Raw genomic sequence first — 144179 nt, 5'->3', positions numbered from 1 at the left:
CTGAACAAATTAGTCAGTTCATCATTTTTTACCCCAACAATAGTTCGTAGATGAGAAATATCTCCAAATAATCTTTTAAAGTCATTAAGAGTCTGTAGTCTATCTCTCCTAATTTGTACTTTTTGGGGTCTAATTTTTTGTAGCTCTATGTTATATCCTAAATAATTAATAGAATCTCCTCTTTGTATTTTTTCAGGAGCAATTTGTAATCCCCAGCAAGGCAAAATTTTCTTTACTTCTTCAAACATTCTAAAGTATCTGCATTTGAGTCAGCTAGTACAATATCATCCATATACTGATAAATTATAGATATAGGAAATTTTTTACTTATCACTTCCAATGGCTGTTGTACAAAGTATTGGCACAGAGTTGGGCTATTCAACATTCCCTGTGGGAGGACCCTCCATTGAAATCTTTTAACCAGTTGAGAATTATTATAAGTAGGCACTGTAAAAGCAAATCTTTCTGTCTTTTTCTTGTAAGGGTATTGAAAAGAAACAGTATTTTAAATCAATAACTATGAGAGGCCATCCTTTTGGTAATAGAGTAGGCAAAGGCATCCCAGATTGTAGAGAGCCCATTGGCTGAATTACTTTGTTAATTGTTCTAAGGTCTGTTAGCTTTCTCCTTTTACCAGATTTCTTTTTAATAACAAATACAGGAGAATTCCAAGGGCTGGTTGATTCTTCAATATGCTGAGCATTTAACTGTTCTTCTACCAGCTCTTCTAAAGCCTGGAGTTTCTCTGTTGTTAGAGGCCATTGCTAAACCCATACAGGCTTGTCTGTTAACCATTTTAAAGGTAGAGCTGTTGATCAAGAGTTTAACATTTGCTTTACATATGGGGAATGCATGCCATAAGATACTATTGCCTCCTTAAACCTTTTTAAATCCAACATTTCAATTGGAGCCCAAATATTTTGTGTAGCCATTTGATCAGGCATCTGTTGTAGGGTTACAGGATAAATTAAGGGTGACTGTGTGGAAACAGCCTTTCTTTCTATAACCTTATGATCCAAACTTGAAACAACTTCGTTGTTAATTTCTTCTGTCTGAATTTTTACAGGTTTGACAAGGTTTTCTAAAGCTGTTATCCTGGCACTTAAATTGACTATCTTTTTAAATATTAAAATGAGTATTAGCATAGTGATAAACTGCATAATTCCACCAATACTAATCTTCTCATATAGTTGTTCCATTGTCAGACTGCCTAAAATTTCGAACAAAACCCAATTTTCTTCCAATGTACACATAAAACCCATTTTTTTTAATGTGGAAAAAAATTCTCTTTTAAATAGTTTCCTTTAAAATATCTGATATGTTGTGACTTACCAAATCTGCGTAGAACAGTAGAAATCCGAGGGGATTTTCAAAACAGCCACCTAGTGTCCCAGGTGTAAATCCAAGAGAGAGAGAGAGAGAGAGAGAGAGAGAGAGAGAGAGAGAGAGAGAGAGAGAGAACGCACAAGAAAGCATAGCCAGCTAAAGCTTAAATCCAGCCACGTGTTCCCTCTTGTGCCAAGTCAAGGCTTGGGTCTGGCTGCCTTAACCTCCGACCACGTGCGTTGGCTTTACAGGCAGGGCCCTGTTCGGCAGGGCAGGTCTGAGTTGTTTGTAGCACCGGCTTTAAGCAAGCAGCTCACAGATAGTCCGGCTACGAAGCCACCGCTTGGACTAAGAAGCCGGCCGCTCGGCCTGCCGCCCTTGCGGGAAAGCGGACCTGCCGCCAAGCCAAGTGGTTTTTAATGGATTCTCCCCATGTTGGGCACCAGATGTAGATGTATCCAACAGTCTTATTAAATAAGAAACACAGAAACAATGTAAAAGAGAAAGCCGAGAGGTCAGAGCTCAGAGCTAAAATCTCACCCTTCCTCCTGCGCGGTGTCCCAGCTTCCTGAAAGAGAACTATATCCTGTCTGTTCATCTATTTATAGTATTTTGTTCTGCCTTCTCATTGGTTGTAAACCCAAACATGTGACTGCCTCGTCACTGTCTGAATTTACACCCCCCTAGGTCTTAAAGGCATATGTCTCCAATGCTGGCTGTATCCCTGAACACACAGAGATCTATGGGATTAAAGGCGTGTGCCACCACCGCCATTCTCTTGCTATGGCTCTAATAGCTCTGACCCCCAGGCAACTTTATTTATTAACATACAATCAAAATCACATTTCAGTACAATTAGAATACCACCACAATAAACAAATGCAACACATTATAAAATAATATTCTACAGTAGAAAATCACCCACCCCACTTCTCAGGAATGTGGTGTCATGTTCTTAAAATTACTTCCTGTTGTCTGGCAGTCATGACACCTTTAGAAGACTCTGAGGAAATTGGGATAATGGTCAATTTCTGGGAGACCTAGCTGTATAATTTGTTGTCCAGTATCTGTATAAGGAGAAAGTGCAGCACTTATCTGAAGTCCTAGATGAAGTAGTCTGTGAGGCTGGACAATCTCAGTTAGCAGCTTCAAAATTGTTCTGGATATAGATATTTGAAGAAACTGCAACAGAGGGATTCTGGGAGGCTGGATCACCTGGGCTAGTTTTCTTCTTTATAGTATGATCCACTTTTCTGAAAACACACAAATATTTAGAGGTTTTATACATATCTGCATTAACAGAAATATAGAATTATGGTATGTACATTTCAGCTAAAGATGATTCTCTGTTCTATGTTTGAGCAAGTAAAAGACAACTGTCAACTTTATGAGTCCATTTGGACTACATAACCAAACAGTAATAAAAATCTCCATCAATGCCAAATGAAAAAATGACATGTAGGACTCTGTAGCCAACAAGATTTATAATGTCTCATCTAGTCTCAGAGCTGTTCTCATGTAGCAAGATCAGCCAATTCACTACCTGTCTTGTAGTTTTTCCTAGTTTCTTCCTTCATATTTGTAGCCAAGATTTTCAGTGGTCTCCCCTGATCAAATATTATCTTTATTAATTTTGAAGGAATTCATAGCTTATGTTTCCTGTGGAAACATAGCCATAATTGCTCCCCCAATGCAACACATTTTCTGACTTCCATTCTAAACTTGAGACATCCTTAAAGTACATAGGCTTATCTTAGTTGGGTGTTGTATTGCAATGAAAAGACACTCTGACCATAGCAACTCTTACAAAGAAAACATTTAATTGGTGTGGCTCACTTACAGTTTCAGAGGTTCAGTCCATTATCATGATGGGGAGCATGGTGGTGTACATGCAGATATGGTGCTGGGGTTGAGAATGATACATCTTGCAGGCAACAGGAAGTCAACTGACAGTCATACTGAGAGAAACTTGTGTAAGGATTATGCCCTTAATTATGTCACCAGCTTGCAATGGCATCCCAGCTAAAAAGGGTCGTGTCCTCCCTGTGCCCTCTCTTTCCATATCACCTCTCTTTCTCTCTCTCTCTCTCTCTCTCTCTCTCTCTCTCTCTCTCTCTCTCTCTCTCTCTCTCGTGCTCTCCCAATAAAGTAAGGTAACCATGGCTCATGATTCTTCCACCACTGTAACATCCAGTAGTTGGCATGGCTGCTGTGGGTGACAGCCAGCCACAAGGGCTGCCACTTAATCAACAGCTGGTGCTGTGACTCAGATAGACCACCAAGGACCTGCTGTGACTGCTGCTGCTTGCCGCCTCCTCCCCCATGCAGTGAGACAACAAGACCATGAGCGCATGCGTCCCTCACCTCTGCTGGACCCCCACACAGCTACCACTACTGCTACTGCCATGATTCTTCACCACAGTGAGTGAGTCTGCCATTCTTGTGGCTGTAGTCTGAGCTTTATTCTTTGCAACAGACAACCCAGGGGTTGTCCTCGGACTGTGCTGGCAATGGCATGCACATTTTTGCTCCTGACAAGGGGGTAAATGCTATCTTGGGTCCACCATGGACCAACTGCAGCACAGCTGCAGCCCTTACCATCCCTTGATGAAGAGGCTGGCTAACTTGAGCTGATTCATAGATCTCTCTTCACTCCTCAGGGATGCCTGAGATTGGAGTCTGATTCTGGTTTGTTATTTTAATTTTTTATATTTCTCTCAGCTACAGCCATAGGACAAAGCGGCAGCTACATTTACCACTTACATTGGCAGATACTGATAAATCTGGCCACATAACAGCTTTGCAGGAACTTCTGCCAGCAAATGGACAAAAGCCATGGGACAAAGGGGCAAGTGCCAAAAAATCTGGCCACATAACAGCTTTGCAAAAACTTCTGCAAGCGAACAGGCAAATAAAAGAGTTACTTTATCCCCAAGCTTTCTGCTAAAGCTCTGAACTCTTCTCCCTCCCCATTTCTGCCTCTGCCATGTGCAACCTTTTCTGTCTGACTTCCACGAGCAGTAGGCAGGCTCAAATAGGCAGGCTTGGGAAGCTTCTATGACTCTCACCCTAACTCACCTGAACTCCACCCACTCACTCTCAAACTGCCTTGAGAGACAGGTCTAGTAGACACTATGATCCATACAAATAAGTTTACAGGATGGCTCTTAAGCCAAAAATCAGCTTATAGCCCCAGACAAGTCTTCCAAAGGATTGGTTTATAGTCTGCCTCCTGGCAGATCTTCCAAAAGTTGTCCTTAAGCCAACAATCATCAGGAAAAAAATTCAGGACACAGAATAAAATCCATCTCTTGTTCCCCAGACCTCCCTGACTAAAACTTAAGCATCTGGAGAGCAAGGCCCCTGACCCCACAGGCAAAAGAGTCATCTGTGGCATTTAAGGTGTGTCAGGGAAGAGACAAAAGCACAGAAACAAAATTGCCAAGTGCTGGCACTCGCTGACTCCCAAAAGCTGTTGGATCCATGTTTTAAGTGAGGAAAAAGACCACAGGCTAGCAAGGGCCCTGCCCGGCCATCAACAGCCTTGTTAAAAGTGCTAATTATAAAGACAACCAGTCAGCTGACTGCCCCAAGGTGCCAAGATGCATGGGTACATCAAGCTAAGACCTCCAGCAGACCTAGGCTTGGCTACCGACATGATAGGGAACCCAGAACACAGCAGGGAAGCAATCTGCTTCTTTTCTTCTAGACACCAGAGCCATTGACTCAGTCCTGCGAGTTTTGGGATGTCACCTCTTCTTTATTGTTGGGTACAAAGGACAGCCTTACATGCCTCACCAGATTTAATTGGACTTTCAGAGTTACTTAATAAAAAAATTTTCAGCGAATATAAGAGCTCATTGTCTCACTCCAGATCTACTATCTGTGTTTACCACATGCACACAGACAGGGCCCTGATCTTTGTCTTGTTCCTAATTCAAAAGAGTAAGTTCTTATGTACCACAAGATTTTCTCTTCCCAGTTCCCTGTTCTAACTTACTATTCAGCTAATGGTATAGGAGCACCACAAAACCAGAGTCCAGAGATCAAGTAAGAAACTGTAACAGCTAAAAGGTATTCACACCCCCACATCCAAAAGTGTCTGGGTGCTACAAAAAGACTTTAATGTAAACATCTATTACTATGAGATGCTTTTAACATTGATCACCTGTCTCCTGGATGCCAAACTAGTAAAGGAAACAGATGCTTTAGAATCTACCTCAGATAAATATCAACACAAAATAATAATGATTCTTTTCTCTCTAAGTTTTTTTCTATGTCACCAGCATCTTGTCAGACAAAAGGTTCCCAGCCACAGCCAGGAGGGATACATGTCTCCAGAACTAATGGATGACAGACAGTATCACACGCCTGTCTGCCTCAGAAGACTCCCCTTCCCTGTTCCTCCAAGAGTCAACTGACATCCAATAGTCTGCTGGAAGCAGCTTTTGAGAGAAATGAAGCCCCTATTCCCATCTACCTGCTTTTTTTTATAATAAGTGAAAGTCTGGAATATAATGATTATGTCCTTAATTATGTCACCAGCCTGCGACGGCACCCCAGCCTAAAAAGTGGCTGTGCCCTCTCTGTGCCCTCTCTTTCCATATCACCTCTCTCTCCTCTCTCTCTCTCTCTCTCTCTCTCTCCTCTCTCTCTCTCTCTCTCTCTCTCTCTCTCTCTCTCTCTCTCTCTCTCTCTCTCTCTCCCAATAAAGCTCTAGAAAGGTAACCATGGCTCGTGATTCTTCTGCCACCACAGCATCCAGTAGTCAGCATGGCCACCGCAGGCAGCAGCCAGCCATGAGCACCGTCACTTATCCAACAGCTTGAGCAAAAGAGACCACAAATCCTGCCCCAATAGTGACACACTTCCTCCAATAAGGTCATATCTCTTAATAGTACCACTCCCTTTAGGGTCCATTTTCTTTCAAATTACCACATTCCACTCCCTGGCTCACAAAGACTGATAGCCATATCATAATGGAAAAATGCATTCAGTCCAACTTCAAAAGACCCCATAACCTATAACAGTCTCAAAGTCATTTCAAAGTCAGAGTCTCTTCTGAGATGCATGGCGATCTCTTAACTGTAATCACTTATAAAAATCAAATCAAAATCAGATCACATACTTCCAACATATAATGGCACAGGAAATACATTACCATCTCAAAATGTAAGGAAAGAAATATAGTGAGGAAATACTAGATCAAAGTAAGATTAAAATCAGCTCAGCAAACTACAAACTCTGCAACTCCATGTCTGATATCAAAACACTCTTCAGCTTTCCAACTCCAGTCATTTCCTGTTGACTGCAACATACTTCTTTCTCTTGGGTTTTTTTCACTCCCTATTAGCAGCTTTCATCAGCAGGTATCCCAATACTCTGGTATCTTTAACATCTTGGGGTCTCCAAGGAAATCCAGGCTTCAGCTTCATAGCTTCACACAATGGACTCTCTAGGCCTCCATTCAGGGACACCCCTCATCCATGCCTGGGGCTGCAAGCCACAAGAATATATTATAGAGATTCAGCAGTATATAATAAAGCTATACCTACAAAGGTCAAGGAATCTTTCTAGAGGAAAACCATATATCAGGGAATATTTGGTGTTATTCAGTTTTTAACATATCAGCTGTGAATTTCTTGTGTGCTAATATACTACCAGACCTTAACAACAAACAGTATAAGCCTCTCAGACCTACTACTGTTCTGAACTAGGTAAGACCCATACAGAAACTAGGAGACAGCCTGACTGTAGATGCATAGCTTTGTTTCTTGTGCAAATGACAGTCAAACCATCCTTTTCCTTCAGGTCTACTGGCATGCCAGAGCTATTGACTCAAGAAAAAAAGAATTTTTTGCATACCCAGATGCAGTAAAGACTGGAGCAGAATTCCTTTTTGCTCAAGCTTCCCACAGTCTGTCAGTTGACTTCCTGTTGCCTGCAAGATATAGCACTCGCAGCTCCAGTACCATATCTTCCTGTACACTGTCATGCTCCATGTCATGATGATAATGGGCTGAACTTCTGAAACTGTAAGCAAGCCACCCCAATTAAATATTTTCATTATAAGAGTTGCCATGGTCATGGTGTCTCTTCATAGTAATAGAAACCCTAACTAAGACAGAAGTTGGTACCAGGAACTGGGGTATTGCTGTGATAGGCCTGACCATGTGTTTGTTGACTGAGCAGAGTTGCATGGCCATGGAAATAGAGGACAAGGCAGAGCTTTTGTAGAGCGTAATGATTGGGTTGGGTCAGGAGAGTAGGAAGAGAAGAAATGAGCATGGATGGGGAAGCTGAAGACAAAGATGAGATTGAAAAAGTAAGAGCTTAGTTAAGTCTATGAGAGTACAGAAAAAGAAGGAACAGAGAGGAACTGAGTGTCAGAATGGAACTGAAGCTGTGTAGATAGAAGTTTGTCTTAGAGAAATAAAGTAAACAGATGAAAAAACTTGGTGTGCTTAGACTCTATTCCCTCAGATTACCCCATCTCCAGCCATAGCATCTTCCCCAGGATTCTGGGAAGAATCTTCTTGGGGCAGGCCCCTGGGAAAATTCTTTCATGGCCTCAGCAGCTTTATTACTCCTTTCTTCTATTCTTAACTCCTAATCCAGAGCCATGTGAGCAAAGCTGCAAAGTTCTGCTGCTTGCTGTGGCTGGAATGCAGCCCCCTTGTCTAATTACATCTTGACTAGCTCTCTGTTTTCCTTCACTGCCCAAGCTTGACTGTCCTTGAACTTTCTCTGTAGACCACACTGGCCTCAAACTCAGAGATCCACCAGCTTCTGACTTCCCAGTGCTGGAATTAAAGGTGTACCCCACCACACACACCTCTAACTTTTTCTGTAGTTTCTTTTCACTAGTTGGAAAGTTAGATGGGTAGGATCCTGCCCTGAGTTCACTACTCCCTTTATTCCATTTCTTAATCCACTTATCTCCTTGAATGCAGAATTTATCTCTAATCTACTTTCTGCTGCTCTTTTTCCTCTTCAAAATTTACTTTTCATAATTTACCCTGCTCCGCTTCATTATAAATCTTTATTAGAGTTCCCACTAATATCCACCCAATAGAGTCTACACTAGGCTATTTTGATATTTCTTCTACAAATAGAATTAATCCAAAGTTCTTCACTTTAGCCTCAGGCAGGACAAGGGCAAAAGGTAGCCACTTTCTTCACCAAAATAACACAAGAATGATCTCTAAGAAACATACTAAAATTTTCTCCTCTGAAACATCTTTAGTGAGCCCCCAACAATTCAAATAACTCTTAGTAACCCTGTATTCAATGCTCCTACTAGTATGGGTTATTAAGCAGTGCTTAATGCATTCCAATGTTTTTTTACAACCCAAAGTACCAAAGTCAAATTCCTCCAAACACATGGTCAGGCCTATCACAGCAATACTCCAGTTTCTGGTACCAACTTCTGTCTTAGTTAGGGTTTCTATTACTATGAAGAGACACCATGACCATGGCAACTCTTATAAAGAAAATATTTAATTGGGGTGGCTTACTTACAGTTTCAGAAGTTCAGCCCATTATCATCATGACATGGAGCATGACAGTGTACAGGAAGATATGGTACTGGAGCTGCGAGTGCTATAACTTGCAGGCAACAGGAAGTCAACTGACAGACTGTGGGAAGCTTGAGCAAAATAGACCTCACAGTGACACACTTCTTCCCACAGGGCCACACCTCCTGTTAGTGCCAGTCCATTTGGGGGCCATTTTCTTTTAAAGCACTACAAGGCTGCTTTAATTTAGCAGTTTTTCTACAATCCAATGTCTCTCACCAGCCACCATTTTTGTTCATTAGCATGTATGATCCAGACTCCCGTTGTTGTAATACTTCCCATCTTTACCTAGCTTAAACTGTTTTTTCCATGACTATCTTTACTCATATTCTCTTCTTTCTTCAGTATTTAAGCACATTTTCAGCATACTATACGTGTTTAGAGGTTTTCTTGGTCTACACCTGGCTTTACTAAGTGCCTGCAACTTTCGCTGACCATGTGAACCAAACCTTAAACAGTCAGGCTACCTTCAACACAGTTCTGCTTAGCACATGGTGCTGGCAGCTGGCTGTACCCACTTTGGGTCTACAAGCTGCAGTAGCCATGCATAATCCTCCCAAGCATACCTAACTGCTCCAGGTCTTGGAAGATATTGTGTCTGCACTGCAACAGACATTTGTATCTAGTCTCCTGCCAGGTAGCATGCCAGCTGCTCTATGCTTGAATATGCATGCCAAAAGTTGGATGCCAAATGTAGCAGACTTGTTTTTCCTGTTGAACTTTGTTTGGACCACCAGCCTTCAAATAATGACATAGACACTTCTTATTAATTATAAAAGCTTGACTTTAGTTTAGGTTTGTTCCTGACTAGATCTTAAGGCTTAATTAACCCATTTATATTAAGCTATATTCTGCCTTATGGTTTATAACTTCTCCTCCATACTGTATGTCTGACTTCTTCAGTGTCATGAAGGCATCTCCCACATGCCTAGATTTATCTCCTGAGTTCTTCTATCTGCTCAGAAGTCCCACATAACTTCTCTTGCCTAGCATTTTATTAAACCAATCACAGTGGTACACAAATATCCCTCAACAGAATCTATTGTGTATGATTTTTCAAAATGTTGTTTACATTTTGCCCAACAGTAGTAAGATATGCCTTTAATTCTAAAACACAGAAGGCAGAGTAGGCACATCTATGAGTTTGAAGCAGGCCTGGTATACAGAGCAAGTTCTAGGAGAGGTAGGGCTACACAGTTGCAGGGAGCTGGGACAATCGCCATTATAAGATGGTGCTGACTTCCTTGCATTCTGAAGATTTATTACTTCTAAGACAATGCTTTCGACAAAATACGCGCCTCAGCTTTGCACAAGTGCAGGCTATATATTGGTCTCTAACCAATCCTGTGGTGCCTGGTGATGGCAAGCTAATTTCAGCCAGTGATCCACGCCTCTTTTCCCTATATAAAGCAGCTGCTTTTAGTGCTCCCCCCTCGCTTCCAGCTCTCCCTTAACCAAAGGCTCTCCAATAAAGTGTGATCTGAGAAGAATCCTTGAGTGGTGGTTGTTCTTTCTCGCTGGTCAAGAGGAGACCGCCGCAACTGGTGCCGAAACCCGGGACAATTCGGACACCGAGCGAGGGGCTGAAGAGGATTCAGAACTCAACACACGGAGAGGAGAGGTCGGTAAGTATCAGCTGGTATCTCCAGGAATGCTGACTACTGGGGTGGAATTCTGGGTGATCGCTTTTGTCTTTCCCTTTATGGTACTTCTAATTCTTGCCTGTTGCCTTTGCTTACATTGTGACGAACCCGGAAGGGAGTGTCGGTGCTTTCTTGAAAAGTAGCGCGGGAGGTTTTGCTTAAAACCGAAAGTAAGTCCGCGGTAGATAATGCAGCTTTTCAAGAGAGAAGTCTGCCTTTGTGCTGCCTTCTCTACCCATGGATAAACTCGCTCGCAGATAAGAGTGTGCCATGGGCAACATGCAGGGGGCTGGCGCAGATGCTGCCAATTTTCATGAACCCTTACAGGCATTACTCCATCAACGCGACTTAAAGATCTCCGCAGGTACTATAAAAAAGATCATTAAAGACATCGATAAGATTGCACCATGGTTCGTGGTGTCAGGAGACCTTAATTTGGCTTCCTGGAATAAGCTTGGAAAGGATCTAGAGAGAGCGAAACAGGAAGACAGGATAGGGAAGGGCACCCTGCCTCCCTGGCGGCTTGTGCGCTCCTGTCTCAGGGACGATCGTCATCATGACATCATTAGGGCAGGAAGACGAGTACTGATGCAACACCAAGATAGCCTTTCAGAGTCAGAAACAAGAAAGGAGGATATAGTTAGGCCTAAAAAGAAAAAAGATAAAATTAAAGAAAAACCTCAGAGCTCTAAAAAAGGTACCGAAGAGGACAGGTTTGAGTCCTTTAAAGAAATAGCACAGGAGAAAGAGGAGAGAGCCAGGGCGGCAAGACAGCTTTTATCCGACCCTGGACGAATTTATAAGCTTAAAAATAACAGATGAGGAGTCCAGTGATAGGGAACCTCACAGAGAGTCAGAGGGGGAATCAGACTCGGAATCAGACTTGGAGTTAGAAGAAGAATTAGATCCTAAAGACAAAGTTTTGGAGGAAACGACCGCGAGGTATGAGGAAAAAAAATATGGGCGGCAGAGACCTCTTGTGGCTGAAGGTAGAAAGGAGACTACACCTTTGGCACCCCCGCCATATTCTCCGGCGGCTGGGAAATGTCACTTTATAAAAAGAAAAACCTGGTCCCGCTTGGCGGCTGCGTTCCCAGTTTTTGAAAACGCTGTTACATTTGAGAGATATTTCAAGCCCATCTCCTACAAACAGATAAAGGACTTGGCAGAGGCAGTACGCACTTATGGAGTAGCCGCCCGCTTTACAACAGCTTTGCTACGCAGGCTCACAGTTAATGCGATGACGCCTAACGATTGGCTGGAACTCGCCCGCATGTGTCTCAACCATGGGCAGTTTCTTGATTTTAGATCCATAATTATGGACAAAGCTCAGGCCCAATACAAGAGAAACGTGCAGGAGGGACAGCCTGATTGGACCGTGGATATGCTTCTTGGCCAAGGGCAATGGGCCATTGATCAAACAAATTATCCCTGGGAAGTATACAGGCAAATAAATGAAATTTATTATAAAGCCTGGCGGGCAATTCCCAATAAGGGCGAGATGGCCGGTAGCCTCACTAAGATTATCCAAGCCACGGCCGAGTCATTCTCTGATTTTGTCACTCGCATGATCAAGATGGCAGAGCGTGTTTTTGGGGATCTTGATGCCTCCATGCCGTTAGTGCAACAGCTTATCTTTGAACAAAGCACAAACGAATGTCAGAGAACAATAACACCGGTCAAGGACAAAGACTTGGAAGTCTGGGTAAAAGCTTGCAGAGAGGTGGGCGGTCCCTTGACCAATGCAGGCCTGGCTGCAGCTGTCCTGTCGGCCACTGGGGCAGCTAAGGACGGAAACGGAAAGGGCTGCTTCAGATGCGGTCAGCAAGGACACTTCAAGCGATAGTGCCCTCAGGCTGCCCCGCAAGGCCTTCCAGGGAGTCAGAGAGTTCCAGGAACCTGTCCTAGATGTAAAAAGGGAAAGCATTGGGCTAATGAATGCAGGTCAGTAAAAGACATTAATGGACACCCCATTCCCCCTGCCAGTACAAACCCGGAGCCAAAAAACGGGGGGAGGGCCCTCGACCCCAGGGCCCGCAAATCTATGGGGCACCCCAAACTCCGGCCCCCATTCCCAGCCTACAACAGTCATTCAGGCCAGAAGGGCAACCTCAGACTCCGCAGGGTTGGACCTCTGTGCCTCCTCCGGATTGGTCTTAACACAGGCCATGGGAGTACAGATATTGGATACTGATGTGACAGGGCCTTTAGATAAAGATACTGTAGGAATGGTTTTGGGGCGCTCCTCTTCTACTATGAGAGGTTTGATAGTCTTTCCTGGGGTCATAGACTCCGATTATACTGGAGTGATAAAGGTCCTTTGTCATGCACCTTATGATGTAGTTTCCATAGCCCCAGGAGACAGGATTGCTCAGCTCTTGATTTTGCCCTCAAAACACGGAAATTTCCCCTCACTACAAAAGGAAAGAGGAGATGCAGGCTTAGGCTCTACAGGAGTCAACCTTGCATGCTTATCCATGGAATTAGACCAGAGGCCCATGCTGTTCTTAAAAATTGAAGGAAAACATTTTCCTGGTCTGGTGGATACGGGGGCAGATCGGAGCATTATTCAGATAAAAGCATGGCCAAAACAGTGGCCGCTATAAAAATCTTCCCAAACTCTACAAAGTCTTGGCTATGCTAACACCCCATGTGTGAGTGCAAAAGAATTGATTTGGAGAACGGAGGAAGGCCAAAAGGGAACTGTACAACCATTTGTGCTTGATGTCCCCATCAATCTATGGGGGCGAGATGTACAACAACAATTAAGACTTAGATTAACTAATGATTTCTCAGAGGCCAGTCAGAATATGATGAAACGACAAGGGTATGTCCCGTCTCAGATGCCTCCAGAGGCGTCAGGAACCAGTTGAGCCAGTTCCTAAGTCAGATCGAAAGGGACTGGGTTTTTCCTAGGGGCTGCTGAAAAAGGAGCTTCCAGTGAAGGTACGGTGCCCATACCCTGGCTAACTCAAAAGGCGGTGTGGGTACCTCAGTGGCCCCTTTCACAAGAAAAGTTGGAAGCTGCCAGAGAACTAATTAAGGAACAGTTACAATTGGGCCATATTGAGCCCTCTGTGTCTCCCTGGAATACACCTATTTTTGTCATCAGAAAGGCCTCGGGCAAATGGAGGCTATTACATGATTTAAGGGCAGTCAATGCCCAGATGAAAGTTATGGGGGCTGTCCAGAGGGGACTTCCGCTGCTTTCTGCGCTGCCTCGCGACTGGCCTGTCCTGACTCTAGATATCAAGGATTGTTTTTTTCTCTATCCTTCTTTGCACTGAGGATAGAGAGTGGTTTGCTTTTACTTTGCCATCTGTTAATCATGAGCAACCAGATGCCCATTACCAATGGAGAGCCCTCCCACAGGGCATGGCCAATAGCCCAACTATATGTCAGCTGTTTGTGGATTCGGCCCTGGTGCCTGTTAGACAAAAGTTTCCTTTAGTCCAGATCGTCCATTACATGGATGACATTTTGTTAACTGCTTCTTCGCAGGAGGTGCTCCATAAAGCTGTCCAGGAGGTTACCTCTGCTCTTATTAAATGGGGACTTACCATTGCCCCTGATAAGGTTCAACAATCCCAAGTAATAAAATTTTGGGGGGCCATTATCTCTCCCTCTGTTATTAGGCCACAAAAGATCTCTATCTGGACGGCTCAGTTAAAAACACTCAATGATTTTCAATAGTTGATGGGCGATATCAATTGGATCAGGGGGTATTTAAATGTTCCCCAGTCAGAGTTGTTGCCCTTATTTTCCATTCTAGAAGGCAATCCTGATGTTACATCTCCTTGGGTGTTGACACCGCTGGCCCTAAAATCCCTAGAAAAGGTCGAGGAAGCAATGACCAGAACTCAGTTAAATCGTTATGATCTGACCATGCCAATTTTATTATGTATTTTGAAAACAAAAAATTATCCTACAGGGGTCCTATGGCAGGATGGCCCCCTGTGGTGGCTTCATGGTAATTCTGTTGGGGCTAGAACTATTCAATATTTTCCCGAGCTTGTTGCAAATCAGGCGCTATGGGGTTTAAAATGTTGCTTGATGCATTTTGCGAGGATTCCAGAAAAATTGATCATTCCTTATACCAAGGATCAAGTAGAGACCTTGGCTGCCACTGTGGATGCATGGGCAATCCTGATGTGCACGTTCCCTAACCTCATTGATAATCATTATCCTAAACATCCCTTGCTTGCAATTGTAGAAAAGGATTTGGTTTATTTTCCTGTTGTTACTTTAAAAGAGCCTTTGGCAAACGCCTTGACAATTTACACTGATGGCTCCAAAACAGGCCAGGGTGCCTTTGTGGTTCAAGGCCAGGAACCAGTGATTTTGACTTTCCGACCAGATGTTCCACAGGTTACAGAATGCCTGACAGTCTTGGAAGTGTTTAAGAGATTTGATGAACCCTTTAATTTGTTTTCTGACTCACAGTATGTAGTAAATGCAGTTGCCTCTCTTGAAGTTGCAGCCTCTGTCAAGAGTACGAGTGCTGTTTCTAATATTTTATTACAAATTCAAGACCTTATTTTAAAAAGAAGATATCCCTTTTATGTTGGTCATTTTTAGTCTCACACTTTGCTACCAGGCCCTATGTCTGAAGCTAATGCTTTGGCAGGCCGGGCAACTCGAGCTCTGGCTCTGGTTGTAACAGATTCTATTGAATTGGCAAGAGATTTTCATAGGTTGTATCATGTGCCTGCCAATACTCTTAGAAAGAAGTTTGATATCTCTAGAAAAACAGCTAGGGAAATTGTAAAGGCCTGTCAGTCCTGTGTAACCTTTCTTCACCCCCATCATGTGGGCGTAAACCCCAGGGGACTAAGACCCAATGCATTCTGGCAAATGGATGTAACACATCTGACAGAATTTGGAAAGCTAAAGTATTTACATGTATCAGTGGACACCTTCTCTGATGTGATTCATGCCACGCCCCTGGCAGGAGAAAGGGTTTTGCATGTGAAAATACACTGCCTGGAGGCCTGGGCAGCCTGGGGGAAAACCCTGAGGCTAAAAACAGATAATGGACCAGCATATACATCTCACGGCTTCCGTGCCTTTTGCGCCCAGATGCAGGTAGCCCACACCACGGGGCTGCCGTATAACCCACAAGGTCAGGGCATTGTGGAAAGGGCCAATAAAAGCCTAAAAGAAATGCTTCAAAAACAAAAGGGGGAATAGCTGAGACAGCGTCCCCCAGGGAAAGACTTTCCCTTGCACTCTTTATTCTTAATTTTTTAATTTTGAATGATGCTGATGAGTCAGCTGCAGATCGACATGTGTCAGAGAAAGCTACAAAAACAAAGGACACAGTTATGTGGAAAGATGTCATTGATAACAAATGGTACGGACTGGATCCGGTTGTGAAGAGATCCAGGGGAGTTGTCTGTGTTTTTCCACAGAATCAAGAAACACCGCATTGGGTTCCAACCCGTCTGACAAGAATCATCAAAGATGTTCCCATGGCCGAATCCGAGTCGCTGGAAGATGAGTCTGTTGCTGCTCCTGATGATATGGGCCCAGGGGAAAGCAGAGGAGAGATGGGGGATCCTGTCCGTGTTCCCAAGACCGATGCCAGTCCATCATGATGCTAAATTGTTTCCTAGGTTGTTTAGTAGCAATAGGAGCATGGGTGCAGCCTTTTTGCCTTTGGATTCTGAGATTGCCCCCCTGGAGGAGAATAGATCATTTTTCTTGGAAGGGACTCTTTGTTTTCAGCTAGTCGATAATATTTCTGTAACCACCCCCTGCATTCCTATTTATAACCAAACTGCAGGATGGTTTGATTTACCTGAAGATTCGCCCGGGCCCTGCTACGAGGTTGGTGGCCAGCCACAGGAGAAGAAGGTTTACCCCCTAGACAACCAAAATGGGCCCATTATTGTTGGGGCATGAATTGGGGGGAAATATGGCCCTGGACTGGGTGCCAGTCTCATACAGTCAAGTGGGCAAGCAAAGGAAAATATTTTTCTTTTTCCCCTGGTATTGGTACAAAATACAATACCTCATTTGCAGGGTTTAATTTTAGTGATCAGAATCCGCTTCAAGCTTATGTTTCCAACCCATTTGATAATTGGCTCCTATGTGGGGTTAATGGCAGCTGTATGAACCTGGAGCTCCTAGCAATGTTGGGAGGAGGCATGCATGGGCTGAGCAAGTTCAGTTGGTCCGGGTCAAAGCCTTGGGGCCAATGGGGAACAAAGTCCTCTTCAAGTTCTAAAAATCCTACTGCTATCAGTAGTATTAATCCAGGTTGTTTAGTAGAAGGGGTTTCCCCCCTGTTTAATATCTCGTATAAGCCCACCCCCGTGTGTGTTTATCCCCCTTTTTTGTTTATTCTTTCCAATAACCCCTTTTCTAACTGCACTAATGATACCTGCTGGATGTCACAATGTTGGGATGCTCGGAACTTCTCCAGAGCCCTAATTGCACGGGTCCCTCGCTGGATACCAGTGCCTGTAGAGGCCCCTAGTACCATGGCATTATTTAGACCAAAAAGGGATTTTGGTATTACTGCAGCTGTCATTGTTGCTCTTTCGTTGAGTGTGGCTGCCACTACCGCTGCTGGCATAGCCATGCATATGGCTGTAACAACAGGCACTGCTCTAAATGAGCTTTCTGCTTCAGTAGCACAAGCTTTGGATAACCAGGTGTCCATGAATACTCAGCTGAAGGGTGGTTTGATGGTGGTGAATCAGCGCATTGATTTAGTCCAAGAACAGCTGGATATGCTCTGGCAATTGGCTCAGCTGGGCTGCGAATGGAGAATGCCAGCCTTGTGTATTACTAGTGTTCAATATCAGAATTTTTCTAAGGCTGCCAATTTGTCTAAAGCCTTGTCTAGTTATCTTTTAGGAAATTGGTCCGGAGAGTTTGATGAGACCCTGAAAAAGCTGAGAGTGGCAGTGGTGACCATCAATTCAACACGAGTGGACCTCAGCCTGGCCAAGGGAATGACATCCTGGATCATCTCCGCTGTTTCCCTGTTTAAGGAATGGGTGGGGGTAGGGATGTTTTTGGCGTGCTGTCTGGGAGGATGCGTGGTTTGCTTATGGTTGGTCTGTCGCTTGCAAGCCCAAACCAAAAGGGACAAGGTGATTATTTCTCAAGCATTGGCTGCATTGGAGTGTGGCTCCTCCCCTCAAATTTGGCTTTCTGCCTTAAAGAGCAATTGACCTCCTCGGCCTTTGCACCCTCAGGGACAGAATTGCCCATTGCAAGAGGTAAGGCGAGTAGAGTTGTCTTGGCCTTAGCACTGCCTTTGCACCTCTGAGGGCTTGATCTCATTGCACCGGAGAAGGAGTGTCTATCTGGCCCTAGGCCTCCCTCGATTGGTCCACACATCATGAGGTGGGGACCTGAATGGGAGCAAGTCCTCATTTTGCTCTTATATTTAAACAAAAAGGGGGAACTGCAGGGAGCCGGGACAATCGCCATTATAAGATGGCGCTGACTTCCTTGCATTCTGAAGACTTATTACTTCTAAAACAATGCTTTCAATGAAATATGCACCTCGGCTTTGCACATGCGCAGGCTATATATTGGTCTCTAACCAATCCTGTGGTGTCTGGTGATGGCAAGCTAATTTCAGCCAGTGATCCACGCCTCCTTTCCCTATATAAAGCAGCCGCTTTTAGTGCTCCCCCCTCGCTTCCAGCTCTCCCTTAACCAAAGGCTCTCCAATAAAGTGTGATCTGAGAAGAATCCTTGAGTGGTGGTTGTTCTTTCTCGCTGGTCGAGAGGAGACCGCTGCACACAGTGAAAGTCATAGCTAAAAAACAAACAAACAAAAACAAGTTTACAAGGGTCTTGTGTGGAACAAATTTTAAAGAGCTTAAACTTATATTCTCAACCATTTTTTAAATATGCAGTACAGGGGATGCAACCATTGTTCAGCATGTAAGAGCACTGGCTGCTCTACCAGAGAATCCTGGGTCTACCAGACTCTGTACTGTGGGAAAAAAACCTGTATGTACCTCTATCTCCAGGGCATTTAATGTCCTCTGAAGGTATTTGTGGATACTGCATATATGTACTGCTTTGACATGCTTGCATGCAAACATCCTAACATATAACATAAAATAGATACATTCAAACAAATACAATATATAGTATGGCAATCATTTCTTCTCCTAGGTTGGATAAGAAAGGCATTTGATCTGAGTTTTTTTCTTTTACTACTATTTTTCTAATTCTCAGCACAAATGCCAGAAGCAAAGGCTAAGTAAAAAATTGTGGGCAGAAATGCATGGTGATCTTAGGGAAAATAATAGGTGAAATGACTGGGCACAAATGCCTGGTGAGAAGGACAGCAGAAAAGGCTAGGTGAAAATGCTACCTTCAAAGTTGTGAAGGACTATGATAGTGAATAACATGTTTAATATTTAAAGACTGCTGTACTTAAAGGAATCCAAAAGAAAGTTATTTCAGCTTGTAAGAATGTAGATTATGTAATGTCCCTGTCAGTAATCTTGTGCAAAATAGATAACTCTCTGGACGAGTTGAGTTGAGCTAATCTTTTTTTTTTTTTTTTTTTTTTTTTTTGGTTTTTCAAGACAGGGTTTCTCTGTGTAGCTTTGCGCCTTTCCTGGAACTCACTATGTAGACCAGGCTGGCCTCAAACTCTCAGAGATCTGCCTGCCTCTGCCTCCCGAGTGCTGGGATTAAAGGCGTGCACCACCACCACTGCCCAGCTGAGTTGAGCTAATCATAATAAACTGCCTATTCCTGTAAATCTTACTATCTATTCTGTTCTTGCAGGACAATGAGTTCTAGGTACTAATCACATATTTTCATCTGTAAAAAGTGCTTGTTTGCTGGAGATAACCAAGGCATCTATAGAATGTCTATTGTAAAAGATAGATACGGCAGAATGTGGGATAATTCAATCCCTAAAACCTGTACCTTTGCAACTTTGTGGTTTCTGCCTTTATAAGCTGAGGAGAAATATGGAAGGAGCTGCATCTTGAGTATCCTGAATCTCAGATACAGACCTGGTGCCAGAAGTATAAACTTTCTTATTTGTGTAAAATGTATTAATTGTAAGAGTGGTGAAACTCTAAAGGAATTCAGACCCTCAATATGACAAAGTAATATGATTCATATGTATGAAACTGTCAAAACAAAACCTATTTCCCTGCATACTAAACCTAAAATGGAAAATGAGTTGGATTCAAAAAGAAAGGAAACGAATGTTAACTGAATCAAGAAAGAAGGAACAGAAGTTACAATGAATAGCATAACTTGAGTTAAAATGGAAAGTAATTAATTTTGATTGGAGACATTCCTTTCTTTCTCTGGAGCCAGAGAAGGAGAACCAGAATCAGTTTCCTAGAAATCTCATAAGCCAGAATGTGGCTCATCTACCCAAAGAGGTGGGTGTCTGTAATTTTTAAACAAAACCTGTTGACTGTGATTTTTAAGTATTTATATTCTGATGGTGGGTATACTCTTTTAACCCCTGATATCAGGAGTAAGAGCAGACAGATCTCAAATTTTGAGGCCAGCCTGGTCAATAGAGCAAGTTCAGAGCAGCCAGAGATTCACGGAGAAGGCTTGACTTGTATCACCCTCCTCTCCCCACCCCAGAAAAGAGAATGTTTACAATTGCATTCTGTTACACAAATTATAAAGAGCTGGAATGTGTTTCCACAACCACATTTTAAATATGCAGTATAGCAATGCACCAATGACTCCACTATTATCAGCAGTGACTACTCTGCAAAAGAACACTGGTTAAGTTCCCAGAGCCTACAGAGTGGATAAGAACCATCTGTAACTTCAGTTCCAGGAAATTTAATATGCTCTTTGAGCATTTATGGTCACTACAGGCATGTGCTGCATTAATGTACTTACGCTGGAAACATCATTCATATAACATAAAAAAATAAATTGCAATAAATAAAGTATACAATACAGCATTCATTTCTTCCACTGGGTTTGATAAGAACAGTATTTGACCTGAATACCTTAAATACCATTTCCTTAAATTGGACTACAAAAGCCAAGAGCAAAGGTTAGATACAAAGCCTTGGGGGGCGGTGTTCTGGATGAAATATCATATATTTTCATGAAAATCTGGTAAAAAAAATGACTGGTAATAAAGCTAAGAGAAAAATCTTAGTGACAAATGCTGGCAAAAAAAAGCCAGTTGCAAAGGCAAAAATAAAAACCTGGACAAAAAGGGAAACTGAGAGATCCTGGTGAATTCCAAGGCTTGGTGATAGCTGGCAGAAAATAATAGGTGGAAAAGATAGATAAAAAAGATGGGAGCAAAGGATAGGCAAAAAGTCCTGGCACATAGACCAGGTGGGAAATCCTGTAAATGCTAAGAGAAAAGGCTGGGTGAAACAGGCAGGGTTACACTCAGAGACCATAGTTGACCCTAGAACAGACTGTCTAGACCCAAATGCCAAAGGTAATCCCAAGACAGATTAAGTACACTCAGAGGCCATGGCGACACCCTAAGTCACTGAATACACTCTGGGGCCATGGCAGGCCCCAAGTTACATTGAGTAAACACAGAGGCAATGCCTGACCCAGTGACAGAATGATTGTTTTCAAAATACATAGCTGGCCCTGTGACTGAATGTCTACACTCAGAAGCCATGGCTGACTTTTTTGAGGAAACTCAGGATTTACCTGACCATGTGACAGGCTAACTAAACTCAGAGATCATGGATGACCCTAAGACAGACTGACTACACTCAGAGGACATGAATGATCCCAGGAAAGACTGACAAGACTTGGAGGTCATGCCTCACACTGTAACAGATTGAATATGCTTGGAGGCCATGGCTCATCTTGTCACAGACTCAGAGGCCAAGGTTGACCCTGTTAAAAATGGAAAACAATGTTATGATGGGGGGAGTTAGATCTCTGTGTGATTACACACTAGATGGTTTTAAAATGGAACAACTAAATGAGGGAAAAGTTAACTTTGATATGGTTTACATAATGTTAATTATAATCATAATTGTTTTGAAAGTTCTTGTTTTATCTCTTAAAAAATGGTTAATATAAGTGCCAAGACACAGGCCTTAGAAAAATTTTCTATTGGTAATTATGCATACCTGAGAAAAGTTTACTATTCAAAAGATATAAGACTTAGAAAAAGTTACTAGTAATAACATGCAAGCCTTACAATCTCCTTACTACTAAGGAGATTAATTCAATTTTTACCAATAAGATAAAAGCTCTAGAAATATTTACTGATGAAGAGGGCAAAAAGGTAACTGATAATATTCAAACCCCAGAAGAACATATTAAAACAGATAATAGATATATTCAGACAAAGACAGAGGAATTTAAAGGACAACCAACCTCACCATCACATATAAAATTAAAGACAAGTAGCCCAAGGCTGTCAAACAACCAACAATAATTTATCCGGTCTCCTTTCAGGAACAACAGCCAAATGACAGGCATCCCTGAGTCTATGTAAGAGCTGATTGGATTCATGTGGAATGTTAGATTTGAGGAGATTTAAGGAAATGATAGTCTCATATTGCATGTATTCACCTTTTGTGAAGCAGATGCTCAGTTCATAGTCAGCTAGCAACAGAATTGTCCCACATGACTAGAAAGACTTGGTTATAGCAGTATTGGAACATGGTTCTCAATTACCATAGAGGACCTGGTGGAAAGATGAGACAAGGACCATTGAACATCGAAGTAGGGTTAGAGGTATTGAAATCTCCCAAGACCAACTTCTTAAAGAGGGTGATTATGTAGATGTACAAAGACAATCTATATATGATGTCCATAAGCTGGGTCTATGTCATGTGCATCTTTGAATGCTTAGGATAGAACTCAAAAAGTCAGAAAGAGAACTGAGTCATTTACTAAAGATACAGGGCCCAAAAGAAACCTTCAAAATTTTTATAAATATTGGCTTCAGCTATAAATAGAATGATACCAAATTCAGAGGCTAGCGAGATAAATAAATAAATAATGATTGAATCGTGGTTTTTGAAAATGCTAATTCACAATACAAAAGGGTCATTAGGTGTGGGGTTCCCCTGACCCTACCAAAGAATTACGTCTACTGCCCACAGTAGACCTTCACTGAGGAGGAGGAGTGTACCACTGGTCTGTCCATCACCCAGCCTCCCAGTATCCGGAGACAATCAGATGCAGTGGGGAGCCATGTCAAGCAGGAACTCATTTATTAAGCATCAGTACACCCTTTATAAAGCACCAAACCACAAGCCAGCTTTCTTTCTGCCAATTACAACAAAGGTCTGCCAATCACAACAAAAGTAACATATCCTGAGACGGGCCCGGCGTTGGAGACAAGCAGACGCAGGTAGGCCTGCGGCTGTGGCCCGCGGAGGTAGACGGGCCCAGCGGCGGGAGCCGACAGGGACATTCAGTCCTGGCGGTAGCCGGCAGAGACATTCAGGCCCAGCAGCGGCCCACAGAGGTAGACAGGCCTGGCAACAGAAACAAGCAGACGCAGGTAGGCCTGCGGCGGCGGACCACGGAGGTAGACGGGCCCTGGGGCGGCAACTGACAGGGACATTCAGTCCCGGTGGCAGCCGGCAGAGACATTCAGGCCCAGTGGTGGCCCACAGAGGTAGACAGGCCCGGCGTTGGAGACAAGCAGACGCAGGTAGGCCTGCGGCGGTGGCCCGCAGAGGTAGATGGGCCCGGCGGCAGGAACCGACAGGGACATTCAGTCCCAGCGGCAGCTGGCAGAGACATTCAGGCCCAGTGGCGGCCCACAGAGGTAGACAGGCCCGGCGGCAGCAGCCGACAGGGACATTCAGACCCGGCGGCAGCCGGCAGAGACATTCAGGCCCAGCGGCGACCCACAGAGGTAGACAGGCCCGGCGTTGGAGACAAGCAGACGCAGGTAGGCCTGCGGCGGCGGTCTGCGGAGGTAGATGGGCCCAGCGGCAGCCCACAAAGGTAGACGGGCCCGGCAGGAGCACCCAGCAGTGGCGGCTGACAGGGACATACAGGCCTGGTGGCGGCCCCCAGAGGCAGGCAGACCCAGCGGCAGTTGACAGGGACATAGAGGCCCGGCAGCGGACCGCAGAGATAGACAGGCCCAGGGACGGAGACAAGCAGACGCAGCTTGGAACAGGGACGCCCCTAACCCCAACACCTGGGGAAGAAGCTATCTACGTGGATCGGAACGAGAACGAATCTGAACACTCCGTCTGAGGACAACCCAGGGCCCAGCTGCTGATCCTGTGAAACCCAACAACTTGGAGGTGTTGGTGAGACTACCCTGCTCAGCTGAAACCCATCTGGGAGAGGATTCAGATGCCTACAGTTTAAAGTCTGAAGAAACAAGATCAGCTGAGGAGTTGACAAATGAACAAAACGTGACCTGGGAACACAGAAGAAGGCGCTACCCAGCCACCAAACCAGATCACCAGAATCATAAGTATATAATTCACCAATTGAAATCAGCTGCCCCTGAAGAAATAGCCCAATAGCACCAATTTAACCAAGAACCCCTACTAAACCAAGACTAAAAATTAGAACAAGAGAGGCACTCTCAGACACAGAGTGCACTGCACTGCACAAAGGAAGAGATGAGTAGATGCCAGTGCAAAAATGCAGGCAACAACATAAAGACCTATACGGCAACATCAGAACCTAGTGACTCTACACCTGCAAGACCAAAACACACCATGACAGAAGAAACAGAAGAAATCAACCCTAAAAATGACTTTAAGAAGATGATAGAGGCCCTTAAAGAAGAAATAAAACATTCCCTCAAAGAGGAAATAAAAACTTTACTTAAAGAGGAAATGAAAAACTACCTTAAAGAGGAAATAAAAACTTTCCTTAAAGAGGAAATACAAAACTCCCTTAAAGAGGAAATAAAAAACTCCCTTAAAGAGGAAATGAAAAACTCCATTAAAGAGGAAATAAAAAACTCCCTTAAAGAAATGGAAGAAAAAATGAACAAAAAATGGGAAGAAATCAAATCAAGCCAAGAAAGAGCAATTAAACAGATGAAAGAAACATTCCAAGATCTGAAAAATGAATTTGAGACAATAAAGAAAACACATGCTGAGGGAATTCTGGAAATAGAAATACTGACTAAACAAACAGGAACTACAGAAACAAGCATAACCAACCAATTACAAGAGATGGAACAGAGAATCTCTGACACTGAAGACACGATAGAGAAAATAGATTCGTCAGTCAAAGAAAACACTAAAGACAAAAAAGTTGTAACACAAAACGTCCAGGAAATTTGGGACACCATGAAAAGACCAAACCTAAGAATAATAGGGATAGAAGAAGGAGAAGAATACCAACTCAAAGGCACAGAAAATATATTCAACAAAATCATAGAAGAAAACTTTCCTAACCTAAAGAAAGAAATACCTATGAAGATACAAGAAGCTTACAGAACACCGAATAGGCTGGATCCAAAAAAAAAGTCCCCTCGCCACATAATAATCAAAACACTAAACACACAGAACAAAGAAAAAATATTAAGAGCCACAAAGGAAAAAGACCAAGTAACATATAAAGGCAAACCCGTCAGAATAACACCAGACTACTCTATAGAGACTATGAAAGCTAGAAGATCATGGACAAACCTCATGCAGACACTAAGAGACCACGGATGCCAACCCAGACTATTATACCCAGCAAAACTCCTAATCACCATAGGCGGAGTAAACAAAATATTCCAGGATAAAACCAGATTTAATCAATACCTGTCCACAAACCCAGCCCTACAGAAAGCACTAGAAGGGAAAATTCAACCCAAAGAAGCTAAACACATCCATGAAAAATCAAGCAATAGATAATCCCACACCAACATACACCACAGAAGGACAACACAACACAACCAAAAAAAATAACAGGAATTAACAATCACTGGTCATTAATATCCATCAATATCAATGGTCTCAACTCACCTATAAAAAGACACAGGCTAACAGAATGGATAAGAAAACAGGACCCATCGATTTGCTGCATACAAGAAACACACCTTAACTCCAAAGACAGACACTACCTCCGAGTAAAGGGCTGGGAAAAGGCTTTCCAAGCAAATGGGCCTAAGAAACAAGCTGGTGTAGCTATCCTAATATCTAATAAAATAGACTTCAAACTAAAATCAATCAAAAGAGACCAGGATGGACATTACATATTCATCACGGGAAAAATCCACCAAGATGAAGTCTCGATTCTAAACATTTATGCTCCAAATACAAAAGCAACCACATTCATAAAAGAAACACTACTAAAGTTTAAAATGCACATCAAACCCCACACATTAGTAGTGGGAGATTTTAACACACCACTCTCACCAAAAGATAGATCTACCAGACTGAAACTTAACAAAGAAATAAAGGACCTAACAGATGTTATGACTCAAATGGACCTAATAGATATCTACATAATATTCCATCCTAACACAAAAGAATATACCTTCTTCTCAGCACCCCATGGAACCTACTCAAAAATTGACCACATGCTTGGACACAAAACAAATCTCAACAGATACAAAAAAATTGGAATAACCTCCTGTATCTTATCAGACCACCATGCCTTAAAGTTAGACCTCAATAACAACAAACATTATAAAAAACCCACAAACTCATGGAAACTGAATAATGCCCACCTGAAACATCAATGGGTCAAGGAAGAAATAAACACAGAAATTAAAGAGTTCCTAGAATTCAATGAAAATGAAAGTACAACATACCCAAACTTATGGGACACTATGAAAGCAGTGCTAAGAGGAAAATTCATAGCTTTAAATGCACACATAAAGAAGATGGAGCAATCCCATACCAATGAATTAAGAGCACAACTGAAAGCTCTAGAACAAAAAGAAACAAACTCACCCAGGAGAAATAGACACCAGAAAATAATTAAATTGAGGGCTGAAATGAACGAAATAGAAAACAAGAGAACAATACAAAAAATCAATGAAACAAAGAGTTGGTTCTTTGAAAAAATCAACAAGATAGACAAACCCCTAGCCAAATTAACCAAAAGGCAAAGAGAGAGCACCCAAAGTCACAAAATCAGAAATGAAAAGGGAGACATAAGAACAGACAACGAGGAAATCCAGAGAATCATCAGATCATACTTCAAAAACCTGTACTCCACAAAAATGGAAAAACAGGAAGAAATGGACAATTTTCTGGATAAATACCACATACCAAAATTAAATCAAGACCAGATAAACCATTTAAATAGACCAATAAACCCTAAAGAAATAGAAACAGTCATCAAAAGTCTCCCAACCAAAAAAAGCCCAGGACCAGATGGTTTCAGTGCAGAATTCTACCAGACTTTCAAAGAAGAACTAATACCAATCCTCTTCAAAGTGTTCCACACAATAGAAACAGAAGGAACACTACCAAACTCTTTTTATGAGGCTACAATTACCCTGATACCCAAACCACACAAAGATGCAACAAAGAAAGAGAACTACAGACCAATCTCCCTCATGATCATTGATGCAAAAATACTCAACAAAATATTGGCAAACCGAATCCAAGAATATATCAAAACAATCATCCATCACGACCAAGTAGGATTCATCCCAGGGATGCAAGGATGGTTCAACATATGAAAATCAGTCAATGTAATACACCATATAAACAAACTGAAAGAAAAAAAACCACATGATCATCTCCCTAGATGCTGAAAAAGCCTTTGACAAAATCCAACACCCCTTCATGATAAAGGTCTTAGAAAGATTAGGAATACAAGGAACATTTCTAAACATAATAAAAGCAATTTATAGCAAGCCAACAGCAAACATCAAATTAAATGGAGAGAAACTCAAAGCGATACCACTAAATTCAGGAACAAGACAAGGCTGTCCACTCTCCCCATATTTATTCAATATAGTACTAGAAGTTCTGGCTAGAGCAATAAGACAACAATAGGAGATCAAAGGGATACAAATTGGCAAGGAAGAAGTCAAACTTTCACTATTTGCAGATGATATGATAGTATACATAAGTGACCCCAAAAACTCTACCAGGGAACTCCTACAGCTGATAAACTCCTTCAGTAAAGTGGCAGGATACACGATCAACTCAAAAAAATCAGTAGCCCTCCTATACACAAATGATAAAAGGGCTGAGAAAGAAGTCAGAGAAACATCACCCTTTACAATAGCCACAAATAATATAAAATACCTTGGGATAACACTAACTAAACAAGTGAAAGACCTTTTTGATAAGAACTTTAAATCTCTAAAGAAAGAAATTGAAGAAGATATCAGAAAATGGAAGGATCTCCCATGCTCATGGATAGGTAGGATTAACATAGTAAAAATGGCAATCTTACCAAAAGCAATCTACAGATTCAATGCAATCCCCATCAAAATCCCAATACAATTCTTCACAGACTTGGAAAGAAAAATACTCAACTTTATATGGAAAAACAAAAGACCCAGGATAGCTAAAAGAATCCTATACGATAAAGCAACCCTTGGAGGCATCACCATCCCTGACCTCAAACTCTACTATAGAGCTATCGTAATAAAAACAGCTTGGTACTGGTATAAAAACCGACATACGGACCAATGGAAGCGAATTGAAGACCCTGACATTAATCCATGCACATATGAACACCTGGTTTTTGACAAAGGAGCCAAAACTATACAATGGAACAAAGAAAGTATCTTCAACAAATGGTGCTGGCATAACTGGGTGTCAATATGTAAAAGATTACAAATAGATCCATATCTGTCACCATGCACAAAACTCAAGTTCAAATGTGTTGCTGGAGAGCTTCTCTCCAGGTTCCCCAAGCCCCACAGTCCCACAATCCACTTATAAAATAATCACTCAGACGCTTATATCACTTATAAACTGTATGGCCGTGGCAGGCTTCTTGTTAACTGCTCTTTTATCTTAAATTAACCCATTTCTATAAATCTATACCTTGCCACGTGGCTGGTGGCTTACCAGCGTCTTCACATGCTGCTTGTCCTGGTGGTGGCTGCAGTGTCTCTCCTCCTTCTTCCTGTTTCCCCAATTCTCCTCTCTCTTTGTCCCGCCTATACTTCCTGCCTGGTCACTGGCCATCAGTGTTTTATTTATATAGAGCGATATCCACAGCACTTCCCCTTTTCTTTTTTTTTTAAAGGAAGGTTTTAACTTTAACATGGTAATATTACATATAATAAAACAATTATTGAGCAAGAATTACAGTTACAATATTAAAGAAGATGTCCTATCTATCTTATATTTGTGAGTTTAAAGTTTTATATCTAACTTATCTTTTATCATAACTGAGGAAATTACAACTATCTAGTCTTTAACCACATCAAAGACCTGAGAAGGAACATAATGGTACCTGAGAAATGGTAGATGGATGCAAGCAACTTTTGGGAATCTTGCAAGAGTAGACCAAGACAGCTGGCAGCCTGGACAGTCACCTAATGTTTCTCAGCATTGTTGGTGCATTTAAATTGGCTACAGGCCTAGAGTATCTGACAGACCATTTTCAGAAGCAGGATTTTTGAATGACCATCTTACCCTGTCTTGGCAGAGTACAGTGGTCGCTTTCCTTGTGTCCTGCTTGTCCAGAAAGGACAGCATTGCATTTGTACTGTCAGCCATCGAGGCAAGGGCAGTTCTTTGCCCAGTAGGCCATTTTGTGCCAAAAAGACAAACTTCCAAATGGAAATGTCTTAGAAGCCCAACATTCTCTCGGGATCAATTGGTGCAGCCAGGAGCAATTGTGTCTCACGTCAACAGAATTTTAAGTTATTTAAATGCTATATTCTCTAGGTCTATGAAGTGTTTGAAGATTACCTATCTATCAGAAATATATCTATGTATACCTAGAGGACTTAACTAACATGGCTACAAATATGATTATCATAGATGACTAATTATTAATCTATTTTTAATTATCCATTACAATTTTAAATGAGTTACATAAACATAATACCTCAAACAAGAATAGAAATATATATATATATATATATATATATATATATATATACAGTATAACAAAATTAACTCCAAGTTTGCATCAATAAACCAAAATCCATACCAATGTAAAACATTTTAAACAAGTTGTTCTTTAAAAGTAGGTTCATTAATCTACCCTTTTATCTTATCATCTCCATATCCTCCTATATATCTAATCATATCCCCTTTTTCTTTTTTAGAAAGAGATCACATTTATAATCAACCTGTTTTAAATAAAAATATTGGTTTTTCTCTGTCCCACACCAGAGGGCTCTTCTGATTTGGGACACAAGAATCTCTTAACCATTTTTTTAAAGCAATATGTCTGGGTTTAGAGGGGGAGTGAGCCAATTCCACCTTTAAAGCCAGCTTGATATATTTGGGAATTTGGGCGTAGCATCTCTTACTACTTCCTGCTGGAGGGGGGCGCTGTATCTTATGGGGACGCAAAGGAAATTTTAAGCCTATGGGGTAGTCCTTGAGGCTGTATTGTGTGAACCAGTTGCCTTGAAACTGCTCTGGATGTTGGATCATCTGGGCCATGGTGTCACCGGAGGCCTTTCAGGGGGTCTTGGCTGGTGAAACCTGATGTATCTTAATCTGGAACAAATCCACAGCCTCTGGCTTTCTGTGGAAACAAAAGCAAAACCTCTTTTCCAAAGTAACATATCCTTATATCCAAATTTTGAAGTCAAGGTACCTTTAAAATATACATTTTGGCATAACTCAACAGCTTTTGTAATCAAATGTTTTTCTTCAGTTACGAATATCAAAGAGAACATAATCCAGATTCTCTGTGTGGTAGCCATCTTTATGTGGCTTATTTTTTATATTACCTTGAGCTTATTGGTTTAAACTGCACCATTTTAAGACTGAAACGGCGGTGTGGCTGCTGGCTCCGCCAACTTTAGCTTCCCAACATGGCAGTGGTACGTTTTCCGCCAGCTCTGGGAGTCATCAAGTCTCAGAAATAGTGGGTCTAAGCATTTATCAAAGCAGCGTGTAGCCCAGAAACCTTTTTTTTTAAAATACTAGTAAAGACTAAATCTACTACACAGTGTAATGTGCCGCTGGCAGACGCCTCATTCCCGCCATACTGCCGGTCAAACGCACACTCCAGGAACCCCCCAGTGTTCAAACCCGCGTTTTGCGACATCTAGCTGCCCATATGAGACAAGAAGCAGGAACCTGGTTTTGGCTCTGTTTAGAATTGGTTATTAAATATTCTCAGGTTTAAGGTGGAAACTCGAGCCAGTGCTTGGGGAACCTGGAGAGAAGCCCTCCAGCAACACAAGTGGATCAAAGACCTAAACATAAATCCAGTTACACTAAACTTAATAGAAAAGAAAATAGGAAGCACTCTTGAACACATTGGCACCAGAGACCATTTCCTAAATAAAACACCAACAGCACAGACCCTGAGCACAACAATTAATAAATGGGACCTCTCGAAACTGAGAAGCCTTTGCAGGGCAAAAGACACGGTCATTAAGACAAAAAGACAGCCAACAGATTGGGAAAAGATCTTCACCAACCCCACATCTGACAGAGGATTGATCTCCACAATATATAAAGAACTCAAGAAACTAGACATCAAAGTACTGAACAGTCCAATTAAAAAATGGGCTAAAGAGCTAAACAGAGAATTCACAAAACAAGAACTACAAATGGCTGAAAGACATTTAAAGAAATGCTCAACATCCTTAATCATCAGAGAAATGCAAATCAAAACGACTCTGAGATACCACCTTACACCTGTTAGAATGGCTACGATCAAAAACACCAATGACAACCAATGTTGGAGAGGATGTGGAGCAAAGGGAACACTCCTCCACTGTTGGTGGGAATGTAAACTTGTACAACCACTATGGAAATCAGTATGGCGGTTTCTCAGAAAATTAGGAATGAAACTACCTCAAGACCCAGCCATCCCACTCTTGGGCATATACCCAAGGAATGCTGATTCATACCATAAAGATACATGCTCAGCTATGTTCATAGCAGCACTATTTGTAAGAGCCAGAACCTGGAAACAACCTAGATGCCCATCAACGGAAGAATGGATGAAAAAACTGTGGTACATATACACAATGGAGTACTACTCAGCAGAGAAAAACAATGAAAGCATGAAATTTGCAGGCAAATGGATGGAACTAGAAAAAATCATCCTGAGTAAGATAACCCAAACCCAGAAAGACAGTTATGGTATGTACTCACTCATAGGTGGATTCTAGATATAAAATAAAGAACAATCAGACCACAACCCATAGAACCATAGAGGCTATATATATAGCATGGAGGTCCCTAGGACGACTGTGGCATATAATAAATTTCAGTGTGGTGGTAATCTAATTGTATTGAAATATTATTCTGATTTGTACTGAAATATTAATTTGATTGTATGTTAATAAATAAAGTTGTCTGGGGGTCAGAGCTATTAGAGCCATAGCAAGAGTGTGGCGGTGGTGGCACACGCCTTTAATCCCATAGATATCTGTGTGTTCAGGGTCAGAGCTATTAGAGCCATAGCAAGAGTGTGGCGGTGGCGGCACACGCCTTTAATCCCATAAGATCTCTGTGTGTTCAGGGATACAGCCAGCATTGGAGACATATGCCTTTAAGACCTAGGGGGCTGTACATTCAGACAGTGACGAGGCAGTCATGTGTTTGGGTTTACAACCAATGAGAAGGCAGAACAACATACTTTAAAAATACGAACGGACAGGAAGTAGGTCTCTTTTCGCGAAGCTGGGACAGCAGGAGGGAGGGTGAGATTTTAGCTCTGAGCTCTGACTTCTCGGCTTTCTCTTTTACATTGTTTCTGTGTTTCTTATTTAATAAGACGGTTGGTTACATCTACATCTGGCGCCCAACGTGACAAGAATCCATTAAAAACTGCTTGGCTTGGCGGCAGGTCCGCTTTCCCGCAAGGGCGGCAGGCGGCCCGCGGCGGCAGCGGCGGCGGCGGCGGCGGCAGCGGCGGCGGCGGCGGCGGCAGCGGCGGCACACGGCGGCCGGCGGCGATCGGCTTCTTAGTCCGAGCTGCTGGCGTCCTAGTCCGGGTAGCAACTTCTAGCCCGGGCCTAGGTCTGTGAGCAGCTTGCCTAAAGCCGGTGCTACAAACAACTCAGACCTGCCCTGCCGAACAGGGCCCTGTCTGTAAAGCCAACGCACGTGGTCGGAGCTTAAGGAAGCCAGACCCAAGCCTTGACTCGGCACAAGAGGGAACACGTGGCTGCATTTAAGCTTTAGCCGGCTACGCTTTCTTGTGCGTTCTCTCTTTCCTCTCTCTCTCTCTCTCTCTCTCTGGATTTACACCTGGGACACTAGGTGGCTGCTTTGAAAATCCCCTCGGATTTCTACTGTTCTACGCAGATTTGGTAAGTCATAATATATCAGATATTTTAAAGGAAACTATCTAAAAGAGAATTTTTTTCCACATTAAAAAACAAATGGGTTTTATGTGTACATTGGAAGAAAATTGGTTTTTGTTCGAAATTTTAGGCAGTCTGGCAATGGAACAACTATATAATATTAGTATTGGTGGAATTATGCACCTCATCACTATAATAATCCACATTTTAATATTTAAAAAGATAGTCAAGTTAAGTGCCAGGATAACAGCGTTAGAAGAACTTGTTAAACCTGTAAAAATTCAGACAGAAGAAATTAACAGTGAAGTTGTTTCAAGTCGGGATCATAAGGTTGCAGAAAGAAAGCCTGTTTTCACAGAGTCACCCTTAATTTATCCTGTAACAGTACAGCAGATGCCTGATCAAATGGCTACACAAAATACTTGGGCTCCAATTGAAATGTTGGATTTAAAAAGGTTTAAGGAGGCAATAGTATCTTATGGCATGCATTCCCCATATGTAAAGCAAATGTTAAACACTTGGTCAACATATAATAGGATAGTACCACAGGACTGGCGGGACCTCGCACAAGGTGTTCTGGAACCCAGCCAGAGACTTCAATTTCTGACTTGGTTTAAGGAGGAGGCTAAAAACATAGAAAAACAATGGAGGGATAAAGGAGTACAAGTTTGCCAGGATCAGCTTATGGGCGAAGGCCAATATGCTTCAGCACAAACACAATGTTTATATGATGTCCAAACCCTAATTTTATGTCGAACGGCAGCCTTGAATGCATGGGACAAAGTTGCGGAACCAGGAAAAAAATCTGAGTCATTTACAAAGGTGAAGCAAGGCCCAAAAGAGTCTTTTACAGATTTTTTACAAAGACTGGCTTCAGCAGTAAAGAGAACGGTCTCGGATTCAGAAGCTGGTAAGGCAATAATTGAATCTTTGGCCTTTGAGAATGCGAATGCAGCATGCAAAAGAATAATCAGGCCATTAAGGGCAAGATCTGCACCTATGGAAGATTGGATTAGAGAAACAATTAATGTTGAAGCTGATGAGCATGATGATACATGGGTAGGAGAAGTAATTTCAAAAGGTTTGAGGAGTGTTAGATGTTTTGGATGTGGAAAGCAAGGACATTTGAAAAGGGACTGTAGACAGGTCATTTCCAGAAACAATGTTTCTTCAAGGAACAATGGCAACAGAATGCCCCTTCCTTCTGGAGTATGCAGAAGGTGTGGTAAGGGAAAACACTGGACCAACGAATGTAGATCAACAAAGGACAGACAGGGTAATCCTTTGCCTCAGTCTTCGGGAAACTCCCAGAGGGGCCTCAGGCAGGCCCCCAGTGCAAATCCAGTTCAAACCTTTCCGGCAGCCATAGAGGAAATGCCTGCTCTGGAGAGCGATTAAATAACCAAATGCCTATTGGAATAAATCATGCTGGTCAGAATGATGAAACAGAGAGAATAGAAAATTCAGGAGAAAACATAAAGAAAATTTTTTGGCAAACTTCTATTAATGAACAAAGACCAAAATTAACGATAAAAATAAATGGTGTTTTGTTGTCTGGTCTGGTAGACACAGGTGCGGACGTTACCATAATTGCACCAGAATTTTGGCATCCAACTTGGCCTCTTCAGGAGGTAAACGTTCAACTGTTAGGAATTGGGACATTATCTCAGGTGAAACAGAGTGCAAGATGGCTCGAATGTATAGGTCCAGAAGGACAGAGAGGAAAATTAAAACCATATGTGGCTAACATAACTATGAACCTGTGGGGTCGAGACTTGTTGCAACAATGGAATACTCAGATTAACATCCCTCCAATCTCAGAAACAAATCATAAACTAGCACATGTTACTGAGAGAAATATTAGAAGATATTGTTCTAATGAGTGGTCACCAGCCATCCATATTATACAAGAACAGGGCACAATAACTGATGATCTTCCAAAGACACCAACAGCTCTACCTTTAAAATGGTTAACAGACAAGCCTGTATGGGTCCAGCAATGGCCTTTAACAACAGAGAAACTCCAGGCTTTAGAAGAGCTGGTAGAAGAACAGTTAAATGCTCAGCATATTGAAGAATCAACCAGCCCTTGGAATTCTCCTGTATTTGTTATTAAAAAGAAATCTGGTAAATGGAGAATGGTAACAGACCTTAGGGCAATTAACAAAGTAATTCAGCCAATGGGTTCTCTACAATCTGGGATGCCTTTGCCTACTCTGTTACCAAAAGGATGGCCTCTCATAGTTATTGATTTAAAAGACTGTTTCTTTTCAATACCCTTACAAGAAAAAGACAGAGAAAGATTTGCTTTTACAGTGCCTACTTATAATAATTCTCAACCGGTTAAAAGATTTCAATGGAGGGTCCTCCCACAGGGAATGTTGAATAGCCCAACTCTGTGCCAATATTTTGTACAACAGCCATTGGAAGTGATACGTAAAAAATTTCCTAAATCTATAATTTATCATTATATGGACGATATTTTACTAGCTGACTCAAATGCAGATACTTTAGAAATAATGTTTGAAGAAGTAAAGAAAATTTTGCCTCGCTGGGGATTACAAATTGCTCCTGAAAAGATACAAAGAGGAGATTCTATTAATTATTTAGGATATAAAATAGAGCTACAAAAAATTAGACCCCAAAAGGTGCAAATTCGGAGAGATAGACTACAGACTCTTAATGACTTTCAAAGATTATTTGGAGATATTTCTCATCTACGAACTATTGTTGGGGTAAAAAATGATGAACTGACTAATTTGTTCAAAACCTTAGAAGGTGACAAGGACTTAAATAGTCCAAGAGAATTATCACCTGAAGCTGAGAAAGAATTAGCATTGGTAGAAAAGAAAGTGCATGAAGGACACGTGAATCGTATTGATCCAAAGCTGGATTGCATTTTGGTTATCTTACCTTCTAGGCGTTCTCCTACTGGAATATTAATGCAGAGGGAAGATATTATATTGGAATGGATATTTTTACCAAATAAACCAAATAAAAAATTAAAAACTTATGTGGAAAAAATCTCTGACTTGATTTACAAAGGAAAATTGAGACTTCGTCAATTAGCAGGCATAGACCCAGCAGAAATTGTCGTACCATTAACTAAGGAGGACATTGAAAAATTATGGACAGAAAGTGAACCTTGGCAAAGAGCTTGCAGTAATTTTTTGGGAGAAATTAACAGCAAATATCCCAAAAGCAATAGAATTGATCTTATAAAGAGAGCTGAATGGATCTTGCCTCGAATTGTACGGCAAAAACCCATATCTGGAGTTCGTACATTTTATACAGATGCCAACAAAGAAGGAAAGGCAGGTTACAAATCAGAAAATTTAAGTAAAGTGGTTCAAAGTCCGTATAATTCAGTTCAAAAATCAGAATTGTATGCTATTCTGTTGGTATTAATGGATTTTTCAGAACCTCTCAACATAGTAACTGACTCTCAGTATGCTGAAAGAGTGGTGTTACATATTGAGACTGCAGAATTTATCCCTGATGCTTCAGAATTAACTTCACTATTTATTCAATTACAAGATACAATCAGGAAAAGGAATCATCCTTTATATATAACTCACATTCGATCCCATACTGGTCTGCCCGGCCCTCTAGCACAAGGCAATGAAGAGATTGATAAATTATTGATAGGAAATGTGCTGGAGGCCTCAGAATTTCATAAAAAACATCACGTTAATAGTAAAGGTTTAAAAAAGGATTTTTCCATAACCTGGCAACAAGCCAAAGAAATAATAAAGAAATGTCCTACTTGTTCCTTCTACAATCAGACGCCATTACCAGCAGGATGTAACCCAAAGGGTACTCAGAGAAATGAAATCTGGCAGATGGACGTGTTTCACTTTGCAGAATTTGGAAAATTGAAATATGTACACCACACTATCGATACTTATTCAGGATTTCAATGGGCAACTGCTTTGAGTTCTGAAAAAGCTGATTCTGTAATCACTCATTTGCTAGAAGTTATGGCCATCATGGGTATACCTGCACAAATCAAAACTGACAATGCTCCATCATATGTCTCTGTTAAAATGAAACAGTTTTTTGCTTATTACAATATAAAGCATATTACAGGCATACCACATAATCCTACAGGTCAAGCAGTTATGGAAAGATCAAACAGAACTCTAAAGGATATGCTAAATAAACAGAAATGGGTAACAAAAACCCCCAGAAATAGACTGCATAATGCTCTTCTAACTTTGAATTTTCTGAATGCCAATGAGAAAGGAACAACAGCTGCAGAGAGACATTGGATAATAGAAAAAACTACAGAATTAAATCAGCCTATATACTTTAAGGATGTGCTGACCTCAGAATGGAAACCAGGGTATGTATTACATTGGGGACGTGGTTTTGCTTTTGTTTCTACAGGAGAAGATAAGCTGTGGGTACCATCAAAATTGATAAAGGTTCGATTTGAACAAGAGAGACCTCTTAATTAGAGGAGGTGATAGTTCATCAACCAGCATGAACATCCAATTTAAACTAACTTGTATCAATAAAACATGCCTTTTCATTTCATCAGATAATAACTTGCCAAAAAGGAACATCCCCAAAATTAGTCTTGGGGAAAGGTTTTTGTTTTTGTCTTTTAGGAGAATGAAGGTTAAGGAATCTGAAGAACACTGGACAAATGAGACAACTGAAGAAAAGGGACAAATCATCTATCCCAAGAACCAGAGTGAAACAGTGTATGGGTATATATTATCTAAAAAAATTTTATGTCTTCCTAAATGTTTGTTTCTGCTTTTCTCTAAAGATTTAACACTCTTGGTTTTCTAATAGTCCCAGTTCAATTAAAATTTAAAGCTGACTTTGGAGTTGGAGAATGGCTCTCTCCTTCTTTAAAATCAAGCATGTTGTTAAAAGGAAAATGCAAACTCCCTGTATCATGCCAGAATAAGAGCCATTTCTGCTATGGTACAGGACAAAAGGAAAATTAATTAAGGGACTATTCTATTACTAATCTCAACTCTTTGATTCTATTCTGATTCTTTAAACTGTTCTCAAAGTATAAATTTTATATCAAAATTTACAAGATTAATATATATATATACATTTTAAACTTTGTTAAGATATGAATGGTCACATAGAGTACTAACTAATTCTAGAAAAAAGGCTAGCTGCATATATATGTTTTTGTGTTCGAGTCTCTTATCAGTTTTCTGCAGGAAATCACGGCCTGCCCTAACATCAACTGAAGTCTCCAGAAAGAAGATGGGGCCCCACAACAACAACAATTCCACGTGGACAATAATAATATCATTAAGCTGACAAACATCATCCACAGATCAGCTTTGAACTACAAGATGCTCAGAGCAAATTTGAGATGACTAGCTGAGATGATCCAGTCTCAAAGACTACTTGAATAAGGACTTGAGATAAACCCTCAACTTTGGCATTATACACAGACTGGATAATGAAGGATATAGTTACCTCTCCTAGAATTTGACAATTAACCTAAAATTTTTCTTTCAGGATAAAGAAAACTTCGCCCATACCCAGCAGGAAGCAATTTTAAGAATACGATGCCCACATTCCCAAAGAGGTGGTGTGGGGCGGGTGGTTTTTTGGTCTTTTTAATGGGTTTTGGGTCTGGGATAATTTTCAGTATTTAGGGGGGTTGGTTACAAGTTATTGTCAAGGGTTAGGAAAAAGGTTAAGCAAAGGAGATTAGATTTAAGGTTCTTGTTTAAAAAAAAAAAAGAAAAAGAAAAAGAAAGAAAGAAAAGAAAAAGACAATTACTAGTTTTAAATACTTTACATTGGATTGAATTGTTTTATATTATATACAAATTTGAAACTGATATTGTTAGAAAATGCTATATGTATATTTCTAATTGTATTTATTCCATCCATTTAACAATGTAATGCAAATTTCTGATCCTTGAATGTTATTATTATCAACTATTAGGATATAAAGAAATGAAAGCTAGTAGTTAGACATTATCATAGAACTTGTAGTCATATTAGATATGTTTTAAAAATTGAGCAGAGATGTTTTAGACAGGTCATCTTCAAACCCTTCAGAGATCTACAGAATATGGCATTTAAAATGTTTTAATAACTTAGAAAATTTTTCTTTTTTGAGACATGTCGGCTCCTGGCAGTACCAATCTACTTTAGAGAAAATATGGGCATTGAAGAAACTGCATATGGAGTCAACTTTCATTCTGGCAAAAGTTAGCCACTGGACAACAAAGTATCCTCGAATCAACAGGACAAAATGGACAGACAGATCACGAAACAAGGGACTACTGATTCTTGCCAAAACAAGTGTGGTTATGGCTTTATCAAAAGGCATCTTCTGAGGCCAGGACAATATGGCCCCATCCCTGAAGTGGCCTTCGCATCTGGAAAAGGTACGGTGCCCTTTTCTTCGAAGGCAGCTTAACAGGCAGAGGGCCGATGGATTCTGTTGTACAATGGAACAGCAGCTGAAAGCTCATGCCTCTCAAAAGTAGACCGGCATTTAATAGAGGGATGTGGAGAAGAAGGGGATGCTGAGATGAAGCCATATATACACAGCCAAGAAGAATGGACAGCTGAATTAAAAAACTGTCAACAATTTCCAGAATTTAAAATCCTGAATCATGACAGAACACTAGTGGAATTCAGGTGTTTCTGGTACGTGGACTGCTCTCACCCAATGTGAGGTTGAACTGTTGACCTTGTGTACATCCTACTTCACAAATGAGTCTGTCAGATACACTAAGCCTATAGGCTGAAGATGATGCCCCAACACTGCGGAGAAACCTCAGGTGACTGCCCAGGCAGCTGGCTGTTTCTGTCAACTCACAAAATTTTTTTGGAAGTTGCTTGCATGCACTTCCTGTTTTTATTTTTGTTAGCTAATATTATTCCCTTCTTGGGTCTCTGAGGGAGTTGAAGATTAGTTAGTTATGGTTGAAGATTAGTTAGTTATAGTTGAAAATTAATTAGGATAGAAAGTACATTAGATACATCTTGGAATTATCAAAATAGGATAGATAATGGAATTATTTTCTCTGATTCGTCAAATACCTGTTTAGGTATTTATTACTTGTATATATTGTATATAGTTATTGTACTTTTGTATATAGTTTTTCTTTTGTTAGTCATAACCTTTTGCTTTTTTTCTTTTTATTAAAATAGAAAAGGGGAAATGTGGTGGTAATCTAATTGTATTGAAATATTATTCTGATTTGTACTGAAATATTAATTTGATTGTATGTTAATAAATAAAGTTGTCTGAGGGTCAGAGCTATTAGAGCCATAGCAAGAGTGTGGCGGTGGTGGCACACGCCTTTAATCCCATAGATATCTGTGTGTTCAGGGTCAGAGCTATTAGAGCCATAGCAAGAGTGTGGCGGTGGCGGCACACGCCTTTAATCCCATAAGATCTCTGTGTGTTCAGGGATACAGCCAGCATTGGAGACATATGCCTTTAAGACCTAGGGGGCTGTACATTCAGACAGTGACAAGGCAGTCATGTGTTTGGGTTTACAACCAATGAGAAGGCAGAACAACATACTTTAAAAATACGAACGGACAGGAAGTAGGTCTCTTTTCGCGAAGCTGGGACAGCAGGAGGGAGGGTGAGATTTTAGCTCTGAGCTCTGACTTCTCGGCTTTCTCTTTTACATTGTTTCTGTGTTTCTTATTTAATAAGACGGTTGGTTACATCTACATTTCAGTTTTACTCAATTATTGAAAAAAAATAACCAAATGAATGGAAACACATGAACTATGAACCAAAGGCTGAGGGGCCCCCAGCTGGATCAGGCCCTCTGAATAGGTGAGACAGTTGATTGGCTTGATCAGTTTGGGAGGCAACTAGGCAGTGGGACCAAGTCCTGTGCTCATTGCATGAGTTGGTTGTTTGAAACCTGGAACTTATGCAGGGACACTTGGCTCAGTCTGGGAGGAAGGGACTGGACCTCCCTGGACTGAGTCTACCAGGTTGATCGCAGTCCTCGGGGGAGGACTTGTCCTGGAAGAGGTGGGAATGGAGGGTGGGCTGGGGGTAAGGGGAGGGGGTGGGAGGGGGGAGAATAGGGGAACCCATGGCTGATATGTAGAACTGAATGGTATTGTAAAATAATACATATATATATATATGAATAAAATGAAAAAAAAGAAAAAAAAGGTCTTATTAACAAAAAAATTCAGAGCCAGATATTGGGGTGAAAGCTGAAAGATCAGAGAAGCAGAAAGAAGCCAGCCACATTCTTACAGCTAGGAAATCCTCAGGCAAAGAGAGAACTACTTCCTGTATACTCATGCCTATATACTTTTTTTGTGCTCTGCCATTTTACTTCCTCTCTCTGCCCAGCTCTATCACTTTCTGTCTGTCTGTTCAAACCTCCAGACCTCTATCCTTAACTAGTGCTGGGATTAAAGGCATGTGCCACCACCCCTGGCTCTGTTCCCAGTGTGGCCTTGAACTCAGAGATCCAGACGAATCTCTGCCTCCAGAATGCTAGGATTAAAGGCATGTGCTAACACTGCCTGACCTCTATTTTTAATATAGTGGATGGCTTTTTTCTCTGATCCCCAGATAAGCTTTATTGGGGCGCACAAATAAAATATCACCACACTTTTCGGTGATGAATTTAACTTGTTCAAGATGGCAAAGATGGCAACCAAGTAAGCTGTTTTCTGCAATGCACCTTTTTGATAAAAAGTGCTTTAAAACTGAGGTCTTGCTTTCTGGTTAAAAAACATTTTGAGTTCATCATAAAGCTCAAAAACATGTTTTAAAACTTTTCCTCTCAACAAAACTTTTCCTCTCTTCAGTATGAAATAGTAGATCTTTGTTCACCAAATATGAAGCTTCAGTGGCTGCTACATTCCATTTGTAGTACTTGCCACCAGTGTGTCAAGTCTGGCTTTCTTGATTTTTATCAGCTTTATTTCTAACATAGTTGGCATCCTTGCTAACAAAGCCCAGATTCTTGCTATTAAAATGGCATTTTAGTTTGTTCAGCTTCCTAGATTCATCTTATAGAATTTCACAACAAATAACACATCGCAGTTTTTCAATTCTTGCTGTAATGAGGTAAAACCATACTGTAAAAGTCCTCAGGACATTTTCTTTTCTTAATGTTCCTCTATACACAATCCATTATCATGGGATGGTTTTTAATGAAAACAATATATAACAATAGCTTTAATAATACAAAATATAATGCATGGCATAGTTCAGTCAATATAGTTCATGAAAGTTTCCTCTGATATACCATTCTCTGTGGGGGGTTTTTCATACCTGTTACTGTCACAAGAAGGCAATATTCACACTAACCACAGCTGGATATAACAAGACTGATCAGCATCCAAGCTAAGTTCCCAAGGTACAGATTTTTTGCAGTAGTTGATGATTTTACAGTATATGATTTTACATTTACACAGTAAATATAATTCATGAAGTATCATTTTATCCCCCAAACTTCTGATTTCAACAAAATAACAGCTCTCTATACTTGTATGACTGTTCCACGTAAGTAAATAATAAAGTCAACCCTGTCACATACACCTGTATGATGTCATCACACTGAGTACTTATATGTGAGTATATCTGCATGTGGGTGGACCCACCTGGAGACAGATAGAGGGTCCAGTTCCTAAGACCATCAGAAATATGTGGGGTCATGACCCACAGGATGAGAACTGCTGAGTTAGGTCATTCCATGGAAACAGATACCTTGAGACAGAGTGAAGATATAAGGAAATGTTTTATGATGACCTACTTGTGATGATTTGAAGCCAGTTTTTGAAATTCAAACCATTTTATTATTTCAAATTTCATTATAAAGCTGAAGCTATACATGTCAAGACAGGATGAAATCAGTAAAAATGCATAGTAGAAGAATCACATACTTGAAAAAGAATAAAACATATTTAATATATCATATATGTATCTCTGTGTATGTGTATGTGTGTGTGTTCCTGTGTGTGCAAGTACATATGTATATTCAGGAGTGTGTGTGTGTGTGTGTGTGTGTGTGTGTGTGTATGTATGTACATGTACCAGAGGATAGTCTCAGGTGTCATTGTGGTGGTAATCTAATTGTACTGAAATGTGATTTTGATTGTATGTTAATAAATAAAGTTGCCCGGGGGTCAGAGCTATTAGAGCCATAGCAAGTGTGTGGCGGTGGTGGCACACGCCTTTAATCCCATAGATCTCTGTGTGTTCAGGGATACAGCCAGCATTGGAGACATATGCCTTTAAGACCTAGGGGGCTGTACATTCAGACAGTGACGAGGGAGTCACGTGTTTGGGTTTACAACCAATGAGAAGGCAGAACAAAATACTATAAATAGATGAACAGACAGGAAATAGGTCTCCTTCAGAAAGCTGGGACACCGCAGGTGGAAGGGTGAGATTTTAGCTCTGAGCTCTGACCTCTCGGCTTTCTCTTTTACATTGTTTCTGTGTTTCTTATTTAATAAGATGGTTGGTTACATCAACATCTGGCGCCCAACGTGACAAGAATCCATTAAAAACCACTTGGCTTGGTGGCAGGTCCGCTTTCCCGCAAGGGCGGCAGGTGGCTGGTGGCGGCAGCCGGCTTCTTAGTCCGAGCAGCAGCTTCTTAGCCTGGGTCTAGGTCGGCTTGACCTCAGGCTGGACAATCGGTGAGCTAATTGCTTAAATCCTGCTTGCTTAAAGCTGGTGTTACAGGTGTTACAAACAACTCAGACCTGCCCTGCCAAACAGGGCCCTGCCTGTAAAGCCAATGCACGTGGTTGGAGCTTAAGGAAGCCAGACCCAAGCCTTGACTGGGCACAAGAGGGAAGACATGGCTGGATTTAAGCTTTAGCCGGCTACGCTTTCTTGTGCGTTCTCTTTCTCTCTCTCTCTCTCTCTTTCCTCTCTCTCTCTCTCTCTCTCTCTCTCTCTCTCTCTCTCTCTCTCTCTGGATTTACACCTGGGACACTAGGTGGCTGTTTTGAAAATCCCCTCAGATTTCTACTGTTCTATGTAGATTTGATAAGTCATAACATATCAGATATTTTAAAGGAAACTATCTAGAAGAGAATTTTTTCCACATTAAAAGAAAATGGGTTTTATGTGTACATTGGAAGAAAATTGGTTTTTGTTCGAAATTTTAGGCAGTCTGACAATGGAACAACTATATAATATTAGTATTGGTGGAATTATGCACCTTATCACTATGATAATCCACATTTTAATATTTAAAAAGATAGTCAATTTAAGTGCCAGGATAACAGCTTTAGAAGAACTTGTTAAACCTGTAATAATTCAGACAGAAGAAATTAACAGTGAAGTTGTTTCAAGTCGGGATCATAAGGTTGCAGAAAGAAAGCCTGTTTTCACACAGTCACCATTAATTTATCCTATAACCGTACAGCAGATGCCTGATCAAATGGCTACACAAAATATTTGGGCTCCAATTGAAATGTTGGATTTAAAAAGGTTTAAGGAGGCAATAGTATCTTATGGCATGCATTCCCCATATGTAAAGCAAATGTTAAACTCTTGGTCAACATATAATAGGATAGTACCACAGGACTGGCGGGACCTTGAACAAGGTGTTCTGGAACCCAGCCAGAGACTTCAATTTCTGACCTGGTTTAAGGAGGAGGCTAAAAACATAGAAAAACAATGGAGGGATAAAGGAATACAAGTTTGCCAGGATCAGCTTATTGGAGAAGGCCAATATGCTTCAGTACAAACACAATGTTTATATGATGTCCAAACCCTAATTTTATGTCGAACGGCAGCCTTGAATGCATGGGACAGAGTTGAGGAACCAGGAAAAAATCTGAGTCATTTACAAAGGTGATGCAAGGCCCAAAAGAGTCTTTTAAAGATTTTTTACAAAGACTGGCTTCAGCAGTAAAGGGAATGGTCTCGGATTCAGAAGCTAGTAAGGCAATAACTGAATCTTTGGCCTTTGAGAATGCAAATGCAGCATGCAGAAGAATAATCAGGCCATTAAGGGCAAGATCTGCACCTATGGAAGATTGGATTAGAGAAACAATTAATGTTGAGGCTGATGAGCATGATGATACGTGGGTAGGAGAAGTAATTTCAAAAGGTTTGAGGAGTGTTAGATGTTTAGGATGTGGAAAGCAAGGACATTTGAAAAGGGACTGTAGACAGGTCATTCCTAGACAAAATGTTTCTTCAAGGAACAATGGCAACAGAATGCCCCTTCCTTCTGGAGTATGCAGAAGGTGTGGTAAGGGAAAACACTGGACCAACGAATGTAGATCAACAAAGGACAGACAGGGTAATCCTTTGCCTCAGTCTTCGGGAAACTCCAAGAGGGGCCTTATGCAGGCCCCGGTTGCAAATCCAGTTCAAACCTTTCCTGCAGCCATAGAGGAAATCCCTGCTCTGAGCGATTAAATAACCAAATGCCTATTGGAATAAATCATGCTGGTCAGGATAATGAAACAGAGCGAATAGCATATTCAGGAGAAAACATAAAGAAAAATTTTTGGCAAACTTCTATTAATGAACAAGACCAAAATTAATGATAAAAATAAATGGTGTTTTGTTGTCTGGTCTGGTAGACACAGGTGCAGACGTTACCATAATTGCACCAAAATTTTGGCATCCAACTTGGCCTCTTCAGGAGGTAAACGTTCAACTGTTAGGAATTGGGACATTATCTCAGGTGAAACAGAGTGCAAGATGGCTCGAATGTATAGGTCCAGAAGGACAGAGAGGAAAATTAAAACCATATGTGGCTAACATAACTATGAACCTGTGGGGTCGAGACTTGTTACAACAATGGAATACTCAGATTAACATCCCTCCAAACTCAGAAACAAATCATAAACTAGCACATGTTACTGAGAGAAATATTAGAAGATATTGTTCTAATGAGTGGTCACCAGCCATCCATATTATACAAGAACAGGGCACAATAACTGATGATCTTCCAAAGACACCAACAGCTCTACCTTTAAAATGGTTAACAGACAAGCCTGTATGGGTCCAACAATGGCCTTTAACAACAGAGAAACTCCAGGCTTTAGAAGAGCTGGTAGAAGAACAGTTAAATGCTCAGCATATTGAAGAATCAACCAGCCCTTGGAATTCTCCTGTATTTGTTATTAAAAAGAAATCTGGTAAATGGAGAATGGTAACTGACCTTAGAGCAATTAACAAAGTAATTCAGCCAATGGGTTCTCTACAATCTGGGATGCCTTTGCCTACTCTGTTACGAAAAGGATGGCCTCTCATAGTTATTGATTTAAAAGACTGTTTCTTTTCAATACCCTTACAAGAAAAAGACAGAGAAAGATTTGCTTTTACAATACCTACTTATAATAATTCTCAACCAGTTAAAAGATTTCAATGGAGGGTCCTCCCTCAGGGAATGTTGAATAGCCCAACTCTGTGCCAATACTTTGTACAACAGCCATTGGAGGTGATACGTAAAAAATTTGCTAAATCTATAATTTATCATTATATGGATGATATTTTAATAGCTGACTCAAATGCAGATACTTTAGAAAGAATGTTTGAAGAAGTAAAGAAAATTTTGCCTTGCTGGGGATTACAAATTGCTCCTGAAAAAAAAAAGAGAGGAGATTCTATTAATTATTTAGGATATAAAATAGAGCTACAAAAAATTAGACCCCAAAAGGTGCAAATTAGGAGAGATACACTACAGACTCTTAATGACTTTCAAAGATTATTTGGAGACATTTCTCATCTACAAACTATTGTTGGGGTAAAAAATGATGAACTGACTAATTTGTTCAAAACCTTAGAAGGTGACAAGGATTTAAATAGTCCAAGAGAATTATCACCTGAAGCTGAGAAAGAATTGGCCTTGGTAGAAAAGAAAGTGCATGAAGGACACGTGGATCGTATTGATACAAAGCTGGGTTGCATTTTGGTTATTTTACCTTCTAGGCGTTTTCCTACTGGAATATTAATGCAAAGGGAAGATATTATATTGGAATGGATATTTTTACCAAATAAACCAAATAAAAAAATTAAAAACTTATGTGGAAAAAATCTCTGACTTGATTTACAAAGGAAAATTGAGACTTCGTCAATTAGCAGGAATAGACCCAGCAGAAATTGTCATACCATTAACTAAGGAGGACATTGAAAAATTATGGACAGAAAGTGAACCTTGGCAAAGAGCTTGCAGTAATTTTTTGGGAGAAATTAACAGCAAATATCCCAAAAGCAATAGAATTGATTTTATAAAGAGAGCTGATTGGATCTTGCCTTGAATTGTACGGCAAAAATCCATATCTGGAGTTTGTACATTTTATACAGATGCCAACAAAGAAGGAAAGGCAGGTTACAAATCAGAAAATTTAAGTAAAGTGGTTCAAAGTCCGTATAATTCAGTTCAAAAATCAGAATTGTATGCTATTTTGTTGGTATTAATGGATTTTTCAGAACCTCTCAACATAGTAACTGACTCTCAGTATGCTGAAAGAATGGTATTACATATTGAGACTGCAGAATTTATCCCTGATGCTTCAGAATTAACTTCACTATTTATTCAGTTACAAGATACAATCAGGAAAATGAATCATCCTTTATATATAACTCATATTCGATCCCATACTGGTCTGCCAGGCCCTCTAGCACAAGGCAATGATGAGATTGATAAATTATTGATAGGAAATGTGCTGGGAGCCTCAGAATTTCATAAAAAACATCACATTAATAGTAAAGGTTTAAAAAAGGATTTTTCCATAACCTGGCAACAAGCCAAAGAAATAGTAAAGAAATGTCCTACTTGTTCCTTCTACAATCAAACGCCATTACCAGGAGGATGTAACCCAAAGGATACTCAGAGAAATGAAATCTGGCAGATGGACGTGTTTCACTTTGCAGAATTTGGAAAATTGAAATATGTACACCACACTATCGATACTTATTCAGAATTTCAATAGGCAACTGCTTTGAGTTCTGAAAAAGCTGATTCTGTAATCACTCATTTGCTAGAAGTTATGGCCATCATGGGTATACCTGCACAAATCAAAACTGACAATGCTCCATCATATGTCTCTGTTAAAATGAAACAGTTTTTTGCTTATTACAATTTAAAGCATATTACAGGCATACCACATAATCCTACAGGTCAAGCAGTTATAAAAAGATAAAACAGAACTCTAAAGGATATGCTAAATAAACAGAAATGGGTAACAAAAACCCCCAGAAATAGACTGCATAATGCTCTTCTAACTTTGAATTTTCTGAATGCCAATGAGAAAGGAACAACAGCTGCAGAGAGACATTGGATAATAGAAAAAACTACAGAATTAAATCAGCCTATATACTTTAAGGATGTGCTGACCTCAGAATGGAAACCAGGGTATGTATTACATTGGGGTTGAGGTTTTGCTTTTGTTTCTACAGGAGAAGATAAGCTGTGGGTACCATCAAAATTGATAAAGGTTCGATTTGAACAAGAGAGACCTCTTAATTAGAGGAGGTGATAGTTCATCAACCAGCATGAGCATCCAATTTAAACTAACTTGTATCAATAACACATGCCTTTTCATTTAATCAGATAATAACTTGTCAAAAGGAAACATCCCCAAAATTAGTCTTGGGGAAAGGTTTCTGTTTTTGTCTTTTAGGAGAATGAAGGTTAAGGAATCTGAAGAACACTGGACAAATGAGACAACTGAAGAAAAGGGACAAATCATCTATCCCAAGAAACAGAGTGAAACGGTGTATGGGTATATATTATCTAAAAAATTTTATGTCTTCCTAAATGTTTGTTTCTGCTTTTCTCTAAAGATTTAACACTATTGGTTTTCTAATAGTCCCAGTTCAATTAAAATTTAAAGCTGACTTTGGAGTTGGAGAATGGCTCTCTCCTTCTTTAAACTCAAGCATGTTGTTAAAAGGAAAATGCAAACTCCCTGTATCATGCCAGAATAAAAGAGCCATCTTCTGCTATGGTACAGGACAAAAGCAAAATTAATTAAGGGACTATTCTATTACTAATCTCAACTCTTTTGATTCTATTCTGATTCTTTAAACTTTTCTTAAAGTATAAATTTTATATCAAAATTTACAAGATTAATATATATACATACATTTTAAACTTTGTTAAGATATGAATGGTCATATAGAGTACTAACTAATTCTAGAAAAAAGGCTAGCTGCATATATATGTCTTTGTGTTCGAGTCTCTTATCAGTTTTCTGCAGGAAATCACGGCCAGGCCTAACATCAACTGAAGTCTCCAGAAAGAAGATGGGGCCCCACAACAACAACAATTCCACGTGGACAATAATAATATCATTAAGCTGACAAACATCATTCACAGATCAGCTTTGAACTACAAGGTGCTCAGAGCAATTTTGAGATGACTAGCTGAGATGATCCAGTCTCAAAGACTACTTGAATAAGGACTTGAGAGAAACCCTGAACTTGAGCATTATACACAGGCTAGATAATGAAGGATATAATTACCATTCCTAGAATTTAACAATTAACCTAAAATTTTTCTTTCAGATAAAGAAAACTTCACCCATACCCAGCAGGAAGAAATTTTAAGAATATGACGCCCACATTCCCAAAGAGGTGGTGTGGGGCAGGTGGTTTTTCGGTCTTTTTAATGGGTTTTGGGTCTGGGATAATTTTCAGTATTTAGGGGGGTTGGTTACAAGTTGTTGTCAAGGGCTAGGAAAAAGGCTAAGCAAAGGAGATTAGATTTAAGGTTCTTATTTACAAAAAAGGAAGGAAAAGAAAGAAAGAAAAGAAAAAGACAATTACTAGTTTTAAATACTTTACATTGGATTGAATTGTTTTATATTGTATACAAATTTGAAACTGATATTGTTAGAAAATGCTATATGTATATTTCTAATTGTATTTATACCATTCATTTAACAATGTAATGCAAATTTCTGATCCTTGAATGTTATTATTATCAACTATTAGGATATAAAGAAATGAAAGTTAGTAGTTAGACATTACAATAGAACTTGTAGTCATGTTAGATATGTTTTAAAAATTGAGCAGAGATGTTTTAGACAGGTCATCTTCAAACCCTTCAGAGATCTACAGAATATGGCATTTAAAATGTTTTAATAACTTAGAAAATTTTTCTTTTTTGAGACATGTCGGCTCCTGGCAGTACCAATCTACTTCAGAGAAAATATGGGCATTGAAGAAACTGCATATGGAGTCAACTTTCATTGTGGCAAAAGTTAGCCACTGGACAACAAAGTATCCTCGAATCAACAGGACAAAATGGACAGACAGAACACAAAACAAGGGACTACTGATTCTTGCCAAAACAAGTGTGGTTATGGCTTTATCAAAAGGCATCTTCTGAGGCCAGGACAATATGGCCCCATCCCTGAAGTGGCCTTCGCATCCGGAAAAGGTACGGTGCCCTTTTCTTCGAAGGCAGCTTAACAGGCAGAGGGCCGATGGCTTCTGTTGTACAATGGAACAGCAGCTGAAAGCTCATGCCTCTCGAAAGTAGACTGGCATTTAATAGAGGGATGTGGAGAAGAAGGGGATGCTGAGATGAAGCCATATATACACAGCCAAGAAGAATGGACAGCTGAATTTAAAAACTGTCAACAATTTCCAGAATTTAAAATCCTGAATCATGACAGGACACTAGTGGAATTCAGGTGTTTCTGGTACATGGACTGCTCTCACCCAATGTGAGGTTGAACTGTTGACCTTGTGTACATCCTACTTCACAAATGAGTCTGTCAGATACACTAAGCCTATAGGCTGAAGATGATGCCCCAACACTGCGGAGAAACCTCAGGTGACTGCCCAGGCAGCTGGCTGTTTCTGTCAACTCACAAGATTTTTTGGAAGTTGCTTGCATGCACTTCCTGTTTTTATTTTTGTTAGCTAATATTATTCCCTTCTTGGGTCTCTGAGGGAGTTGAAGATTAGTTAGTTATGGTTGAAGATTAGTTAGTTATAGTTGAAAATTAATTAGGATAGAAAGTATATTAGATACATCTTGGATTTACCAAAATAAGATAGATAATGGAATTATTTTCTCTGATTTGTCAAATACCTGTTTAGGTATTTATTACTTGTATATATTGTATATAGTTATTGTACTTTTGTATATAGTTTTTCTTTTGTTAGTTATAACCTTTTGCTTTTTTTCTTTTTATTAAAATAGAAAAGGGGAAATGTGGTGGTCTGGGCCTCTAAGCCTGTCATGGCAGCTGTGTGGTCAAGCTGTTTTGGAGCCCCCCATAAGCTCCCTGCACAACTACCAATGAGAGGACTCAATCATGACTCCTACCTGTCCAGAGGTTCAAGGGTATTGGGACCTAAGAACCATTATCTAACAGATTTTTTAAGGCAGTGATATCTGTAAGGCACTGTAGTTCTGATCTTTTAGTACAACCAGATTATGATCTTATATAATACTTCTTTGGTTCTGCACAAAGAAGGTCAAGTGTTTTATCCTACTTCAGATTCATTTCAGTTAATAAAGTTATCAAATGACAATTCTGAACTTGTTTTCCTGGTGTGTCAATGAGTATTATAGTTGGCCATCTTGCCTCTATGTCAGGGAGTTTCCTTTTGACCCAGCATTTCAGCCTTATCTGGACAGGGAACATGGGAACTGCTTCAAGCTGGCATTGGGGTGCCATTGCTAGGGCCCTGAAAATGCTGAAAGGCTAGTCAAAGGCTGGACAATGGGGCATCTGTCAGAACTATGTGGCTATCTGACCCAGCTGTGTAGACTTGGAGCAATCACATTGGTTGGGCTGGTCTGCATTGGCTTTTAGCGAGTTTGGAGATCATAGTCATCTGGAGCAGTGTAGTCAGCAACTGAAGCTCAAGTGGTAATCTGTTGAGACAAATTTAAACTAGGAACAGAAGTTAAAATTTATGAACTTATTTGGAACCCTTAGGACCACATTCTTAGTAACTAGGAAGAACAGGAATTCCGAGACCAGGAGAGAGAAAAACATCCTTAGGAATAAACTATACTTATCTGGGGTCCTTCTGACCTCTGTGAAGTGGATCCAAGTTTTATGACTCTTTTAATCCTCTGAGGCCTACAAGAACTATCTTACAAAATGACATAAAAGTTTTAGAGACACTAATATTACCAATCTCTACTGAAATCCTTATCATAGACAAAGCAGGTGATAGGTATCTGTAAAACAACAGAAGTGGACTCAACAAGAACTAGAGATTTTGGTTAAAAGCATGTGCATTTTCCTTCTGTTCAGAGATCCCGATATAAATTAAACACAGATTTTTGGCCTGATGAGAAGCACTTCTAGGTTTATATTTAGATATCCTAGATAACAACTAAAATAAATCTAAAATGTTGAGCTTGTGAGACTGAAAAATAAGTAGTCATTGCTCTACCAGCTTATCAGAAATCGATTAAATGTTGAGCTCTGAACTGTTATATCATGGAATGGGAGGTCAATCTAAAACATTTCTCATCTAAATCTAAATCATTTTCTGATAGCCTCAAATCTTATAAGCTTTCATATCCTCAGACCCTTTTTTAGACCCATATATAAACTTTTATAACTTATTTAAACTTTTATATCTGGGAACATTTTCTTTAAAATGAGCTAACAAGCTGGCTATAGCGTTGTGGAAGGATCTGGTTGTCTGATGCTACCAAGCTGACAAAGTTACAGTTAGCCTAGCCATCAGTATTTATCTGAGAAGGATAAATTATATCTAAGTGCAGACAAAGCAGCTTCCAACTCTATAAATGACAGGGACCAGTACATACCCAGGTCTCCATAGCATAACGTTGGAGGCACAAGTATCTGAACAGCTTCATCCTCTTTGGCCATCAGGCCCATAAGGCAGAGTTTTTCTTATGGAAAAGGGACATGGGAAAGACTGATCTTACTTTAGCTAGACAAAAGAAGGTGCAATCAATTCCCTGATGTCCTGCTAAGAGGCCTTTCAAGAAAAAATGAAAAATGAAATTGAGAAAAAGACAAACAAAAAAGTGGAAGAAATCAATAAAGAAATTGAGAAAAAGACAAAAATGGAAGAAGTCTATAAAGAAATAGAGGAAAAGACAAAAAATTAGAAGAAATCAATAAATTCCTTTAAGAAAATCATGAAAGAGCAATTAAACAGGTGAGGGAAACAGTTCAAGACCTGAAAAGGGAAATAGAAACAATGAAGAAGACACAATCAGAGGAAATGCTAGAAAAAGAAAATCTGAGTAAATGAACAAGAAACACAGATGCAAATATAACCAACAGACTGCAAGAGATGGAAGAGAGAATCTCTGGTGTAGAGGATACAATAGAGGAAATAGATTCAAAAGTCAAAGAAAATACCAAAGCCAAAAACACAAATATGTCCAAGAAATTTGGGACACCATGAAAAGACCAAACCTAAGAATAATATGGATAGAAGAAGAAGAATACCAACTCAAAGGCACAGAAAATATATTCAACAAGATCATAGAAGAAAACTTACCCAATTTAAAGAAAGAAATACCTATGAAGATACAAAAAGCCTATAGAACACCAAACAGACTAGACCCCCCAAAAAAAGTCCCCTTGCCACATAATAATTAAATAACTAAACCTACAAAAGAAAGAGAGACTATTAAGAGCAGCAAAGGAAAAAGGCCAAATGATTTATAAAGGCAAACCCATCAGAATAACACGCAACTTCTCAATGGAGACTTTGAAAGCCAGAAGGACCTGGACAGATGCAATGCAGACACTAAGAGACCATGGATGCCAGCCTAGATGACTATACCCAGCAAAACTTCCAATCATCATAGATGGAGTGAACAAGACATTCCAAGACAAAACCAGATTTAAACAATACCTATCCACAAATCCAGCCCTACAGAAAGCACTAGAAGGAAATTCCAACCTAAGGAAGTCAGATGCTCCCATGAAAACACAGACAATAGATAACTCCATAGTAGTAAACCCCAAAGAAGAGAAGTACACACACACTACCACCAAAAGATAAACAGGAACTAACAATCACTGCTCATTAATATCCCTTAATATCAATGGACTCAATTCACCTATAAAAAGACACAGGCTAACAGAATGGATATGAAAGCAGGACCTATCTTTCTGCTGCATACAAGAAACACACCTCAATTTCAAAGATAGACACTGCCTCAGAATAAAAGGCTGGGAAAAGTCTTTCCAATCAAATGGTCTTAAGAAGCAAGCTGGGGTAGCTGTCCTAAATATCCCACAAAATCAAGTTCAAACTAAAATCAACTAAAAGAGATCAAGAAGGACATTGCATACTCATCACAGGAAAGATTCACCAAGATGAAGTTTCAATTCTGAATATTTATGCCCCAAACACAAGTACACCCACATATGTTAAAAAAAAATACTAAAGCTTAAATCACACATAAAACCCCACACATTAATAGTGGGAGACTTCAACATCCCACTCTCACCACTGGACAGATCTGCCAAATTGAAACTTAACAGAGAAATAAAGGACTTAACTGAGGTTATGACTCAAATGGACTTAATGGATATCTGCAGAACATTCCATCCTAACAAAAATGAATATACCTTCTTCTCAGCACACCATGGAACCTTCTCTATAATCGATGACATACTTGCTGACAAAGAAAATCTCAACACATACAAAAAAAAATTGGAATAACCTCCTGCATTCTATCAGACCACCATGGTTTAAAGTTAGATTTCAACAACAAAAATCACAGAAAGCCTACTGCCATGGAAACTGAATAATGCTCAACTGATTCACCAATGTGTCAAGGAAGATATAAAGAAAGAAATTAAAGACTTCCTAGAGATCAATGAATGCCCTGGCCAGCAGGGTCCTCAACGGGGACCTAAAAGGAGGGGCGATGAATGAGAGGAACAAGAGACACAAAGAATGAGAGCAAGACAGGATGTGTGATCAAGCTTCAAATTTTTATTTTTTCTCTTAAGGCATATATAGGTAGGCAAAGGGGGTTGCAAGCAGAAAGGAACTTAATTATGGGGGTTGCAAGTAGGAAGGAACTTAATTGTGGGCTGTTCGGCCAGCAGGGAATGTTGCTCTGGGGGTTATCGATCTTTGCTTGTCTATCTGCCTAATTGCTTAACTACAGCTAGTTCACCTGATATCTGAGAAGAGGTTCTGGTATTTGTGAGGAGAGGTTCTGGTGCTATGGAGACTTAAGCAAGGTCTAGATCTAAGAAAAGAGGAGAGAAGCCCAAATATGGCAGCATGTGTGTCAAGGGTTGCTTAGGCTTATGGCTCCCGTCATCTCCTCCCTTTTAATTATTTATGTAGGTCCAAGGTGGCAGTACAAATTCTCCTGGCAGCGATGGGCATTAACCAAGAAGTTGAAACACTGCCCTGATCCCCCCCAGTTTATTATAGGTGTCTTTTGCTGGAGAAGGGGCCCTGGATGTATTTTCATCCTTAGACATCAACCCCTATGCAATCAGGGATATTCCTATGGGACCCCGAGGCAGAAAGCTTGGTCCTCCCCCTGCAGTGCCATTGACCTCGCACCTTCCTTGGTACCCAAGCTCTTCCCAAGTGGGGCAAGCTTGCATGTTTCTGGGTTTTCATGCAGTTCCTGAAGGATAGTCATCACCCAAAGACTGCGTGGCCTTGATCAGCAAGATCAAGCCAATGATAATGGACCTGTATAAGTTTGGATGGCAGGGAGTCTATTTGTTTTTTTGATGAATTGGGTTAGCCTGCCAATTACAAAGGGACCCAAAGTTACGAATAACAAAATGCTGACTAATGGTCCTACGAGAGGAATCAAAAGGGAGAACATGGATGATCTTCACCAGTCATCTGCCGGGGCAGAGAATCACTGCTTATGTAGTATTAGGCTAAGTTTATGTAGCTTATTTATCTAGGTTTCTACCATTCCAGACTCATTAATATAATAACAACATTCTTCCCTCGGAAAAAGGCATGTCCCATTCCATCCTAACACAAAAGAATATACCTTCTTCTCAGCACCCCATGGAACCTTCTCAAAAATTGACCATATGCTTGGCCACAAAACAAATCTCAACAGATACAAAAAAATTGGAATAACCTCCTGTATCTTATCAGACTACCATGCCTTAAAGTTAGACCTCAACATCAACAAAAATTATAGAAAACCCACAAACTCATGGAAACTGAATAATGCCCACCTGAAACATTAATGGGTCAAGGAAGAAATAAAGAAACAAATTGAAGATTTCCTAGAATTCAATGAAAATGAAAATACAACATACCCAAACTTATGGGACACTATGAAGGCAGTGCTAAGAGGAAAATTCATAGCTCTAAATGCACACATAAAGAAGATGGAAGAATCCCATACCAATGAATGAACAGCACAACTGAAAGCTCTAGAACAAATAGAAATAAGCTCATCCAGGAGAAATAGATGACAGGAAATAATCAAATTGAGGGCTGAAATCAACAAAATAGAAAACAAGAGAAGAATACAAAAAATCAATGAAACAAAGAGTTGGTTCTTTGAAAAAAAAAACCAACAAGATAGACAAACCCCTAGCCAAATTAACCAAAAGGCAAAGAGAGAACACCCAAATTAACAAAATCAGAAATGAAAAGGGAGACATAACAACAGACAACGAGGAAATCCAGAGAATTGTGAGATCATACTTCAAAAACCTGTACTCCAAAAAAAAATAGAAAACCAGGAAGAAATGGATAATTTTCTGGATAAATACCACATACCAAAATTAAATCAAGACCAGATAAACCATTTAAATAGACCAATAAACCCTAAAGAAATAGAAACAGTCATCAAAAGTCTACCAACCAAAAAAGCCCAGGATCAGATCGTTTCAGTACAGAATTCTACCAGACTTTCAAAGAAAAACTAATACCAATCCTCTTCAAAGTGTTCCACACAATAGAAACAGAAGGAACACTACCAAACTCTTTTTATGAGGCTACAATTACCTTGATACCCAAACCACACAAAGATGCAACAAAGAAAGAGAACTACAGACCAATTTCCCTCATGAACATTGATGCAAAAATACTCAACAAAATATTGGCAAGCCAAATTCAAGAATACATCAAAACAATTATCCATCACGACCAAGTAGGATTCATCCCAGGGATGCAAGGATGGTTCAACATATGAAAATCAGTCAATGTAATACACCATATAAACAAACTGAAAGAAAAAAACCACATGATCATCTCATTAGATGCTGAAAAAGCCTTTGACAAAATCCAATACCCCTTCATGATAAAGGTCTTAGAAAGATCAGGAATACAAGGAACATTTCTAAACATAATAAAGGCAATTTATAGCAAGCCAACAGCAAACATCAAATTAAATGGAGAGAAACTCAAAGCGATACCACTGAATTCAGGAACAAGACAAGGCTATCCACTCTCCCCATATTAATTCAATATAGTACTAGAAGTTCTAGCTAGAGCAATAAGAAAACAAAAGGAGACCAAAGGGATACAAATTGGCAAGGAAAAAGTCAAACTTTCACTATTTGCAGATGATATGATAGTATACATAAGTGACCCCAAAAACTCTACTAGGGAACTCCTACAGCTGATAAACTCCTTCAGTAAAGTGGCAGGATACAAGATCAACTCAAAGAAATCAGTAGCCCTCCTATACACAAATGATAAAAGGGCTGAGAAAGGAGTCAGAGAAACATCACCCTTTACAATAGCCACAAATAATATAAAATACCATGGGATAACACTAAGTAAACAAGTGAAGGACCTTTTTGATAAGAACTTTAAATCTCTAAAGAAAGAAATTGAAGAAGATATCAGAAAATGGAAAGATCTCCCATGCTCATGGATAGGTAGGATTAACATAGTAAAAATGGCAATCTTACCAAAAGTAATCTACAGATTCAATGCAATCCCCATCAAAATCCCAACACAATTCTTCACAGACTTGGAAAGAAAAATACTCAACTTCATATGGAAAAACAAAAGACCCAGGATAGCTAAAAGAATCCTATACAGTAAAGCAACCTTTGGAAGCATCACCATCCCTGACCTCAAACTCTACTATAGAGTTATAGTAATAAAAACAGCTTGGTACTGGTATAAAAACCGACATACAGACCAATGAAATCGAATTGAAGACCCTGATATTAATCCATGAACATATGAACACCTGGTTTTTGACAAAGGAGCCAAAACTATACGATTGAAAAACGGAAGTATCTTCAACAAATGGTGCTGGCATAACTGGATGTCAATATGTAAAAGATTACAAATAGATCCATATCTGTCACCATGCACAAAACTCAAGTCCAAGTGGATCAAGACCTGAACATAAATCCAGTTACACTAAACTTAATAGAAAAGAAAATAGGAAGCAATCTTGAACACATTGGCACTGGAGACCATTTCCTAAATAAAACACCAACAGCACAGACCCTGAGCACAACAATTAATAAATGGGACTTCTCAAAATTGAGAAGCTTTTGCAGGGCAAAAGACACAGTCAATAAGACAAAAAAACAACCAACAGAATGGGAAAAGATCTCCACCAACCCCACATCTGACAGAGAATTGATCTCCACAAGATATAAAGAGCTCAAGAAACTAGACATCAAAATACTAAACAGTCAAATTTAAAAAAAAAAATGGGCTAAAGAGCTAGACAGAGAATTCACAAAACAAGCATCACAAATGGCTGAAAGACATTTAAAGAAATGCTCAACATCCTTAATCATCAGAGAAATGCAAATCAAAACGACTCTGAGATACCACCTTACACCTGTCAGAATGGCTACGATCAAAAACACCAATGACAGTCAATGTTGGAGAGCATGTGGAACACTCCTCCACTGTTGGTGGGAATGTAAGCTTGTACAACCACTGTGGAAATCAGTTTGCCAGTTTCTCAGAAAATTAGGAATCGAACTACCCCAAGACCCAGCCATCCCACTCTTGGGCATATACCCAAAGAATGCTGATTCATACCATAAAGATACATGCTCAGCTATGTTCATAGCAGCACTATTTGTAATAGCCAGAACCTGGAAACAACCTAGATGCCCATCAACAGAAGAATGGATGAAAAAACTGTGGTACATATACACAATGGAGTACTACTCAGCAGAGAAAAACAATGAAAGCATAAAATTTGCAGGCAAATGGATGGAACTAGAAAAAATCATCCTGAGTGAGGTAACCCAAATCCAGAAAGACAATCATGGTATGTACTCACTCATAAGTGGATTCTAGATATAAAATAAAGAACAATCAGACTACAACCCACAGAACCATGGAGGCTATATATATATATATAGCATGGAGGTCCCTAGGATGACTGTGGCTTATAATAAATTTCAGTTTTACTCAATTACTGAACAAACCTCAATGAAACATCTCACTATTAAGATAAGAATACATACTCTATCAAGCTGATAATAGAAAAATAAATTAATTAATTTTGAACAATAAAAAATAAATAATAAAAATAGAAAAATTTGAAATATTTTACTAAAGTTAAAAAAAGGGAGAATTAGGGACTTATCATTCCTCTCCACATTCTATTCTTTCCCTTGTCTTATATATTTAAAAAAATTTTTTCATCAGTGGATTCTGCTGGAGTTTATCAGTGGATTCTGCTGAAGGATCCGATGCAGATAAGCACTGGAGGGCTCCTGTTGCAAATCACCCTCTGGAGCAATGGAAGGATCTTTCTACTAGCACGTGGAGGAGACCCGATCTAGTGTTGGTGTGGCCCCGGAGTTTGGTTTATGTCTTTCCGCAGGACAATGAGGTTCCTCTTTGGATTCCTGAGCACTGAACGCATCATGTGGCTGCCACTGAAGCCCAACATGACAGAGACCTAATGGGTCTTCATGAAAAACTCTCCCCTTCTGATGCCAATGAAGATTGAGAGTCCAATATGGCCAGCTTTGGCAAGCCTAGGAACTGTAGCCATGAGATTGGATTCTCCAGAAGAGCTGCCAGCTAAAGTCATGCTGGGATCAAGAAAAACGGGCCTTGGCGGTTCATGTTCTTGGAGTTGTATCCATGCCAATGGATGTCCACACAATTCAGAAGAGAATTTGACATTGCTGCTGCCGTTGTTGCTGTTATAATAATGGCACACACCGCTGCTACTGTTTCTGGGATTACCATTTCATAATTGCTTACTACAGCTAGCACAGTGGAGACCCTGGCAACAAAAGTAGCTACCACAGTTAATCTTTCATTCTATTGGGCATGATAAATTTAATTCAGTGGTTATATACATCTCAATTGGCTTTGAAAATTATAAACTTATAAACTCAAGTTCCAGTTGCTTTTGGGATACTATCTTACAAGGACTCCAATGTACAGTATGGCTCGATAAGGAAGGGAATGGCTCAGTTGTCTTTCGCCTACTGGCTATGGGTGAGATAGGACCTCTGTTGGTCTTTTCTGTATCGAACACACAGATTGCAAGCCCAGTGCCACTTTGAGATCTTTGGCAGCAATTAACTATGCAGCTCACACACAATTGAGCTGGTATGATAATGAGTATTCAGAGACGGGTAATGCCTGGGGGGCACTCACCAACCTAAGACAGAGCACCTGTGTGGCCTGGGCAGGTGTCTCCATGACGGGTAAGGTGACCTGCTGATGTCCCACACAACCCAAGTCAGAAGCTCATTTTTTAATAAAAGGGGGACCTACAGGGCCCTGGGCCCCGTTTTGGGTAAATGTTGCCTTGCTTGCGGACCTTGACCTTGATATCCTCCCAATGCTAATTCCCTGCCAGGTTCCATCCTCCTGAATGCTTAAGAGAAGTTCCTTGTCTGTGTATCCTAAATAATGGGCGTTAACAGCTTAGATGCAAGATTGTAAAACACCAGTAGTGAACTTCTGCCCTCCGGGGTCCTCCCATTGTGCTGTAAGCCTGTAATTAAGACCTCCTACCCCCTTCAAGAAATGACATTTGACATTTAAAATATATATATATATATATATATATATATATATATATATATATATATATATATAATTGAATGAATACTGTGAATGTAATCTATGAATACCACAAATGTGATTAATATCATGAGTGTAAGTAATGAATATCATGAGTGTAATTTAAAAAACAAATAAATAAATAAAAATTAAAATTAAACAAAAAAAACAAAAAAGAATATATCAAGTATAAGTATTTATTCAAATTATACTCCACATCATTCTGTTAAATGATTAAAGAGTGACAATAATCTTCAGTAAAATTGTTGTGGATGAGTATGTGTGATGTATTTCAGGTTTAAGTTCTATAGTTAAAAGAACCTGTGTCTCAAAGTTAAATTGTATCACACTGGGCATTTGCATTACTTTCACTCTGAAATGAATAATTTGTGATGGTTTAAAGGTGTGGATCATTTTTCTGTGATATACAGATATTTTCTCTTTATATTATTGAACTTAAAACAGTTTATGAAAAACAATTCAGCTGCCACAGGGATTTAGCATTTATATTAACTTGAACAGAACACCCATTTTAGCTGTTGCAAAAGTATTTATGTAGATTACTTGAAGAGTCATTTTGCCAACTTTGGAGATGTGCTAAAAAATATTAGGCTTCCATACGTCTAGCCTGAAATTCACTTAACAGTATTTGATGAATAATTTACATATTCCTTATTATTGCTCATATGTATATCTCTCTACATAATCAGTTTATAGAAATCATACAGCCACAGTTCTCAACATGTATGTTATGATCGTTTTGGGGATACAATGACCTTTTCACAAGGGTTATCACAGACCATCAGAAATATCAGATATATACATTAGAATTCATAACAGGAACAAAGTTATACTTATGAAATAGCAGGAAAATTAATTTTATAGTTTAGGGTCATCAAAAATGAAGAACTATATTAAAATGTCACAGCATTAGGAAGGCTGAGATTGACTATCCTACACTGAGACTCATCAGTAGTCATTGTACAAACAGCATCTTTTATTTATTTTTGCCTGTATGTTTTTGTTTTTTACTTTTTTTTGGTTTTTTTGAGACACTGTTTCTCGGTGTAGCTTTGTGCCTTTCCTGGAAGTCGCTCTGTAGCCCAAGCTGGCCTTGAATTCACAGAGATCTGCCTTCCTCTGCCTCCTGAGTACTGAGATTAAAGGCATGCGCCACCACCACCCTGCTGTTTTTTACTTTTCTAAAAACTTAATAATTTATTAATTATTTTATATCCTTACCACAGTTTTCACCACATCTTTTCTTCCAATTCCCTCCCCAATTACCCTCCATACCCCAATCCACTCCCCCTCTGTCTCTGTTAAGAAATGGGCCAGCTTCCAATGCATATCAACAAACCAGACATATCAAGTGCTGTAAGACTAGCAACCTCCCCATGTAATTACACTAGGCAAAGCAATCCAGTAAGAGGAATAGGGTCCAAAGAGCCAACCAAAGCATTAGGGACAGACCCTGCTCCAATTTTTAGGAGTTCCACAAATAGACAAACTACAGAATTGTTACATATATGTAGAGAGCTGAGTGTGGGTCTCATGTAGTCTCCCTGGTTGCTGGTTTAGACTGTGAGTTCCTATGAGTAAGAATAGAAGAAGAAAGAATTGTAGGAACCAGGGGGATCAAGCAATATCCTATCTTAGTGAGAAAATGGAGACATAATTTACTTAAAATAAGTTGTTACCTCCTTCCTTTGGACTTCATAATATTGCTCTTTGCATTTGATTATTTCCACTATTATAGTTTTCTATAAAACCTAGTTTTAATTAAATGATATGTTGTTGTTAGCACTGTCATTTATATAACAACTAATCTTCATAATGCCTTCCTCATATTTAATGAAGATTCAACTCATCAAGGCAAATATAAATAAACCAAAGCTATAATACATTTATTTGTACTCATAAAAACAGGGAATCAAAATGAGGTTAAAACAATCATTAATATACACTTTTCAAAATCTAAAATACTGGAAATATAAGTGATAAAGAATACAGTAATATCACACAAAATAAAACATCATCTTCAACAAATTGCATAAAGTTATTATGTAGCTACTTTGACTTTGTATTGCAGTCAATAATCATCAATTAGCAAGAATTCTGTTTCACATTGCCATTGCTTTAATATTTTCAAAAAGAACCCTTTGTAATTAATGAGTTGAAGTTTAAAAAATATGCATAGATATTTTTTCAATAAGCATTTAGTAATTATAAGGTCTACTTCTGAATAAACACTTCTAAATTTGCATCAAGGGTAGAGCTTCCTAAAGTGATACTTGTGATATTGTATAAGGAGTGAATATTGATCAAAGATTTTGTATAATTCCACACATTTAGAAGGAAATTTTATTGCAAAAATATATGATAATAAAGAAAAGTTGATAATTAAAAAAAGAGATTCTATCTTATATCTGTCAGAATGGCTAAGATCAATAACACAAGTGACAGCTCATGCTGGTGAGGATATGAAGCATGGGAAACACTCCTCCATTCTTGGTGGGAAAAAACATGTACAGCCACTATGAAAATCAATATGGCAGTTTTTCAGAAAGTTGAGAATCAATCTACCTCAAAACCCAGCTATACCATTCTTGGCCACAAGACATTGTGGACATTCCATGTTCATTAAGGCTCAACCATATTCATTGCGGCCTTATTCATAGTAGCCAGAAACTTGAAACAACCTAGATGTCCCTCAACCAAAGAATAGATAAAGAAAGTGTGGAGTATTACTCAACTGCTAAAAAAATGTTATCATGAAATTTGTAGGCAAATGGAAAGAACTAGAAAAAAATCATCATATGTGGGATAACCCAGACCCAGAAAGACAAATATGGTATGTATTCACTTATAAGTGGATATCAGCCATTAAGTAAATGATAATAAAGCTACAATCCAGGGAGGTTAGGTAAAGAGGACAGGTCTAGTGGGGACACATTGATCTCCCTGGGGAAGGTAAATAGAATAGATTCTATGAGTGGACTGAAGGCTGATGGGGATGGTGTGACAGGGATCAGTTAGGGGTGGAAGAAGAGTATATGCGGAGAGACAACTTAAATTGGGATGTCTTTGCGGGGGGATGATATGGAAACCTAGTAGAGTGGAAACTTCCTGGAATATATGATATTGATTCTTGTGAGGACTACCTACTAGTAATGGGGATATGGAGTTGTAACTGGGTTTTCCATGAAGGGACTGGGTTGTATTCAATTGAGTTGCTGGCCAAGGGGAATTCATAGAAATCCCCAACAAGCCGTACTGATGCTAATACAAAAGGTTGCTCTCTGCAAACTGACAGCAGGGCCCCATTGCCAAAGACAAAACCCATACAACTTGCTGAACATGGATAATTCAAGCTGGTGCCTACATGGAGCATTATTTCTATGTTCTAGTCTTTTTGGTGCGAGAGGGTACTCTGTAGTCTACCAAAAGAGAAATAATAACACCAACCTAGCCACAAAATCTTTGACCTAAAATCTGTTCTGCCTTCAAAATATGCTAGGGCAATGGTGGGAGTAGAACATTTGGGAGTAGCCAATCAATGTCTGATTTGACTTAAGGCCCACTCTATGAGAAACTACCCATACCTGACACTCATTGTGTAACCAAGAAACCAAGAACCAGAGACTAAATAGTCCAAAGCCCATGGTTAAATCAAACATGACTGGTATTTTTTAAAAAAAGAATAAAATGATTTCTAATGATACACATCATCAAAATCATCATCATTATCCAGTCATCATCAAAGAGGCTTCCCCCAGCATCAGATGGGGACAGATGCAGAGACCCAGTCAGATATTATGCAGAGAGAGAATCTACATTGCCTTTTCTCCATCAAATCCCTCCCCTCAAAGTTCAGGGAATCCTGTAGAAGAAGAGGCAGAAAGATAAGAATCAGAGGGAATAGAGGACACCAGGAGAATAAGGCCCTCTAAATCAACTAAGCAAGGCACATATGAGCTCATGAAGACTGAAGCAGCAAACACAGGACCTACATGGGTCTACATCAAGCCCTCTGTATATGTATTATAGCTTTTAGCTTAGCATTTTTTAGACTCCTGACAATGAAACAAGTGGGCCTCTCACTCTATTGCCTACTTTTGGGACTCTTATCCTTCTGTTGGGTTGCCTTGTCCAACTTCAATAAGAAAATTCTTCCTTTATCATCTTATATTTTATTTTGTCATGTTTGGTTGTTATCTCTTCGAAGCCTGTTCTTTTCTAATGAAAGACACAAAGGGAGTGGATTCAGAGAAGAGGGGAGATGGGGATAAACTTGGAATAGAGGGAGGAGAAGCTATAATCAGGATATATTATATGAGAAAATAGTCTATTTTCAATAAAAAAATATACTAATCTTACTTATGCAAAGAAAATTATATTTAATATTGTTTTCTATAGAATATTGAAATTAGTGATTTCAAAGTGATAAACATTAATAGCAAACAAATATTTGTTTATTTGTAATGATTTATTTTTATTTTATTTACATTGGTGTTTTGCCTGCATGTATATCTGTGTGAGGGTGACAGATGCCCTGGAATTGGAATTACAAACAGTTGTGAGTTGTCATGTAGGTGCTGGGAATTGTACCCCAGTCCTCTGGAAGAAGAACCAGTGCTCTTAACCACTGGAGTTATCTCTCCAGCCCTTTGTTTATTTTTTTAAGGAACTGTGCACTGCAGATTTTTTGTAAAAGCCACTAGACAAATTTGAAAGCTTATTAAATCATGCATGATGATGTCCATGACTGATTCTGTAACTGACTTTAGCCTTTTTAAAATCTAAAATAATTGAATTTAATCCTTTACTAATGAAAGAATTCAATTTCAAATGACCACTTTTCTGCAGCTTGATAAGTTTTAGCTGTCAAAATCCATTATCCTAAAATATTTAGTAGAAATATATTTTAAATATGCCCACTCATTTTTCTGTGATATAGGTATTTTCACAGCTACTCTGACGTATATTTCTGTCAAACAACTAGAAAAGCATGCACATATCTCCTTGATATCCACACAGGACTATTTCAATCACTCCTTAATGAAATGTTGTCATCAGCATGTAAGTAAAGTCAGGTGCCAAAATAACAGCAAATAGTTTTAAATTCTTTGTTTGTGTTTTAATTTTTCTTTTTTTTCTTTTTTTTTTTTTTTTTTTTTTTTTTTTTTTTTTTTTTTTTTTTTTTTTGAGACAGAGTTTCTCTGTGTAGCTCTGGCTGCCCTGGAACTCATTTTGTAGACCGGGTTGGCCTCAGACTCACAGAGCTCCACTTGCCTCTGCATCCCAAGTGCTGGGATAAAAGGCACATACAACCACTGCCAAGCTAGTTTCAGATTCTTTTTCTTTGTCTGTTTTGTTTTTGTTTTTCAGAGACAAGGTTTCTCTGTAGCTTTGGAGCCTAGCCTATCCTGGAACTCACTCTCCAGACCAGGCTGGCCTTGAACTCATAGAGATTTGCCTGTCCCTGCCTCCCAAGTGCTGGGATTAAAAGCATGAGCCATCACTACCCGGCTTGGTTTCAGATTCTCAAAAAATATTTTATTAATTATTTGAGAATTTCATATAATATATTTTGATCATATTCATCTCCTCTACTCCAGTTCCTCCCAGATCCATTTCACCTTCCTACCCATCTAATCTCACGTTCTCCATAATTTTTATTTTTAAACCCATGGAGTCCACTTTGTGTTGCTCAAATACTCTTGGCTGTAGTTGACCTGGGGGGTCACACCATTAAAGAAAACTGGCTCTCCCTCTCATAGGAGTCATCAAATAGCTTCTGTTAGAGGTGGGACTTCATTTCCAATTTGCCTCTTCATGGTGGGATTTTGTCTTGGTTGTGCTTACACAGGTCTTGTGCATGTTGTCCCAATTACTGGGAGTTTGTATGCAAACTGCCCCACTGTGTCTAGAGATCACTGTTTCCTTGTAGTTATCCACAGCCTCTAGATCTAAAAACCTTTCCACCCCCTCTTCCTTGAAGATCACTGAGCTTTCATGGGGCAAAGGGGTATTTAATTTCTTAATTTGCAAATGCACTATATTTAATTTTTAAGAAAACTCCACTTTGAATGTGCCATGGTTCCTAGAGACAAATCTTGTCAAGAATTCCCAAGCAAAAGTCTCTGTTCTAAGAAAGCATCAAGTCTAAACTAAAGGCTAAATTCTCAATGCCTCTTCTGTATTTAATAATCTGAGAATAATAATAGAGAAGATGTTTCCAACAATTGTTCCCTTTTATCCTGACTTCTGCAAAGCCTTTCCTTTGGAGACTGTTCTAACTAAATTACTTCAAGCCTTCCCTGAAATTTTTCATGCTGAATTTCTTCAGAGCAGTGAACTTTGAGAATCCTGCCACTTAATTTCACCATTCCCAACCCTAAGGTAATTTCCTCATTGCATGTGTGGTAACGGAGGACAGAAGAGCAGCTCCAGATGCTGAGGGCTCATTTTTTCTCTGCTGGAAATTTCCTCCCTTGGAAAGTGAGCCACAGGCTGGTTGGAGCTGAAATGCTAGCCATCTGGGGCCCTCAACTCAGTCTACATCCCGGGATCTAATCTCAGATCATAAAAAAAAAGAAGGAAAGAAGGGAGAGAGGGAGGGAGGGAGGGAGGGAGGGAGGGAGGGAGGGAGGGAGGGAGGGAGGGAGGAAGGAAGGAAGGAAGGAAGGAAGGAAGGAAGGAAGAAAGAAAGAAAGAAAGAAAGAAAGAAAGAAAGAAAGAAAGAAAGAAAGAAAGACCCTTCTATAGCTGTCTTGGATGTTCCTATCAGGAACTAATCTAGGACCCAAAATGATAATGAAACCACAAAGATGATGCCACCTTCCCCCAGCCTCTGGCCCTTACACCAGACAAGGTCCAAGTCAATCTATGGTTACCATGAGATCCCTCCTCAATCAGGAAGGACTTCACTCCAAGAGGAAAACATTCAAAACTAAATTATACCAGTCAGAAAAGGCCTCACTGTAGGTCTTGAATGCTAGCTTACCCTAATCAAAACCAAATCTCCCACTTTGCCTAAGGCCAAACTCCTGACGAAGTTGACTAACTCATCTTCAGTGTGGGTATTTTCTGGTTAATAGTTTGATTATGGACATTTATATAAATACAAAGCCTATCCAAACACTGTCAAGATTCTGACTGAAGAAGAGAAATGGAAGAAGTCATTACATTTCCCATGCTTGGGAAATTAAATGCAAAGTGGGAACTTCACTTTCTTTTGGCAAAATGTGCACTGTGCACTGTCACCATCTCAAACTCTGAAAGGAATTCTAGAGTATGTGAAAGCATCTCACATGCTGGCCCTGAGGTCATAAGAGTGAGAGAGCTAGCCCTGCCCCTCATCAGCTGCAACACTGGGAAGAGTATCCCCTACACCATGCCTGGGCAACACAGTAGACCTGACCTTGAAGGTGTAGTATGGGAGGTCTGATCCTGAGGACAGGAAAGCAGGAGAACTGGCCTAGCCCCTTGCTCATTTCTGCAAGGGGTGAACTCTCCAGGACAATGCAGGAGAGCTCACCCTGGTGGTGAGGACAAGAGAGAGCTGACAGGCTGACCAACCTTGTAACTAGCCAGGTTTAGAACCAGGGTTAATTGTTAATCTGCCCCAATATCCACCCCATCTGTGATCTGCTGGAGCAAGTGAAGGGACCGGTCCTGCAGACCAAAAGCTGCAGGATTTCCACAACACAAGTCAACAGCAGGATATCCAAGAGGAATTCCAGTGAAGGCCCAGCACCGATAGTGTAGCAGAAACCAGAGGCCTTGAACTAGACCAATGACTCTCTACAATGAACACTTGTAAGTAAAGATATATGGATAAAAAGGTTTACTGTGTGACTCACTGTGTCACACTAGAGCTTCCATGAGGAGACTAAATTTTTTTCCTTCACTTTTTTTTTCTTTCTTCTCTTAAATTTTATTTTATTTTTAGGGGGAGGTTGCAAGGGCAGAGGGTGGATATGAAGGGACAGGAAACTGAATGGGATGGAGATGCATAATGTGAAAGACACAAAGAATAAAAAAAAGAATCTTTTCACAACCAACAACCACAACAATAACAAAAATATGCAAAACTACTGAGTAGGAAAACTAGATGGTGGTAGTTATTGCTACAAAGAAGTCCTTTACTTTCTGTAATTTACTGCACATTGTCTTCATTGCACTTTACTATTCTATTTTCTAAATCTGTTTCAATAACATTCTGTCTTCATCTTTTATGTCATTTTTGAGGAATGCACTAGTCAGTAATATAAATATAAATATCTTTATTCCCTTATTCAGTACCAGCCTCTTGCTGGCAACTGAGAACCTGAGCCCAAGAAGATCTCACAGAGTCTACAGATAGACATGAAGCTTTTGCTACTTATGTTTCTAGCCATTTCCTGTGAAACACTGGTGACTAAAAGTTCACATTTGTACTTATAATAATACAGGATAGTGAGTTCAGGAATCTTTTTCTGAAAAGCATTCATCTGATCACAAGAAGTTTGGCCACATCAGATTATAAAAAACTTGCTAAATCTCGACAGCAACCATGCCAGTAAAAGAATTCAGAATGCAACTTGTCTGAAAGAATAAATCCCTGGAAGAGAAATCTTAATGAATCTACACATGTCATCAAAAGAATAACTCAGCTGACCTTGTTTTTAAGGTCTTTGTCTACTGAGTCCAAACTCATAGATAGCTGTTGATTCTAGGTGTCAAGTTCAGGAAATAAAAGTTCAGGGCATATAAGACTTGAGCTTTTAGATGAATAAAAGGGAAAATTCACAGCCCATCTATGGTACCATAAAAAAAATCTTTTATAGCATTAAATTCCTTCACATGGTATCTCAAAGGAAGAAATTAGTGGTTTTTATTTATAATCATCTGTGAATGAGGTTGAGGATTGACAATTCCTTATTCAAGTTGCCTTTCAGAAACTTTGTAGACATTACATCATATTATTAGCTGCAGAATTTATGATCTATCGGCATGTGTTCTGTGCTTCAAAGCAATCACAAAATTACTAGACCCATATAATAGCTCATGTGGAGAGTGAGTGCTTGAGAGAAAGCAGTAGCCTGTGATTTGAGAGGTCAGGATAAAAGAAAGAATTCCATTCAGTATGAAATGAGCCCACAAGCAAACTCTTTCAATTTTATAACTGAGAAACCTGAAGAGAGGCATTTTTCAGCATGGTAATTATTTTTTATTATAGGCCTATCCCTCTGGCTCTTGTATTCTGAAATAAAACTCAACATAAATTTTCATGCCTCAAGGAGAAAGCTCCTAAGAGCAGATAGATAAGTGTGTTATCTGGAGTATCAGAATTAGTTGCCTTCCCATTCAGAGTCTGATTAAGTGATTTCCACCCACCCATGGTAGGGTGGGCAGTTATTGTCTACTTGTTATTTTAATATCATTTTAAGTTCATATGCAACTGTGAGGAGGAGTTCAGGGAAATCCTGTACAGCCTTCATCAATTTTCCTTAATGGCAACATTTTGAGTAACTTTAGTACGATGTCATAACCAGGAAATTGTGGCTGATGTAATCCACTGTTTTGTTTGGACTTAATTGGGGGCTGTGTGTTTGTTTTTTTGTTTGTTTTTTTGTTTGTTTGTTTGTTTGTTTTACCTATGTGTTCATATGAAGGCTAGAAATCAATGTCAAGTGTCTTCCTAATTGTTCTCCATCGTGCGTTGTTTTTAAGCAGGGCCTCTCATGACCATTAAGCTAGCTAACTGGTTAAACTAGCTGTCCAGGATTCTCCTATCTGTTCCTTCGTCCCCCAGTCCTGGAGTTACAGGTATGTGCTAACATACTTAGCTTTTTAGATGTGTACTGAGTTCCTCGTGCTCATGGGACTATGACTGAGCCATCTCTCTGACTCCAAATTTCACCAGTTTTACATGTAGTTTTATAGTGTGTATTTACTTCTTTGAATTTTTAACAAATATAGATTCATGTGCTCATCACCACAGTCAAGATGCAGAAGTTTCATCTCCTCAAAGAATCCTTAGTACACCTCCTTTATATGCACATGTTCCCCTCTGACCCTGTTGTCCATCTGTATGAATATGGCATTGAAAATGTGATTTAAGTGGAAATATGCAGTATATGACCTTTCCTCATCAGCATAACCCCTTTGTGATACATTCAAGTTATTGTATCACTGGATCTCCATGGTTCACTCCTTTTTATTGCTAAGTGCTATTCCATGGTATTAATATATGATACTTTAACCATTAACCCATTGAAGAACATCTAGATTATTTCCAGTTTTTTTACTATTACCAATACAGATGCTATGGGTGTTTATATAAAGGATCTTGTGTGAACAAAAATTACAATTTCTCTGGGGTAAATGCCCAAAAATGTAACCACATTTTGTAAGAAACTACCACTCTTTCCCCAGAGTACCTGTAAACACTTTATATTCCCACCAGCAATGTGCAAGGGGCCCTGTTTTTCCCATATCCTCACTTAACATCTGGATCATCACTGTGTTTTCCTTTATCTTTTTTGACAGATGTATAATAATATCTTATTGTGATTTTTACTTTCATTTCTTTACAGCTAAAATGTGTGTATTTAACATCAGCACATCTTTAGTGAAATGTCTGTCGCACTCTTTTTTGATTTCTCACTTGGTTGGTTTTGTTGGGCCTCTTTCCTTTTGGCTTTCCTTCCTTCCTTTCACTATTGTTACAGTACTGAGAATCAAAGACACTCTGCCACTGAGTTACACCCCCAGTTCTAACTGTGTGTTTGGTGTACATGTGTGTGCACAGGTACACATATCTGTTCATACACTGAGGCCAGAGGAGGCTGTCAGAGACCTTCTCTAACACTGTCTTCCTTATTCCTTTGAGACAGGGTCTCTTTTTGAAACTGGGGCTAGGTTGTGGCCAGAAAACCCCAGCAATCCAGCAATCTACACACACACACACACACACACACACACACACACACACACACACGGGAGGGGGAGGAAAAGAAGGAAGTAGGAGCACACCAGGGTCAAAATGGCATACACAGCCACTCCCAATTTTTATATGGATGCTAACTAAGGTCTGGACTCAGGTCATTGTGATTGCTCAGCAGGCACACTTACCTACAGAGCATCTCTTCAGTCTCTCACATTGGTTTTTTAATGTTGAGTTGCATGAGCTCGTCATACAGCCTAGACAGAGGAGCTATATGAAACATTTGGTTTGAAGTCCTGTTCTCCTTGTCTTTGGCTGCCTTTTCACCTCTTCAGGGGGTTGTCAAAGCAAAAGTTATTGGTTTTAATCAGGTCTCATTTCCTAAGTTTTGTTTTTATGGATCATCCTTTAGTTGTCAGTTCCTAAGACTCAGGGTTTTCTCCTGTGTTCTACAGCACTTTCACAGTTTCCGTTTAATTCCCTGGCCCACTGTATTTGTAAAGTGTGACATTGGTGTTGCAGTTCACGCTTTGGCCTAGGGATGTCTCACTGCACTGGCAGCATGTTCAAAAGACTCTATCTTTCCTTCATCAAGTTGCCTTTGTCCCTAGGAGTCAGTGGGCCATATTAGTCAATGTCTATTCCTGGTTCTGTCTTCTGTTCCATTGATCTAAGAGTACAATACACAGATTGATATAAGGCAAGACTTATGGTTAGAAAGAGTAAGTCCTCTCCCATTTTATTTTTAATCTTTGAGCTATTCAAAGTCCTTCCATCCTGAGATCATTTTGTTTTTGAAAAATTACCACATTTACATTTTGAATTGTATTCAGTAGAACATTGAAGCCACCCTAGAACTTTTCTTTAGGTTCTAGTCCTTGAACTGAAGTAGAAACAATACTATATTATCCTATTCAGGTATATATTTTAAAAGAGGAATTATTTCTGTAAATAGATATACACAAACTAGTACAGTGGACTCTTGTCTACTCATTCAACTTTATGTGCTGACCTTAGAAATTAACTCCAGTAAAATCTTATTTCCCTTTATTCAGACTTTTCAATTAGCCTGTCTACTGATGACAATAAATTCAGATGCCCTACTCCCATATGTAGAGATTTAACAGTTAATTAAGAATGACTTAAGTTCATCCATTTGTGTTGCTCTTCCTTTGCTTCCTTTATCTAAATTGGTGGGTCTCAAATATTGTTAAGATTTGCATACAAAGCCATATATATTGTAAATACATCTTGTAAGTGTTGTGTTAGCTTTTTTCTGGCAATATGTGAACAAGCATCTAGTCATCCTAGATCAGGCCCTAGTGGCAGTGCAAATTTGGATTCTAATCCAGTCCAGCTTGGTGAACAATGAGTTATTGGTCTTATTTATTAGAAAGTGGGTGAGGAGCTATTTACAGGAGTGTGGGTAACTCCAAAAGAGTCAAAGCACACAAGAGATATTTTGTGTTCAGTGTCATTTTTCATTTTAGGGCAAGACAGGAGAAAGAAGGGATTCAAGGGAAGAAGAAGAAGCAGCAAAGTTAGGGGCTTCCGTTGTTCCTGCTTGCCTACTCATAGAATAAGAACATCTAAAGTGTTGGGCCAGCATTGTCAACGTTATTTCTTGATGGAAAATTCTGTTGATCCAGAGTTCAATCCGAATTTTAGAAGCAGTTGCCTTTAATTCAAATCTATAATTTGGCTAAACTGGGAATTTTAAATTATTATGCCTAATTCCACCCAGCAGACAAAATTGGGAACAATTGCCTCGAGGTGGTAGCGCATGCCTTTAATCCCAGCACTCAGGAAGCAGAGCCAGGCAGATCTCTGTAAGTTCGAGGCCAGCCTGGTCTACAGAGAGAGATCTAGGACAGACACCAAAACTACACAGAGAGACCCCATCTGGAAAAAAAAAATGGTAACAGTCTTAAATATATTAATAAATGTATTGATCTAATATATATTTGTCTGATGCTGAATAAATATATAACTATCTGAATTCATCAGTAACTGGCCACAGGCTGTTCAGATCAAAAAAAAAGGAATGCAGATGGTATGATCTCCAAGATGGGGAATTCCCAACAGCCCAAGGGCACCAAAAGCACTAACCACCGGGGCTTGAAAATACACATAGCTATATTAAAAGTAAAACAACTGAGAACTGGAGAGATGGGACAGTGGTTAAGAGCACATGATGCTTTTGCAAAGGACTGAAGTTTCATTCCTAGCACTCACATCATGCAACTCCTCAAAACCATCCATGACTTCAGAGGAATTCAATGCCTCTGGCCACCACAGACACCTGGATTCATATGCACAGGCCTGCATACACACATAATTTAAAAATAAATTTAAAAAAAGCATTTTAAATTAAAAAAGATATAGAAACTGTTAACATTCAGCATAATGGGTTGATTTTTGAAGCTCTGGGCTTATCTGGGGCTACCTACCTTCTACATAGTAGTTTCTGATGTGTTCAAACCTGGCTCAGTTACTTGAGAGCCCAAGATGAGTGTAGCAGGGGTGCCTGTCATCCTATTCCTGGAAATCTCTTTGTGGGACACAGTACACAACTTACAGCATCTTCTACTTGTGGACTAGATGGAACTCAGCTACCTGGAGGTAGGATGGTTTCTCTTTTATTTGTTGTGGTGTTACTGAATCAAGCATATAAAATGTTTTTCTATATACCTGGGACTACTCAGCCAAAAGTAAAGGAGAAACTACCACTCCGTGAACCAACAAGAGGCAATGCAAGAGAACTTAAAGTCTCAGAAACCCTGACTACTCAGAAAATGTGGACATCTGCCCAATTCTATTTCCTGCTACCTTTAAAATTAGACAGGAAAGTCATTTGGGTTCAGTCTTTGAAAGGAATTACTATAAAACCAACTGGTCTACTTAACTACCCTAGTCACTACCAGAGAATGAACATAATTGATTTCTTTGTTGAAGATAAAAGTCTCCTTAAGGCCTCAACATGATACACTGAGGCCCAATCACTCCGCCTTAGCACACAGGAAGGGGTACAGAACTTTGAACAGATTGTGCACCACCAACCTCATACCACTTAGAACCTACATTATTGAAAAACCATAGATTCCCTTGTGAAATTATTTTTGTGCTTTTTTTCCCCATAAAGACCGGTTTCTTAAAAGCTTTTCAATGGGCTTCCTCACCATAGACCAGCTGCAGAACAAGCTCAAAGGTTATCTGAGTGTCATACCTGCTAAAAACCCTGAGGCCATCACGCCCACCCATTAAAGGAGAGGATGTGAAGGAAGGAAGTTGGATGCAAGCCTGATGTTAGGGACAGAGTTCTTCCATGTATTGTTTATTTAAAGCACCTTGTTTAGATCTCTGGGAAATGCATTGTTTTATAATTGCGTTCTAGTATAAGATAATACTTAATTGCTTAGTACTATTCTAAGTTTGGGAAGCACTTTTGTAAGAAAATGATTTTTCTACAGGCCCAAGGAAATTACACAGAGGAAATTTTGCTCAGTTCTGGGCCCTGTGAGATGGGTGACCTTTCAACTGACTTTGCTAAGATGAGCACCTCTAGACAGAGAAACAGTTCTCCCCAAACTAGCATCACCACCTCTTTAGCCCAGGCTGTGCTTACTGCTCTCATGCTTTGGCAATAATGAAATGCCCAAGGTTATATCACCAAAGTGGGAGTAAGTAAACTAAAAGAACTCAGAAATCTTAGGAAGTTTAGAGCTGATAACAAGGAAAACATCAACATAATTCAGACTGACAAGCATGATAAATTGAACTGCAGCTGTTGTGCCGCGTCACAAGACTCCCAAACAAGACCACCACAGAGCCAATATCCAATGCAAGCACACAGAGGTTTCTTAATAATAGACCAAGCCCCAGGGCTTGGTCCTTATTCCAAATGCTCGACATAGGATGTCCCGAGCATTCACTTAAAGGAGTTTATATAGGAAAGGTTTATATCTAGAGAGTTACATATCTTGGGATTGGACAAGGGGGCTAGGTAGTTCTCTAAAGTTACTGGCAGATCTATAAGCATGAGGTTACTGATGGCTAACAGAGATATTTTTTTTTTGCTTTCATTTTTCTTTATTAAGAAATTTTCTACTCACTCCACATACTATCCACAGATAGCCCCTCCTCCTTCCTCCCATCCCCCAGCCCTCTTTCCCAAGCCACCACTCAACCCTGCATCCCCCAAATTGAGGTCTCCCATGGGGAGTGAGCAGAGCCCAGCACACTGAGCCTGGGCAGACCCAAGGCTTTCCCACTGCACCAAGGCTGTGCAAGGTGTCACACCACAGGCACCAGGTTTCAGAAGCCTGCCCATAGACCAGAGACAGATCCTAATCCCCCTGCCTGGGTGCTCCCCAAACAGTTTGAGCCAAACAACCATCTTCCATATCCAGAGGGCCTAGTCCAGTCCCATGGGGGCTCCACAGCCACCAGTCCACAGTTCATGGGCTTCCACTAGTATGGCGGGTCATCTCTGCACATCCTCCCATCATGATCTCAAAATCTCTCACCTGCAGATCTCTCCTCTCTCTTATCAATTGGATTCCCAGAGCTCAGCCTGGTGCCTGGCCATGGATCTCTGTATCTGCCTCCATTAATCACTGGACAAAAGCTCTATGATGACAGCTAGGTTATTTGCTAGGCTGGTCACTAGAGTAGACTGATCCAGGCCAGCAGACCAAGGTGGGGTCAACCTTGTGGATTCCTGAGAGCTTCTCCAGCACCCTGGCTATTCCAATTCCCATGGTGTCCTTATCTATCATGGTATCTTCCTCCTGCCCTCCCACTCTGTCCCTGTTCCAGCTTGACCCTCCCATTTCCCTATGTTCTCATCCCCCACTCCTCGCCCTCTGCCACCCCCACACACACACCCAGTCCACTCATGTAGATCTCATCCACTTTCCTTCACAGGGTCATCCATGTGTCCCTCCTAGGGTCTTTCACTGTTAGCTAGACTCTCTGGAGTTGTGGGTTGCAGTCTGGCCATCCCTTCCCTCACATTTAGTATCCACTTATGAGTAAGTACATACTATGTTTGTCCTTCTGAGTCTGGGTTACCTCACTCAAGATGATATTTTCTAGTCCCATCCATTTGCCTGCAAATTTCATGATATCATTGTTTTTTACTGCTGAGTAGTACTCCATTGTGTATATGTGCCATATTTTCTTTAACCATTCCTCAGTTTAAGGGCATCTAGGTTGTTTCCAGACTCTTGCTATAACGAATAATGCTGATATGAACATAGTTGAGCATGTGTCCTTGTGGTAAGATTGAGCATTCCTTGGATATATGCCCAAGAGTGGTATAACTGGGTCTTGAGGTAGACTTATTAGCAATTTTCTGAGAAACCGCCATACTGATTTCCAGAGTGGTTGTACAAGTTTGCATTCCCACCAACAGTGGAGGAGTGTTCCCCTTGCTCCACATCCTCTCCAACATAAGCTGTCTTCAGTGGTTTTGATCTTAGCCATTCTGACAGGTGTAAAATGGTATCTCAGAGTTATTTTGATTTGCATTTTCCTGATGAATAAGGATGTTGAGCAATTCGTTAAATGCCTTTCAGCCATTTGAGATTCTTCTGTTGAGAATTCTGTTTAGCTCTATAGCCCATTTTTTAAATTGGATTGTTCAATATTTTGATGTCTAGTTTTTTTGAGTTCTTTATATATTTTGGAGATCAGCCCTCTGTCAGATGTGGGGTTGGTGAGGATCTTTTCCTATTCTGTAGGCTGTAGTTTGGTCTTATTGACCATGTCCTTTGCTCTACAAAAGCTTCTCAATTTCAGGAGGTCCCATTTATTAATTATTTCTCTCAGTGTCTCTGCTACTGGTGTTATATTTAGGAAGTGGTCTCCTGTGCCAATTCATTCCAGACTCCTTCCTACTTTCTCTTCTGTCAAGTTCAGTGTAACTGGATTTATGTTGAGATCTTTGATCCACTTGGACTTGAGTTTTGTGCATGGCAACAGATATGGATCTATTTGCAATCTTCTGCATGTTGACATCCAATTATGCCAGCACCATTTGTTGAAGATGCTTTCTTTTTTCCATGGTACAGTCTTGGCTTCTTTGTTGAAAATCACATGTTCATAGGTATGTGGAATAATGTCAGGGTCTTCAATTCGATTTCATTGGTCCACATGTCGGTTTTTATGCCAGTACCAAGCTGTTTTTATTACTATAGCTCTATAGTAGAGCTTGAGGTTAGAGATCATGATGCCTCCAGAGGTTGCTTTATTATATAGGATTCTTTTAGCTATCCTAGGATTTTTGTTTTTCCATATAAAGTTAATTATTGTTCTTTCCAAGTCTGTGAAGAATTGTGTTGGGATTTTGATGGAGACTGCATTGAATATTGCTTTTGGTAACATTGCCATTTTTACTATGTTAGTCCTGCCTATCCATGAGCATGGGAGATCTTTCAATTTTCTGATATCTTATTCAATTTCTTTCTTCAGAGACTTAAAGTTCTAATCATACAGATTTTTCACTTGCTTAGTTAGAGTCACCCCAAGGTATTTTATATTATTTGTGGCTATTGTAAAGGGTGATGTTTCTCTGATTTCTTTCTCAGTGCCCTTTTCAATTGTATATAGGAGGGCTACTGATTTTTTTTAGTTAATCTTGTATCCTTCCACCTTACTGAAGGAGTTTGTCAGCTGTAGGAGTTCCCTGGTAGAATTTTTGGGGTCACTTATGTATACTATCATATTGTCTGCAAATAATGAAAATTTGACTTCTTCCTTTCCAATTTGTATCCCCTTGATCTCCTTATGTTGTCTCATTGCTCTAGCTAGAAATTCAAGTACTATATTGAATAAGTGTGGGGAGAGTGGACAGCCTTGTCATGTTCCTGATTTTAGTGGAATTGTTTTGAGTTTCTCTCCATTTAATTTGATGCTGGCTACCAGCTTGCTGTAAGTTGCCTTTATTATGTTTAGGTATGTTCCTTGTATTCCTGATCTCTCTAGAACCTTTATCATGAAGGGGTGTTAGATTTTGTCAAAGGCTTTTTCAGAATCCAGTGAGATGATCATGTGGATTTTTTCTTTCAGTTTGTTTATATGGCGTATTACATTGACAGATTTTCATATGTTGAACCATTCTTGCATCCCTGGGATGAAGCCTACTTGGTCATGGTGGATAATTTTTTTGATGACATAAATTTTTTACTCCCTATGTCATGCTTTTGCTGAACCCAGGATATATAGATTTATTGTTTCAGCCTTATCTTCCCAAGAGTTCAACTTCTGGTCAGCAAATACCTTTAAAGGAGGGAGGGGGCTATCTCTCAAGATGGCTACTAATTTTTCCTTTTCACACCTACTAGTCTAAGTAACCACTTGTGTGACTTACACAGTGGTCCTCTCACCAGTTGTCCAAGAAAGAGACACTGAGCTAAGCATATTGTCCAGAAGCTGCACATCAAGACAGACCTGTGCATCATCACCCACTATAAGATCCCATTGTGAGATTCATTGGCCATGACAACAGACTATGCCTCTTTGAAGATGCCATCTCTTTTGTTGGGATCACAAGAATCCTGCTGCTCTTCTTGGGCAGATCTGGGACAAGTTTATTTATATGTGAAATTGAGCTAACACCCATTGGGCTGTAATATTAAAAAAAGATATTTTTTTTATTTCTTCTAAGACATTGAAGCAAGCTACTCAAAACAAAGCTGATTATACAGACCTCTTACTGGGTTGGTTTACTTTGGCAAACTCTATCTGAAATATTCATTAATATCATCACTAATTTCACTCAGCAGATTTTATTGAACAGCTACAATAGTAAAGACATTATTTGGAGTAATAGAGACATAGCATTAAGTAAAGTCCTTGTCAAGCTTAAATTCTAACTTTGGAGATGATAGTTGAACTTCTGTACTCAAGCACTGATAAAGATTTAGAAAACAGGGCTGAGGATGAAGTTAAGTGGTAGGGTGCTTGCCTAGTATGGACAAAAACCCTGGGTTTAAGACTCAGTGCAATTCCCTTGCCATATACACACACAAAGATTTAGAAAATGTACATAATAAGGTAAAGTATATAGTGTGGCAGAAGGCCATGGGGTGGGAAGGTGTCATCATTTTAGGTAGACTCTTTTAGGGGTTGCCATTTAAATGGGAATATGAAAGAGGGATAAGCAAGAGAAAAGAGAAAAATTGAGGAGAAGATCAACTTGTCCTAAGACTCCATGGCAGAAAGACTCTGTACTTGAAGAAGAAGAAGAATCAAATGTGGCTACAGCCCAGTGAACAAAGTGATGGCAGGCAAGAATAAAGGCAAATGGCTGGTGTTGACACAGCAGATCCTAAGGGCCAGTTTACATTTAAACATGGTGCTTATATGAATATCTGGTATGAGTCAGCAAAAATATGACTGACAGCAGACTTGGGCAGGGTGTGGTTAAATGGAGAAATCTATGTGTCAACACAAAATAGCCAATTTTTGAAGAACCCCAAAATAAAGTTATATAATCTGCTGTAGAACTACTTTTGGTAGAGTGCCACTTTTGTGTGATTCTACATGAATATGGTCTTGCTATTGGAGGCCAGAGCCTTTGCCTTTGCCAGCCTGCCTATGTGTGTTTGTCTGTAAGCCTGTAGGCCTGCCACTGTGCAGCCTGTGGGTTACCTGGCCCTGTGTAGCCCATATGAGCTGGCATGTGTCTGGATGCTTGCCAGTGGCTGCCTATCTATCAGTCTTCATCTGGAGTGCGTAAAATCTTGAAGTTTCTTCAATCTTCTAGACTCCCATGACTCTCTTCCTTTTCCTGGCATCTGAGCATGGACTTCACATCCCAGCCAGACCATGCCTGGGCCTGGAAATCACAGTTAGAACATATAGTCAATGTTCACTGAGTACCCACCCAAGAGCAGTGCTGTTGTACATGTTTTCTGGCACAGAGAATCACAGCAGTCATTTCCTGGAGGCTTTATGGAAATCAGAGTCTTCCCAGTACTGGTCAAGAGCAGTTGAGCAGTCCATCTGTGCATGCTTTGGAAATCTTGTGGAGTGATTGGGGAATTTAAGAAAAGCCACAGCTGGACACATTCATTAAGCAAGCCTAAATGGTAGGCTTGGCTCTTAGCAGCTTTGAATACCTGGCCTAAGCAGTATTCCTTCCAGCTCACTAATAAGATCTCCTTAGACTACAGGACAGAAGACTGAGCCTCTCTATTGTGAGATGAACAAACACTTTTTCCTAAGTTTACAAGAGTAGCATAAAGATGTATGTCAAGGAAGCTTTCCTACCAAAACTATAAAATCTGAGATGAAAAGGATAACTGTGGCAGATAAGCCAGGACCCAAGTAGTTCATTGATTTCTTGCTAAATATCCCTTTCATTTTCTAAGGGAAATGATTCTAACACAGAAAGAATACTCCAGAATACCTGCCTCTTAAATGAGAGAAAATTAGTTTAATGTGAATTTGAGGATTTTTTTCAAATTTATGAAATTTCTAGTTCATATTTTACTTTGCTTTAAGAGCCTACTGATGGGAAAAGTGATATCCTGTTATTATTTCCTCTGCTTTTTATTTTTAGCCAGATTAAAAGATTAAATGTAGTGGGGATGGCTTGTTTTTCAATTCAAATCAGCACTAATTCTTTATTTTTTGTTTTAATGATGTTTTCCAGAAAAAATAGAACCATTCTGTCTTGTGACTCCTGAGCCCTGTGTGACAGCCACACCACTGAGAACAGAATTACAAATTTCAAGCCAGAAAAAGAAAAGAAATGGTGGCAACCTGAAAACAGTATTCCTTTCTGGATTTTCACTTCTCCATATTTCAGTAAGATTCCTTTCTCCTTGGGTGGCTTCAATGATGTCACAGAAGGAGGCTATCCACCCAAACTGAGAAGCTTCATCTGGGAACAAATTGTGTTTTCACATTAAAAAAGATTATTTCCCATCAGAGAAATCAGAATGTGTTTCAAGCATATTATTCAGAATGCTTTATTCTTTCCCAAGCAGAGGAAGAAAATAGCTGTGTATCCTTTGTTCTTTGTTAAAAACTAAAAGAACATTTATTAAGTATTGGTAATTTGAGCCTGATATGGAACATACTGGTATACACTAAAGGCCAGTAGGAGGGCTCAGAATGAGTACGGGGCTTCTTCCTGGTCAGCACATGAGGACACAGACAGATGGAACACTGTACTTTTCTCTGCAAGCCAAAGATTAAAACAAATTTTGAGTTGGAAGGAAAATTGGCTGCAGACTGAATAACTTTCCTTCCTGGATTCATGCCCTTCTCTGTCTATGAACAGAGCAATGCTGAGCCCACACTGGTCCTGGCTTTCTATACTTATTAGTCTGACCTTGTCAACCCAACAAGGCAGCCTTCTCATCCCACTGCAGCTGAGGGTCTCCTGGCCCTAACACACCTCCTTCCACAGGGAACCTCTCTGTTAAGGCTTCCTCACTCCTATTAGTCTCTGTTCAACACTGATGCATTTTCCTTGACCACCATTCATCACCTTTGCATGGCACTTTGGGCTCCAGCATCTCTGTTCCCTTCAGGCTTGTAAATATGCTTCCTTAAGAATACTCTAATTTCCAGGTGGTGGTGGTGCACGCCTTTAATCCCAGCACTTGGGAGGCAGAGCCAGGCAGATCTCTGTGAGTTTGAGGCCATCCTGAGCTACAGAGCAAGATCCAGGACTGGCACCAAAACTACACAGAGAAACCCTGTCTCGAAAAAATGAAACAAACAAGCAAACAAAACACTCTAATTAGAGCAATTTCAGGGATAATCATACCACATGAGATCGTTTAGGGCATTCATACCATGAAGCTTCTTTCTACAACATCCTCTTTACAATGCATGAGTGGTATCTGCTGGATGCCATCTCATTTAGGAGGTCCTCCTGCATCCCAGCTTTCCCTTGTTGGCTCTGTCAAGGCCCACCTTCACTGAGGATGAATGGTGTCATTTTTGCCTAATGCTGATTCTGTCCCATGTGTTCAGCATTCATTCCACTTCTCGCAGCAGGAATTATTGCACAGAAGGCAGAGTCTCCACAACACATTGTAGAGAAGGGAAGCAGATCTCCTAATGTGGAGGTCTAAAGCCCAACCTGAACTGTGGCTGTGAAGTGAAACTTTTCCAAGCTACCCACTTGGAGCTCTAACCATCCTCCATTCACAGCAGACTGGCCACTGTTTTCCTGAGCTATGTAGCCCAGTGTAACTGTGACCCCAAGTTGGAGGAGCCACTGAGCACTTAAGATATGGCTGATGCATAGAGATACTCCATCAATGTGGAAATACCCTGGTGTCTAAGATAGAATTGGAGAAGGAGCTATATAATGAAGTGTTAGTAATTTTTTAAATTTAAATAATGTTTTATATAGTTTGACATTAAAATCAATCTACCTTTTTCCTGTTTTAAATATAGCTGCTACACATTCTTAAATTATACACCTGACTTATAGTTTGCCTCCTTTAGAACAGTGATATCCCAGAGAGCTCTGGGCCTCCATTGGGCCAGAACAGGGCAGATGCTTCAGGCTTGTGCTAGAGCTGACTAACTACCAAGTCCTAAAAGGATTTTGTCACCTCCATAGTCACAGAGAGAACCACAAATTCCCATTCCAAAGGGGATCAATCCAGTTCATGTTTTATGTCAAGTGACAAATTGTAGCTGCAATGACTGCTAACAGTTGTTAAGAAAAGGGTGGGATGGTGCTGTCGGGCGGGGGTGAGGTTTAGGCCGGTTGTGCTGTTGCGAGACTGCTGCTGTAGTCGCTTCAGCGGGCCCAGATTTTATTGAACAGCAACCTTCTCTTCCAAGATGTCAAAAACAAACAAATCCAAGTCTGGGTCTCAATCTTCTCACTCAAGATCTGCATCCAGATCTGGGTCTCGATCATTTTCCAAGTCTCGGTCCAGAAGCCGATCTGTCTTCCGTTCAAGGAAGTGCATGCTGAGTTCTAGGTTGTTTGTTTTTTTTTTTTTTTTTTTTTTTTTTTTTTGGTTTTTCGAGACAGGGTTTCTCTGTGTAGCTTTGCGCCTTTCCTGGAACTCGCTTTGGAGACCAGGATGGCCTCGAACTCACAGAGATCTGCCTGCCTCTGCCTCCCGGGTTCTGGGATTAAAGGCGTGCGCCACCACCACGCGGCTTGAGTTCTAGATCTCTTTCCAGATCATATTCTCCAGGTCATAACAGAGAAAGGAATCACCCCTGAGTGTAACAGAATCGAGATTTCCGAGGCCACAACAGAGGCTACCAGTGGCCCTATTATTTCCGTAGGCGAAACTGAGGTTTTTATCCATGGGGCCAGTATAACCGAGGCGGCTATGGAAACTATCAGTCCAATTGGCAGGACTACCGGCAAGCATACAGCCCTCGTCGGGCCATTCCCTATCCCAGTCCACAAAGAGAAGGTCCCCTTCGCCACGGTCCAGGAGCCATTCTAGGAATTCTGATAAGTCATCCTCTGACAGGTCAAGGCGATCCTCATCCTCCCGGTCATCCTCCAACCACAGCAGGGTTGAATCATCTAAGAGCAAGTCTACAAAAGAGAAAAAGTCCTCTTCCAAAGATAGCAGGTCATCTCAGGCAGCTGGTGATAAACAAGGAGATGAGGCCAAGGAGCAGACATTTTCTGGAGGTGCCTCTCAAGATATAAAAGGGTCTGAGAGCTCAAAGCCATGGCCAGATGCCATCACCAATAGCACTGGTTCTGCATCCCGGGCCTCAGTTTCTGATCTGAGCCCCCGGGAGAGAAGCCCAGCTCTCAAAAGCCCGCTCCAGTCAATGGTGGTTAGGCGAAGGTCACCGTGCCCTAGCCCTGTGCCAAAACCTAGTCCTCCACTTTCTAATACAACCCAGATGGGCTCGTCTATGTCAGGTGGTGCTGGATATCAGTCTGGAACACACCAAGGTCAGTTTGACCATGGCTCTGGGTCTCTGAGTCCATCTAAAAAGAACCCTATGGGTAAGAGACCTCCAGACACTGGTTCTACATATAGTTCATCTCAGAAAGAGGAGAGCGCTGCTTCAGGAGGAGCAGCATACACAAAAAAGAACCAGTGACTTACTGGCTCAGGAAAGAAAGCTTTTTTGTGATCTAGTCCATAGTAATAAAAGGAACAGGAATTTTGTTCCATTTTCCAGCACATATAATCAGCTCAGTCTCAGCGTAGCCCCTCAGAATTGTTTGCTAATTGTTCATCACTTTGGATCCTCTGGAATGACATTGCATGGATGCTTTACTAAATACCTAAAGAGAGGAAACAAGAAGAAGCAGATAAAGATAAGAAAAGCCCAGAGATACACAGGAGGATAGACATTTCCCCCAGTACATTCAGAAAACATGGTTTGACTCACAAGGAAATGAAAAGTCCCCGGGAAGCTGGCTACAAGGCTAAAGGCAAATACAAAGATGATCCTGTTGATCTCCCCCTTGATATTGAGCGTCGGGGGAAAAAAAACATAGAGACAGATCTTAAGCAAGGTAAATCAAGAGAGTAGGTGGAGATTCCCAAGACTCTAGCCACTCAAGAGAAAGATCGACTGAGGAAACAAAGAAAACTCACAAAGGATCAAAGAAGCAGAAGAAGCCCCGCAGAGCAAGAGACAGATCTAGGTCCTCCTCTTCCTCTTCCCAGTCATCTTACTCCTACAAATCAGAGGAATACCCCGAGGAAGCAGAGGAGAAGGAGGAGAGCACCACAGGTTTTGACAAATCCAGACTGGGGACCAAAGACTTCGTGGGTCTAAATGAAAGAGGTGGTAGAGCTCGGGGAACCTTACAATTTCAAGCAACAGGGAGAGGTTGGGGCAGAGGAAACTATTCTGGTAACAATAACAACAACAGCAACAATGACTTTCAAAAGAGAAACCGGGAAGAGGAATGGGATCCAGAGGACACACCCAAAGCAAGAAGTATTGCTTGCATGATGACTAGGAAGGTGAAGGCAGTGACAAGTGAGTGAGCCGTGGCCGTGGCCGAGGAGCCTTCCTCCAGGGTCAGGGTTGGTTCATGTTCCGGATATCCAGTGCCAGCCCCAAGTGGGCCCACGACAAGTTCAGTGGGGAGGAAGGAGAGATTGAAGATGACGAGAGTGGGACAGAGAACAGAGAAGGGAAGGACAATTTACAGCCCACAGCTGAGTAGGGGCCACTCTCGATGGAGCCCTTGCCCAGGGGAGAAAGGTGCTGGGAGAGGCTGGTGGCGTTAAACAGGGAGCCTCCAGAAGATCCTGCAAATCCCACCCCACAACCCACCAGCCACACAGAACCCTATGACAGCAGAGCACACACCCCTGATGTTGTCCCACTGGATGCTGGCCACAGCCTAGGATCAGGCCCGTGTTTTTGAGTGGCCCACAATACAGTGAGCTCCTGCCGTTCTTGTTTGTTGTTGGGGTGTGGGGTGGGGGCAGGGTAGGGAGAATGATGCTGATGCTTGGATTTGGGTTTTTTGTTTTGTTTTTTCCCTTTTTCTTAATTTCATTTCATTTGGAGCTAAGAGAACTTGAACTTGGTTTTCAGTCTTTTCCTGTCTTAATTTTTAAAAAGCCCTTATATTTTTTCTTTCCTGTTTTTCATTCTTTTTAAGGCATATGTAGTAATATTAGCAGAAAGATTTTAATTTGGGCAACTTTGATTCTTAACAGAAAACAAGCATGTGAATAAACATTGAAGTGTTAAAAAAAAAAAAAAGAAAAGGGTAGATTGTTTTCAGTGTATTCTGGCTTGCTACTCCAAGTCATGTACACTCTAGGTATTTGTGTAAGAAAATGAACCCCCTCTGCACCAACTAGAAGTAGCCAGGAACTCCTTGGGGAGTGTGTGGCACTGCCACACAGTGATCATGTAAGTTGCCACCAAACTATGCATGTGGACAGTCAGGGTGGAACCTATCCTGCCTTCACATGGATCTCCTCGGACACCAGCCACAGATGGGAAAGCATTCAGACCATAAGCCCAGTGAATGTACGGGGCTTTAATTGCATGGGCCACTAGCAAGGTTGAACATAATAAGCAGGACTCTCACTATCACTGATATTCTTCTTGCTGGGTTTTTCTTTAGGTATTGATCATGTCAGCATCAAACTGGACCTGGAGGCCCTGTTCTACTTTAGCTACCTCATTCTGACCTTTAAGGTACTGAGGACAGGCCTGCCACCCCCTTTATAGCCAAAAATGTACCATATCAACCCAAAATTTGTCTTCCTGGATTCCTAATGGAAAACAAAAACCAAATAAGCCTACACTCCAGTTTCATCACCTGGGCTTTGTTCTTGAATTAATTGAAATAGAAAACATTGCTTGTTATTAACTATATGGTTAATAAAAATCTTATAGAGGACAGAGGCAAGAAATGTCAAGTGCTAGGATGACAGCAACCACAAGAACCAGATGAGGACAGTCTCTCAGAAAAAAAAAGAGTAGGAGTTGGAAACACTTAGAAAGAAGACAGAGCCAGAGAAGGATTTAGTGTCTTCTAAGGGCTGTCAGAGAGCAGTCACAATACTACAATCTGTGTGTCTGTATGTATCTGTGTGCAGGTGCATGGACATGTAGAGGCCATGTAGATTCCTCTGACATCATTCACCTTTTTTTTGGAGACATTGACTCTCACTGGCCTGGGACTCGCCATCTATGCTAGGTGAAGGGCGCTAGTAAGCCCATACTTAACACATGGCTCTGGCTTGCCTTGTCCTTCCCCCATTCCCTCTGTCTTGATAAACTGTTATATTGCATTCCTAAAGCTAGCCACTAAGGTCTGTTCATTATTCGACTACTTCCTCCCTCTGAGGCTGGCCACCAAAGTCCAGCTATCAAAATATTGAAGTTCAGCAATCAAAAAAAATCCCATTTTGGCTCACCTAATTAATATGGCCAATTAAAATTAAACACCTCATCCTAACAAAGGGTTACCCTTTTTCCCTTTGTAAACTGCCATTTGCCTATAGATACTTACTGAGCTATATATTCCAACCCAAGAATTGTATTTTTGTGCAGTGGTGTGTCTGCTAAGCAATTTGGACTCTGTGTGTGTGTGTGTGTGTGTGTGTGTGTGTGTGTGTGTGTGTGTGTTGTGTGCATGTTTGTATATGTATACATTTGTGTGTATATATGTATGTGTTTGTGTGTATATTGGTGTGTTTGGATGTATGTGTATGTGTGGTTGTGTATGCATTTGTGTATGTGTGTGTATAGTGTGTTTGTGTGTGTATATATTGATAAGCTTTGAATCCCTAGTTGTTGGGTATCCACCTCCACTGATGTAATAAGCCAATGGGGCCAAATTAATAAATCCAAGTTTAATAAACAGAGCAAAGCAATCCTGGGTGACCCTTGGAAAGGCAGGGGAAGAGTCTTATGGCAGATATGGCTACCAGGCCCTAAGGAACCTGTAGGTGTGGTCTTGAGCAGTCCCACAGAGGGACTGGCTTTTGGTGGGCTTTGAGAGGTGGGTCTGGAACAAGAGGGCAGCTCTAAGGGAGGGGCTGATGTTTGGTGGGCTTTGAGGGGGCAGATTTAGGGGGAGAGAGATGGGGGAGGGGAGTTGAGATGGAGCATCCACCAGAACATCTATGTATGTTTGTTTCTGTGTGTATGTGTATATGTTTTGTGTGTGGATGTGATTGTGTATATGTGTGTAGTGTGTGTGTTTGTGTGTATATGTGTGTTTTTGTATATGTGTGTATGTGTGTTTGCATGTGTGTGTATGTATGTGTGTTTGCATGTGTGTGTATGTATGTTTGTGTATATTTTGTGTATGTGTATATGTTTGTGTGTACAGGTATATTTTTGTGTATGTGTGTATATGTGTGATTATATATGTATGTTTTTGTGTGTATATTTTTGTGTATTTGTATGACTGTGTGTGTATGTGTGTATGCTTGTGTAAGTGTGTTTATGGGTAACAGTGTCTCCTATACCTGACCTCAAGCTCCATATGTAGCAGAAATTGGTCTTGAATTCCTGCTCCTCTTCCCTGCAACCTCCCCAGCTCTGGGATTCTGGCATGCACAACCACACTTGGCTTTGAACCATTCATTGGTCACCTTCCTCTCAGCCATGGTGTGGTGGCCACAGCACCTGCCCACTCAGCAACACTCCTCTCTAACTATAAATCATTTTGTGAAAATCCAAGAGAATCTCATTTTTCTCAAACTTCCATTCCTATCTATTTTCTCCTAATCTCCTAACTCCACTATGCCCAATCCCATGTGCCCCCACCCCATCCCAGGCCTCATCACACTAACAGCTGCAACTTGCTGCCCCAAACTAGAATTCTGTAAGCAGTCACTCAACTTCTGAAATTTAAGCAGTTAAAATCTGGGTCAGCATTATAACTGATACCCAGCAAGCTGTGTTATGTTGGTTTCCATTGACAAGCCTCCTCATCCTCAAAGAGGGTTTAACACTGTTTGCCACACCAACAGTGCTCATGGCTGCTGTCTGTCAGCACAGTATTGAAGGCTCCAACTGTGGGAGATGCAAGGGTTTTTTTCCAAGATGCCTGAAGAGCACTTAGTGAGGCCAAAGGCTGAGCTCCTCACTGTGATGTCCTAACTTCTTCAGTTATCTCACATGGGAAAATCAACTTCCCTAACTGTCACATCCCAAATTAATTACTTATGTGCATATTCTGTGGCCAAGCTTCAGAGTGGGGCAGAGGGTTACAAAACCAGGGACAATGCAAGTCCAAGCATTTGGTGAACACTGGATTTGGTACACACTGGGTACAGGAATCTCCACCACCTGCATCATCACAGGAGAAAGGAGGTCCAGAGGTGAGGTTGCTAGGCTGTAGTACTTTACATAAAATACATAGGTTAACTAAGTGTTGTTTTTGGTAAAGTGTTTACTGCCTCTGAATTTTCATGAACATCAAGCCACCTTGTTATTCCACTTATTTTCCCAGATTTAGAAAAAACAAAAAATAGGACATGAGGTAATGACAAGCCCCTAGAACAGTGATGTTAAAAAAAAAAAAAAAAAAAAAAGAATCCAAATCCACATTTGTGACAGTCACAGTATTCAAGACAGAGCCAGCTCAGCCTGTTTATAGAGAAAAAAACAAGGCAGCGGCAGAGAGGCGCAGACATTACCACAAAAGCAAACATCCCCAACCCTCTATCCCAACAGCCCTCCAGGCTCTCTTCAAGCTGAGGCTCAGCTGAGATAATTACACTTGCAGCTCATCTGGACTCCATATGGAAGCTAATCCTGTGTCTTAGAATTCAGACTTTAAATGATAATGCAGAAAAGAATCAGTGAAGGCATTTGCTCAGGTTACTTCAGTAGGTATCAAAATAAATTTTAACTTTCATGACCTGTTCAAAATTGGCATAAAGAAATGATTTCCAGAAAATATATTTGGAGAAAAATTGCCTAAGTATCCTGAAGTAAGTATCCTAAAATTTGCACATATCTGTTCATGCACAAAGGACAGAGGAGACTATCAGAGCCCTTCTCTATTTCTGCCTGTCCTAGTTCCTTGAGACAGGATCTCTCACTGAAGTAGGGTGGAAGCCTACAAACTGGAGCAGTCCCCATCTACACACACACACACACACACACACACACACACACACACACACATACACACACACACACACACACACCACATACCACACATACACACATCACACACACCACACATACACACATCACACATACCACACATACACACACATACCATACATACATACACAATCACACACACCACACAAGCACCACACGTACACTACATACACATACAACACACACATACACACATGCCACACACATCACAAAAATATCATACACACATATACACTACACACACACCACACTCAAATACAGAGAACACACACACATCTGCCCTAGTCATTGCTCTTATTAATGGTTTAAAAACTATTTGCCTATAAAAGGAGACAGCATTGCAGTCTTGGGTAGAATCTGGGAAATACAAATATTTTGAAACAGATAATTAGTAATCTAAAGATTTAGAAATAGCAAACTAAACATTTAAAATGGTTGAACTAAGTTTATTCCTAATATTAACTTAATAATGCATAGAGGAAGACAAAGAAAGAAATCTAATACCCCCAAAATGAAATTAAGAAATCATTTTTTCCAAGTTTCCCCATGAGAAGCAGATGAGTACACTGTAACTAGTCTCCATCATGAGACTCCCCAGTTTGTCCATTTACCTCAACATGTTTGTGGGGTATACACAGACAATGTGTACTCATAGGATGGGTTATCATTCTTTATCATTTGCTTTCCAGTTGTCCACATTTGAGTCCAAATATTTATAGAAATGATTCTAGCCATAAGCTTTGGCTATTTTTAAGTCTCCTGCATTAAGACATAGTTAAAGCTAGAATTAAATTGTATTACACCTTCCAAAGGCTGAGACATGGGATTATTTCAAAATAAAGTCATTATCCACTCCCCCCATTCAAAAGGCTACTTTTGTCATAACTAAGTTATGCCCTGCCACTCTATGCCGACCCTCAACATAGGTCCCAAATAAAAACCAGTTTCCCCTTCTGGCTACATTTTAGACAGCTTTATTATTTTCTTTCTGGAAGCAACTGATTTTAAATAGGAAAAAATTGTTCGTCTGTGTTTTAGTTCCTTCTAAACTAAACAGAACCTAATGTTATTCTTTCATAAGATTTTCATCACCAGTCACAATCCAATAACAAACAATGGAGATGCCACTTGGCCCAGGCAGGTGAAAGACACCTATAGGCCAGGCTGAGTCTTCACAGTCTAGGCTGGCTGAAGACACCCACAGGCCCATCCTGAGTGGCCTGAGCTGCTGCAAGGTGCCATGCTGACATCCAGGCCTGGGTTGCTGCTGAGGACCATGTGTGGGTCCATGGCCCTACACCAGCCAGGGTCTGAGTTACCACCAGGGACTGCATGGATGCCCAGATCTGGTCAGCCACCTGAGAGCATGTTGGTGTCTGAGGGCCATACTGCTGCTGGGACCATACTGATCTGTGTAGCCTGTGTTGCCATTGGGGTCATGGTGATGGCCAGACTTAAGCTGCTGCCGAGAGCCATGTCTGGTCCTGCTGCTGCTGGGGTCTGTGTTGATGTCCATTATCTGTGTTACCACAGGGGCCATAGGAACCATTTGTGTTGAAATCTGAGGGCTGTACTGAGCCAGCCCCACCCTTCATTGGCCATGGGATAGCTGGCCCTGCCCTTTGCTGGACACTGCAGCAGGAAGTCTGGCCCTACTACTCCTCATGGGAGAGCTGGCCCCTGTACTAGGGAGAAATGGCCCTACCCCTCACCATGGGTGTGGGAGAACTGGCCCTGATGGCATGAGCATAGGAGAGCATGGGAGAGACTGAGGGGGGGGGGTCCCAATGTGCTATATAATTTTTTTACCATTTATTAACAAACAAAACCCATGCACAAATATTAAAGAATAAAAAGGGAACCTGATCCAAATCAGAAGCCACTGTTAATACCTGCAGTCACTCGCTCCCAGCTCAAAGACCTGAGCACTCCTCTACTCCTTTTCTCTTGGTCTTAGCCAGCCCCAAAGAAAACCCTGCCTCTTGGATCAAAATGCTCCTCTCAATTGGCTAGCAGACCAATGACAGAATTCCCATAACACCAGTGGCTCAGCTACCACACAAGCCCACATCCTGAACCTTGGGTTGGCCCACCCTAAAATTTACACCATCTATGACCTGCTGGAGCATGTGAAGAGACTGGTCCTGTGGAACAATAGCTGTAGGATCTCCATGACTCAGGTGTTAAAATTCCTAGCCACTCCCCCAGCTACATGGCCATGCATGCACTGTCCAGTAGCCAGGCAAGATGCTTAGTCATCCTAGGGCCTTACATCCTAATGCAATCTGTGCACTGCGTGATCATATAATCTATGTGCTGGCATGGCATAGCTACGCAAGCCCATATGCACATGTTGCGGGGGGAGTGCAGGGAGAAAAGGGGAGGGAGGAACGTATAAAAGCAGGTTTCCTTCTCTCTCTTTCTGCACTGTCATTCCATAGGCCTATGCACACCCTTTCTGTTCCCTTCTCTTAATAAACTCTTGGAGTAGATTTTGTTGTGCCTCATGGCTTCTCTCATAGATTAAACAGTGCCACTTAATAAATAACATCAGGGCCACAGCAGGATATTCAAGAGGAGTTTCAGTGAGGGTCCAGTGATGATGGTGTACCAGAGGCCAGAGGCCTTGAACCAGACCAATGACTCATTGCAATAAACATTTGTAGGTGGGGATGACTGGACAAAAGGGTATACTGCACAATATACCACAGCTCCCAAGGGAACTAGAATGAGTGAAGAGGTGTTGGAAAGGTGAGAAAGACTGAGGATTGGGGTGGGTTTTGTTTTGTTTTTAATTAATCTAGGGGGAGTTCTCTTGGAGTGACATAGATATGGAGGGACTGGAGGTAAGTAGGATTGGGGTGCATAATGTTAAATTCCTGAAGAATTAATAAAGAATTATAATACAAAAAATAAATAAGAAAATAAATAAACAATAGAAACTTGAAAGATTCTGTCAGACAACCAAGCACTAAATGATTGGCCTGACTAGAGTCCCCCACTCCCACCCTGAACTCCTTAAACTACTTGGTGTTATATAGACAGAGCCTCAGACTGGAGGGCTTCTGATGTGCAGTGGAACGGCAGCTGAAACAGTTATTCTTGAAGAGTAACTAAACTCACACCTCTCAGGAGTAGACTGGCATTTAATAGAAGGATATGGAGAACGGGATGCTGAGATGAACACACACACACACACACACACACACACACACACACACACACACACACACACAAACACATATCCAAGAAGAATGGACTGCTGAATTCAAAAAACATCAACAATTTCCAGAATTTAAAATCCTGAATCTAAATTAAATTCTTGAATTTAAAAATGGCATGACATTAGTGGAATTCAGGTGTTTCTGGTACGTGGAACTGTTGACCTTTTGTACATCCTACTTCACAAATGCGTCTGTCAGATACACTAAGCCTATAGGCTGAAGATGATGCCCAAACACCGCGGAGAAACCTTGGGTGACTGTCCAGGCAGCTGGCTGTTTCTGTCAACTCACATTTTATTTGGAAGCTGCTTGCATGCAGTTCCAGTTTTTATTTTTGTTAGGTAATATTATTTCCTTCTTGAGTCTCTGAGGGAGTTGAAGATCAATTAGTTATAGCTGAAGATTAGTTAGTTATAGTTGAAGATTAGTTAGTTATAGTTGAAGATTAATTAGGATAGAAAGTGAATTAGGTACAATTTGGACTTAACAAAATAGACTAGACATTGTTTAGGTTACAGTGTCTTCATCTGCTTCTCATGGGAAAACTTATTTCTTGATGTACACTTTGGCCTCATCAACAGAATTCTAAAAAGAAAACAAGAGTTTGGCTGTGTCTTACTCTTTCTCTCATGTAGATGTTTCAAAAAATAAAAGATAATGATAGCTTCTCCTTTGATGTGTGTTTCTAGGATGTAAAGAACAAACATCTTTTTGTAGTGTGTTTCAGAGCTTGGACATATCCTCCCTTCCTTCCTCATGTCTCTGTTGAGAGAAAACAAGGATCTGTGATGCCCACTCCCATCTTTTGGTCTTATTTTTACCTTTAGAGTCTCCTTTACTTTTCCCTTTTATTGAAAATAGATTTTTTTTTCACACAGTATATTCTGATAATGGTTTTCCCTTCCTCTCCTCCTCTCCTCCCAGTTCATTTCCACTTCCCCTTTCATCCATATCCACCCCCTTTGGAAAATAAGCAGGCTTCTGAGGCTAATAATTAAATATAATAAAACAAAAACAAATAAATCAGAATAGAACAAAACAAACAGAAGAAAAAGCCCAAGCACAGCATAAGAAACAGATACAGTTGCAGAGCCCCACTGGTTCGCACATTCAGGAATCCCATAAAATCACACAACCAGAAACACAAAGGACCTGTAGGGTAAAAAAAGAAAAAGCATAAAAATAAAAATAAAAATTTTTAAAGAGCTCGGGGAACTTCAAAAAGATGCCATTGAGTTAATTTTTGGTTGACCATCTACAACTGGGCATATGGCCTATCCTTAAGAGTATTTTGTTTCCCCAGAGAGACTCTTTAGGGGAAAACTAAAATTTTATTTGCATGTGGTTATCAACTGGAGATGGCTTCTGGGTTAGAGATGGAAACATGTGTCCACTTCTTTTGGATCTAGAACCCCAACTGGTGGAGACCCCTGCACGCCCTGTGCATGATTCTCAGTCTCTATGAGTTGATACCTGTATTAGTCCTGCTGTGTTTAGGTCTTGTTTCTTTGATATCCTTTATCTCCTCTGGCTCTCCCACTCTTTCCACCTCCTCTTCTAAAAGGTTCTCTGAGCCCTTGAGGGGATTTGATGAGACATCTCTTTTAGGTGTGAATGTTCTGAGGTCTCTCACTCTCTGCATATTGTCTGATTATGGGTCTCTATGTTTGTTCCTATGAAGATGACTGAGCAAGGAATGTCATTAAGAGTAATTTTATTGCTACATTCCTTTAGTAGAACACTGAAATTTGATTTTCCTCTAGGTCCCTGGGCTATCTAATCTCAGAATACTGGTCACCCCAGCAGTGTTGGCTATGGGTGCTTCTCATGGAGTGAGACTTAAATAAAATCAGATATTAATTGGTAACTCATACAAGCCTTGCGCCAACATTGTCCTTGCATATCTTCCAGACAGAAAACCATTGTTAAATAAAAAGTTTCTAGCTGTGTTACTGTTTACACTTCTCACTTGGTACCATCTGCACAGTACCTTCTGGTACCATAAGCACTAACTAACCCATGGGAGTGAAGTCTCTAGGCAGATGCCAGATCAACTTCTCCCTATTCAATGAGTTGTGTAGACATTGTCTTCAGCAATAGGGCCTTGCCATCAGTTTGTGGACAGTAACCTACAGCCTTGGCAACAGCCTGGGTTATTTGGAGGTTCCCATGGGACCAACCCTTTGGCCAATAACTTAATTAGCTATAACCCATTCCCAGTACTGGAAACTTCATTTGGAGACCAGAAATGTCTGTTACCAGACCAGAGCTGGGGCTCTGTTACCCTCATTATTTGGCAATCTCATTTAGATAGCCTTTGTATATGTATATATTTTAGGGAGTTTCTACTTTATTAGGTTTTCATACTGTCACTCAAATGGCCCTTGATTTTAGCTGTCTGTCTCTGGATTCCCTCCCTTGTCCCCTTCTTCCCTTCCCTTTCCTGCTTGATCCTCCAGTTCCTTCAGATCCCACCCCATCCCTATATAACTATCTATTATATTTCCCCTTCATAAGGAGATCTATCCCTCCCCCATGGTCCTTCACTCTACATCTAAACTCTTTCATTCTACAGAATGTAGCTTGCTCATCATTGACTTGGCAGTTAATATCCACATATTTGGATATCCAAAAATACGTATCATATTTGTTTTTCTGGGTATGGGTTACCTCACTCAGATGATTTTTTGAAGCTCCATGCATGTACCTGTAAATTTTATGATTTTATTTTTAACAGCTAAGTAATATTCCATAATGTAAATTATTACATTATCTTTATCCATTCATCTCTTGAGAAACATCTAGGTTGTTTCCAATTTCTAGGTATTATGAACAGAACAGCAATGAATATGATAGAACAAGTGTATCTGTGGTAGGATGAAGTGTCCTTTGGATATATGCCCAAGAGTGATATAACTGAATATATCCATGGGTTGGTCCCATGGGAACCTCAAAATAACGCAGCTGATTTTTCTGAAGAACCAATTTCCATAGTAGCTATACAAGTTTGCACTCCCTCCAACAATGAATGAGTGCTTCTCTTACTCCACATCCTCAACAACACAAGCTGTAATTTGTTTTATTGATCTTGGGCACTATGATGAATACAAGATGGGAATTTCAAAGTAGTTTGGATTTGCATGTCCCTGATGGCTAAGGATGTTGAACATTTAAGTGTTCCTTGGCCATTTGAGTTTCCTCTTTTGAGACTTCTCTCTTTAAAACTGTCCCCCATTTTTAAGCGAGATTCTTTGTTTTCTTGACATCCAGGTTTTTGTTTTGTTTTATTGTTGTTGAGTTCTTTATGTATTTTGGACATTAGCCCTATATTGTGTGTGTAATTGGTTAAAAAAAAACTATTTTCCCATTCTGTAGGTTGTTTTGTCAAAATGACAGTGTCCTTTGCTGTGGAGAATCTTTTCAGTTTCATGAGATCCCATTTATTAACAGTTGGTCTTAGTGCCTGTGCCTAGTGTGTTCTGCTTGGAAGGTCTTTTCCTGTTCCAGTATCAGGTTCAGTGTATCCAGTTTTATGTTGAAGTCTTTGATCTACTTGGACTTGAGTTTTGGACAGAGTGATAAATATGGATCTATTTGCATTCTTTACATGCAGTCATCCAGTTTGACAAGCACCATTTGTTAAAGATGCTGTCTTTTTTCCAGTATGTATTTCTGGCTTCTTTATCAAAAATCAGGTCTCCATAGGTGTGTGGATTTATGTCTGAGTCTTCAATTCAATGCCATTAATCAATGTGTCTTTTTTGTGTCAATGGTATGCTGTTTTTATTATTATAGCATTGAGTACAATTTGAAGTCAGGGATGGTGATACCTCTGGGGTTGTTTTAGCTATCCTAAGTCTTTTGTATTTCCATATAAAGCTGAAAGTTACCCTTTCAAGAGCTGTGAAGAATTATGCTGGAAATTTGATGGGGATTGTATTGAATATGTAGATTGCTTTTGATAGAATGGCCATTGCTGTAGATATCGCTCTATATAAATAAAACACTGGTGGCCAGTGACCAGACAGGAAGAATAGGTGGGACAAGGAGAGAGGAGAATTGGGGAAACAGGAAAAAGGAGGGAGAGACACTACAGCCACCGCCAGGACAAGCAGCATGTAAAGATGCCGGTAAGCCACCAGCCATGTGGCAAGGTATAGATTTATAGAAATGGGTTAATTTAAGATATAAGAACAGTTAGCAAGAAGCCTGCCATGGCCATACAGTTTATAAGTAATAAAAATGTCTGAGTGATTATTTTATACGTAGATTGTGGGACTGTGGGGCTTGGTGGAACCTGGAGAGAAGCTCTCAAGCAACAGGCCATTTTCACTATGTTAATCCTACCAACCCATGAACATGGGAGATCTTTCCATCTTCTGAAGTCTTTTTCAATTGCTTTCTTCAATGTCTTAAAGTTTTTTTTATACAAGTTTTTCACTTGCTTGGTTAGAGTTGCCCCAAGATATTTTAAAATTTTTGAAGCTATTGTGAAGAATATTGTTTCCCAGATTTTTTTTCTCAGTCTGTTATTTTTATATAGGAAGACTACTGATTTTTTTAGTTAATCTTGTATCTTCTCCTTTACTGAAAGTGTTTATCAGCTGTAATAGTTTCTTGGTGGAATTTTTAGGTACACCTACGTATACTATCTTTGTCATCTGCAAATAAAGATACTTTTACTTCTTCCCTTCCATTGTGTATCCCTTTGATCTCCTTCAGATCTTTTATTATCTAACTAAAACTTCAAGTACTATAATGTACTATATAGGTATGGAAAGAGTAGAAAATCTAATCTCATTCCTGATTTCAATGGAATTGCTTTGAGTTTCTCTCCATTTAAGTTGTTGTGTGTCTATGGACTTGTTTAAAACTGCCTACATTGTGTTGAGGTATGTCCCTGTACCCCTAATCTCTCCAAGATTTTTATCATGAAAGAGTATTGAATTTTGTCAAAGGCCTTTTCTTCATCTAAGGAGATGATCATGTGTTTTTAGTTTGTTTATTTGGAGGATTACATTTATCGGTTTACATATGTTGAACCATCCTTGCATCTCTGGAATGAAATCTACTTGGTCATGGTAAATGATGTTTTTGATACATTTTTGTGTTTGGTTTGAAAATACTTTAATTTTTTGAAAATTTTTGTGTCTATGTTCATAAGGGAAACTGGTTGTAATTCACTTTCTTTGTTGAGTCTTTATGTTGTTTAGGTATCATGGTAACTGTGGTCTTAAAAAATATATTGGACAATGTGCCTTTTGTTTCTACTTTATGAAATAATTTGAGGAGTATTTTCATTAATTCTTTGAAGGCCTGAACTAAAATTATCTGTCCCTGGACTTTTTTTGGTTGGGAGACTTTTAATGACTTTTTCTATTTCTCTAGAAGTTATAGGTCTGTTTAAGTTACTTATCTGATCTTGATTTAACACAGTTTGTAGTATTTTCCATTTCTTATAGATTTTTCAATTTGGTTGAATACAACTTTTTAAAATGTATTCTTATGATTCTCTGGGTATCCTTGGTGCCTGTTGTTGTGTTACTTTTTCACATCTACTTTGTTACTTTGCCTCTTCTTTCTCTGCCTTTTAGTTCATTTGGCTAAGGATTTATCCATTTTACTGATTTTTCTCAAAGAGCTAACTTTTATTTCAAGATTCTTTGTGTTGTTTTCAATTGTTTGTTTCTATGTTATTGATTCCAGCCCTGGGTTTGATTGTTTTCTGCCATCCGCTCCTTTTGGATGTGTTTCTTCTTTTGTTTTAGAGATTTCAGGTGTGCTATTAAGTTACTAGTATGAGATCTCTCCATTTTTTGACATTATATTTTATTTAAATTTTTTTCATTTTGCATACCAACCACAGTTCCCCCTCCCTCCCTTTCTTCCATTCCCCCACCACCACCCCCATCTCAACCCCCATCCACTCCTCATAGGGAGTCAGTCCTCCCTTAGATAGTCAACACTTGACCCTGGATCAAGGCTGAGCAAGGCATCCCACCATAAGGAGTGGGCTTTAAAATGGGTTCATGTACCCGGGATAAGTCCTAGTCCCTCTGCCAGAGGCAAACAGATCAAGCCACACAACTGTCACCCACATTCAGGGGGCCTAGTTCAGTCCCATGGAGGCTCCCCAGCTGTCAGTCCAGAATCTGTGAGCTCCTACCAGCTTGGATCAGCTATCTCTGTGGTTCTCCCCATCATGATCTCTACCCTGCCACCTTTGCTCCTATAATCCCTCCTCCCCCTCTTCAACTGAACTACAGGAGCTTGGTCAAGTGCTTGGCTATAGTTCTCTGTGAGATCTCTCCATTTTTTTTTTTTTTTAGTGTAGGCACTTTGTGTTATGAACTTGCCTCTTAGAACCACCCTCATTGTATCCATAAGTTTGGGTATGTTATGCTTACATTTTCATCAAAGAGTAGAAAGTTTTTCATTTCTTTCTCAATTTCTGTCAGTAAATTCTGTCAGAAATTTCCCAGCTTATTATTCAGTAATGCATTATTCAGTTACCATAAATTTGTAAACTTTTTGATGCTTCTATTATTATTGATATCCAGCTTAATCTATGGTGGTCAAATAGAATACAGGGTATTATTTCAATTTTTTTTGTACCTGTTGAGACTTGCTTTGTGTCTCAGTATGAAGTTAATTTCAGAAAATTTTCTATGAACTGCTGAGAAGAAAGTTATTCTTTTGTGTTTGTGTAAAATGTCCTGTAAATATCTGTTAGATCTAGCCAGGTGGTGGTGGTGGTGGTGGTGGTGGTGGTGGTGGTGGTGGTGCACACCTTTAATCCCAGCACTTGGGAGGCAAAGCCAGGCAGATCTCTGTGAGTTTGAGGCCAGCCTGGTCTACAGAGTGAGATCTAGGACAGACACCAAAACTACACAGAGAAACCCTGTCTCAAAAAACCAAAAATCTATATGTGTTAGATCCATTTGGTTTATGATATCAGCACCAGCATTTCTCTGTTTAGGTTTTTCTGAATGAACTGTCTATTTGGCAAGGGTTGGGTATTGGAGTTACCCAACTCTTGGTGCATGAGAGTCAATATGTGATTTATGATGTAGTAGTGTTTCTTTTATGAATTTGGGTGTCCTTGTGTCTAGCACATAAATGTTAAGAATTGCAGTGTCCTCTTGGTGAGTTTTTCCTTTGATGAGTATGTAGTGTCCTTCCCTCTCTCTTCTGATTAGTTTTGGTTTGAAGTCTGTTTTGTTGGATATTAGAATGGTTACACTAGTTTGCTTCATAGGTCCATTTACTTGGAATATCTTGTCCCAATCCTTTACCCTGAGGTAATGTATATCCTCAATGTTGAAGTGTGTTTCTTGAATACAACAGAAGGAGAGATCCTGTTTTCACATCCATTCTGTTAGTCTGTGTCTTTTTATTGGGGAATTGAGGCCATTAATATTAAGAGAAACCAATGATCAGTGATTGTTGATTCCTGTTATTTTGTTATTATGCTGTACCCCCCCCCCTTTGGTTGTGCTGGTCTGATCAGGATTATTTATTCCTTTTGTTTTTTGGCTGTGGTTCACCTCCTTAGGTTGGACTCTTCCTTCTAGCACCTTCTGTAGAGCTGGATTTGTAGAAAGAATATTTTAACTTGGCTCTATCATAGAATGTCTTATTTTCTCCATCTATGGTGACGAAGAGTTTTGCTGGGTATAGTAGTCTGGGCTGGCATCCATGATCTCTTATATCCTGCAGCCTATCTATCCAGGCCCTTCTGGCTTTTATAGTCTCCACTGAGACATCAGATGTTATTCTTTATCTATTACTTGATCTTTTTCCCTTGCAGTTTTTAATATTCTTTCTTTGCTCTGTACTTTTAGTATCTTGATTATTTATTATGTGCCTTTCTTTTCTGACCTAGTCTATTTGGTGTTCTGTAATCTTCTTGTACCTTTATAGGCATCTTCTTCTAGGTTGGAAAATTTTTTCTATGCTTTTGTTTCTGGACCTTTGAGGTAGGTTTCTTCTTCCTCAATTCCTATTATTCTTAAGCTTGGTCTTTTCATCGTGTCCTAGATTTCCATGTTTTGTATAAGGAGTTTCTTAGATTTAACATTTTCTTTGATTGGCATATACATTTCTTCTATCATTTCTTCAGTGCCTGAGATTCTCTCTTCTGTCTCTTGCATTCTGTTGGTTGGTGCTTGCCTCTGAGGTTCCTGTTAGGGTTCTGAAATTTTTCATTTCTATGTTTCTTTCTGCTTGAGTTTTCTTTATTGATTCTATTTCCACTTTCAGGTCTTGAACTGTTTTATTCATTTCCTCCCACTGTTTGTTTTTTCATAGATTTCTTTAATTGATTTATTCATTTCCTCTTTAAGGACTTCTAAGATATTCATAAAGGCTATTTTACAGTCCTTATCTTATGCTTCAACTGTGTTGAATTTTTCAGGGCTTACTGTAGTTGGGGTACTGAGTTCTAGTGGAGATATACTGTCCTGGCTGTTGTTGATAGTGATTTTATTCTGGCATCTAGGCACATGGGTTTGGGATGATTGTAATTCTAGGTACTGATATCTGGTCTTATCTTTGTTGGGTGGACTTTTGTTCATTGGTTTCTGCTGCCCTCTTGGTTTTTAGAAGAGTGTGGTGACTGTGTGTTGCCTGGTAAGGAATGCTTTTGGGATTCTGCCAGGTGTGGCCACTAGGGGATCAGGGTAGAATGTGTTTCTAGGTATTGGAAGCTAATATTTAGAAATATGGATAGTCTTGGGGGGACATCCACAGGTGGAAGGAAAGAGAGTGTTCTGCCAGAATCTGCCTAGTCCTTGGAAATAGGGGCAGAAAGTGAAGAGAGACCACAGCAGCTAGTCTGCTACAGAGCTGAGGATGAGACTTGAGGATTGGATTGGAGGAGAGGAGGGAGAATGAAGATCTGAGGCTCACCTAACTTGCTTTAGTGGCCTACTTATTTCTCTGGCAGCCTTAGCAGACAGGTTCCCAGGGAATGCCTGCTGGAGTTAGGGGCTGGAACAAAAAAATGAGAGAGGAGGAAGGCTAGAGGAGAAGATCTGCTGGAGTTGGGGGCAGTGAGGAAGGGGAGGAGGCCAAAGCAGGTGGTCTCCTACAGCACTGACATGAAACTAGGGAATTGGATTTAGAAGAGAGGAGGAAGAGGTGAAGATCTACAGGCAACCCACCAGTTTCCCTGACCTGAGTGGCCAGAGGGTTCAAGGACTGCTAGCTAGAGTCCTCTTTTTTTAAACTACTTTTCTCTGAATTAAAAATTCATGTAACATAAAATTATCATTTAAGAATGAGCAGCCATTCACTGGTGAAGGTTGTGCAAGCAGCACCTCTACCAAGTTTGAAGACATTTTTATTGCTCCAAAAATAATTGATCTACTTTTAACACCCATCTCTCAAAATAGCAATCTTCTGGGTGGGAAATGTAGCTCTGTTGGTAGAATACTGCCTAGGCAGCTCTAGTGTTGATCCCCAACACTAGCACTTGCGTAAACATGGCATGGTGGGACACGTGGCTAATTCCAGCACTTGGAAGGTAGAGGCAGGACAAGTACATTCAAAGTTATCCTTAGCTATATAACAAAGTGAGACCATCCTGGGCTACATGAAAGCATGTCTTTAAAAAAACTAGCAACCTTCCTCTGGTCCTTGTAAAAGTATATGTATAGAATTAACCAGCATTTCCTAAGACCAGAAATTTGGTAGATATTTCTGGATATCTGTAAGCCATTAGTCTTATCATTTAAATATACCTAATTATCTAATCAATTAAAGTGTATCTGGTGGGGGTAAAACACTAGATTACATTCTAGGTTTCCCACAGTTGCTACTAACTAAAACAATGTATTTTTGTGTGTCTAGCTTGTGAATGTGACCCTAATGGGACCTTATCTGGTGGCCTTTGTGTGAGCTACTCTGATCCTGCCACAAGGTTTGTGGCCATCCAGTGCCTGTGCAAAGAGAATGTGCAAGGAGCCAACTGTGACCAGTGCAAGCACAATCACTTCAGATTGAGTAGCTCTGGCCCCCTAGGTGACAAGGGTAAGTCCCAGGAGGTCAATCAGGATGCAAGTTAAAGTTGAACCTTGCTGTCTTAGCCCTAACATTCCCTCATTATGAATTCAAAAGAGTCCTATCAACTCTGAGTCCAAAAAATAAAAAATAAAAAATTACAGTATGTCCCACAAGCTTTAGGAAGTCAGTGCACAGCTTTTCTCTGAAGCTTCCTGAAGTTATCATAGATGACCAGCAGATGGTGCTCACATTTCCCCCACCTGAGCAAACCAGAGAAATACCAAAAAATTTAATGGCAAATTGTGAAATCCATGGAAACATGACTTCTGTTAATGTAACAGAGTACAATGGAGCCTCCTTTTAGTTCTTACAGGACAAATAAACACAATTAGATGATAAAAGAATGAAGAAAGTTTTGTTGTCCGTCACAAATATGAAAAATACCGCAGTTACTCCAAAAGCAAAGTATGGAATCTGAGGAAGCTGTATATCCTCATATAGGAAAACACTTGGCAAGGGCCATTCCTGAGCAAGATCAGCTTAGAGTATACATTGCTGAGCATGATCAGTTTAAGCTCCTAATTCAAGGACAGTGGCAGATGCATTCTGGGCATGCTTAGCCCACAGCCATCGAATACATGTCTGAAAGATTGTTCTGACAGACAGAAACACTTCCAAGTATTCTCAGTTTCTTTTTTTCAAGAAGGTTTAGCTGAAACAAAAGGAATGAACACTTTGAAGGTTAGTATAGGAGGTTGCCCATAGAGGTGCCTGCCTTGTCTAGCAGTTAATCCTAGAATTTGGTATACAAGTTTATTATGTTACTTTATGCAGGGTGATAAGATCTTGGGTGATTTTCAAGTGGTGATTCTTTATTTTTATTACGTTTATTTACATGTGTGTGCATATGCATGCATGTGTGCACACAGGTGGACATTAGAGGACAACATGCCAGAGTCAATTCTCTCCTTTCATCATGTGGGTCTCAGTGATGAATCTCAAGTCATCAGCCTTGGTGACCATCATCCTTAAGCACTGAGACATCTCAACAAAGCCCTTTTTTTATCTTTTAATTACCTTACCCTTTTCTTCTCAAATCTTTCCTAATACTGATTCAGAGATCTTCTGTCAAGAAAGAAGTGGAACCAAGGGAGAAGAGAAAAGGAAATAGAGCTTTAGTATTTTTCTGGGACCAAACACACAGATCCTTGGCTTTGGGACAGTAAATCATTGTGTTCCTCAAGGCCTCACAAAGTTATAGAACCCTTGGGAACCGGGTAAGTGATTTCCTCTGAGTCATAGCATTATGCTCCATTGTTTTGCCCAGTGAATAAGCCTGAGTATCAACATTAGCATGCAACAGGCTAAGTTTTTATGTCATAGATGCTTTTTGCAGGTTAAAAAAAAAAGTAAAGATCATGAAAAATTAGGTACAATGATGCAATCAAGCCAGTTTCCACATACCCTTCAGCATACCAGGTTTCTTCCTTATTCACTGACCAAAATGGTGCTCTTAGAGAACAAACTGAACATCAGCATTATTTGTTCTTACGTGTGTGTGTGTGTGTGTGTGTGTGTGTGTATGCATGTGTGCCAATGAGTGTGTGTATGTGTATATGTGCGTACATGCATTGTGTGTTGTGTGTAATGGCTTTGTTGATATAATTTACATATTTACATACCTACAAATAGTACAAATCAATGGTTTGGGTTCTATCAAAAGTTGTGTGAACATAAACTCAATTAATTTTAGAATATTTTCTTCACCTCAAATAAAAACCCCACTTCTGGATATGCACCTAAAGGAATTAAAAGGAGAGTTTGGAAGAATGTTTGTACCCCCTTTTCAAGTCAGCTCTCTTCAAATAGCCAGGGGATGGAAGTAACCCAAGTGCCTACCAATAAATGTGTGGATACACAAAATATTACAGATCACAGCATGGATAAGCCTTAATGATATTATGCTAGATGAAATAGGCCAGACAAAAAAGACCAAAACTATGGGATTGCACTTACATGAGGCACCTAATTAGAGGCACCATATTCACAGAGACAGAAGAGGAAAAGGACAGAGGCTGAGGGAAAATGAAAAGAGAGCTACTGTTTACCAGATGCAGTTTTCAGTTTTGCAATAAAGAAAGTTTGATTTGTTGCACAATCGAGTGAATTAGTTGATACACTGTACTATGGTTAAGATGGTAAGATTTGTTACACCAAAGAGAATAGAAAAAAGGTAAAAAATCAGCTTCCTTTTATTACCACCTCCCATCCTCCCACACTCCAAATCACTGATTTCCTTTCTGTCACTATGGATACAATTATTAGAGATACTTCAGATACAAAGAACCACGTGCTCAGTCTTGTCCCTGACTTTTTGTTGTTGTTGTTGTTGTTGCTATTATGTTCAAGTTTCGCCCCACTGTATCATATCATTGCTACTTTTTACCACAGAAGAATATTCTATTGTGTGACTATAACACATTTATCTTGCCCATTCATTATATGTTGGACATTTTAGTTTTTTCCATGAACATGAAATTGTCTTGCAGTGAGAGGGTATACCTTGCTTTGTTATGGCTACTTCTTAGCCTTTCCAGCATAAGCATATCTAAGAAATGTCTGTGGGTAGAAGAGAATGAGAAGATGGAGGAAAAAATAACAAAGAAATAGAGGGGGATGACAGATGCATCTGCCAGAGAGGGAGCTGTTGGTGATAAGCAGGCACTGGGAAAGGCCTCCCTGAGTCACTGGTCTGGCTCAAGCACAGGAGAACCAAGCCAGTACTTTAGCTTACAAACTCTCCTATGGTGACTTGACTCTGCCTGAGTGCCATTGAGTAGAACCACATGGGAATTCTGAAGCATCTTGGCATGAGATTTTCTCTGTGATGCTGAATGTGGTAATTACAAATCCAGACAAACAGTGGAATATGCAAGGGCAAGCTGCCTCATTCTTGAACTGTGCATTTCACTCAGTGTGAGCTATGAACAACATTTACGAGAGTAGGGATATTAAAACTGACCATAAATGTCTATGTTGTGCTTTCAGATTACCCTTGGGAAGCTGACACTACTACCCACTTGTGACATGAAAACAGGCCAATGTTCTTGCCACACCCATGCCACCAGACCATGCTTTGAAGAGTGTATTATGCTTATTTTCCAGTAATTCCCTTTTTCATGGTGATATGTGGCTCTCTGTGGCCATTGCCTAAAAGAGACTTGGAATTGTGCTCTTGCTCTACTGTTCAGTGCCCTTGCAGAATGAGTCCTCACACCACAGACACTGGCAAACTCCAGGCTGAACAATAACCCAGACTAAGAGTATCTGCCCCTGAGTGTGACTACCTGAGGTTGATCCCCAGAATCCACATGGTGGAAAAAGAGTCAACTCTGGAAAGTTATCCCCTGACCTCTACATATGCACTTTTTGCAAGACACACAGAACACACACACACACACACACACACACACACACACACACATACACGAAAGAGAAAGAGAAATTGGCAATCACAGAACATCATCCTCCACCCTCCAGCTCCCCTCCTCTCACCCCCTACCCTAAGAACTGGTGATTTAACTTACCAGCACACCCCGCTGCAGTGTGAGTGGGATTATGTATTGCTGTCTTGAGGGTAGCAGGCAGTAGAATAAAAAACATTTATCCCCCTCAATACACACACACACACACACACACACACACACACACAATTTTGACTCATAAACTGTGAAACCTTTTTTTTATCTCATGCATATAATTCATACTACCCTCCTACCTCTCTGACTAAAAAATATTCTAGATGATCTCAATGAAAACAGTAACAACTTAGACTTGCTGTGGGAAATGAACTCTTGAATGTCCATGTACACCACTAAACATATGAGCACATATATTCTAAAATTAGTAAAATTAAACATTTTCATTCTATAAGAAATGTATCATGCTTCACATCTAGGGCCCATGTTGCCACCAAAGGCTACACAGATGACCATGGTCTTGGCTGCCACCTGTGGCCATGTTTGTGTCTGAGGGCTGTGCTGCCTCAGAGGCCATCATTCTGAGTGGTCTGCATGGTGACATCCAGGCCTGAGTTGCAGCTGAAGGCTATATATCTGGGTCCATGGCCCTACTACAGCCAGGGTCTGTGTTGATGTCCATTGCTCCTGCTACCACCAAAGGGGGTCTGACCTGCAATCTGAGGCCATGTTGGTTTCTGAGAGCCATGATGCAGCTGTGCCATACTGATCTGAATGGCTGTGCTGCCACCTGGGGCCAGCTGCTGCCAAGGACCATGTCTGGGTCTGTGATCCTACTGCAGCCAAGGTCTGTGTTGATGTCTGTGGTCCATGTTGCCGCCAAAGTCCACACAGATGCCTGGGGTCTGGGCTGACACCTGTGGCTGTGTTGGTGTCCAGGAGCCATCCACTGCCAGGGCTATGCTGATATGGATGGTTTGTACTGCCACTGGGAGCCATGGTGACATCTTGGCCCAAGCTGCAGCTTGAGGCCATGTCTAGGTCTGTGGCCCTACTGCAGCCAGAGTCTGTGTTGATGTTCAGTGGCTCCTGTTACCACCAAAGCCCCTGAGGATACCCAAGAGTTATGATCAAGAAGGTAGATACATGTAGTTAGTATAACAAAAGTTATGTTTGATTATGCTGAGGGCCATAACACTAGGTTCATACTCTAAATTCCTAACTATGGTCCTAAGTCTATCTCCCCAAGGCTGTTCACCTGTGCAGCATATCTTAGCTGAAGGTCAAGTCCAGTCTCTAGCAGAAGTCTCTAATGGAAGGGTCAGGATCCTGGGGGGAGACTCTCCAGCCACAGGACAGATGAAGGTGGCATCTCTACAGATGTGCAGAGCAGAGCATTATTCTTGGTCTCTGCTTATATACTTTCCAGTGGGTGTCATGGAGTTTGAGGACTGTTTCTGGTTATCTTGAGTGAGTGATGTCACTGAGTTCTGGTTATCAAGTGCAGCCTTGGGCATAGTAGGGATCCTGACTAAGCTTTTTTTACATGCCTAAAAGGCATTCTTTTACTATGTTCATTACATTCTTTACACATATTACATTATATTTTTATGTCTAAAAGGCATTTTTTACTATGCTCATTACACCAAGGTTTGGGGCAAAACCTGGAGACATGTTGGTGTTCAAGGCCCATGCTGCCACTGGGGTCATGCTAATCTGAGTGGCCTGTGTTGCCACCTGGGGCCATGGTGACTTGAGGGCCTGGGCTGCTGCTAAGTCTGAGATCCTACTGCAGCCAAGGTCTGTGTTGATGTCTGTGGCCCATGTTACCACCAAAGATCATATGGATGCCTGAGGTCTGGGCCACCACCTGTGGTCATGTTGTTGCCCATGGGCCATGCCAGTCTGAGTAGCTAGTAGTCTCATGAAGGGCCATGACAACATCTGGGCCTGAGCTGCTACTGAGGGCCATGTCTGGGTCTGTGGCCCTACACCAGCCAGGGTTTGATTTGATAACCATGATTACCACTTAGGGCCAGATGGATACCTGGGGTCTGGTCAGCCAACTGAGACCATCTGAGGGCCATGCTGCTGCTCAGACATACTGATCTGAGTGGCTAGCACTGCCACTGGGGCCATGGTAATATCTGGGCCAGAGCTGCTGCCCAGGGCCATGTCTGGGTCTGTGGTCCTGTTGCAGCTTCAGTCTGTGTTGGTCACCATGGCCCATGTCACCACAGGGAGCCATAGGATCCAAGGACTGTGCTTAGCAAGCACCACCCTTCTCTGGCCATGGGAGAGATGAGTCTGCCCCCTCACTGGCTACTGCAGCAGAAGAGCTGGTTCTACACTTGGGAGAGTTGTCCCCACCCCTCATCATTACATGGGGCATGGGAGAGCTGGCTCTGAAGGCCTGAGCATAGAAGAGCTAACTCTGCCCCTCACCTGATGGGGGTGGTCCCAATGTCCCACAAGGACCAAATCAGCTACCATCCAGACCTTTCACATTTCAACATGCCTGGCTATGGGAGCATGTGAAAGGACTGGCCCTGTGGAACCATAGCTGCAGGTTCTCCATGACTTGGGACAACAGCAGGATATGGGAGAGGAAATTTGGTGAGGGTCCAGCGTTGATGGCATGCCAGAAGTCAAAGGCCTTGGAAGTAAAGCTGAGTGAACAAAAGGGTGTAGTTCAAGACACACTGCAGTTCCCAATGCCACTAAGATGAACGAGGAGGTGTTAGAGAGGCAAGAAAGACAAAGGAACCAAGATGCTTTTTTCTGTTTGTTTGCTTTGTTTTGTTTTTAATTAATTTTTTAAAATTTTCTTTTATGGGGGATGCTACAGGGGTGAGGAGTGGATATACAGGGATTGGGAAATAAGTTGGATTGGAGTACATGATGTGAAATATTCAACAAATCCATAAAAATTTATGCTTAAAAAGAAAGAAATGTATCTTGCAATTGAGAAGTTTAAACTCAACTCTTTGTTCTTAACTCTTGGCAGCTCATTATGATATTTTAGACAAAGAAAAACAAAAAGTTAACCTAATAAAAGAACAGTGACCTTGATGTGTCTAAAGAACTGTAACTGGTAAATAAAAAACATGTGCCTCTGAGGAAATAGCCAGGGTCTAAAATTAAATCACTTTACTGGAAACATATAGGGGGAGGAGATAAGAAAATAAATGTGAAAGACAAACTCAGTCAGGCAAGTCAGATGTTCTAGAAGTTTTACAAAGAAGTGGAAATGTATGTGAACAAAGTTAAAAATGATACCCCCATGTAACAGCATCACTGAAGATCCCAAATCAGAGCACTGTGGGAAAAACTTCAAACTCAAGATGATGTATTGTTGTGATGGTAGACCAGTTGGCTTGTGTGGGACACAGATTCAGTGATGTCATCAGAAGGACAACAACTAAGCAGAGGCCACTCTGGGGGAACTGTCTATCACAGATGCCCCTAAGCTCCATGAGATAGCCCTTACCCAGATCTAAGTGACAATACCCTGAACCACACTGGATGAGCAACATGAAAATGAAACCTGGCCCACAGGGACCTTCCTTAGCCACATCTGGAGTGAAGCAGTTCATTTCACTATTTTTTCTTAAGCTAACATTTGGTTTGAGAAAAAATATCAAAAAGCTTTTGTCATGTTTTTCTGGACATTATGTCAATGCCTGATATTTAATATTTAATTATTGCTTGAGTAAAATGAGGCATAGAATTCACTGAGGTAACAAAAATACAGACGGTTGAGAGCATTCCAAACAAGAGCCTCAGGTCTTAAATCTACATTTTATCTGAGCATGTTATGCTGAGATTTAAGAAGTGTTTTTCTAAGCATTTTATACTATCAAAGTTTTTCTTTTCTAACCTCACCAGCTATTTATGTTGTCTAAAGGTCAAGATGTTGCAATGACAAAGTCTTAGGACACAGAGTTGATTCTGTTGACACAGTTCACATTTTACCAGAACTGCTGGCTGATACACAATTGTTTCTGCTGGACTGGGGCATCCATGGAACACCACAAATGGTTCATAGAATACCTTAAAATCAGTTCAATGATCTGCTATCCACCCCACATGTAAGTGTAATGTAAACCCTTACAGATTGTAGTTGGAGTTTTCTCCAGTCCCACCTGGGTGTGTAGTCACTCAGACCAAAGTAAACACACAGAGACTTATATTACTTATAAACTGTTTGGCCATGGCAGGCTTCTTGCTATCTAGTTCTTATATCTTAAATTAACCCATTTCTATTAATCTATAAATTGCCATGTGGCTTATGGCTTGCCGTACTTCACATCTTACTTCTCATGGTGGCAGAGGCTGGCAGCGTCTCCTGACTCAGCCTTCTACTTCCCAGATTTCTCCTCTCTGTTTATCCCACCTATACTATACTTCCTGCCTGGATACTGGCCAATCAGTGTTTTATTTATCAATCAATCAGAGCAACACATTTACAGCATATAGAAAGACATCCTCAACACTACTGTTTGGTTATATGTAATTTTACTATGTTAAAGTTAAAAACCTTCGTTTTTGAAAAAAGAAAAGGGGAAGTGCTGGGGATGTCTTTCTGTTTGCTGTGAATGTGTTGCTCTGATTGTTTGATAAATAAAGCGCTTCATTTATATGGCTTCTTGCCAGTAGCCAGGCAAGAAGAATAGTATAGGAGGGATAAGCAGAGAGGAGAATTCTGGGAACAGGAAGGGTGAGTCAGGAGTCGCCAGCCAGACACAAAGGAAGCAAGATGTGAAGGCAGAACTGAGAAAAGGTATCAAGCACATGGCTAAACATAAATAAAAATTATGGGTTAGTTTAAATGTAAGAGCTAGTAAGTGGTAGGCCTGAGCTAATGGCCAAGCAGTTTTAATTAATATAAGCCTCTGTGTGTTTACTTGGGTCCAAGAAGCTACAGGACTGGTGGGTGAGAGAGATTTGTCCTGACCATGGGCTAAGTGGGACTCAGGAAAACTTCAGCAACAAGAGATCATTATGGTAGAAAATACATAAGTTTTATTTTAAAAGTTGCAGGTAAATGGTATTAGAACTTCTCACAGAGATCCTAAAGGACCTAGCTTGAGTAAAATCTGGTGCTATGAGAGGAAATAATTTAATTTAATTTAATTCCCTTCATCCTTATTACTCAAATCTGAAAATGGAAGAGATGTGTCCATGGAGACCTTTCCCAAGTCTGAGGACAAGGAAGGCTACTGTGAGGCCTTCCAGGGTGGTGGGCTATTTGATATGTGGTGATGGCATTGTTGTGATTTTGATACTATACCTTGGGGTGGTGCAGATCTTCACAGCCAGATTCAGCTGAGTTTCTCTATCTAGGATGAATACTGAAGCCTAGGGCATCACCTCTATGCATGTTCTCCCTGTGACTGATGCTGAAGATGCTTATTTTAGCATGTTATTAGCACACTCTTCTCTGATCTGCTCATTGTCAGATTTTATTCTATGATAGGAAAGGATGTTGAAAAACAATGACCTTGAGATAGTCACAATAACCTAATTGATTTCTTTTGCCCCAGATGTTTCCAAGAATGAGATAAACAGTCCTGCCTGCATGCCCCCCAGTCTGGTCTGATGGATTCCTGAAAATCTGTGTACTGTAGTCAAGAGATATCCTACTATCTCCTTTCCCTGGTTTTTAGAGTGGAAAAGAGGCTAGGTTCCCTGGATGTGAATTAACTTTTCAGGACAAGTTGTATTAGGCCTGTGGCCTACCAGTATCCTCACAGGACTACTGGTGAATCAGTACAAACTCTGGAGCATCCAGTCTAGCACCCCTCAATGCCTCCACTTCATCCTCAGTTCCTCCACATGCCCTCACATTAGATTCTCTCCTTTAGGTGCTTGCCTAAGGATGGGTAGTATGAATGCAACCCACAATATCAAAGGTCATACCTGCATAGAACCAGCCCCCAGCTTCTTCTTTGTCCCTTTGAATTTCTATCTCTATGAAGCAGAGGAAGCTATGCCCATTTAAGGACTTGCACCTTTGGTTCATATTTCCTGTCTTCTCCCCACAGACTTTATTTATTTATATGTCAGTAAACACATATAGCCTGGAGCTCATGACTGAGGCACCTAGGACAGAATACCTTTGTCCATGGATTCAGATCAGAGTTGTGCTTGTTTTATCATACAACCACAGGTTTTTGAGGTCTTTTTGAGGTCTGAGCCTGTGTTTTATCTTTGTACCCTACTGTACCACAGCACTTGTCAAATAGAAGCAAATAAGAACTAATTGAGGCAAAAAAAAAACCACCCTGCTTTTGCTCTTTCAATCACATATAATGAGTTTGTTGGATGTCTGAATCTCTGTCTCCACCATGATGGTACAAAGTACAAGGCAGTGTCTATTGCATTTACCAAGCTTGCATTAGTGCATAGCATGGGCCCAGACACATAGAGGGAACTTATGGATTTCTGATAATAAATGAATAAAATATGTAAGATTCTCAACAGCATGACTCCCAACAAGGGAAAGAAAAATGTGACTCAGGGTGAAAGTCTTAAAGGAGAGTAAATACTTGAGCGCCAGTTCTGAAGGTGGTATTTAGATAAACAAAGCAGGTCCCATTGTCCCACAATTTCTTGGAATGTGTCCTTTATCTAGTCAGTCACTGGGAAAACACAACAGGGTTCCTCAGGGGGCTTCAGACTTGCTATTTTGATGACTGTAATTGAGGCAAGAGTAAAAGGCTTTCACTGTCCCTGGCACAATATTAGGTGTTCGTGGTCCACATACAACAACTATGTCTGCTTTCTTCAGAGTCTTTAATATTGCCTATTTATGATGGGGACTTGTAGCTTCTTAGAAAGGGGTGTTGTTATTTATGTTTAGGCAATAACTATAAAGAAAATAGTTCTCATATTTTAGATGAGAAAACACAAAACAGATATAACCTAAAACACATACACAAGTTAGCTATATAACAATACTTTAGCATTTGCCATGTGATGGGTGCTGAAAATGATGAAATGAATTAATACCATGACTACTATGGATATCAAGCAAGGGTTGTGAGAAGGCCAAAAGAATACTGGTCATGATGGTTAGGGAATGCTATCACTCAGAGAAAACTCAGGGTGAGATTAACATCAAGTATGTAAAGCAAACAGTGTGATCATTTTCTTCCTATACTGAGGGCAAGATCTTTAATTGCAATAGGCAAAAAATAAATTGGGTACTACTCAATTATTTGTTCATTCACTCAGCACATCTTTATGGTGTGTTTACTGCAGTTGATGTAATACTAGTAAAACTTCAATTTATTCAAAGCTCTATGCTTCCATATATTATGACATTTAATAGACACCCTAAGTGTAATCATGCAGATGAAGAAAACATTCAAGAGGAAAGAACTATGGCCAAAGTCAGATGGTGGTAGACAGCAGGGCCTGTACGGACATCCAGGCACATCTGGCACCAGTGCTCTGGCTCTTAAGCCATAAAGATGCTTCCCAACATTGTGCATAGCAGGGAACCCCAGGACAGTATAGAAGGAGATTAGTTAGGGTCCTGGTCCCAAGAGTTCTTTTCTAGCTAGTACCTAATATAGCTAGTTCAAGTTGGAGCAAGATGAGAGTGGGACCACAAAACAAGGCAGACAATATATGTATTAGGACTTCTGAGCCATATGGATCTATTTTCATGAGTGGACTATAAACCTAAGTAGTATAATTGGGCCAGAGACTTGAAAACCAGGAGATTTAATTGTGGAATAAAAGAGACAATAGATGTTCTATTTCCCTTATATTGCAGTTTCCTGCCATGCCTCAAGGCTAGAGTTTAGTCTTTGGGCAGCGAGTCCACTGAAATTTTCTAAGCAGGAAAATGCTGTCCTGAAGAAGATCTTTGAGAAGGCCAGGCAAATATCATGACAGGCTCCAAATAACTCAGTTAAGAACTAGGCCTCAGTTCCTGCTTCTTGAAAGTGAGCAGGCCATTTCTGAGGAAGGTATGAACAAAGGACAATCAATTTTTAACAGCCCTGATAGCAGCTCAAGGTAATAACCAAATAAGGACAAAGCCTGGGACTTGTCTAGGCCTGCCAAAAAATGGAAAAGCTATAGCCTTAGCCAGCCCTTGCTAGCCCTAGCCAATCAGGAATGTACTAACATAACTACCACTCGCTTAAACTAATCATAAATAAAAATGACCTAATTGCCCTAGAAACTACCCTTAGCTGTGCTTAAAAAGAGCCTGCAAGCCTCTCTCAGGGTAGTCGCCATTTTGTATGTGTGTTGATATTTTATTTGTGCACCTCAATAAAGCTTATCTGAGGATCAGAGGGAAAAGCCAGCCACTATATTAAACACAGAGGTAGGCAGTCCAGAGGCAGAGATTCATCTGGATCTCTGTGAGTTCAAGGCCACACTGGGAAAAGAGCCAGGCATGGTGGCACATGCCTTTAATTCTCAGCACTAGTTAACCATAGAGGTCTGGAGGGTTGTACAGACAGACAGGAAGTGAGAGAGCTAGGCAGAAAGACAATATGATGTAGCTGGGCAGAGAAAGGAAGTGAGATGGAAGGGTGCAGAAAGATTATAGGCATGAGTATACAGGATGCAGGTCTCTCTGGAAGCTGAGATCTCTCAGTTTTTACCCTAATGTCTGGCTCTGGGTTTTTTATTAATAAGACCATTTAGCAATTCATCTTACATGTATGTACAGGTGAACAACCCCATATGCATGCATAAACAGTCTTGCTGATTAAATACATGGAAGGTGGTCTTTTGTGGGACTTCTGCAGGACCCAAACAGTCTTCAGTGTTCCTCTAAACACTCTTATCAGAAGAGAGGAGTCTGTGTCATGTAAATGTGAGTTAGAGTCTTAAGTTCAGAGACAGCAGAGATAGAAATCCAAATGGACATAAACCAAAGACAAAAGCTTGGGAGTTCTTTTGATATTCTAACCCAAGAATTACAAGTAGCTTTCCTGGTATCTCTTTAAAAGACTGTATATATACATATGTGCACACACACACATATATATACACTTGTGGCTCAGAATGCAGAATGTAGTGTGTAGACTCACAATACAGGCATCAGAGAGCTCATTAGAAGTTCAGTCCTTGGCTGGAGAGATGGCTCAGCTGCTCTTCCAAAAGACCTGAGTTCAATTCCTAGTAACCACATGGTGACTCACAACCATCTATAATGAGATATGGTGCCCTCTTCTGGCCTGCAGGCATACATACAGGCAGAACACTGTATACATAGTAAGTAAGTAAGTCTTAAAAAAAAATAAGTTCAGTCCCACCTGAAATAACTGTGTCAGGTCTGTATTTTAACAATGTCTGTAAGAGATGCCTGTGCATTATAAGGAGGTTCCACTTTATTTTCTTTTGGAAATGACTTGAAAGAGAAGAATGGGGAATGAGCCACCAACCTCCATGTGGAGGAAACACAGTCTAAAGTTGCAGAAAGCTAATTATTGCTTACATTTGATAAAATACAAATTTAAGATAGTATAGAGCTAATGTTAATTCCATAATGTAGGTTTCTCTGTATAACACTAGTAAAACGGTCAATTTTTATGTTACAAGATGAACATAATTGATGAAGAAAAAAAAGGGGGGGGGGTAAATAAACAAATCATGTGTGGCTTGTCCTAAGGGCCCTGCATCACAAAGGTCAGGAGCTGGTTGGAGAAGATTGTTGAGGGTCACAACATTGATACTCTGGAATAAACAGGGTCCCAGAAGCAGATCACAGCTGACTTCAGGGCCACAAGCTCCTGATGAATAACCATGATACCTGTAAAACAAAATCCTTGTAAAAATCAACAATGAGACATCGATCAAGTGAACACTGAATCCAGGATGTAACAAAATTTTGGAAACATAGGGCAATTAGAAAATTTAACTAAGTTGGCAGAATGGTATAAAAAATAACCATGGGATCTGGAATTTGAAGGAAATTGGAGTTACATAGACATCATTCCTCTGGTGCAGTTTGACTGGTTTGGAAAAAAAAAAAAAAAAAAAAAAAAAGACTACCTGCTGCAGCCCCACCACAGCCTGGGTTCAGGTTCTGAAAAGGGGAAGGGGCATAGGTGCAAGGAAATGAATTGTCCAAGCACCAGATGAGTTTCACACAAGTGGCCAGCCCCAAATAGCTCCAGCCATCTTCATTTATACATCAAAACAAGCATGTTTTTCCATACTAACAAACGAGTTTTTCCCATCCTCCAACATTAACCTCCAGCAAAAACAAATATGTCAAATATGTTTTTTACCAACTTTTACATCAAAACATCTTTAAACCAAAAACAGCACTTATCATTTTCTTATCTTGGTGAAATATCAAGCCAGGTGCATTCTTTCTTTACAAAACTAATAGAAGATTGACATAGGCATACATTTTCAAGAACACCAATCTCGTTCAAAACATATTTATAGAAATAGGGGTGATCTGCCTCTAATTCTGTCAGCACTGAATCAGAACGGCTCCCGGGGTCTGGAATGACAGCTGGCATCCTCAGACAAGAAACCGGAGAAGCATCAGCTCCCAAAGAAGTTTAGGAGAAAATAGTCAAGAAAAACTGAGATTTCCATGAATGATCACATCTGTCCCATAATTGGCAAAATGATACCAAAACCACCAAGAGAATGATCAATATTATGAAAGAGAAGAAAGTATGCAGGCCACATGGTCCCAGTAGTGTTCTGCGCTGTCCCGAATTCTGCTAGTCCTTGCTGAATGAAACTCTCTGCATGGGTGTTTGCCTCATCTGGAGACCCATTGTACAAGCATTCCAAAATTTGGCCACACAGCTCTTGTGAGAACTTTATAAGAACAAACTCTACAAGCCACAGTGACAAATAACTACTGGTCTGAAGAACCATTAAAAGTTGTAATATATAAAAATTCATTGAATCTGTGTACCCCAACTATTTCAAGTTTTCTCCATCTTTGTCCTTGAAATTTCACACGGAAATTGGTACCCATTTTAAGCACCAAAAAATCGGGGACAAGGGTCAGCAAGCTTGCCAAACCTGGTGACTTGAGTTTAGTCCCGAGACCCACATGGTAGAAGGAAAGGATCTACTCCCTCAAACTTTCCTCTGATTTTCACAAGCATTCTGTGCTGTGTATACACACAGTAAATAAATAAGTATATATTTTAAATGCCACAGTAAACAAGAATTAATATTTTGTCAGTTTAAGCTCTAGTTAGTATAGCATTTTCTAAAAGAAAACCCAATATCACAAGACATTAGAAGAACCAAAAACCGGTGTTTTACAGAGTAAATAATATAAAGAGATGATAAAGAGACAGACAGGAGTAGAGAGAAAGAGACATGGGCTTCCTGTGTGACTCCTTGAGGCTACTGAGTAAATTGTAGCTCCCTGATAACAGATGACACAACTAAAATTCTTAAAGTAAAGTGTGACTAGTGCAGTTCATTAGCAAAACTGTCATCTGTATTCTTTTGAAGACTTCAGCAACATCTTTGCCAACATGTGATGTATATTTCCAGCAACAAGGAAGTGATTTCAGAATTGACAGAAGAGCTATAGTATTGAAGGAAAATCAGAAAAGTCTGCATGCTGATGAGAATGGAATAAGCCATGTTTGCGATGGCGATCATCCTGTTCCACAAATGAAAAGCAGGTTCATACATTGAGAACTCTGCATGGCCCGGAAGGTGCTGACCATGTAAGCTTGGATTTTCTAAATAGAGACAGATGGAAGGAAGAACTGAGCTGAGAGTAACTAGAATCCCAGAGAAGCTTTAATTCTCTTCAAAGCTGAAATTCTAAAGCTAGGTTCTGGAGTTGTGAGGTGTCCAGCCTATGAACCCACAATTCCCTGTCAGGTTTGCAAGGGGAAGTGGGTTGTAAAGAGAGACTTTCTTCCAAATTGAGAAAGAAGAGAGGATTATATGCCCTAGAGGGGTACTATTAATACCAAGATGACTGTTGGTCAGTGGTGATGGGATGTCCAGAACAATACTACCTCCTTGGGCCCTACATCCAAGGACTTTAAAAGGCCCAAATTGTACATGGCCATTCAAATATAATAAAATCAAAGTGAGAGCCTCTGTTGGTCTGCTAGTTTATTTGTTTCTTCGTGAGCAATGCTGTGTACATATGGCTAAGTGGATACGTTGCAGAAGGTAATGAAAATAGATGGAGCTACCCTGTTAACAAACTCAGCATCTGAAACAGTTTCATATACATTAAAGATTTTTGTTGTTAGTCTCTCTGTGTAGCCTGGGATGGCCTGGAACTTGCCACCCTTTTACCTGGGTACTGTGCCACTACATGCAAAGTGAAAGACCTTTGTGAGTGAATGAAATAGCTGAACAGGTAGAACAGAAGTACTTGGACATGAAGCCTGTCCTTAAGATTTCTGTGGAGGATGCAGCCATGTTGGTACACAAGGGCCATGCCACCTCAGAGGCTATCCCAATCTGAGTGCCTTGCACTTGCACCGAGGGCCATGGTGTTGTCCAGTCTACCTACAACCTAGGGCTGTGTCTGGGTCCCTGGTCATGTGGCAGCCGGGGTCTGTGTTGATGCTCATGACCCTGTCACCACTAAAAGCAACAAAGATGCCTGTGTTCTGGGCTGTCACCTGTGGCCATATTGAGGTCTAAAGGATGTGCCGCTGCCAGGGTTGTGCCAATCTGAGTGGTCTGAGCTGCTGCCTAGAGCCATGTCTAGGTCCTGTCTAGGTCCTCTCCAGGTCTTGTCTGGGTCAGTGACCCTACCACAGCCTGGGTCTGCATCAACGGGGTGCTTTGGCTCCTGTTACCACCAAAGGCTCTGCATATGCCTGGAATCTAAGCTGACATCTGAGACATGTTGGTTCCTGAGGGTCAGACTGCCACAATGGCCATACAGATCAGGGTAGCCTATATGGCCACCCAGGGCCATGGTGATGTCCAAACCTGAGCTGTGGCCAGGGGTCATGTCTGGGCCCATGACCCTACCACAGCCAGGGTCTGTATTGATGTCCCTGGCTCCTGTTATCATTGAAGGCCATGTAACTTCCTAAAGTATGGGCCACCATCTGAGGTCATGTTGGAGTCCAGGGACCACGATGCTGCCAGATCCATTGCTATCTGAGAAGTCCATGCTGCCTCCTGGGGACATAGTGACATTTGGGCCCAAGCTGCTGCTGATGGTCATGTCTGGGTCTGTGGTCCTGATGCAACTGGAGTCTGCCCTGATGTCCATTGCCTGTGATAGCACAAGGGCCCATGCAAACCATGTGTTGAACCTTGTGTTGAAGAACAAGGGCCAGTGCTGAGCTGGCCCCACCCCTCAATGGCCGAGGGAGAGCCATCCCCTCCCAACCAGAGAGTTGACCCTGCCTCCCACTGGCCCCCACCCTCATAGGAGAGCTGATCCCACCCCTCACCATGAGGCTGGAGGAGCTGGCTCTGACCCTCACCTGATGGGGGTGGTCCCAGCAGCCCAGACTGACTAACTCAGCTACTACCCAGATACACATCCAAGGCTTTGAGTTAGCACTCCCCAACATCTACCCCATCTCTGACCTGCCTGAGTGCATGAAGGGACTGGTCCTATGGAACCTTAGCTGCAGGATCTCCATGACTCAAAACAACAGGATATCAGAGAGGAGATCTGATGAGGGCCCAGCACTGATAGTGTACCAGAAGACAGAGGCCTTGAACCTAACAACACATTACACAATGAACATTTGCAAGTAAAGCTGTTTGGACAAAAGAGTATACTGCATGATACACAGTAGTTCCCAGTACCATCAAAACAAATGAAAAGGTGATGGAGAATGGCTGGAGAAATGGCTCAGTGGTTAAGAGAACTGACTGTCCTTCCAGAGGACATGGGTTCAATTCCTAGCACCCACATGGCAGCTGACAACTGTCAGTAACTATAAGATCTTAACACCCTCACACAGATATGTAGGGAGAACACCAATGTACATAAAAATAAATAAATTTTCCCAAAAAGAGGTGATGAAGAGGCAGAAAAGACAGATGAGCAAAGAGGTTTGTTTGCTTGTTTGCTTGCTTGCTTGCTTTTTTTTTACTTGTTTTTGTTTTGTTTGTTTTAATATTATTTGTATTTTTATTTATTTTATTTTATTTTTATTATTTCTTTTTAAGTTTTCCTTTGGGGAAGACACTACAAGGGTGAAGGGTGGATAGAGAGGGACTGGAAATGAGCAGGATTTGGATGTATGAAGTGAATTCCCCTGTTGCTGGAGGGCTTCTCTCCAGGTTCCACCAAGCCCCGCAGTCCCACAATTCATGTATAAAATAATCACTCAGACACTTATATTACTTATAAACTGTATGGCCGTGGCAGGCTTCTTGCTAACTGTTTTTTTTTTTAATCTTAAATTAACCCATTTTTATAAATCTATACCTTGCCACGTGGCTGGTGGCTTACCGGCGTCTTTACATGTTGCTTGTCCTGGCGGTGGCTGCAGTGTCTCCCCCCTTCTTCCTGTTTCCCCAATTCTCCTCTCTCCTTGTCCCGCCTATACTTCCTGCCTGGTCACTGGCCATCAGTGTTTTATTTATATAGAGCGATATCCACGGCAATCCCCAAAGAATCAATAAAAATTATATTAAAAAAAGATTTCTGTGGAGGAATGAACCATATGCACAAACAACTGGCCTGTGGCAGGGTGGGTGAAGCATGATAAGGGAGCTTCAGACAGCATAGGGGCTTCAGATGAAAGGAAAAGACACTGCCTAGGAGTATCAGACAGGCTTCGGGAGTCACGTTCCTTCCACCAGCTTTGTGAGCACCAGTTATGGTGACTTTGCCTTCTACTGCCTGCTTCTGTGTTCACACTACATCCCATGAACCTTTCTGACCCTGTGTGACAGTCTTTCTCTTCAATCTAGGGTTACCTGGGAGAGAAGAGTAAGAAATGAACTGCTCTCCTCCTTTTCTCCCTGGGGCACAGATCAGTGTTTAAGTGTTTTCCAGTGGAGGGAGTTTGTTTCAAATACCCCAGAGATGCTGCATCAGGAAATCAGGGGCCAGCGAAGAAGTCTGCATCTTGGCCAGGCACCCCAAAATGATTTTGGCCCAATGGCCCATGACAGCACTTTGAGAGACCCACTCTGAACATCCTGGGCACTCTCTGTTCTGCTTCTTGCCAGAAATGGCCATCTCTGTGTAGCTGACATGGTAAACCCTCTTTGTCCCTTTATACTCAATTCAAACATGTCTTTTGTTGGTATTTTGTACTCTGACATGCAAACATAATTAATTGTTTCCATCTCAAGGGTACCATAAGGCACTTATCAAACAGAGATGATATCTATTAGTAAGTTACAGAGTCAGTTGTGTAGGTTCAGTACAACCAAAGAATATATAAGGTATTAGTTTTGTATGAACTTTGTTTCAATTTTATAGAGCTGTAGTGTGTGTGTGTGTGTGTGTGTGTGTGTGTGTGTGTGTGTGTGTGTGTGTGTGTATGCATGCATGCACGTGTGGGTCTGCTTGTAAATATGAACATACTATCAGTGTCACACTGAATCCCCTAGATTTCCATGGGAATTCAAATGCATATGTTTTACTACAGAATTGTTCACTAAACTTATAAGGGACTTCTGGAAGTAGACTAAGGAGGAGAAAGAGAGGGAAGAGTGGAGTCTCAGGCAAAGTTTAGCTTTGGCCTGATCCCTCGGGGAAGTGTGGAAGCATAAGTCACATAGCAGAGTTGTCTTGTGTGAGGCACAAGGGCTGGCCTGTTGCATTCTCACAGCCAGAAGTTGGCTATGAGCAGAGAGCCTTCCAGAGGAGGTGCCTACCACAAGCCAACAGAAATTCTTAAGATAAGGGGGTACTTGTGATATTGGCACACAAAAGGGGTCCTGGCATCATACCCGAAGTCTCTGCTAAAACCCACTCCTATGTACTCATACCATGCTCAAGACCTAGTACAAAATAAAATGGTTGGGCCCTTGTACAGAATTCAGAGAGGGCATTTAAATCACTAAATAGAAAACTTTTACTCTCTCCCATGATTTTTCTTTCAACTCCCATGGTGTTATTTTATTGGCTTCAATGTGATTCTTACTAAAGATATATGAAAATTTAAATTACTAACATGAATTTTGTCATTCATCTTTGTATCATGTGATTGCTAATCTTAACTAAAAACATAAAGGTATTTTACTCATATAAGGAATCACCAAAATTACAAAATTTGTGTTTATATCTACATTGTCAGGTTGTGGTCATAGATACATGTATATTTCACACAGATTCGTGTTTGACAAATAGTCTCACTTCAGTATCCCTCAGTTTAAGGGATCCATGTGATAGTTTGTAGAGTGTCAAGATTGTCCAGACACTAAAGTGTAGCATGATAGAAAGCAGAAGAATTAACACGGTCTGCTAACAGACTGTGAACACACACTATCACTCATCTTAAGTGAACATGGGTGATAATTTTAGCAGTTGTACCATTATTTCTAGTCAGGGACCATCAGAATGGATATACACAGGGGTCCTCATTACAAGTAGGATAGTAAATTATTTGTCTCCCAAACTGTATCTTAGGGTCTACTTAAACCAGTGAACTGTTTGATCCCAACTGTCTCAGGCCAGGTGCTGTAGCCACAGAACCTGAGCCAAGATTCCACTGTGTGGGATTTATTAAATCAGCATGCTTTAGGAAAGCTCTTTCAGATAGTAGAGAAAGAAAAGAGCAAAGTGCAGTGTTAAGATGAAGTCACAGAGCCGGGCGGTGGTGGCGCACGCCTTTAATCCCAGCACTCGGGAGGCAGAGGCAGGCGGATCTATGTGAGTTCGAGGCCAGCCTGGACTACCAAGTGAGTCCCAGGAAAGGCGCAAAGCTACACAGAGAAACCCTGTCTCGAAAAACCAAAAAAAAAAAAAAAAAAAAAAAAGATGAAGTCACAGATAAACAAGCATAGTTCAGTCCTCAGAGGAGCTCAGAAACATAATCTTCATACAGAATTGTCCTGCTCCCTGAGACATCAGGCCAGCTCTTTCTAATCACCTCCCATATCTGTCAGTCATTGGCTATGGGCCTCTTCAAGGGTTGATGTGAGTTTAGAGAGAGGTGAAAGTGTAGTTTTTTAGATGGGAGATCACTTCAAGCTGTTAGCTGCAACTGGGACATGGGTGTACCACCAGGCAAAAGGGATTCGGGGCAAGAGTTTCTCCTATACTGAAACTACTAAATATTCTTCAAATGTTTGAAAATCACTGCACAGGGACTTTAAATATACTTCTGATCTCTTGGAACCTGATCTGATCGGACAGTTTCTTATTTATGTTTCTGTCTCCAGTGCAGGGCTCTGGTCTGCTCTGTGGCAGAGGCCCTGGCCTGTTCTTTGTATGCCCCATTTGGAGGCTGATGCTTAATTGTTACCAAACAAGCAGTCACCAGCCAGAAAGCAGCTTGGAGTGGATCACAGAGCAACTTGAACTCCAGTCTAAATACTTTGAGTGTTATTCTGTTGGCAGTCAGGACTAGTTTGGAAGGTTTTGTTGGCAGCAGTGTGGAATATGGACAGGGCCAAGGACAGAAAGGAGAGAGTAGCCAAGAGCTATTGCAGAAACACAGGCAGAGTAATGAGAGGCAGATTTGAGCAGAGGCTATGAGTGTGGTGGGAGATACAAAGAAAATTAATGAGCATTATCTCCAGGGTCTAGATGCCCCCAGGATCATGTCCAGTATAGAGATTGACAGGGATTAGAGTTTAGAAAGTGAGTTAGGAGTTTTGTGCTTATATGCCTTCAGGCAGATGGAAGAGGAGTGTTTATCATGCTTGGACAGAATGGAAATGGGGAAAATAAGTACATTTCTGTCCTTTCATTGTAATGTACAATCAGACAGAATCTCTAAAGTACACACATGAGTATTGCCTCCATATTTTGGCAGAATTCCACAATTGTGAAAAAAATAAAATTGTCTATATGGAATATGCTCAGTTCATCAGCACATGGGTCACTTAAACTGAATAGCACCTGCTTTCAAGTTCATCCTTGAATGTAACACAGGTTTCAAGGCTGAAGCTTGAGCACATTATTCTCAGCTAGCCTCTTGACTGTATCCAAATAGTAATTTATCTGTGACCCAGAGAGATCATATACACACCAGGAAATCCTTTCTTTTTCTGAACTTCTCCAGGCCTTGGTTGTAAGGAAAACAATTTACATTCTTCCCTGTGATTTTTGGCCAGGTGTCTGCTTTTTGCCACTGTTTTATGATACCCAGTTCCTGGGAACCCTGCTACATGGACTGGACATGAATTTGCCAGGGTTCTTCCTCGAGGTGGCCTGAGATTTCTTGTCAACAACTTTCCTTTTCCCATGGATTTCACCATAGCTGTTCACTATGAAGCCCAGGTATCCACTAACTCCTTCCTCAGGGGGAGAAAGCAGGAAAAACATATTCCTGAACTGTTTCCATATCTGCTTTGCTAGAAGAGGGTGACAATAAAACAACTTGAAAAAAGTAGCACATCTGGAAAGCATTATAAACCAAAGGGTTTCCTAAAGACGCTGGAGCTGCACCAAGAGCATGTGCACAAGCTCTTCATCCAGGAGAGAAGCAAGAAGCTGGAGTAATATGTTTGAGGGACTAGGCTTAAGGAAGTAGCAGCTGAATGTTTGTGTAAGAATAATAAACAGCAAAAATAACATAAAGTCTTCCCTCATGGGGCTTTTTCTCCAAAAGCAAGTACTAACCAACATGTGTGTAGAGATTTTCCACCAGAGGCATGTCAGTAGAGGCTTTTGTTTGCATTCAGATCTTTCCCTGCAGCCAGAGACTATAAGCAGATGGTCCCTCTCACTCCCTACGACCAAACTCTCCCCTCCTGAAGGAGAGCTGAGTAAGAATAGATGCCAATTAGAAAAAGAAGCTTCCAAAGATTTTCTAGCTGAGCCAACATCCAACTCTCTCCCTTCAGCTATGTTTCCTGTGGGAGTGGTCTTAGAGGCCTCAATATTCCTTGGGAGACCATATTCTGAAGGTAGTCATTGCACATCACATGACCAGAGCTGGTGACCCAATGTGAGACTCTTGATAGGACATAGTTCTCTCTTGCTTATAAATCAAAGCCAAGGACTTTAAATGAACTTTGACCTGGTGAGCATAAAATCCATTTGAAAAGAGAATATATTTATTTGTTCCCAGAATATCTCCCTAGCATCTCAAAACAAAACACAAAACTAACAGCAACAGCAACAAAATCTTTTTCAAATTGTAAGACTTGCAAATGTAGCTAATTTTTCTATATGCCATCCTCCTTCCCCTCCCCCTGTATGTGTAACATCTTTTGAAAGATTTCAATTTGTTATCCTTTGCTCTGCAGTCCAGAGCCATGATGAACTGACCAAATCTTTTGGAAATGGGTTGATAATTAGACCTGTCAGAAAGGTGAGGGGGTTTTCTCAGTCCCATGAGCTTTGTACAAGGAAAACAATATTCTTCCTGCCTAGATCACAATCTACACATATGGGAGAAAGCCACTCTGACATTTTTCAATTCCAACACCATTCCAAGTGAACTAAAACTTGCAAATTCAACTCTGTGCATTATCCATAATAAGTGAGGTATATGAGGATATATGATATATGAGGATAGGGGAAATTGTTTATCCTTGGCCTGATGTGTTTTTATTTCTTCCTGTATAGGAAGCTGACTGGGCTATTCAGGTCATAGTCAACACCCCTAGAGGAAACAAGCACTGTACACATAAGAAGCCACAAAGATCAGCCCCAGCTTTTGCTTTACCAGCTATTGCCAGGTATGGTATGCATGGGACCCCACCTCAAACATAGAAGGTCTCTAAGAATGTAGACCATATATCAACTTTGCAACCAAGGATAAGTAAACTGGGAAATAGAAATATCAAAGGAGATGTCCCATTTATTGTGTGCACTTACTATGTGCTACACTACCCTATGTACTCAATATTACATTTCAATGCTCCTAACAGCTCAGTGATGTAGTCTGTGTCTTTACCAGATGAAGAAAGAATTGAGAAGATTCTCCAGCACACAGTGGAGCCAGGATTGCGGCCCAGAGATAGCCTAACTCTAACTTCCTTTTCTGTTCCTCTGATGGCATGGATATGTGATAAACTCTATAAACCTGAAATTCAATTGATTCTCAGTAGCTTAGAGACTAGGCAGAGAACATTACTGATGTTAAGACCACTCATTTTTGCCTCGTCAGAGATGATAGCAAAATGGAAAGGAAATCCTATTGGTATAAACATGATAGCTAGGATAGAAATTATCAGTCCTATACTGTCTCCCAGGAAGTCATGTGAACCATGAACAATAGTTTCTAAGACTGCAATTCAGCACAATCATGGTAGAGCCCCAGAGGATCAATGAATGTACTGTCCAAATGCTCCCCAACACCCTAGTGCTGGTGAAGATCTCAGCCTTGATTGAGTTCCACAATGAAGCACTTCACAGCCGAGGTGGGATCCTGCCAGATAGTGTGGCCACTTAGATAATATCATTGTATTTTTATCACTGAACCTTTGCACTATTTCTTTAAACATAGAATCATGTTGCTTCCCACATCAGTCTATTTAGAAGCAGATGTGCCATATTCCATAGACCTCTATTTTCTCAGCCTTTGGAAGGAGAGTCCCATGCTCATTCCCAAATCTTGGTTGTTCTGTATCCAAACAAAATACCATTACAATACTACTTTCAAACTCTAGTAAGTTATTTATTTAGTAGTAGAAATGTATCTGCTTGATTATTCCAACCACCAAATAGCCAACATAAATTGCATACTACAGTATGTTCTAGTAATGGCCTAGAGTGTTTTATTTGTGGATAAAATTCAAATTGATTGGTTAAAATTGCTTGTTGAGCATGCCAGCTAAGCTTTTTCATTTTCACAATCTTCTTCAAGCTGGTGTAGTAGCTACTTTTCAGGAGTGGCTCTGTGCAACACTTATTGACCTCCTGAAATTCATTTAGCCCCCTTTGAAGATACCTTAAAATTTATGAGCCTGAATGTAGCCATTTTGAAAACATTAGTTCTGCTCCTTGTGAGCTTCCTGCTTTTTCTTTATGGTTTGTAGTTGTTCTTTTATAGAGCTGCCAGCTTAAGTCATGCTGGGATGAAGAAAAATGGGCCTTGGAGGTTCGTGTTCCTGGAGTTGTATCCATGCCAGTGGATGCCCACACGCTCCAGAAGAGAATTTGACATTGCTGCTGCCGTTGTTGCTGTTATAGCAGTGATGGCCATCACTGCTACTGTTTCTGAGATTGCCATTTCATAATTGGGTACTACAGCTAGCACAGTGGAGACCCTGGTAGCAAAAGTAGCTACCACAGTTAATCTTTCATTCTATTGGGCATGATAAACTTAATTCAATAGTTATATACATTTCGATTGGCTTTGAAAATTATAAATTTATAAACTCAAGTTCCATTTACTTTTGGGATACCATCTTACAAAAACTCCAATGTGCAGTAATGCTCATTAAGGAAGGCAATGGCTCAGTTGCCTTTAGCCTACTGGCTGTGGGTGGGTTAGGACTTCTGTTGGTCTTTTCTGTGTCGAACACACAAATTGCAAGCCCAGTGCCACTTTGAGATCTTTGACAACAGTTAACACTGCAGCTCACACATAATTGAGCCTGTATGATAAAGAGTATTCAGAGACGGGTAATGCCTGGGGGCGTTCACCAACCTAAGACAGAGCGCCTGTGTAGCCTGGACAGGCGTCTCCATGACAGGTAAGGTGACCTGCTGATGTCCCATGCAACCTAAGTCAGAAGCTCATTTTTTAGTAAAAGGGGAACCTGTAGGTCCCTGGTCCCCGTTTTGGGCAACTGTTGCCTTGCTTGCTGACCTTGACCTTGATACCCTCCCTATGCTAATTCCCTGCCGGGTTCCACCCTCCTGAATGCTTAAGGGAAGTTCCTTGTCTGTGTATCCTGCATAATGAGCATTAACAGCTTAGATGCAAGATTGTAAAATATTGGTAGTGAACTTCTGCCCTCCAGGGTTCTCACATTGTACTGTAAGCATGTATTTAAGACCTCCTCCCTCCAATAAATGACATTCTGCATTTAAAAAATTGCTTATCGAATGTTTGTGGGAATATTCTAATTTATTTAATATTTAATTATCATGCTGGCCCTAGAGAGTTTTGCCAGAATATACCTAGGCTCAGTTATGGTGATATTTTATATGTATTAAAATGTTATTTGTGTGTTAATAAATAAAGTTGCCCAGGGGTCAGAGCTATTAACAAGCCATCGGAAAGCAGGGCATTAGTGGCGTATGCTTGTAATCCCAACACTTGGTAGGCAGAGCTAGGTAAGTCTCTGTGTGTTCAGGAATATAGCCAGCATTAGATACACACGCCTTTAATCTCAATACCAACCATAGAAGACCTGGAGGTCTATACAGACAGGCCGTGATGAGGTGGTCATGTGGTTGGGTTTACAACCAATGAGAAGGTGGAACAGAAACTCTATATAAAGACTTTAACACAGGAAGTAGCTCTGGTTCAGAGAGGTAGGACCACCACAAGAGGAAGAGTAAGGTTTTAGATCTTAGCTCTGACCTCTTGGCTTTCTTCTTTGCATTGGTTCTGTGTTTTTTATTTAATAAGATGGTTGGTTACATCTACACCCAGTTGTTTATATATTGCCTATTTTGCTTCTTGACTGAAAGACAGAGTTGAGGGTTTTCACAGACCTTATGACCTTAAAACCAAAAATAATCACTATCCTGCCATTTTCAGGCAGCTTGTTAAGCCTGAGTTAATGAGTTATATACTTATGTTTATAAATTATACCTTAAATTTTCAATTTTATTCTATCAAATATGTAAAGTTTACAGTCTGTGAGCTCAGTTGTATTTCTACTCACACAGAACTCAAGCATACATATCCTGGATGTCATTCGAAGGAGTTCCAGGCATCATTACCTCAAGGCATTTTTTAGGAACCATTTAACTACAATAGGGTGGCAAGATCTTTTAAGAAGAAGGAAGGAAGGAGGGAGGCAGAGAGCTGTACCCAGTTAAATTTTAGTTTCAAGAACAACAAATAAAATTTAGTGTATGTCTCAAATGTTATAATAAATATAATTAAAAATAATATAAAATATTCAGTTTCTCCGACATTTAATTTTACCTGGGTGATCTGGCCACCTGGGAACAAACTGGTTCAGGCTTGCAGGCAGAATTGTTTCATAGTTGATGTGCAGTTCTGCTGTATTGTGGTAGAAACTAACTCTCAACTGAAAAATTCAAACAATAATGCTTTTCCTGCCCATAAAAATCTATCATTTCCTCTGCCAAATGTTACCTCAGACTGGGCCTATAAACCAGACCATGAGTTATAAAAAGGAAGAAAATCCCATCTAAAAGATTGAATCTAGGTTGGAGAAATGTCTCAGTGATTAAGAATGCCTACTGCCCTATCACAGGACCAGAGTTCAGATTCTAACACCTATATCCGGCTGTTCACAACCACCGAAACTCCAGCTTCAGAATTTCCCTTCATGGAAATCAAAGGGATCTGATTCTCCCTTTGGATTTCCACGAACAAACAAGTACATGCACACACACACACAGAGAGAGAGAGAGAGAGAGAGAGAGAGAGAGAGAGAGAGAGAGAGGCACATGCACACACACAAACATGGGAGGACATAAATAAAATAAATATTAAAAATAAAATTTAGAAATAATAACTCTAAGGGAAGTAAAAAAGAGAATAGGGGGAAACTAACGAAGTTGTAGACCTCTAAAGGCTATTATTAATAACAACCATGATACTCAAATTTATTCAAATCCATATCCTGTATTTCTCTAATTGTGTACATTACAAGGACTATAACATATATTATAATAAATGATTTGTCCTCTGAATGTGTATGGTCCTGGCACTGTGTTGTTCCTAGATGTAATATACAGTTCTTACTCTCAAAGAGTTCTCAGTTCAAGACAAGAGATATATATCACATTATTAAAAATATATTGTATAGATGCAGTAAGTAGATAGTTTGAAATTAACTTCATAATATATTCATTTGATCAGTTTTAAAGTAATAATTTTTTATCATCTAGCTATGGAAACCCTGGGCCATGAACCAAAATTAAGAGAGCATCTTGCCATGGTCAGCTCTTAACAACATCAGAAGTTCTCAATCTGTATTTTATGCTGGGACAAAGATTCAAGTGCATGTGATTTATTGAGAATATGAATCTGGAAAACTGAGGAGTAAGAAAGATGAGAGGACAGAGGAAGGAGGCAGGACACAGTCTCAAGTACAGTGTGACTTCTGTCTTGTCCCACAGGATATGCTGGAGCATTTGCTCCAGAGCTAAATCTACCTAGAAGCAAACATGCCATGTCATTGTCACCTCTGCCACTGAGTGCATAAGTCCCTCAGCCACATGGCTGACTGTTATTTTGTAAAGAAGATAGCTATGAGCCTTTAGGAGTCAATACCACAGCAGCTGCAGGGCAAGAACAACAGTCTACCAAAATAGGATCCACCTCGGGCACCACGTGTCCACTGTAGTCCCTGACTCAGAATGTCTAGAGGAAGAAGGTCATTGCACATTTCATTATTACATCCTAATAAGCTTAATATCATACTACCAACTTCACTGTTCTACGAAGAGAGAATTAGTCATACAAAACTTGGATATCCCTAAGTCTCTGTGGGGCTCTCCTCAGCCACATTACCATTTGCATCTGTCTTAGTTTGCTGTGATGAAACACCATAACCAAAAACTACTTGGAAAGAACATGGTTTATTTAGCTTTTATGTCCTGATCACAGTCTATCATGAAGTGAAGGAAGTCAGGGCAGAAACTCAAGGTTGGAACCTGGAAGCAGGAACTGAAGCACAGGCTATGGAGGAGTGCTACTTACTGGCTTATTCCTCATGGCTTACTCCACTTACTTACTTTTTATACAGCCCAGGACCACCTGGCCAGGGTGGTACCTCTCACAGTGACCTGGGCCTTTTCACATCAATCATTGATGAAAATGCCCACAGACCTGTCCATAGGCCAATGTGGTGACATTTTCTCTATTGAGATTCCCTCTTCCCAGATGCCCCTAGATTATGTTGGGTTGATAAAAAACATAATCAGCAACACGTCTAAGAGTAAGTCACAGGAAAAGAAGATCAAATGATCTTCCTTTGTGCTACTTTGCACAAATGCCTTTCATTTGTCAGGCATAGCAAAGTGGTTAAGATTTATTTCACTTATCCAGATTATATGATACATGTTTCTATAAAATTATGTTAGAGTCGATAGTTTGTTAGGCATTCTACAACATCAAGCTGTCATTCTCCTTTTTAAACCCTAGAACAGATAATACTTGGTAAATGTAATCTTTAAATATTTCTTCAAGAAGTGAGTCATGCATTGCAGAATCATAAACTGACAAGGACTGTTGTCATTTGGTCCACATGCTTGTTTACATCAGTGGCCAACTAGGAACTGACTCACACTCACAGCTGTCAACTCATCACTGGTTGTCTAACCTTATTCCTAGTCCTGAAGCTTCTAGCTGTCTTCTGTGTCTCTTCCCACATGGTTTGTGTTTGGAGAATCCAGCCTTTTTATATTCAGTTTAAAGATACAATGGTAGAATAGAAATATGCTTTATGGAATGATGTTTTATGAAGCACTTACTATAAGTTAGTAGTAGACACAACTCTGGGGCTTACTCTCTGATGGGAAGATGTAGACAGGCAAACAGCATTGAATATGTCTTAGCTACTTTTCTTGTTGCTGTGATAAAATACCTTGACAAAAGCAATTAAGAAAGGAGGGTTTATTGTGGCTCACAGTTCAAGGATACAGTCCACCATAGTGGAGAAGGCCTGGTAGTAAGAACTTGTGTCACATTGTCTGCAGTCAGAAAGCAGAGCAGTGCTACACTCCAGACTACAGTCCAGGATCTCAGTCCAGGACATGATGCCACCTGCAGTGGGTGGATCTTCTCATCTCAATTAACTTTATCAAGATAATCACCTACAAGTATGCCCAGAGATCTGTCTCTCAGGTGCTTAAAGATGTCAACAAAGTGACAGATGAGATTAACTGTAGCAGGAATCTTAACAGGTCTTATTAATAAAATCAAACCTGAGGCCAGATATTGGGGTGAATGCTGGAAGATCAGAGAGACAGAACAGGTCACCTCACCTCACCAGTTCCTCAGCTGGTCATGTTTCCTCAGACGGGAAGCCTCTGAGTCCTCATCCAGAAGGAATCTCAGCTAAACTGCTGCTTGAAAGCCTAAAATCTTAGCCAGCCAAATGCTTCTAGTTTCTGGTCCTCACACCTTATATACCTTTCTGCTTTCTACCATCACTCCCTGGGATTAAAGGCTCACTTTTGGAATTAAAGGTGTGAGTCAGCATGCTTGGCTGTATCCTTGAACACATGGATATCTGCCTCTGGAATGCTAGGATTAAAGGCATGTGCTACCACTGCCTATCCTCTATGTTTAATTATTGTGGCTGTTCTGTCTCTGACCCCAGATAAGTTTATTAGATTGCACAATATTTTGGGGAACACAAATTCGCCATACAGGATATGAGATCCTAGGAGCTAAAGCAGTGTGCTAGCACATAGACGTAATGTTTGAGGGCTGTAATGAAGCAGCCCATCAGGACAAGGAGTTGTGATGAAACAATGCTACCCACCTCGTGGCAGGGATGGGAAACAGGAAAAGAAGTTACCAGGGTCCCAATTATCCTCTTTGAGGGAATACTTCCCATGATCAAGATGCTCCATACCTCTTAAAGTTTCTACCACCTCTCAATAAAACTACTGGAGAGAATAAAACTTCAATATATAGACCTTTGCAGAACACTTAAGACCCATATCGTGGCACTTCATTTTTACTACACATTTTTTTAACATTCTTTGAAATAAAATGCATAGTTACTATAGCCCATCTGCACACATAACTTCCAAGTATAGAAAAGCAGCAAAAGAATAAAGAGTTAGCTACACTCTAGATACATTTAAGATGAGGAGCATCACTGAACAACAGCGTCAAGGATAACCAATGCTTTCTTCATTCAGAGCTTGGTAGATGACAACATTATTTAGTAACACAACAGGTTGGAGATGCTAGTGATCTGATGCAGTCATCCAGGAGGGAGATTCTATACATGGTATGCACAGAAAGGAAAGCAGGTTTGGATGTGCTTAGGTTTGGGTGCTTGTGGGACAACCAATAAGTAATTGTGTAAGAGACATAAGTTAAAATCCAGCTATCTATACACTATAACCCAATGTTGCCAAGGGCACTGAGGAAGTGACTGTGGAGTGAGGGGAGGGAGGGTAGTGTGGGAACCCTGAATAATGAATACATGTAGGAATGGAAGAGAGAGAGATTTTATTAGTGTAAAGTAAATCAGGGTGGCAAGAAAACAAGTTTCCCAGATATCTTGCTGTCAACATGTCAAGGAGCAGAGATGGAGCAATGGTGGGAGGAATGGTAAAATCAGAAGGTGATTTGGTAGATGAGAGAGTTGTGAGCACATTTAGGAGTCAGCTGAGAGGAAGAGGTGAAGCAGGTGGCGGTAGAGATGGCAGCATGACCGTCTTCCACTACAGAGTTCCCTTTGTAAGCCTGAAGAGTCAAAAATAGTGACGCTGGAGCTGGAGTTTTGAAGGTAGGAAGTAAGAGGTCCTCACTCTTGCTGGTCTGTCTTCTCTGTGAAGAGGAATAAAAGGCCACATCCTTTTTTTTTTTCTTTCTTTCTTTCTTTCTTTTTTTTTTTTTTTTTTTTTTTTTTGGTTTTTCAAGACAGGGTTTCTCTGTGTAGCTTTGGAGCCTGTCCTGGAACTCACTCTATAGACCAGGCTGGCCTCGAACTCACAAAGATCTGCCTGCCTCTGCCTCCCAAGTGCTGGGATTAAAGGCATGTGCCACCACCACCGCCCAGCAAAAGGCCACATTCTATATGGAGTGCAGAGGTGGTAACATAACAGGTAGGAGAGGCTAACAATCTGATGCAGTCATGCAGGAGGGAGATTCTGTGCATTGGGTGTATCAAAGGTCCACGAGGGAAAGACTGGAAAAGGTTGAGGTATGAGCTATGAAGACTGGCTTCAGAATGTACAAAGCAGAGAAGGCCAGGAGAGATATATCTGTTATTTAGTTTTTTAGTTCTTTGACAATTAAGTACATGTGTATACTGAATTTCCATTCAGTTTTACCCCTCTCCATTACCTTCCCTCATCTCTCTTCTGATGAAATACATCTTCTCAACAAGCCCCTTCTACTTTGATCTTTCATTTTGTTTTGTTTTGCTCACTAGGAAACATTGTCTAGGCCATGATTTCTTCACTTTCAAGTAGTCTAGTTCAAATCCAAGCCGGGCATATTAGCACATCAGTAAGCCCAGCACTTGGGAAGTAAGGTAGCCAGATCACAAGGTCAACTCCAGCCTATACTACCCAGCAAGGTCCAATCTTAAAGAACTAAAAATAAGCAAAACAAAGCAAATGACAAATTTATTAGTAAGTAAAAATATAACAAAAACAAATCAATAAGAATTTCTTTTGCCATGATGGATCAGTAACTCTAAACACCTAAAGACTGATTAAGTAACTGAAGATCATAAAATTATAATAGTCCTAGATTATTTGAAAGATTGGGCTGAGTGTCTTTTTGAGCCACTATTCTGAGATTTATTTATGTGGTGAAACTCTTAGATAGTAAAGTTTGAACACACATCTTCTTTTCTCATTATCTCAAAAATTTGGCCTCATTCCCCACACCAATTCACTGAGGATTTCTCAGTGAGCAGGATGTAGCTGAGTATGAGCTGCAAAACTGTGTTGAAATGGCCTCAGGGTGGGACCTTAAGTGCTCCCAGCAGTGTGTGAAAGGCCCTTGGTCAGCATGTCTGCACAGCTGCACAATGGGGCCATGGGTAAGTGTCCTTCTATATGGCTCTTCTGAGGCACTGTGAGCCTGCAAATGCTTTTTGGAATGTAAGCTAATAGATAAATTTTAGCATCCACTCTAAACAACAACATACCCATCAGCCAATAATTAGATGATGCCCATGGTGGTCTCCTGGCATGGTAGAATCAGACGCTTCAGTATGGTAAGTACACAATGAGGAACTTCACTGCAGGAATTAGAACAATCCTGCTGGGGAAATGGTCCAAAAACATGCATTTGAAATTCTAGAATTTTAGGGCAAGAATGAACTCTAACCAAGGTATTTCTCTAGTAATAGATAATGGTGTAAAGGTTAAAAAAATTACATAATCTGTCCATTGCTTGACTATAGCTCTACTCAGATTTGGAACTGGATAATTCTTTGTGTGGAGGTAGGGGAGTTTCTTTGCACAACAGGAATTTTACCTCGTCTATGCCCCTCCAGATGTCAGCATCACTCTCCTCAAATTGTGACATCAAAAAAATGCGTTCTAATTTTGTCAAATGTCTCCTAAAAAGTGAAATCAGCTTGAAATTGAGAAGTCATGCTATACATTGACAGCTATGTTGAGGGCCAACTAACTCACTGTCTCATAAAATGCATGGAATAGAGGCAATAAAAAGCTTCTTGCTGTATGTGTTAGTTTTTATCACTGTAATGAATTTCTGAAAGAAATAACTTGAAAAGCAGGAAGTTATTTTGGTTTATGGCTTCAGTTCATAGTTAACTGGCTCCATTTTTTTCTTGGTCTGGGATGAAACAGACCAAAATGCACAAGGGTGACATAGGAGAGTTACTTGTTTTGTGGTGGCCAGAAATTAGAGAAAGACAAGGAAGGAACCAGGGAAAAGTTACACCCTTCCAAGTCATACGCCCAGTATTTATTTCCTCCAGCCAAACCCCACCTCCTAATTTCTAACACCTCCCAAAGCTGTCGTCAAATTATACATTCACCAATGGATTAATTCACTGCTGAAGGCAGAGCCTCAGGATCCTATGATTACTTCTCAAAATCCTCACCTCTTAATAACTCTGCAATGGGAATCAAGACTTCAGCATGTAAGCCTATGTGGGATACCTCAAATCTATAACATTAATGTATGTCTCTGCCCCAACACACATCAACAACTTAAGGTATAATGACTCCAAGAGTTCAAGTAATGAGTCATTTAAAGCAGCTTGTGTTGTCTTTCATTAGCTTGTTCAGTAATGTTCATTGAAACATGCCAAACACTGTTTTAAGTACCACACAGGCAATATTGTCTTCAAGTAGTAATACAGCTCCATGTTCTCCCATGTGCAAATCCTGAGTTATCACCATCTGTAGTAGGTCAAGGAAATTGGCTCAAACCAGTTGCCAAGGCATGCATATAACATACTTCCTTATGAGCCAACTTGGACTGTGCCTGGGGGCCTAGCAACAGGCATTGTCAGAGTTCCTGATCATGCCCAGCCAATGAGGGATGACCACACAATGTCACCAGATTGGGACACAGCTTGAGTGCTGGGAGGAGGATATATAAGGCCTTCACCATTATTGAATAAAGGAGTCTGTTATTTGCCTTCAATTGACTGGCTCCCATTGTCTGTGTCATTAACAGTGCACCTTCTCACCCCCCTCCCCCAAGAGAGCCATTAGGATCCAGCAGCAACCATCTAACAGTTGAGACAGATTAGAGGGATACCAAATGAAGGAGACAAGAACTAAGCCACTAAGGATCAAGGTACTTCTCTGCCCACCCTCACCAAATCTCCCTTCCTCTGTCCCCTGAAGCCTGCCAGTGTCACTCACTCTCATGGTGAACTGGGTTCAGTTGCAGCCCATTTGGAGGCCAGTGTCAGTGTAAACTCATGTTGTGGAACATTGCTGTGACAGGTGCTCAGCTGGAAGGTACAGTTTGGAGTGTCATGGCTGGCATGGTACGTGGCAAAAAAAAAAAAAACTACAAAAGAAAACTTGGTGGTTCACAATGTTGGTGTTTTAAAGGTAGGCAAGAGGATGTGTGAGGCTTTAAAGGGGAGAATATTGAGAATTTTACTATTATTATACTTTGTTATTATTTTTCGAGACAGGGTTTCTCTATGTAGTTTTGGTGCCTGTCTTGGATCTCACTCTGTAGACCAGGCTGGCCTCAAACTCACAGAGATCCATCTGGCTCTGCCTCCTGAGTCCTGGATTTTCAGGTATGTGTCACCACTGCCTGGTGTATTATTATACTGTTATTCAGGCTTCATGTACATAAAATATCCTGAAATGTTTCCTACCATGCTTTGTTCATCCACGGATGAATGAGCACTGACTATATGGAGCTCTATTAGGGACTTATAAGGGATGGACAAAGGTAGCCAATGCTTCTGGGAGTTTGCAGTACAAACTAGTTGTCTTAATTAGTGTTTCTATTGCTGTGAAGAGACATCATGATGATAAAGAAAAACATTTAATTGTAGAGGCTCACTTAAGTTTCAGAGGTTTAGTTCATTATCCTCATGGCAGGAAGCAAGGCAGCATGCAAGCAGACATGGTGTTAGAGAAGGAGCTAAAAGTTCTTACATCTTGATTCACAGGCAATAGGAAGTGATCTGTCTCACTGGGCATGGTTTGAACATATATGAGACCTCAAAACCTGCCTCCACAGTGACTCACTTCCTCCAACAAGACCACACCTACCCCCACAAGGCCACTCCTCCCAAAGTGCCACTCCCTTTTGGACCATTTTCTTTCAGACCACAAGAGTAAATGGAAAAGAGTTCCAGGGAAAATGGAAATACCAAGCAAGTGGTCGTGCACTACAGCTTTGTGTCCTAACCTATAAAGCCAGTGTCTAGATAGCCTTACCCAACTACAAGAAGAAAGAGACAAAACTGTCACTACAGAAAGATATCTGAGCCAGGCGGTGGTGGCACGCCTTTAATCCCAGCACTTGGGAGGCAGAAGCAGGTGGATCTCTGTGAGTTTGAGGCCAGCCTGGTCTACAAATCGAGTTCTAGGACAGGCTCCAAAGCTACACAGAGAAACCCTGTCTCAAAAAACCAAAAAAAAAAAATTTCTGCCACTGAAGATATTACCCTTTTCTTATGTTAGGGTCACAAACAGCCTTTCAATTCATTTTATAAGGCATCCATTAACAAGGACTTACATGGAGTTCTGTCAATGATAATTCAGTTCCCATCTATGTAGTTAACTCTCTGTTCACAATGGAAACATTAGTAAGAACAGTGCTCCATACAGATACCTACCTGAGGAGCCATGAAACCTACAGGTCAGCCAATTCTTCTTTCAAGAAGAGACCGTGTCTTCTCAGTCATGGTCCTCAGAAGTGGCTTCTTCCCAGCCAGAGAGTGGGCCTGGCTGCCTATTGAGCTAACAGTATTTAACCAGGTTACTACTGCTTCTACCTCCTTTCTCCTTCTCCCCTTCTAAGTTACAAAGTGTTTAGGATACATAAAGAGATGGTCTCACAGGAACAAATATACCCCTATCAAAATAGTCATCACATCTTTGTACAGAGAGATGAGCTCAGGGAGTTGAGCAATGCAACCAGACTAAGTCTCTTCTACCTCATCTGGGAAAAAGGAAAACCTGGCCACTCTGATAAGGGTTCTTATGCTTTTACTACCTCCAAGTTACATTTTGACCCACCATATATATGGAAGATTGAGTCTTTGAAAATGTATTGTTTGTTCAGTTTCTTTGCATAAGCTAACATAAAGCCCAGTTGTCCATAACCTGCTATTTATTAAATGAATCAATAAATTGTTAGTTACCAAACATTTGCCTGACACTCATTAATGCCAGACTTTTTCTACATACATATCACATCTCCTTTGTGACTTGAGTTAGGACTGGGACTCCAGAATCAGAGCTGGAGTTATTTCATCACACCACTTGTCCCATCCCAGCATAATTCTCTTTGCTTTACCCAGCATACCATCCCCAAGGCTCTAAGAACACTATATGTAACCAAATAACTGGCCTGTGCCCCTGCCTCAGAGAGTTGACTGGCCACCATTGTGACCAGTACCTGGTGGGCTACTTCTGGTTCCCCAGCTGCTTCCCTTGCCCTTGTAATGAGTTTACTGAACTTTATGATCCAGACACAGAGTCATGTTTTAATTGTGGAGGCTTTACAATTTGTATAAACTGTGAAAGATATAGAATTCTCGAGCATTTTCTTTTTAAGGTCTTTAATTTTTTGTTCTTGTTTCGCAGTGGAAGACCTTTGAGTGAAGGCACAACAGTATTTAGGTGTAGAATGAAGGTTGTTGTTCTATCCATCCTTCAAAATCACCCTGTGAGTCAGAAAATGTCTGATTAAATCAGTAAATAACTCATGCCTGGCCCATTGCATCTCTATTGCCCAGAGATGACAACATATATCACAAAGTGCTATTACCTTGAGTTTAAAAGGTATGTCTTAGAGACTTTCAATATACTTTTTAAAATCCTTATGGAGTAATTGAACATCTAAAACACTGAGTTTTGAGAGATACATTGTACTAAAGCATACAAATCCACATTGGCTAACACATAAGCTTTTCCTGAGATTATTTGAATAAAAGGGAAATTGCCTTGACAGTTGCATCAATGAAATTACTATGAAAATCCTTCTTTAGGACAATCCTGTTGTCCTTGCCTGTGTCCAGTTGTTCCCTTAAGCAATGAGTATTTTACTCACTCCTGTTACCAGAATTCTTGGAGCTCAGGTAAAACCTGTTGTATTCAAGGTGTTTGGAAAGATCAAAGTGAATTGAAGGTTTGCACCTGCTGGGATGCTTCAACAAAGCCTGTGCTGCATAGTAGATCATTCAAAGAACTTGTACATGAGACCTTTCAAAAGCCTTTTTCTCAGTTTGTTAGATGCTACCAGTGTCTACCTCTAACAGCAGCTTTTTTATTCCATGGTCCTACCATCCTCCTGGAGTGAGTACAACTGCATACCCTCCTGACTGGGAGAGCTTGCCTCTATGACCCTGTCACTGGAGCATGCCCTTGTCTGCCACATGTCACAGGCCTGCCTGTGACCATTGTGCTGATGGATACTAGAATCTGGTCCCTGGCAAAGGGTGTCAGTCATGTGACTATGGCCTCTAGACCTCTAAAAGCAGCCTCTGTGACCAGGCAAGGCACTTTGAAACTTTCTAGTATACTAGGAATAAGAACAGACAGTGAAGCATATTTTCCAGGTTTGAGGACAGTATTTTATTTATGTGCTGTAGAGAATTAGTAGTTCTAAACTTGACTGGCTTTAAACATGATAGAGCTGATACTTATTTTCCCACCCTTCTCACTTTTTTACACACATAATCACAGGAAAGACCCAGGAAATAATTATTAATCAGAAGTTATTGTTAATAAGAATGAAAATAAATAAATAATTCCAGATGTACAGTACCATTTTTTATTAATAAGTAAAGCAAAGGATAACCAGACTACAACCCACAGCTCCAGAGAAGCTAGCTAACAAGGATGAAACTAAAAGGGATGCATGGATTACCCTGGGAAGGGGAAATAGATGAGATCTCCATGAGTAAACTGGAGATAAGGAGGGCCAATGGTGGGTAGAGGATGGAGGATGAGAGCATTAGGGAAAGGGATGGTCCAGCTGGGGGAGAAACAGAATGGGAGATCAATGAAAGAGATTATCTTGATAGAGGGTGACATCATGGGGATAGGGAGAAACCTGGTGCTAGGGAAGTTCCCAGAAATCCACAGGGATGACCCCAGCTTAGACTACTAGCAGTGGTGGAGGGGATGCCTGGACTGGCCTCCCCCAGTAATCAGACTGGTGAAAGCCCTGTCATCACAGAGCTTTGTCTATGAATGAATAAAAAAATTCTTAAAAAAAAAAAGAAAGAAAGAAAGAAAGAAAGAAAGAAAGAAAGAAAGAAAGAAAGAAAGAAAGAAAGAGAGAGAGAAAGAGGGACAGAGGGAGGGAGGGAGGGAGGGAGGGAGGGAGGGAGGGAGGAAGGAAGGAAGGAAGGAAGGAAGGAAGGAAGGAAGGAAGGAAGGAAGGAAGGAAGGAAGGAAGAAAGAAAGACTCCCCTCATTATCCACAGTAACATAGGGCCCTTACAAAGGATCTCATGCCGGGCGGTGGTGGCGCACACCTTTAATCCCAGCACTCGGGAGGCAGATCTCTGTGAGTTTGAGGCCAGCCTGGACTACAGAGTGAGTTCCAGGAAAGGCGAAAAGCTACACAGAGAAACCCTGTCTCAGAAAAACAAAAACAAAAACAAAAAACAAAGGATCTCATGGTGCCACCTATCACATCATACTCTACCATGGTACCTCATTTGAACATTGCTACTGGCCTAGTATCATTTAAAAAAAAAAAAAAGAAATTCTTTATTCATTTTACATACCAACCACAGCTCTCCCTCTCATCTCTCCTCCTGCTCCCTGACCCCAGCCTTCCCCCGCAGCCTACCCCCATCCCCTCCTCTGAAAAGGTAAGGCCTCCCATGGGGAGTCAGCAAACCAGGTACATTCAGTTCAGGCTGGTCCAAGCCCCTCCCCCTGTATCAAGGCTGTGCAAGGTATCCAAAAAGCTAGTTCATGCACTAGGAATAGATCCTATTCCCACTGTCAGGGGCCCCTTAAACAGACTAAGCTACACAACTGTGTCACTTATGCAAAGGGCCTAGTCCAGTACCATGCAGGCTCCATAGTTGTTGGCCTAAAGATCACTAGCTTGGTTTGGTTGTATCTGTAAGTTTTCCCATCATGATCTTCTCTCTCTTTGACTGGACTCTGGAGCTCAGCCTAGTGCTTGGCTGTGGATCCCTGCATCTGGTTTCATCAGTTACTGGATGAAGGCTCTATGATGACAGGATATTCACCAATCTGATTACTGAGGTAGACCAGCTCAGGCATCCTCTCCACTATTGCTAGTAGTATAAGCTGGGGTCATCCTTATGGATTCCTAGGAACTTCCCTCATACCAGGTTTCTCCCTACCCCCATGATGTCTCCCTCTATCAAGATATCTCTTTCATTGCTCTCCTACTCCATCCCTGTTCCAGCTCAACCATACCATTCCCTTATATTCTCATCCCCAATTCCTTACCTTCTATTTCCCCCCTCACCCCCAGTTTACTCAAGAGATCTCATCTATTTCCCCTTGCCAGAGTGATCCATGCATCCCTCTTAGGGTCCTCCTTGTTAGCTAACATCTCTGGAGCTGTGGATAATAGTCTGGTTATCCTTTGCTTTACATCTAGTATCCACTTATAAATGACTACATACCATGTTTGTCTTTCTGAGTCTGTGTTACCTCACTCAGGATGATATTTTCTAGTTCCATCCATTTGCCTGCAAATTTCATGATGTCATTGTTTTTTTACTGCTGAGTAGTACTCCATTGTGCATATGTACCACATTTTCTTTATCCATTCTTTGGTTGAGGGGCATCTAGATTGATTCCAGGTTTTGGCTATTACAAATAATGCTGCTTAAAGAATATAGTTGAGCATGTGTCCTTATGGTATGATTGAGCATTTCTTGGGTATATGCCCAAGAGTGGTAGGTATTGCTGGGTCTTGAGGTAAATTGATTGCCAATTTTCTGAGAAACTGCCATACTGATTTCCAAAGTGGCTGTACAAGTTTGCACTCCCACTAACAGTGGAAGAGTGTTCCCCTTGCTCCACATCCTCTCCACCATAACCTGTTATTAGTGTTTTTGATCTTAGCCATTCTGACAGGTGTAAGACAGTATCTCTGAGTCATTTTGATTTACATTTCCCTAATTACTAAGGATGTTGAGCAATTCCTTAAATGTCTTTCAGCCATTTGAGCTTCTTCTGTTGAGAATTCTCTGTTTAGTTCTATAGCCAATTTTTTAATTGGATTGTTTGTATTTTGATGTCTAGTTTCTTGAATCCTTTATATATTTTGGAGATCAGCCTCCTGTTAGATATGGGGTTGGTGAAGATCTTTTCCCATTCTGTAGGCTGCCCTTTTGTCTTACTTACCGTGTCCTTTGCCTTAGAGAAGCTTCTCAGTTTCAGGAGGTCCCATTTATTAATTGTCACTTTCAGTGTCTGTGCTACTGGTGTTATATTTAAGAAGTGGTCTCCTGAGCCAATGTGTTCAAGGCTACTTCCTACTTTCTCTTATATCAGGTTCAGTGTAACTGGATTTATGTTGAGGTCTTTGATCCACTTGGACTTGAGTTTTGTGTATGGTGATAGATATGGATCTATTTGCAATCTTCTACATGCTGACATCCAGTTATGCCAGCACCATTTGTTGAAGA

At 40.6% G+C, this 144179-nt stretch overlaps 1 protein-coding gene and 2 pseudogenes across 1 annotated transcript; all 3 read left to right on the top strand.

Annotated features, from left to right (window-relative positions):
• Positions 1-10816: 10816 nt before the first annotated feature.
• Positions 10817-12392, top strand: LOC102907425 (igE-binding protein-like). Its single transcript, XM_006998486.2, has 2 exons — positions 10817-11243; positions 11365-12392. The coding sequence occupies exons 1-2, from the start codon at positions 10817-10819 to the stop codon at positions 12390-12392; spliced, it is 1455 nt and encodes a 484-aa protein (XP_006998548.2).
• A 61792-nt stretch (positions 12393-74184) lies between these two features.
• On the top strand, positions 74185-141066 carry LOC143268377 (laminin subunit beta-4-like; annotated as a pseudogene).
• On the top strand, positions 83516-85844 carry LOC102916753 (thyroid hormone receptor-associated protein 3 pseudogene; annotated as a pseudogene).
• Positions 141067-144179: the final 3113 nt, after the last annotated feature.

Source organism: Peromyscus maniculatus, chromosome 14 (genome assembly GCF_049852395.1).
Source record: "Peromyscus maniculatus bairdii isolate BWxNUB_F1_BW_parent chromosome 14, HU_Pman_BW_mat_3.1, whole genome shotgun sequence".
Taxonomy (NCBI): domain Eukaryota; kingdom Metazoa; phylum Chordata; class Mammalia; order Rodentia; family Cricetidae; genus Peromyscus; species Peromyscus maniculatus.
This window is presented reverse-complemented; position numbering and strand designations above follow the sequence as displayed.

Coding starts and splice junctions, on each gene's coding strand:
- LOC102907425 (XM_006998486.2), top strand. CDS start 10,817: ATGGGCAACATGCAGGGGGCTGGCGCAGATGCTGCCAATTTTCATGAA. Junction 11,244..11,364: donor ACCTCAGAGCTCTAAAAAAG/GTACCGAAGAGG, acceptor TAAAAATAACAG/ATGAGGAGTCCAGTGATAGG.